The sequence below is a fragment of the Asterias rubens genome, chromosome 1 (assembly GCF_902459465.1).
Source record: "Asterias rubens chromosome 1, eAstRub1.3, whole genome shotgun sequence".
Lineage (NCBI taxonomy): Eukaryota > Metazoa > Echinodermata > Asteroidea > Forcipulatida > Asteriidae > Asterias > Asterias rubens.
In genome coordinates, this window is record NC_047062.1 from 13,166,703 (window position 1) to 13,281,771 (window position 115,069).

Below are 115,069 nucleotides of genomic sequence, written 5' to 3' on the forward strand. Positions count from 1 at the left end.
TGGATTCTAAGCCTGTCTACAAAAGAACTGGCAAAAGCTGGGATGCTCATGGCCATGACAGCTGATGGAAAAAAAAAATACAAGTATAGTTTGCTCTTTCTACCCGGCAAGTCCGCTCTCCATCTACGTATAGTCAACGCTGGGGAAATCTACTCCAAATTTAAACATCCAATCTCTCTGTGCGAGAACCAGGTTTTGTAACCAGAAACACCTGCTTCCAATTTGAAATGATTACAGATTCTTGACTTGGAATATATTGAATCAAATTTTGCTCAATAAGTCAAACCATGGCCAAACACACCGCACGACTTAAGGGAAGATATTGAGAACTTAAGGTTTAATATACACAGATTGTTTCAGCACTCAGGCAGAAGACACTACTGGTAATCACTAAAAAATAATGGTAAGCATACTAAACTTACTTCGTAACGAGCAATGGAGAGGCTGATGATATATATATAGCATAAAACATTGTGAGAAACGGCTCCCTCTGAAGTACCGTAGTTTTTGAGAAAGCAGTAATTTCTCAATATTTGAATTGAACTCGAGACCAAAGCTGAGGTATTGAATTCAAGAACCTGAAAGCACACAACTTGTGGGACAAGGGTGTTTCTTCTTCCATTATTCTCTCGCAACTTCGATGACCAATTGAGTTCAAATTTCCACAGGTCTGTTATTTTATGAATTATTGAGATACACCAAGTGAGAAGACTGGTCTTTGACAATTACCAAAGTTGAAGTCCAGTTCCTTTAAAGGCACTGGACACAAATGGTAATTGCTCAAAATAGTTGTTAGCATACAAACTTAATACTTGGTAACGAGCAATGTAGAGCTGTTGTCCAGTGACATTAATAAGATCTGGCATTGAATGCATTTGAGACCATACTTCGTTCGAGGTATTATAGGGTTTAAAACACTAATTGAACCCCTAACAGTCCTAATAATCTGTTGACAGCATAGCGCAGGATTACACCCGTGTATGCCTCATCGGACCCCAATAAAATCAAATCTATATGCAAATTTATGTAAAAGTATACGGCTCTTTGCATTTACAGTGAAATAGTTCTAACCCATCGCATGGGATCTGTAGTGTGTATAATTAATTTGTAATTTTTTTTTGTTAAAAGTATATATAGCCGGTATTTTTCAAGATTAGGCCCAGTTGCATGCATTTATCTTGTCTTGTATCCCAACATTATGCACAAAATAACAACAATGTAAAAAGTTTGACTCAAATGGTCATCAAAGTTGCAAGAGAATATGATGAAAGAAAAAAACCTTCTCTCACAATCGTGTGCTATCAGATTCCCAAATGGCTTCAAGCGTGAAGTATTTTGTTATTTGAGTGAGAAATAACCTCTTCCTCAAAACCTACGTTCAATTTCAATTCATTAAGGTTTATTAAAAATATCACAAATCACACGACATAAGTTAAAAAGCCCTAAATTGGCGTGTTTACATTCATTATTGTAAAATATTACAAAAAACAACAAAACCCTGACTAAAAAAAGCGAAGAAAAGCTGTAGGCATAAATGCACCAAAAATAATAACAATTATTGATTAAATTAAATTGATAAAAATTGCTCGTTACCAAGTAAGTTTTTATGTCAACAATTGTTTTGAGTATAACCAATATTGTGTCAAGTGCCTTAAATGCCCGAACGTAATTGACTCATTCAAAAGCAAAACCTTATCAACATAAGGAGCCCTAATTAGCATCTGTACATGAAGTACTCCGTGTGTTTCAGAAGGGCACTCCAGGATTTCGGGAAAAAAAAAAAAAAAAACAACAACAACAACAACAACAACAACAACAACAACAACACAACAAACCAATCTTTACTGGCATTTATACTTAATTCTAGCTTTCGGAAGAACAAGTTGATTATGTGACGTTCTGACAGAACACCGGTGACAAGATAAACGCAGCTGGAATTGACTGACATTAGGTACAGCTGATTTTATTAGACTTCAGGCTTAATCTAAAATAATTAGTTGCCTAAAGCAACATTAAGCTTTAAAAAAAAAAAAGGGTAAAATAAACGTCAATGATATTCATTTGAAAGCAGAATGAAGGAAAAGCCACCCTCCCCCCCAAAAAAAAATAAATAAATAAAAACAGAACAGAAAAACATTGTTAATTATACCGAGGACAGTTAATCGTTACAGACACTGGCCGCCTTGGGTTATTGTCATAAACCATGCAGTCTTCTCACTTGGTGTATCTCAGCATATGCACAAAATAACAACCCATGTGAAAATTTGAACTCAATTGTTCGTTGATAAGTTGCGAGATAATAATGGAAGAAAAAAACACCCTTGTAACACGAAGTTGTGTGCTTGTTCAGATGTTTTAATTCGAGATCTCAAAATCAAATTCTGATGTCTCGAAATCAAATGCAAATAGTATAAGTGGAAAATAATGGTTGTTTCTCGAAAACGACGTTACTTCAGAAGGAGCCGTTTACTATAATGTTCTATATTATCAATATCTCTCCATTGATCGCTAGCATGTACTTTTTTATGCTGATAATTATTTTGAGCAATAACAAATAGTATCAAGTGCCCTGGAAACGCAAATACGTCATTTTGTTTAAAAGCAACGATGTTTATGAGATTTACAGATTGATTTTCACTTGAGTGTCTATTCGTATTGAACACTTTCAGACTCATCTGCGTGGGTCGATTCCCCACTTTACTGTGTTTGTGTCGCAAGTTTTTGTCAATAGCGGCTTAAAAAAACCACCAAGATTACCTATTATAGCCAAAATGCTTCAATTAAATTCAAACTCACATTTATTTCAAAATTTCATGAAAATGCCAGACAATACAATATAGCTCAAACAATAATGTATTTTTACAGGGCAATGTTAATAAAGAATTTGCTGGAGTGGAGTCAGAGAGAACAACAATTGTGTCATCGGCAAATAAATTAAATGACAGGAGGATGAAGAAGATGAATGCAGATCATTGATAGCAACTAAAAAGAAGAGGGCCAAGAATAGAATTCTGGGGAACGCCAGAATTTCATGCCAAGAAGAACTATGAGTTTCAATTTATGGAGTCCGTAAGTTTACGGATAATTTGAACAGAATGTAGCCAACGAGGTACAGATTATTATAACATAAATTTTAGATAAACGAGCTGGCGTTACTTCATCAAAGTTGGGAGGACAATGTCCTGGCAATTCACATCATCATGAATAAAAAATGAATAAATCAAGAATGAATTAAATACAAATTTGAAGGTACAATGTACATGTATATTGGTATAAAGGGTACACAAAATTAGTATTAGATTTTTGTTTCAAAGCTTACTGATTCTGAAATTAATTACTAATTTTTTTTTTGGTCTGTGAAATAATATTTCACCTGAAATGAAGATAATAAAGTTTTAGGAAAAGGGTATCTGAAAACCGCGAAAATAGCGACACTTTGTGACTAAACAATTGACTGTAAGTCATCCAGAATGTGTGTTTGGTGTTTTCCCCATCTGTAACTAACCGAAATGCATCGTTGCATTGTAGTAGACCTGACTTTAGAGATGCTTTCCCATTTACCCGATCTGGTTCAACTTCTAAAGAAAATAATTGTTTGAATATAAATCTGTAAATTCTTACATTACTTATTGTTTACACTTGACCAGAGACTTTCTTTTTATTATGTAATAAGCTTGATTTAATTGGATATGAATTATTGAATAAGTTTGCCTTACGCGTGCTTCCATTAATATCGAACTTGGTGTAGATAACTATTGTGTGTATCTTCTTTACATAAAGGCACCGGACACCTTTGGTAATATTGTCAAATACTACTATTCTCAATTGGTGTATCCTAACATATGTATACATAAACAATCTGTGAAAATTTGGACACAATTGGTCATCGAAGTTGCAAGAGAATAATGAAAGGAAAAAGCCTTTATTGCAAACATTTGTGTGCTTTATGGTGCCTAAAAAGGCTTAAAGCCTGAAGTCTTTTAATATTTGAATAATAAATTAACTCTTTCTCAAATTGATAGTATAAAGCATTTGAGAACAATTTCACTTCGAAGTAATGTCAGTAATGTAAAAAATAAATCAGTTGTTGTGCTCTAAAATTTGAATCGAGTAACGCTTCTCAAATTATGTTTTCATATTACGGTTATTCTTTCTGCGTGGTCATTTTGCTCAAAATTTTCGCCGATTAAAAGCGCCACCACCTTTAGAAGTTAAAATTTCACAGGTTAATTTTATAATAACTACTTCTTTGTAAGGTTTGAAACAATCAAACGGTAAGAAATACATTGCCTTTAAGCAGTTTTATATAACAGATTATTAGGAACAGCGCCCTCCCTTGCCACCCAACTCAAGGGCTTGATAAACACTAATTAGAAGTCAATCGATAAGATAAGATAAGATAAGAAAAGAACTTTATTATCCCAAACGGGGAAAGTATAACTGGCCTTGATTGCTCAAGGACACAGGTGTCAAGACCGGGAGTCGAACCCACACATTGCTGAACAAACACCAGAGCTGGAACTATGTGTTCTAAATCAATGGTCTTAAGCAATCTGACACAAAAAGAGAATAGTCAACCCGTCCACAGTCATCTGGAAGTCTGTTGAAGACTTCTTTGATCAATGCCAGTAAGGAGTAGCTATAAGCCAAATGATGAGAAATTTGTTTACAATTCCAATGGATATTCAGGGAAGCCTTTCAAGTTGATGAATTTTTGTTTCATATTAAGAGCCAAGTAATTACATGATATTTTTGTCAGGCTATTAGGCTAAAAGGGCTCAACAGGAAACTTTTAATTAGTTAGATTTGTTGGCAGAGCACATACAAGTTGTTTACGAGCAGATTGTTCAAAACATTACGATGACATCATCGACGTAATAGTCACAATATTTGTTAAAGACTAGTATTTGTATATTGTGTTACTCAACATAAACATAACAAACCTGAAGAAATTGCTTCTAAGGAAGTTTTCCCACCATGAGCACCGTCATGTTAAATGAATGGTAAAATCAATGACCTTTCAATCGTTACCAAAGTTTACGTACCTTTTAAAGGGTCTATGTAACTTTTGTAGGACAAAAAACACAATGTCCACAGATTTACACTAAACTTACACAGTTTGAAGATAATGATAGTAGAAAGCTTCCCTGAAAATACTACGTGCTGGGTGCTGTAGTTTTGGGGAAATGAGTAAAACAATGTCATGACAATAATTTTCGTCTCATGAGACGAAAATTATTTTAATCATTTACAAACGTATTTTCATGACATTGTTTTACTCACTTCTCAAAAACCACAGCACCTCAGTAAGTAATATTTGAAGGGAAGCTTTCCACTATTATTATCTTCAAACCCTGTAAGTTTAATGTAAATCTATGGACATTTTGAAAAAGTACCCAAATCCTTTAAAGACATTGAGCCGTAGTCTAATACTTCAAAATTATGATTTTAAAATCGTAGGCCTATATCTAAAATAATTTTTTTTTACGCGAGTTTGTTGGTTATTAGGTAACGGTATTGTACATGATCGGTAGAGTTCACTAAATAGTCGCAGATAGTGTTTGTGTGTTGTGTTATGAAAGTTTGGGCTTAACCCGTTGTGTGAATTGATTCAGGAGAAAAATAACGAAAACCCAAGCATAATTTCCAGCACGTAAACAGACTGTCCTTGTTGCCTAAATTGGCTGTATAGGCTTTACCGAAGTCAGAAGCCTTATTATTAAAATGTACAAATTACAGTTTTCTTGAATATGACTTCATTTCAGTGGACAGAACAAAATACTTGTAGTAAAAAACTACCTTCATAATCAGTACAGCTTTCGGACCAAATTAAACAATGCTGTTCAGGGCCCAATTTCATAGAGCTGCTAAGCAAACAAATTTGCTTAGCATGAAATTTCTTCCTTGAAAAAAAAACAGGATTACCAACCAAATTTCCATTTGTTGCATATTGCGTGTTACTGGTATTCAGCTGTTGTTTGCTTATCCTGAAAATCACGTGGAAATTTGGTTAATAATCCTGTTTTTATCAAGGAAGAAATTTCATGCTAAGCAAATTTTTGTGCTTAGCAGCTCTATGAAATTGGGTCCAGTATCGTTACCAATTCTAATACTACCTTTTAGTTATTTTATCACATTAAATTGACACTTTGTCTATCCCAACCTTTCAGTAAAATATACTAAAACATAGCGCGCTACTTCGTTTTATAGAGCATCTCCACAAGGAAACGAAAATCTCGACCGGAACATGTCAAGAATCACCGAGGCAATGGTCAAGGGGTTTAGGCACGCCCAGAGGCAATTGGCTTATGGTGCCTCACTGGATTAACGTGTCCTTTGCTTTTAGATTGGACATCAAGTAATCTACACTAAAGGCCAGGACTCGATTGCTAGTTGTCAAATACCAGTTTTTCTCAATCAGTTTATCCCAACATATGCATAAAATAGCAAACCTGTGAAAATTTGGGCTCAATTGGTCATTTGAAAGAGAATAGTTGACACCCTTGATGCATTACTTTGTGTTCTTTCAGGTGCATACAAAAAGGCTTCGGCTGAAGTATTTTACTATTTGAGTAAGAAATTACCTCTTTCTCGACAAACTTCGTTACTTCAGATGGGCCGTTTCTCACAAGTGTTATATACTGTCAATGCTCCCCATTACTCGTTACCAAGTAAGGTTTTATGCTAATAATTATTTCGAGTAATTAATAGTGTCCACTGCCTTTAAACCCTCTGTCTGACCATTCAATCACGTATCATCCATGTTGTTTTGAACGACAGATGCAAACTTTGATTCTCCGATGACATCATAAATGGAATGGTTGTCCGTGTAAGCCAAAAGTCTTACTGGTATGTGCGTCATTGTGTCTGTAATGTTGAATAAATTGGTTCGCGGAAAAGCAGACTCATGGTCATCGCAATAGTTACAGGTACGTGTTGTGATTGTGCCTTTGATAATAAACCATTGCTCATTAATCATTAATACAAACCACAAGGGAAACTGACTGGGTAAATTTTGAAATGATTTTGGGGGTTGAACAAAGAATTGACTATAGAGTGGGATTCGAACCAACGACCTCCGGATTAACGTGCCGGCGCTCTACCATAATCTATTAATATCACCAAAGGCGAAAATGTCCGCCAAGTGGCGTACTTATGCCCCATCAGCGCCTTTGAGCAAACTTTTGACTAAAATGTTTAGTGATTGATTTTAATATAGGTCTTCTCGGTCGAATTCGGCAAATAAGCAGTCAATTTAATTTTCATGCGTTCGAATTCAAGCTGTTTTGCTTTTCCAGTTGTTACTGCGTTTCAAATTCAGAATTCGGCCATTCAATTTCGTTTTGGGTCGGGTCAAATTCCTTAAGCACTCTGTTCAATTTAGCGTAGCGTCATTCTTTTTCAGGACCCACACGCCTCAAGAAGCGTTTGCGAATTTGAATGCTGCTTTGATGAATTGTTAAATTGAATGATTATTTTGTTAATTCGAATGACGCAACATTACATTTGACTAATCCCAAAACGAAATCGAATAACCCTTGGCTGCTCTTTTTCCGAAATTGACCGAGAAAACCTATACTAAGATAAGTTTTCATACGCTCTTTTAGTCTTAGAAGAGTTGGAGAGTCTTAATTTGTAACCAGATATACAGGTGCTTGATCCCATGTATAATCTGCTTCTTTAATATTCTAAGGACCGAGCAACCAGGTTCCACTCCCTCAGGATTACCACCAGTGCCCGGTGAAAGATGAAAGGTTTGAGATGGAGTCCATGAATAGAACCAAGGTGACACAAACTAGACGGCAAACAAAAACCCACGGCGAGCGTTTTGTCACACAACTGTTCAATATTCAAACGAAGAGCTTCCAGCTGTTCTCTGATCACAGTAAACAGCAAAAGCGCAGATAATGCTAAATTCATAGATCTTAACAATATTGGCCTCGTCAATAAATAACCGGCCACGGCAAATGTTGCTTAGTCTGAATTAAGTATGAGCTCGTAAGTAGTTTGAAGAAATCGTTATGAATTCAGCTGGCATTATAGGAAAAGTGATAAGTGATAATTCAAAAAGTGTCTTCTGCCACGATATTATTTATGTACAACCATTAAAAGATTTATTGTTACTTTACGAAGCCTTATTATAGGATTTTCTAAGCACAACTTTTGAAAAAGTTTTCTTCTTTGCAGAGATAGGAGCAAGAAACGAGAATGTGGAAGTTGCTAATATGGACCTTTATCATGGTGCAGCCATCTTAATCTTCTCCCATCTATATCAAGGATTGAAGAACAAGATAGTCTGGTTCCTATTTGCAAAATGTCACAATTTTTGGTCAGGTGCCTTTATCTATAATAACAGTGATGAAGAATATTGATTGTAAAAGAAAAAAGAGGGAACCAGACTATTTCTCTTTCCAGTGGTTTCTCATCCAGTGGTGGCCTTATAGCTCTTTCCGTGTGTTACTGTTTATTTGTCTCTTGAATTGTCTGTTTTTTTTCCTTAACATAATTCGTTGGTCGGGGACGGTCGGACAAGGACGGGTAGGGGTGTGGATATCTAAAACCTGATACCGTGAACATCTGCGCAGTTGTATGCCTGTCTCTCTACAGGCATTGGACACCTTTGGTAATTTGGGTGTATCTGTGAGAATTTCGACCCAATTGAGCATCGAAGTTTCACGATAATAATTAAAGAATGAACACCCTTCTTGTTTAATATATGTGCTTAAAGGCATGAAGTATTTTCGAACTTGAGTGAGCAATTACCTCTTTCTCAAAAACTACGTTACTTCAGAGGGAGCTATTTCTCACAATGTGTTATACTATCAGCAGCTAACCAAGAAAGTTGTTGTGCTCACAATACACCAATAGTGTCCAGTGCCTTTACATCGTTTATAGAGCCCCAGGGCTGTAAAGGGGCAATTATTCGACCGATCCACGTACACACCTCAAGTAAAGCTAGTTCCTAAGTGTCTATCTTATTAAAACTGTACACATGTAGGGATTTTCCACTGTAGTCGAGAAGCTTGGGACTGTGAAGGGTGTTATTTGTTCATTATTGTGGGTTTATGTGTTCAATACGACAAGACAGTTGTAGTTGAGCAGGGCTTCCAACATACAATTGTTTAGCAGACTGAATGGAGAATTCGCCAGAGCATTGACGTCGGACCAAACAAAACGAGTTTGAATAAAATCGTCATTAATACCAATGTGAATAAGTTTAACCACTTTCAAACGGCGAGTTATTTGCACTAAGTGTGTGTAAGCTTTATACGCCAGAATTCTCAGCTGAGACAGTGAAAATTTCCAACAGAAAAACACTATTTTCACAATTCAGATGACTCCAGGATACACAGAAAAAGTCCTGTAGATTCCAGGTGTAGTAACAAATCCAGTTGTATAAGAATAAAAACACAAATTGAGCAATATACTAAGAAATTAGCAAACAAACACAGAGCTGATTTGAGTGGCCGCTGTCAGGCGCTCAGTCAAATATGCAATAGCTAAGACCATGTGTTTTTAAACAACACAATTTGTATTTGTTCATTAATTCCATGGTCACCTCGAGTACAACCTGTCTATTTATATCACCTGAGGGAAAGCGTCATCAATCAGTAGACAGTGTGCATAGCACACCCAGGAGGAAGAATCCGAACGAGAAATGGTCAGCCATTTACTCAATTACTGGGGCCGGTCAAATGTCAACCATTTTTGCTCAATTATTTGAACCGGTCAATGGTCAGCCAATTGCTTACTAACTTGAGTCGGTCAGTGGTCAGCCATGTTTGCTCATTTACTGGAGCCGGTCATTGGTCAGTCATTAGCTCAATTACTGGGGCCGATGAAATGTCAGCCATTTTTGCTCATTTATTTGAACCGGTCAATGGTCAGCCATTTGCTTTACTCGGGCCAGTCTTCGGTCAGCCATTTGCTCAGTTACTGGGGCAGGTCAATGGTCAGCCAAGTGTTAATTTCCTCGGGCCAGTCTTCGGTCAGCCATTTGCTTAGTTACTGGGGCAGGTCAATGGTCAGCCATTTGTTACAATTACCCATATTGACACTATAGTATACACGTCTTCGCATAACATGGATTTTATTGATCACAAAGTAGCTGTTTAAAGGGCGAACAGTGTATCAAACCTTTGTGTCAATTCTCCGTGATAATAATAATAATAATATTAAAAACCACAACAACTTGAACTATCATGAACATGGCTTTCGAAAGAAATGGGTTTTTAGCCCGGATTTAAAAACATCAATGCTTGAGGAAAATACTGGGGGTCACCAGAAGGGACAAACTTTGCAAAACAAGAATACGTGAATACATGCGGAACTAATGGTGCAATGGTTGAGACCCTCAGTCCAGGTACCTAGGTCATTAAAAACGGCAGTGATTTATGTTAATGACGGTCGTCATTAAGTATAGACGGAAACCATTTAACTATCTATTTCCGTCCTTGATGACCTATGCAGGTATAGGAACTCTATATAGTAGTGTCCTCTATTTCTTAAAACACACAGCGTAGGTTGACCTCGCGAGAGTACGAGTTTTTTGCGAGAGTCTTCCGGGAACCTCGATTAGCAGCTACAGCCTGTATTCCGGCAGTTGTTACAAAAATAATTATAATAATATGATTTTGTATATACATTTCATTCATTGGATATTCAGGTAGTTTGAAAAAGGGAAGCTTGATTTCGAAATTTGTTGAATTGTAAACAATTTCGCAAATCAGGGGAAACGTAAGTGGCCTTAATTTCAAATTCACTGCCAGAAACTGTTTTGTTAGAAAAAATAATTCTGTTATGTTCCTTTAAATGGAAACTTCTCATAAAATAATTATGAGAAGTTTGTTTCTACACACAATAAGACAATGGGAAGGTATACGTTTGGTATGAATCGTTCTTAACAATGGAAATAAAGGTTTTGGTTTAGTTTTATTATTACACTGGCATAAAAAAATATACAAAACGATACGTAAAGAAACAACAAAATGTATCAAGCAAGTAAGTGGCAAGAAGGAACAGGTGACCAATACAATTCAATTCAATTCAATCCAATCTATTATTCACATCACGTTATAAACATGTACATTGCCTCCAAGGGTGCATCAATTAAAATTGCTGTTTTAAATAAATATAAATATAAACTGCAGGTAAAAAAAAAGTGACAAAATACACAGAGGCAAAGATATTAACAACCATTCAAACAATTAAAGGGGAGGCTAAAAAAAACCATAAAAATCACTAAACGAGGAGCAATAACAAAAAGTAAAAATTAACAGTAATGTCAGCAAACCAGGAAAAGCAGAGAGAGGACTAAAGCAGGGGATTATCTTTTGAATTTGGAGTTGAACCGGGCCCAATTTCATAGAGCTGCTAAGCACGAAATTTTGCTTAGCATGAAATTTCTTCCTTGATAACAACAGGATTACCAAACACATTTCCATGTGATTTTCAGGATAAGCAAACAACAGCTGATTACTAGTAACAAGCAATATGCAACAAATAGAAATTTGGTTGGTAATCCTGTTTTTATCAAGAAAGAAACTGCATGCTAAGCAAATGTTTGTGCTTAGCAGCTCTATGAAATTGGGCCCTGGTGGCAAGCATTACTACATCCAGACACAAATGCAGAATGAGATAAAGGGCTGGATAACACTTTGATAAACAAATATATATTTGTAATTGCGAAAATAAAATGATTTAACCTTCCTAACAAAAAACATCCTCTGGTTTGCACTGTCAACAAGTTTCTGAGTATTGATTTTCTGAGTATTGACCATTGTCAATGGTAGTGCCAAGAAAGTCACCTGGAAGTGGTATTTTGTCAAACTAAAGCTTTTGTCACTAAAATATGTGTTTTGATGTGTGGAATATGAAGAAACAATTAACTAAGGTTTAAAGTCACCTGGAAGTGGTATTTTTTCAAAATAAAGCTTTTGTCACTAATATATGTGTTTTGATGAGTGGAATGTGAATAAACAGTTAACTAAGGTTTTAAAAAATCAGTTCTTATGTTATTTACAAATGTAAGAGTAGACCCCGACCCGAAGGGCGCTGTTCGTGACTTCAATCGAGGCAGACTTTGCCTGTAATGCGTAGAGTAAACACAATTGCAAAGTACATGTACGGACCAAGTCGTGAGTTTGTACGTTTCAAAAAGTGTATTGCTGCTGAATGCAGAAAAACACTTTTTGAAATGTACCAACTCACGACTTGGACGTACATGTACTTTGCACGTGTGTTTACTATACGCATTGCAGGCAAAGTCTGCCTCGATTGACGTCACAAAAGGGGTAGGCGGAGTCAGCCCCCAAACTACTATATACATTTTTTAAACATATAAATCGTGACAATTACTAAAAAATTGTTTTATTGTTCGTAAGCATATACTCTTATGTTTGAAAGAAAAAAAATTATATTTCCAGGTGACTTGAACAAAATTAGTTTCCATGTTATTTACAAATTTGAAAAAGAGAGGGCGCTGTTCGTGACGTCAATCGAGGCGCGATGAATCGCATGCAGTGCCAACACAACATAGTGACGCTTGGCGCAAGCTAAAAACATGTCCTCAAAGTTGAAACAATACCTGATTTTTTTCACGTTAGGCAAATGCTCCTTTAGGTTCGTTACGTCGTTCAGGTACCTTCTCCGACTTCCCCACTAGCTGGAAAAATTATTGGGATGGCGTCATGTTTTAGAAAATAACTTTTCTCTTCATGTCAAACTGTGTAGATTATTCCGGATTCTCGAAGCACGACGGCTCGAAGTGTTGCACAGCGCTGGAAAAGACGTCGGACCGGACAACTTGGCAAACTGACCAGCAGCAATACACCTGGTCGACATTGCCGGAAAAATGCAAGAAAAAAACTTTTTTAAAAACGTACAAATTTACGACTAGGACTTGAATGTACTTGCACGTACGTTTGTTCGATGTTCGATCGAGGCAAAGTCTTCCTCGATTGACGTCACAAAAGGGGTAGGCGTAGTAACCCCCACACAACTTTAATTAATTTTTAAACATATAAATCGTTAAAAACAATTACTCAAAAAATTATTTTATTGTTCATGAACATATACTCTAATGTTTGAAAAAATAAATTATATTTCCAGGTGCCTTTAAGTTATAGTGTCATTAATATAAATAGGTTTAATAACAGTCTTGGTTTTACGGAAGTCAAACATAGCACCTCTACAAAGCCGTCCGGCCACAAGGAATGTCCCCTAATACCCACCACACAGTTAAAAACCACCTTTTGTCAAAAAATGAAGAGAAGAAAAAAGGGGCGGTTGGAGGCGTGACTGCCAATAACGAACGACAACAAGAGAAATGGCAATGTGAAACCCAAGTGCAAACATCTTCCGTTAAAAAAGTCAGATACAAATTTATCCTTGTAAAATTGTAGCCGAAGGTTAAACCTTTACTTTGTGTAGTTATCAACCGTAGTGGTATGTATTTATTTATTTGTCTATTTAGTGCTGTTTTCCTGTTTTGTTCTGTAATCTTGTAACGGGCACATCCGCCACAAGCCTCGGCTTTTAAGATGATGCCTCCATGTGATGTGAATGTGGAAATAAATGTTTTATTGATTGATTGATTGATTGATTGATTGATTGATTGATTGATTGATTGATTGATTGATTGATTGATTGATTGATTGATTGATTGATGCTGACAAGGACACATTAGATCTGACTGACAGCAGAAGCTGGTTCCACATGGGAACAATCCGCTGAAAATAAAACGACTTGTGGGACTCTGTTTCGCAACGAGGATCTGACAACACTTATGTCAATTTGACCGTATTTAAAATAATAAAAAAAAAAAAAAAAACATTTTGTCTTTGTTTTGTTTTGTTCTTGTCTTTTATTGAACAACTAGCAGGGTGGATATGTGCACATTACAAGTCTAATTATTATTATTAGTAGTAGTAGTAGTATTATTACTATTACTATTATTATTATTATTATTTTTATCTTATCACAGCATGCAAAAGAAGATCATATTTTCATTTGTGACGGTAACTCCTCGAGTCGGGCTACGTCCCGTAGCCATAGATATCGAGGGTCTTTCTTAGGATCCTCGCTGTTTCCAAAAGCGCCGCCTTCTGCAACAGATCTATTCTCACATTTTGTCCTCATATATTTCACCCTTCTTGTTTGTGTCCTCATTATATAATTCATCCATTATTACGCAATCTTCCTCTCTGTAAATATTAGTTGTATGTGTCCTCGCAAGACCTAACGATCTACTTAATACACTCTTCGCGTCCAGATAATTATGATTTCCATTACAAACCCACAGCACCGTCCTCTAAGGAGAATTACTTCCTCAAAAGAAACACGCCTTGATAAATGTTTACACCAAAGACACAAATCATAAAAAATAAGGACATGCAGCACTGGGGAAAACATCTCCACTTTGTTGCACGACGTCGATATGAGTCTCCCAAAATGAGAAGTCAAAGAAATAAAGAATAGTAATAAAAAAATAGATGGATTATGGCTGTCTGTCTGTCTGTCTGGAACACTTTTATATCGAGCTGAAAGTAATTAGACAACATTTATTACGTTCGAGTAATGGTGATGGCGTTTACAGCAGGGAGAGGTTAAATTATGTGATGAACACAGGTTGCAGGGTGATGCATATGGATGGAGGAGACTGATCATATAATAATAGGGTCTGTTTATTGAGAACTTTCGACGTTATTAAGTAGTTTTAAATGAATTATCGCAGTTCGGCAGGCAATAAAGAGATTTGAACGTCGGGCTGATATTAGGGTGAAAATCGGGGTTTGTAGTTGCAGTGTTCTTATTAAAACGATGATGAGCAGTGATGGTGCTCAGATAAGATCTTCCACTATAGAGATGATGTCTTCAAAGCTTGCCTCCTAGTTGACAGCCAGTTCTTACTCCTCCTGCCACTTTTAAATAGAGCTGTTCTGAACTGCAACAAAAGCAAAATGTGAAAATGAAACATTACCAATGTGAGAAAATTAACACCTAATAGTTATTACGCTTGTATAAACAAATTAATTAAGTCCATATTAAAGGCAACGGTACTGGGCAAAACAAGCATAGTGCTACTTGAGCACAACAAGTTGCGAAGCACAACAAAATCTAGCTTACCAAAATGTGGTTACCAGCCAAAATGCCATACCACATCTACAATCTGTGACTGGTATCCTGATAATGCTTGCTTAGCGAAAACATGTTAAACAATATTTTCTGCTTTATGCAGCTATAAAATAGAACCATGTGTTCAATTCAGAAAAAGTACGTGTTAAGAAGGAAAAACTAGCTGCAAGACAAATTTGTTTGCTAAGAAAAGAAAAGCATGTAGGATCAGTCACAGCAATGTCAACTTAATGTAATTTTGGCTGGAAAGCTATTCGACTGAAGCAATACCTTTATTACTATAGCAATTGTGTGTCCTTGGCCTACATGTTTTATTTATGAGCCCAATTTCAAAAAGCAGCTTACAGAAAATATTGCTTAACAAATTCAGCGAAACAAAACTTAGCAGGATACCAGTCACTAATTGTAATTGGTAGTTTGGCTGTTAACCATTCTGGTAAGCATAATTTCATTGTGCTTAGATACTGTTTGTGCTTAAGCACAAACACTATTTGAAATTGAGCCCTGGTTAGAACCAATTAGAAACTTACAAATTAGAAATTAGAAATTAGCAATTAGTAGGCCTACATGGAATAAGGGAGAAAGCTGATAACCCTCTTACCTTTTTATGTAGTAAGTAATAAATGAATGGGTTGACAGCAGTTGATAGTTTTGCGAACATGGAGGGAAGTGTAGCTAAGAGAGGTGAGATTGGTGGGCCGATCCCAACGGCCGAATACATGGAGTAAACTGCATAGGGCCCCCATGTTATCATGAACGCCAACACCAGTATGATGGCCATGGTGGTTACTTGTTTATCGGCTCTTCTCAGTCGACATCGATGTAAAGTGCTGACTTTTTCCGTCTGTGGAATTATTAAACTACAGAGTGTTAAAGAACTGTATGATATGTCAAACGTATAACACAAAATCCCAGTCAAACTAGATCTCAACTAATTTGCGGCAAATGAGTCAGACTGACCTAGTACGGATCAGGGATTATGGGACCCGGAATCCGGTTCGATTCTGACCGGATTGTTTTGTTTAGAGTGAACGGCAATCCTGGAAATGCCATCAAATGGCAACATCAATGGAGGCTTTCCATTGAACTTTTGAGTGCGGTTCTTAAAGGCAGTGGACACTATTGGTAATTACTCAAAATAATTATTAGCATAAATCCTCACTTGCTAACGAGTAATGGGGAGCTGTTTATAGTATAAAACACTGTTGGAAATGGCTCCCTCTAAAGTATTATAGTTTACGGGAAAGAAGTAATTTTCAACAAATTTGATTTCGAGACCTCAGATTTAGAATTTAAGGTCTCGAAATCAAGCATCTGAAAGCACACAACTTCGTGTGACAATGGTGTTTTTTCTTTCATTATTATCTCGCAACTTCATGGACCAATTGAGCTCAAATTTTCACAGGTTTAATATTTTATGAATATGTTGAGATACACCAAGTGACAAAACTGGTCTTTGACAATGAGCTCAAATTTTCAAAGGTTTTTATTTTATGCATATATGTTGAGATACACCAAGTAGTGAGAAGACTGGTCTGTGCGGCACAATAATGTAGCCCGAGCCCTAAATGTAACCTGACCTAAATGTACATTTAGGTACATGTTTGGGGCTACATTTAGGGCTCGGGCTACACTATGGTGCCGCACACTGGTCTTTGACAATTGTCAATAGTGTCCAGTGTATTTAATGTAATTAAACTAGGCCATCGTGGTGTACCTTTTAGCTGTATACTACTGCCAAATGGAAACACCACACCAGAGTTAGCTTATACTTCCAAAATAATTGTGTTGGCCCGAATGGAACTTGATATCCCAGATAGGAGAAAAGGGTGCAGTCGATTTGAAGGCGTATCACAAACTAATTTGAAATGTGGATGGCAACCATGACAGTCCAACTTTCAGGACATCGATTGCTTCTAAAATTCATGAACTCACCTTTTTTACTGTTGAGAGTATACTTCCATATGAGTAAATAATAATCGACGAAGGTATGACCAAGACGAGAGTGAAGATAAAAATGATGTACGAAGGGTCCCCAGACTCCCAGTTCACTGAGCACGCTGTGGGAATAAGAGAAATGTCACCGAGTTAGTGAAGGGAACAGACTGTTAACAAACGATGCGTTGAAGTTGCAAATACATTTTGCTTAAAAAAAGCCAAAACGATTTAATGAGGTTTGTGTAGACATTCTTGTTGAAATATTATGCATGAATTGAGGTTATTCTTGGAAGAACTGGTGTTTAACAACTCTGTTGTATTAAGATGAACAGTTTCAAATCTTATTCTTATATAATGTTACATGTTGCTTATTTTGCATACACACGCTGCTTGCAGACGATCGTAATTGCAAGCTGACAAATTACATTTTGGACCAATGACAACAAAATTGGTCCAAAATGTTATTTGTCAGCTTGCGCTTTCGATTGTCTGGAAGCAGCGTGTGTATGCAAAATAAGCAACATGTAACATTATATTGGAATAAGATTTGCAGCTGTTCATCTTAATACACTGAAATACAGGGGACCGTGATGAACATGATCAGTTTGAACGTAGGGTTGAACCATTTAACTGAGGGCTTCACCCCACTTTAGTATAAGGAGAAGACAGCGTCGAGTTCGTAATGATTTTGTGTATGCCCTCAAAATATTGTATATTTGACATTGAGAGCCCCCAAAATGGTTTCAGTGTAAAAATAATTTCCCAATATTGTGACTTTGGGTTGTTGACTTCCAACTTGATGTATTCTGGGATGGCCCTAATTGTTCCCATTTGCTGAGGAGAGGTGAAGGGACATTTTTCAAGATTGCTGCTCGGACGTTTGGGAGAGTTACACTGGTGTAAGGGTGTTTTGGGTTGGAGGTGAATAGTTCGACGGGCCAAGGGACTCCCCATGATTAAATTGAGAGGAGAATTAACATTCAAGAGTCAATGAATAATTGTCCCTTTACTGTAAAAAGCTGTGCGACTTCTAAGCTTTTTACGTGTATTTTTTAATATTAAGTATTTTGCACTCTATGCTATGGTGATTTTATTTGGTTGGGTGCAATCCGAGGGTACACTTACATGTTCCTCCACCTTCAACTGTGAACTCACTCCATCCGATAGCGGGAGGTATTACAGCAGCTAATGAATAAAGCCATGTAAAACAAATACAGGCAATGACATAAACATTGGTTCGCGCCGACAGATTGTATTTCACAACGAAGAAATAACGCTGGAGAGCGATGGCTGCAATGCTTGCGATCTGTTCACATCCTGTGCATAATCATGAAAGAAAAGACAAGAGAAGTCATTAGAAAATCCAGCCAACTTCGGATATTTCCTAAAGTATATGATAGGCTCATGTGAAATGCATAGTGATTTTTAAACGTTTAGTATCATACCTTGGTAATGATCACGAAAAATTAATTGTGTAACTTTTGTCAGAAAGGAAACCTATTGTTATATAAAGCATGCACTGAATTAATATGAAACATGATGCGAAATAATTTCGTCTGAAAGTCACCGTTGATGAGGTAACAAACATCAGTTCCGAATTTTTTTCTAAAATTAACCTAAACCAATTACCTTTTTTTACCGAACCCTCTACATTATAGCGTGTAAACCATTTATTCCTTTTTGCACAAGTGAGAAGACTGGTTTATGACAATTACCGAAGGTGCCCAGTGTCTTTAAGCGTGAGTATCTATAGAGCCCATAAACAGAAATGTACCCACGACTATACTTCGTACATATCCTTTAAAACAAAAGTCCGCGACAAGGAGGTCCCAAAAAGTGTTTACAAGTAAATACATGAATAAATAAAATTACACATTAACTTATCCCCAAAAAATACTTCGGGTTTCCCGAACGTAAATAATGTTTTGAAAAAAAAATAATATAATTAATAAAGTGTTGGAAGACTACCTACCACATAGAGACGACAAAAACGCGTACCATCTACAAACCAACGGACCGAAGCTCCAGAAGCCCTGCACATTTGCCATAAGCGTGATCGGCGTGGCAAATAATGCGACACTCATATCAGCGATGCAAATGTTCACTAAGAGGAAATTGACAGCATTCTGGAGATCTTTGTTTCGGACTATGGTAAGAATAAACAGGCCGTTCCCAAGCAGGCTTAGAATCAGCACAAAACCCAAGTACACAGCAAAGGCCGTGTATGCAGTCCGGCTCAGTTGCGGGATAGAATGCTCAGATGACGGTTCCATTAATAGAGAGAAGTTGCCCTCCATCGTTGTCAACTGTCCGTGTGATACAATATGTACCTCTATTAGGAACTACTGCCCTTTATTGAGGACTAAGAAGCCCAAAACTCACGCACATCTACAAAGCAACAGCAAAATTAATATTGGGATGTGCATTCTAACAAATCACGATTGCATCACTGATACAGTCACTAAGGTCGTCGCTCCGCGTGGCACTGCCACGTGACTAGTCTGCCATCAGTCCGAAAAACACGCACATATATGTCAAATGTTTTGTCACGTTGCCACAAAACCTTAAAAATGGTAAGTTTTCCCTGAACAGCACTTTGAGTTATTTATAGGTTTTATCGGTCAAATTCGACAAATGAGCAGCCAATTTAATTTTCATGCGTTCGAATTAAAGCTAATTTGCCTCTCCGGCTTTTGCCGCGTTTCAAATTTAGAATTCGGCCATTCAATTTCGTTTTGAGTCGAGTCAAATTCCTTTAGCACTCTGTTCAATTTAGCATACAGTCATTCTTTTTAATGACACATGTGCCAAAAGAAGCGTCTGCGAATTTGAATGTTGCTTTAATGAATTGTTAAATTTAATGATTATTTTGTTAAATCGAATGACGCAACATTACATTTGACTAATCATAAAACGAAATCGAATGACGCTTTTCAGTAGCATTCAATTTCATGCGAAATAGAATAGGCTGGTGGTTAAATTGGCTGCTTATTTTCCGAAATTGACCGAGAAAACCTATATTAATCCATTATATACATTATATACTTCATTGTATAGAATCCTCTAATCTGATTGGTTAAAAAAGGAGTCATGGAAATTAGGTATGCCCCCTTTTTCTACCAAGATGACGTCATAGTGACTGTGCCCGGACTCTATTTTTTTTTCCCCAAACGACATTGCAATGATTTGTAAAAAGAGCAGACCTATTTCATTATGACGTTATTTTGACGGAAAGAGCCAACTTTGACGGAAAGGGGAACAAATATTGCAATGTCGTTTGGAAAAAAAAATTCGCGCCCGGGCATAGTCAATATTAACTATGCCAGCTCTGAAAATGACGCATCTTTGATAATGTATGTATAATGTACGACTAGCGTCCCGTGTCACGGCGCGACCTTTCATCGCAGACGACCTTTCACCGTATAGTCAGAGTGTTGTTGATTAGAATAATCTTTATCCGGTGTATATAAAAGAAATATTGACTGCTTAATATTCGTGGAACAGTTAAATTATAGGTCCTCGGTTATGTCAAAACCATGGCTATGCCCTCAGTTATAATTTTAACTGTGCCCCCTCACAGCAGTCAATATTTCCATAGTAACTCCAGGACTACCTGTGTGCCAGATTAATTGTGAAAATGAGGCCATAAATAGGTCAACGCAAATTATCGTAACTAAAATGAAGGAAAGTTCTTCCAAGCTTTAAAACTTTAAGAAATTGTAGGTAGGTCTCGTTAAATGGGTAAAAAAGAAAAGGCGAGTACATTGTAGTCACAAATGTACACTTTAGAGTCTATTCTCTGACTTAAACTAGAAGGTGTCAGGCGGTTCTAATATAGGTACCGTGGTTTTAATAGCTACCGTGGTTTCCTGTGTCAGGAATATTTTTAATATTATCGGATACATGTTGCAAATATAGCCCAGAAGTATTGTTGTCAGTTTGACAAGAGTAAAACATCATTGTTTTGCGTTAATGTTTGATTTCACAAGTGACAACATTTCTTACTTCATTGCTCAAAACCGACATACATGTATGAAGTGCAAAAGCACAAAACTAAGTGAAAATACCATGAAAGTTCCGAAGGAAAACTATTTAAAACGCCGTTTATCTCCGTTGTGTACGTTTTCCCAGTTCCTGTTTGCCAGTTCTTTTAAGAACTGACAAACAAGCTGAAGATGTTGTATGGCTTTATATGAGCCCTAAAATGATCACTAATACATAGCCACTATTGCTTCAGATTTGAGTTGGTCCAAGTCACCTTCAACTACCAAAACAGCATCCTGCTTTCACGCTAAAATTCCACCAAAACAACCGACAACATTCATGCAACATTCTTCACTCCCACTTAAATATTACTTTATTAAGACTCAGCAGTCACCAGAGGTTCCAACAACTAAATCATTAGTGTCCAGTATTGTGTTTTTCACTTTCTGTCTATTACTCGTCTTTATTCTTTATTTTCCCATATTTTTTATTTTAAAAGTGTGATTTATTGTTTTAAGATTGCAAGGGTTTTCAAAAATAAATTGATTCCCGATTCAACACAAATAGTTTTTGTCAACATACACATCTTTTATTTTGAACAAAAATACATTTATACACATTTCCCATTATTTTTAATATTTTGTAAAAACACTAATGCATGCAGTTTCTGACAATTTGTATAACTGTGAATGAATGGACACAGTGATAGCATTTCGATGGCAAACCTAACTTGTTGTGCAACATGATTACATGAACTCCACTTGAGACCCTGTGGCCTTTTCGAAATCACGGTTCGAGCTTGGAAACTGGCCTTTGGCCTGTCGAGAGCCCGTAAGGAAGCGCACTAGCAGAGACTATAATAAGCCCAAGCCCGAACTAAAGTCTTTGTTTTAAAAAACGGCCTATGTCAAATTTGTCAAAGTTTACTATTCTATTAGATATTGCTATTTAATCTTTTGAATTACCCTTTTTTTTACAAAAAGATAGTAATGTCACCCTTGTCAATAAAAGCCATGTACATAAACAATGAATGATTAAATCAGAAACTCAACATTTTGAAAGTTGATTTTTGCAGTTTTTTACTTCATCAAAAAATGGACGCTGTTTTTTAATTTGATTTCAACCCCTCAGAATAATGTTTTGTTCCCCGAAAGATAACCTCGTTCCCCTCCAAATAATACGATTTGTTCCATTCAAATATAACCTCATTCCACTGTAAATTATATTTTGTTCCCTGAAATACGAATTGCTTCGTTGAAATATTACTTTGTTCCCGCGAAATAATACTTTGCAGGAACTATATATATTTTGAAGGAATGGAATAAAAAGTAAACAAAAATGTGTCCCTTTTCGGGCTTGAAGCTTCATTACAACTATGTGACAAGAGCTGTCATAAAAATAACTGCGACATCAAACTTGACTTAAGTTGAATCTCAACCGATTTTCATGTACAAAAATTCCAATTGTTTGAAAAAAATATTTACATGTATATTTTTGTCAAAAAGGTATGTGGAGCCAAGTTCTATCCATGTAATGTTTACAAGGTGTCATCGTGCGATCTGCAGCTAACCAGATAACACCAGGGTGAAAACATTCATCCAATAATTAAGGACCTGGGGTGGATTTCACAAAGAGTTAAGACTTGTCTTATCTTGCGGTTAGGACGAGTAATACTCTCATCCCAACAAGAAAATAGCTTTAAGTTTTCAATATCTCCTAGGACTAGTCCTAAGTTAGGACTAGTCCTAAGTTAGGGCGTGTGTCCCAACTCTTAAATCGGCCCCTAGTGTCTGAGGCACTGGAAAGGACCAGTGGTGGACAAGATCAAGATTATGTACCGCTTTGGTCATTCATATTCCACTGAACAATGTACACGTGCCTTTGTACCACATCAAGTAACTAGTTATCAACCAATAAAAGTACACAATAATTTGTCTTGTATAACCGTCTGTTTTGTACACAGAAGGAAAACAAATATGGGTGGTCCTTTTCTTAAATGATTGAATAAAAGAAGAAGCAAAACCACTGCCTTTATACAGGACATAACCTTTGTAGAAAATACTGGTTTAACTCGGTGTGCCTTTAGCTGCAAACTGCCTTTCACTGTAAAGAAATAAAGAAATTAACTGATTAAATTCATTGCACCTCCATTACATACCATCAGTATTTATCTTAGTTTGCAAGATATCCTTTTAAATAAGTGTTTCCTATCACTGTTTCCTAGGCACTGGACACCAAAGACCAGTATTCTCACAAGGTGTGTATCCCTCCCAACATACGCATAAAACTACAAACCTGTGAAAATTTGGGCTCAACTGGTGGTCGGATTTGCAAGAAGGTGAGACTCCCCTGAAAACATTGCTCTGTGTTTTCACTTTTTTTTTTCTCTCAAAAACTTGATGACTAATGAAGCTGAAACTTCTACAGGTAATTTATATTACATTCATCTTCATTCACAGTGAGTGGGGATTCATATCATGGCCCAAAAAACTTGATCTACAAAAGGTATCAAAACCCTTTAAGAGACTGCACATTATTGATAACTAGCATAAAAACTTACTTGATAACAAGCAATGGAGAGCTGTTGATTAAAATACTTCAGTCCTGAGGCCCTTTAATATGCATCTGAAAGCACACAATATTGTGCATCAAGGGTGTTTTTACAAATGTTCACAGATCTGTTATTTTATACATACGTTGAGTTGAGATACACCGAGTGAGAATACTGGTCTTTGACAATTACTAAATGCGTCCAGTGTCTTCAAGAAATTCAAGCCACAGGGGAAGTCACCTTATATGCGATTGCTTCGTCCATTTAAGGGCGGCACCAGTTGCCACTTTGGGATGAGTGAAGAGACATCCAGACCGAGTACAAGCTCGACCGTACATACACATCTGCAGGAATCAAGAAAACACATTACATATAAATGAGAAGCTATCACAAAATCAAAAGAAAGTCAGACATAAAGGTTCTTAAAGAATGTTTACTCTTATTGTTATAAATAATTCAGGTTGTCTATACAAGTGCACCTGTATATTTGTTTACTATAGAGCTATTTGTTCAGCGCCCTAGAGCATGTCAACAAGATTAGGGCACAATTGTAAGTTTTAGAACTATTATTTATTTTTGCCCCAAAATTGCAATTCTAGTGATATGGCCATTATGCTAATTAGTGTTACTATGAAACTATTACATTAGGTCCTCAAACTTGCTGAACTGTTAACAGTAATTTAATCAATTATTATTATCTATTATTGTGTAAAAAGGAAGTTTGATTATTTCGAGTGCTGTCCAACACTTCCAGTTTCAAAGCTAATCATAGCGATGAATTTCTATGTTTGGATCAATTTAGTCCCAGGATGTTTAAATGAGAAAAAAAAAATATAAAAGGGCATGACAAGCAATTTTCTACAGGTAGCTTTTGCAGTCTTTAGTTCCTGTACATGGAATGACGTACGACAGATGCACAATAAGTGCACCTACTCAAATGTTATATGAAATGCTTTTACGAGGGACAAAACTCCAAGCGTAAATCGAGGTCAACTGTGTTTAATAATAGAAGGCATAGACCAGAGTCAATACAGGACGAGAGCTCGTAATAACGGGAGTCGACTGTACACAAACATTTCACGTCAAATGAAGACACCGCATTGCTAGCAATAGAGAAGTATTCAAAAGGAGATACATGAAGTAACAAATCTACAACAATCCTCAAATAAATGTGGACATTGTTGCACAAGTTCTTGATGACAAACTCAAAATGTTAAAACAACCAAATGGCAGCACAAAAGGTGAGTTAGAGTTTAAATTACACAGATAAAAATGGCAACAACGCAAAACAGGGGATACATAAATACATCTATAAAGGTGACAAACTTTTATAGACCCTCCACAAGTCGCAGTAAGAAACTTTTATTTTTCTGTTGTTGTATCCCTTCGGGGTGATCCCCTTGATTTGCTTGTATTTTGTTTTTAATTGTCATAACCACATCCATTTTATCTTTTCCCACTTCCTACCTGTTCTTCTCAGAACATTTTTTAACATTTTTTTCCTTCCTCTACAGATTATTAATAAATCATTATTTTTCACCCTATAGGTTTGTAAATACAAATAAATAATTTTGTTGGCAGGTTTTTAATCTATTTGTTTTACAGGATTGTGTTTAACCCGCTTTTTTCACAGGCTTGCGTTAACGTTTTCCTTTTCAGATTTTTTGTTAACCTTTTCCTTTTCAGATTTGTACATAACGTATATATTTCTGCAGGTTTTATAACCCTTTCTTTTACAGGACTATATTTACCGCTATTTTTTCACAGGTTTATATTAACGTTTTCCCTTTCAGGTTTGTACATAACTTTTCCTTTTCAGGTTTGTACATAACTTTTCCTTTTCAGATTTTGTACATAACTTGATTTTTCAACAAGTTTGTGTTAACCCATTTTTTCTTTTCAGGTTTGTACATAATTTATCTTTTGCAGGTTTAACCCGTTCTTTTACAGGGTCTTGTTAACCCCATTTATTCGCAGGTTTATTTTACTTTTTGCTTTCACGTCTGTTAATTAATAATCAATTCTGTACAGGATTTATAACCCGTTCTCTCCACAGGAATGGTTTAACATATTTCCCCTTGACTGTATTCCCCAACCTATTATGGCACTTGCTCCCGACACCAAGTGCATTTTACGCAAGCTTCGTAAGCTTAAGGAAAAGAACACCCGTTACATGTCACATCTTGATAACTACCGTTTTTATCGTTTGTCCAGTATCATTCCCAAAGGCCTACAGATCAAGTGTACCCCTTCCTTTGGATAATCATTGATAATCAGTTACTTGAGATAACAGACACAACTCCAGGAGTCATGCTCTATTGAAGAGTTTGAACAGATACAAGATACCATACTATGTAATGTCAAACACTTAAGGTCCACCCTAATGGACAAACAGAACAAGAAACGTATGAATGTCCAGGCTAATCATAAGAAACACACCCATAGACGTTTCCACAGTAAGAGAGCCACCATTGCTCCTCCTGTTAGGTTGCCAGAGACCAATACTGTAGTTAACCTGTCTGACATGGTCCTTACTGACCCATAGGTTACACTCCTCTCAAGGGGTCTTAAGTTTTGCCCCACACCCAGAGAACTTAACCAACTTCTTTTCCAACAGGACATGGCCCAATTCAATCGTAGGTTACACCTACGTGAATACTTTCATGTAGAGCCCTCCATGGATGACGAGTCATCTGTGGAGACCCAACCTGTTCCCCGCAACCGCTTCAGGGAAAAGAGTACTTGGGTACCCCCTAAGAACCGAGATGTGTCTCTAGAGACATACATCAATTCGGTTAACTCCGAGGTTCTTAAGGCCCCCAGTACCCCTACTCCCAATAACCTCCCCCAAGATGAGCGGCACGCCCTTACACAACTCCGCCAATCACCAGACATAGTGATTAAACGGGCTGACAAGGGGTCCGCAGTTGTAGTCATGAACACACATGACTACATTGCTGAGGGCCTTAGACAGCTCAGTAACACTGATCATTACATTGAATGTGCTTCTGATCCCACTGAATCTTTCTCCCAAGATATCAGTGACACCCTGGTTAGGATTTATAATGCCAATGGTATTGAGAAAGATACATTTAACTATCTCCTCCCACATGACCCCCGTACAGCAAGGTTCTACCTTCTACCTAAGATACACAAGCCCAATAACCCGGGGAGACCTATTGTATCTGGGAATGGTAGCCCCACAGAGCGCATTTCTGAGTTTGTCGATAGCTTCCTCAAACCCTTAGTCTGCCGTATTCCTTCCTTCATCAAGGATACCAAAGACTTTCTCCACAAACTAGATGAGGTCAAGCACCAAATACCTGACTCTGCTATTTTGGTTACTTTTGATGTTTCATCACTGTATACTAACATACCCCATCATGAAGGCATGAGTGCATGTGTCTCTGCCCTCAATGCTAGTAATCAGTCCCGCCCCTATGAAGGGGCCGTTTATGACTAAATGAGCAAACCCATATATATAGGAGCAAACCCATATATATATAGGAGCAAAACCATATATATAAGAGCAAACCCATATATTAGAGCAAACCCATATATATAAGAGCAAACCCATATATATAGGAGCAAAAATCCTACCCTTTCATGTCTCCCTGCATTGTTGTCGAACAATACATTTACCACTTTTATGGTCCAGTAACCCTTCCTTTCATTCTAAACATCCTTTGTCCTCGCCACTTCACTCCTATTGGTTCATAGCCACCAATATTGTTTCTGAAATAGAAACTTTGATTGGCTGTTATTTTCCCGCTTCTTTCTGGATCCTTTCCTTAATCCCTTTCCCCCTCTCTTTTTCTATAAATGGATATGTATTTGTTTGTACTTGTTTTATGCCTCTGAAGAAGGTCCGGATTGGATCGAAAGCTAAGGCCATCTACCCTATTCATTATAAAGGTGACAATAAATATAAATATGATAAAACATTTAAAAACAAAACATTACAAAAATGCACAGGGTATCATGACGACCCTCCTTTACATTGAAAGCCCACTATGAAATACACCATCTTAAAACCAGGGATCCCTCGCAGTTAAAAAAACTGTACCCCACTATTCCACATAGTAGACATAAGCAAATATAAGCTCCAATCTACTATTGATTCATTTAGCTCTATATTTAGGCATCATATATTTAGTTGCATGTGGGAGTTCCATACTGTGAGTTCTGTTGCTATATAAGGGAACCAACCAGCATATCTTTCAGAAGTACTGCACTCCAAAGAAATGTTTGTACACATATAATAAATTACATTTATGTCTGGAAGAAGTAAAAGATTAAGTTCATTATAAAATGATGATGTCTATCATACAAGGTCCATACAACAGTGAGTTGTACACGTTATACTATGGCCTTACCTTTGGGTGAAGGAAAGAACAGTTGACATTTGTGCAGTTTGGGTGAAATCTGCACACTTTGGCAACTTTCTGAGGCACTGAAAAAAACATACACACAAAATCATGAGCTGTTGCAAACTATAAAAGCTAACGCTCTATTGTTTCACAGTTAGTATAGTTGTTACACTCCAGTAATTTATTTACATATAGACAAAAACTATAACATAATTTGCGCGCATACCGCCAGGCAAAACCTCTGTGTTTTGGCAGCCAGAAAGTGTATGCAATTTTACTGTGCCTACGCGTCTTTTTGCCCGGCAAAATAAGCCGTATACAGTGTTTTGTCAACAGAGGGTGGTTGGAATGTAAACATAAGTCACATCGTCTATATATTATCCTATTATTAATTATTTATTTTATTTTTTTACCTTCATTGCACAAATACATTTAAAAAATGACATCGGTGCAAAAGGGAAACGCCAAACAGGCACACAGGCCTACTAAATGGGGACCCTTGTTCACACACCAAAACGGAAAGACAAGAAATACTAGTAAAAGCAAAACAATTCACAAAGATGATGGATAAAAAATATACAGGTGAACCGTTCTATCCAAACTAATCATCACTGGCTGGTGGCTAGTGGCCATGGAGGCCAGATTTAAAAAGAGAAAGAACTTGTGATTCATGTGGTTGGGTGGAGTTACATTGTGTTTACGATCCTATGTTAAAACCCACCCTTCCATGTCTTGCACCAGTCATGCATTAGAATTAAAATTTAATTCAGAACCAGAGACAAATGAGATTCAGTATGTTTTATTTCTCTCAAATATTTCGGTCTTAACATTGACATTTTCAACCTTGGCAATAAAGTAAAAGATTAATCTAGACTTTCAAAATTTCCTGCGTAGATTCTAAAACCAAGCTCACCTCATTCCCAAATGGCTTCTATAATGATAATAAAATCTAGCGAACGTGTCTACCAACAAGGTACTCAAGTCTCTTATATAGAAGGAGAGGTATAAATTGTGATAAATCAAACTGTGTACAAGTGGACATGGTTGCCGGAGGAATAAGGTCACATTTTACCCTCAGAATAATACAGCAAACAAATATATCCTGCACAAATCACATGGAGCTTTCTATTTATACCTAAAAGCTGCATAAACACTTTAAAGAATACCTGCAAAAGTGCAATCGCTGCAGCTAGTCCATAATGGGTCCTGTGAGAGCTAGCCCCATGAAAGGATAGAACAGCTTTCCCCTACCTTTTTTATGGACACTAGTTTTGTAAAATTGTTTACTCTCAACTCTAAAAATTGTTATTATTACTTACAAATACAGTCTATTTAAAATTTCAAGATTACTTATAATTTGTAATATTCTTAAAGCATGGACACTTCATGAGTTGCATTTAAATACTTTATTTGATTTATATCTCTACTGGGCAATTTAAACCAATAGTGTTAAATCCTTTCATCCAATACCTAAAGGATGTTGAAGTATTGGATTTTATATGGACTGAAAAAAAAGGGAAAAAACACACACTGAAGTCAACTATCTTCAGGTTTTGATAAAACAGAAATAAGACAGAGAAACACCATAGAGATGGACAATAACATCTCAGCGGGTTTGGGCAAATAAAAGGAGAGAAAAAAAACCACTCCTGAAGATTACTCGACTGTCACAATCCCGTCTGAAATAACCCATCATTCTGAATGAAACCTGATAACAGATTTGATTGACTTTGAGATAACTAGGTTCTACACAGCCAAGCTCCAGGGACCTCTTGCCAATCTCAGCGCCCTCTTTAGAAAACACTAACATTGTCAAGCTTACTTTAATGCTCCGCGATCTTCCACAAACCTGGGAAATTTTCTAATATAAACAGGCATGGGGGGGGGGATGCGATGGTATTTGTTAGCCTATTCCAAGCAATTGCTGGCAGAACTCAATTCCAATTTAGCCTGAAAAAGCATCAAACTTAACAAGGAACGAAGAGCTAGTCATGATTGGCAATGATAGTTTTTTTGTATAAGGTGCATACATCGCACAAAAAAACCACAAATAGGACTGTTCTTCATTGTCTACATAATGTAGTGAGAATTTGATTGAGATAAATCGTTGAACATGTACAGAACATGTACTTGCTGACGAATTCTCCACAGATGTATATTCTGGTGAAGTCACCATCTAGTATCCAAATCCGTATTCCACGCAATGCATGTAATAAATAATGTGGACATACACCCATTCCCTTTTCATATCCGACAATTAATGCCGTTTCTCAATACAATGTTTGCCTAGTTTATCGGGTGACTAAAGGTCAATTTCACTTGTATATCCAAAGTTTGACCTCACACCATTAGGACCTACCCCCCCCCATTATTAATTCAAATTTACACTGAACTCAGAGGAAATAAATTATGTTTTTAAGTGAAAAATCTGGAAATCCGGACAAATTTGGGAAGATTCTTGTGGCTGTTGCACACCAGCAGTGCACATGCTCTTCACTTTATGAATATTCAAATCAAAAACAGAAAGGGGGGGGTGCAAGGGTCCGAGTGCCAAAAGCATCAAGATGCTTGTTGTGATCCAGATTTTTGTTGTGATAGGATACCTGATCTCCAGTAATTTGTGTTACAAAATCGACGACTACATTTACAAACTCAACGTCTCAGTAGGATTTGAAAATTTGCATGGTGGAACTATAACTAAGAGAGGTTTGCGGTAACACCCTGGCCAAATGTCTCTTCTTAAAGTAGTAACCAATCAACACATAAGATATTTTTGAAAGTTTATTTATTTATGTTTACAGTTACGTAATGATATGTTTTGCTTTACTCTGTAAATAAATGTAACTGTCGTTATTCTTTTATGAGAGTACGGAAATAAATGTATTCTTGAATTGAATTGAAGATAGAGAAGGAATTGTTACCTGGTGTAGGTGCGACAATAAGGGTGGGGCTGACTGGACCCTGAGAAGCTTGTTTCCTTGTTGCATGGGTGAACGGACAGTTGGTTCTGCTGCAGCGGGCACCGTACTTGCAGTTGGGATGGATGAATAAGCATTTGTCTCCAAATTTACACTTTGGGAAGGTCCTGTAGGCAATCGAGAGACAATATTAAAGTTCTTGGTTAATTACTCTGGTACAGGATCCTTAAAAGGTAATTACATGAGTTGGTCAGCTCCATATAAAAACATTAAGAGTTAAAACATTAAATATTTCAAACCGAAAATGTTCGGTGAATAGAAAAGGGATAACCAACCTGCAAGGTGTTGTTGGATGAACGTATATGCAGTCACTACCTTTCCTGCAGGCAGGCCAAAACAAGCAGCGTTCATTGGTTGATAACTCTTTCTTGAGGGGGCTAACCGCTTCCTTCTCAAACTGCTCTGTAAGTTTCAAAAATGAAAAAAAAAAAAAATTCTGTTTGCAATCGGTGATAATTAAAATAAGAACAAAACAAATCATGCATACTTCATTTCATTTCATTTATCAACTTTGGTTGGGAAGCCAAGGTAAAAGCAGAACCTTGGAAACTTCATAAATACACATTGACACCATTTACCTCATCCAATTAAATTCACAGTACATACAAGGAAAAAATCTTAGTCAAGACACAAAACAAAATTTAATTTTGATAATGTTGACAAACGATTGGCAAAAGCTGACTGAAGATTCACGTACTCATGAAACAGAAAATGATGCCAAAATTAAAACCTGTCAAGCAAAAGAAAGATTGCTTCAGAAAATATGACAAACTGATCCCCAAAAATAATATTATGCACTTAAGCATAACACAAGCTAAAAAACCTGTAAAAAACAACAACAACACAGCCCAATCTACCTTGTGTTTCTTCTTGCGCTTTTTCAGGATGATGTGTCTGTCTGGAATAGACGTGGATGTCTTCTTCCATGGAGTACTCCTGCAGAGCATGCTGTTCAAGAAGCTGGTTCTTTTGCTGCAGTAGAGCGGCTTCCTGCTGCGCTAGCTGCAACCGCTGCTGCAGTGCATGCTCCTCTTCTGCCTGATGTGTCTGCTGCTGCTGCTGCTGCATGTTGACAAAGTCAGCGTACATGGAGCTGTTGTCAATTGTCCTGGTGAAGGAGGAGAGACGAGGTGCCACCCTGGCTGACTTCCTCTGCTTGGTGTTGGCTTTAACAGCGCCCTCTAACGTGACAATGAATTTGGGGCTCACTGGTCTGGTGGGGGAGGTCTCGCTGAAGGAAGGTGGAACGGATATATGTTTACAGATGATACAATCAAAAAGGAAAGTGTCTACAAGGCTATGCTTATGTGCATATGTCGGATATTAAAGTACGATTAATGGTACAAGTGGTGTCAATCAACTATTGTTTGACCAGACTGTCTTGCTCCTTTAATAATAATAATAATAATAATAACTTTTGATTTATATATAGCGCCTAATAATTAACACTTAATTCTCTAAGCGCTTTACAAAGAAGTACACTATACAATCTACAATAACATAAATATAAGGGGACAAATAACACCACTACAAGCAAAACGACACAACAATACAAGAATGGTTAACTATTGTAAGAAAAGGTGTGTCTTTAAGGCACTCTTGAAATCATCAAGGGAAGATGTATTCCTGATCGTCAGGGGCAGAGAATTCCACAGAGTTGGATCCGAAGGGACTGCTCGCCAGGGCAACTGTGAAAAATGCAGTCACTGGTGATGAGGGCAGCTGTTTGGATGGCAGCTCCACACTCACAGGCTGGACTTACAATCAAGTCCATCGAGAGTATGTCTGCTCGCAATCGACCATGACCAGTACATCAACGTTTAACCTGCACCAAGGGCAGGGGACATCGAAGTGGCTTGGGGCTTGGTTTGTCGATATAATAATAATAATAATAACCCGTTTTTATATAGCGCTTTTCACACCCGGAGGGCGTCCCAAAGCGCTTCACATTATTACCCCTGGTCACTGGGCCTTAATTCACTCCTTAAACCATCTCAGCTCCCTGGTGGGGAGTATGCAGCCTGTGCAACATTAATATGCGCTACTCGGCTAAATCAATCACAAGAACCATCTCTGCCCTCACAGGTACCCATTTACCCCTGGGTGGAGAGAAGCAATTATAGTTAAGTGTCTTGCTCAGGGACACAAGTGTCACGACCGGGATTCGAACCCTAACTCTGCTGAACAGAAGCATCAGAGCTTGAATTCGGTGCTCTTATCCGCTCAGCCACGACATGATGTAAACTTTGACCAATCTACACTTCCCATTGATATGTCAGTATGTGACGTTTATTAATTTGAAACTACTCATGGTTGTAATGCCATGGGGGGTCTATACAGTAAAACTCACCTATGGCTGCTCTCAACTACCCCTGGAGTTGGTGTATAGGTAGGCTGCTCCGCCTTCTTCACTACATTCTCATCTCGTATAACATAGATCACTGGTTGGGATGGCATTTCTGTTTCCATGCAGATTTGTCTAGTATCAAGCACCTCATTGTCATCTGACATTAAACAGCACACAGTGCAAGAGTTATTATTAGTTCAATTCTTTACTAGTGTTCCTTTTTGACGTTTACTATTAGAAACAGAACCCAGAGAAAACTGCTTAGCTCAGTTGAGAGACCATCTAGTAGATATTGTTTGTTAGTGAAAATACTGATCTTTGTCAATGCTCTGTATTTTTGACCGGGTGAGGGCGTTCTCAATAGTATTTTTATCACTTCCGGGGGGTATAACCGATTCGCTCTGCACAATTTTAATCGGCGTTCTTTCACTTTTGTTGCGCAATAGTTTTAAGTTGCTTCAGAGGTGGATTGTAACGTCTCCTTTTTAGTCTTATTGTCCATGATGTCTGTGGTGGTAATGTGTTCCAGTCTTTAATAACTGTTTTGGATTTCAATGAATATACCCCCAGAAGTGATACAAATATGTTTGAGAGCGCCCTCATGTGGTCAAAAATACGGCGCATTACCAAAGGTGTCCAGTGCCTTTAATATGTAAAAATATTCCCACCTTGCTCCTCATCGTCAGCATAATATTCCTCCACCTGCTGTGAGGTTGAGCTGTCTGAAACTGTTATAAACTCCTGGGTGTCATAATCTCGCTCGGATAGTTCCATCATCTTTGAGCGGGATACCAGACCTGGTGCTGGCATTTCAAGAGTGAGCCTTGATTTGATGCTTTGCTTCGCAGCATCGTTGACGGCTTTCAAGAGGTTTCTTCTTGGAACTGATGACTGTAGTTTCCTTTATTAGAGTTTAGAAAAACAAGAACTGAATTAGGCTAAGCAGCTACATGCCTTGTACACAATTTCTAATTTTATGCCACTTAAGCACCTTCCACACTACACTTTGATCCTGAGAATGTTTAATACAGAGATAATTCGGATTAAGTGGAGTGTGGGCATTGACACTACACTTCTCAGGACTTAAAATTCTCCTGATTAACAAACCCAGCACTGGCCTCATCCGTAAAAAATTTAACCCTGCCCAGGACCAGGGTCAATCCGCCAATCTCGGTGTTAGTATGGAACTTGGTTAATGTTTCTCTTTGTTAGATATTGCAGTGTGAAAGGAATCTCTGGGTCAGTTTTAATCTAGAAGACTTTTTACACATGCCGCCAAGTTGCAAGGATCCAAGGTGGTACATGTTCGTGTAGTTAGTGTAAAAAGGGCTAGATGTAATGTTTTTGTAAAAAACAATACAATGTCATCGCACTTCATTGATAAACATACTGCACGTATCATGTAATAATTCAGCTACTATTGCCACATAATGGTTGACAACTTTGAGGCTTTTTAATTCAACACATCATACAAAGACCCAACAGGGCCCAATTTCATAGAGCTGCTTAAGCAAAAAATTTGCTTAAGCACGAAAATAGCTTGCTTATTTTACACATGTTACTGGCAAAAATTTCATGCCATGTACATTGCTTGTGACTAATATTTAGCTGTTGTTTACTTAGCTAAACAATTGAGTGGAGTCTTAGCGGTAATCTGGTTTTACAAAGCAAAGATTTTGTGCTTAAGCAAAATTCTTTACTTAAGCAGCTCTATGAAATTGGGCCCAGGTATAAAACCAAGACTATCAGCCCCTGACGGTAACTCTTATTATTATTATTATCATTATTAATGTTTTTTTATTAAAACACTGCAATACAGCAGCTAAAAAGCCGAAATGCACAGTTTACAAAAAAGTCATTAAAAAACATTACTATTATATAATAATAAAAAAAAGAAAATGTTGATGTATAAACACACAGGCAACAAATTTGTGACAGAAACACATTAAAGAGACATGTTGCCCAAGATCGGTCGAGTTGATCACCAAAAAGCGCCCGAGATCGTCCCCCACTTTAAACTGCATGCGGCCGGATAGACAATTCGAGAGTAGAGCAGAATAATCCACATAAATACCCCCCGAAACTGCGCAAAATGGCAGACCACGCCAGCTCACGACGCAAAAAGAAAAACCATACAACCCCGAGGCATGCCTGCACGGACCACCATAATCCACTCCCAAACCATCCATCACACCGCAAACCGCAAAGCAGTCCATAACAAACGGGTCTCAAACGCCCTCCCAAGACCAACCCGCTCGATCCAAGGCAACGCATCCCACAAAAGAAAACAAATATTAAAAAGAGCACAAAAACAATTAGATAAGATTAGAAAACCAACCATCGCTCACTTAGAAAAACCAAAATAATTGTCATTAAAGTTACAGTGCTCACTGATTACTAATGAGACTAAGAGTCGCTACATGGCAAAAAATAAAGAAATGGCAAATCACAGTTGGCAAGAACACATTCGGTAATAACAATAAAAAAAAGGCTCTTTACAGTACAGTACATCAGGCCGGAGTACATTGAAACCGATTGTAATAAATCATGATTCAGAAGTGCAACAAGAAAAACAGAAATGACAAAAACCAGGAGTAAAATAAGTTCTTTGTGAATTCGGTCACAAATAGTTTTGCTTCAAGAAATTAATAAGCACAGTTTTGTTTGACTCGTGACTCAAACTCAAGTCCAACTTGAACCACATTATCGATAACTCGATCAATGCCTAAGACTCGGACTCAGCTATCTGGGCCAAATTTCATAGAGGTGCTAAGCACAAAAATTTGCTAAGCATGAAATTTCTTCCCTGATAAAAACAGGATTACCAACCAAATTTCCAAGTGATTTTCAGGATAAGCAAAAACAGCTGAACACCAGTAACAAGCAATATGCAACAAACGGAAATTTGGTTGGTAATCCTGTTAATATAAAGGAACAAATTTCATGCTAAGCAAATTCTTGTGCTACGCAGCTCAATGAAATTGGACCCAGAAAACAGAGTTGGGACTCAGACTTGAGGTTTATTCAAACATTAATTTGTTTGTAAAGAATCAAAGAGTGAAATCTGAAGAGTTAGATACAACTTCTCCAGCAGTTGCGAGCTTCAGGGTTTCATTGACATTTCAACCAGCCTCCATTAGGGGCCTCGAGAAGACACAGAAAGGTTAAACTACTCATTAGTGTTTCTTTTTGCTTAAAGACACTGGACACTATTGGTAATTGTCAAAGACCAGTCTTCTCATTTGGTTTATCTGCAACAAATACACAAAATAAAAAACCTGTGAAAATTTAAACTCAATTGGTCGTCTAAGTTGCAATAATAATGGAAGACAAAACACCCTTGTCACAAGATGTTGTGCGCTTTCAGATGCTTGATTTCGAGACCTTAAAATCAAAATCTGAGATTTCAAAATCAAATTAAAACTAGAAATTTAGAGTTTGTTTTACAAACTCTAGGTGTTCGGTTTCCGGGAGTAAAAACCTGGTGTAAACAAATATTCCGCCTTGCTTTGTTTTCAAGATTTGTACTCAAGTTTCACCTCAATCGAACATTGGTTTGGCATACACACAGCTTTGAAAAGTGCACCTTTAAAGCAATACCACCTGACACATGACGACCTCATCAAGCTAAGCTAGCTGCACGGATGCGATGCTATTATGAAGGAGCTTATGTATACCAATTTTGAAACAATTGTCACAAACTCTGACACAAACATCTAGTAAAAGTGTATTTGTAGATGTATATAAGCTGCCGCCAGAGGGCGCACTTATTTTTGGTGACGTCATCAGAAGTGTTTTTTTTAAACCAGACCTTTGCCAGACTTGTATGCTGTGATGGTAAAGCAACAAAGGATGTATATTTCAACCTAAAAGCCCTTAAATAATGCCTTTCAAATCATTTTTACAGTCATTTCCGGTATGAAAAATTCACCAACATGTCCATTTTTTTTAAGTATGTAAAGCCCTTTCATATGATGTATAGATTGTCAAAATGGCTGATGTGGTTGAGGAAACATGAAGTTACGAAAAATTTACGACTGTAGAAAGAGACTAACTAACCGAAAGGCAAATGTACCTGACATTATGTTGAAAACGCCTCGAACGCATACTAAACGATCAACACGTGGCGCAGAGCGTGACTATGCTCCTCAATGCACCGCATACTTATACGTGGTGACCGCAATGCAACGCATACTTACACGTGGTGACAAAGTACATGTACATGTAATTGTAAAATCTTTACGCGCAATCAATGGGGGAATTTTGTAGTTCTTTATACATGAATTTTAGATTTTTCAACCTCGATTTTGAACCGGAAGACAATATCAAAATGGGGTCATGTCTGCGAGGCGTTTACAGAGTTTTTAACGACCTTTCCGATGATGTGTCGATTGTAGGAATCCATCATGGAGATCAAAAGTTATGATTTTTTTGAAATAATAATAATAATAATAATAATAATAATAATAATAATAATAATAAAACCATTCTTATATAGCGCATATCACCGTGAGGTCCCTATAATAAACTTTGAATTTTCATAACTCAAGAATTGATGACGTCATCATGACGTAACTACACATTTTTCTTCTCCTAATAAATATCTAACTATGTGCGGAGTTTTAAGTTTAACCGAGTTTGGGAAAGTTGTTTCTGTTAGCGGACAAGGGACGCTGAGAAGAAGAAGAAGTATGAAGAAAAAGAAGAAAAAAAACCAAACAAAAATAAGAGGTGTTCCGGGCCGTTGCCCCGAACTCCTAATAATTAGTGGGAAATTACTTATCAAAAACTACATTACTTCAAAGGGAGCAGTTTCTCACACTGTTTTGTACTAACAGCTCTCCATTGCTTGTTACCAAATAAGTTTTTTTTAAGCTAACAGTGATTACCGAGTGTCCAGTGCCTTTGGAATACATTAGTTTGTTTTGGAAAATGGACCCCTCATCTACAATCAAAGAGAACAGCATGTAAGTCCCAACACATTTGTTTTCTTCTTCTTTCATCCCTATACCTAATTTTGTACAAATATCTGTCAGGATTTTCTGATGCATTACTATTTTTCCAGAATATTTTTAAATATTTTTTTTATTTTTAATATTTAAAATTTTGAGAAAATAGAATTAGCTGTTGCAAACAACTTACCAACCAAATGGACCGAGAGTATAAATGCAAAAAATAGTAAATGGCCTGACGTTTCGACCCTAGCAGAGTCTTTCTCGAAGGCTAAATGACAACACAACAAACATGAACAGGTAACTAAGTGAAACATAAGCAGTGAAGTGGAAATACATGAATGGGGTTAGAAAGCATACATAAAAAAGCAGGGGGTAAACAATGAATAGGGGGACAAACAAGGGGGGGGGTGAAGGGAAGGGGCTGGCTTGACCACAAGCAAGAATATGGAAACACAAAGGACAACATCAAGGGTGGTGAGGTTGGGTAAAAAGTAATTTATTCTAGTGAATGAGGCTCAGGCTAAAAGGCTATGGGGAAAAAAAGGAGACGGCAAAACAAAAGGTTTATTAGTCGTTTCCTTCTTGGATGTTCAGACCATGGGGTTGAATGGTCTGGAGGCGTCTAATCCAGAGTTTCTCCCTACTCAAACGCACAGTCTCTCTGTGGTTGCCTAGTGCCTCTATGCCCTGTAAGATCATGTCAGAAATGGAGTGATTAGGAAGATTGAAGTGATGACCTACAGGTGTATCTAGCTTTTGGGTCTTGACTGTAGATCTGTGGCCGTAGAAACGCCTCTTGAGTGTAGTTCTTGTTTCACCTATATATTGAACACCACAGACTCTGCAAGATATGAGATAAATGAGATTAGTGGTGGTGCAGGTGACATGACCCCTTGTCTTATGGGTGGTACCGCCGGTGTTACTGGTGAAGGAGTCCGATTCCCTGATGTGTTGTCTACAGACGATGCATTTGGAGATGTTGGAACACCTAAAAGTTCCCTGTGGTAGAGGGGGATTAACATCATCATTAATGGGAGGGACTTCTGCTCGGACAATGAGACTGTGCGTTTGAGTAGGGAGAAACTCTGGATTAGACGCCTCCAGACCATTCAACCCCATGGTCTGAACATCCAAGAAGGAAACGACTAATAAACCTTTTGTTTTGCCGTCTCCTTTTTTTCCCCATAGCCTTTTAGCCTGAGCCTCATTCACTAGAATAAATTACTTTTTACCCAACCTCACCACCCTTGATGTTGTCCTTTGTGTTTCCATATTCTTGCTTGTGGTCAAGCCAGCCCCTTCCCTTCACCCCCCCCTTGTTTGTCCCCCTATTCATTGTTTACCCCCTGCTTTTTTATGTATGCTTTCTAACCCCATTCATGTATTTCCACTTCACTGCTTATGTTTCACTTAGTTACCTGTTCATGTTTGTTGTGTTGTCATTTAGCCTTCGAGAAAGACTCTGCTAGGGTCGAAACGTCAGGCCATTAACTATTTTTTGCATTTGAAATTTTGATTAGACTCAACAATGAGGACACAAAGCCACAACCGAACCCTTTTAATGGTTCACCTAAGAATTCAATGGAAACCTTGCATTCTATTTAACTGACATGTAAAATATCTCTAAATAGAATTTCACGAAGCACGTGAATTGTGTGAAACACGTGTTCTGTACATGTGACCGATAATCTTCTTGAAGGGAAGACTGGCTTTGTTGTGCTATTTTGGCTACAAATTAGACCCAAACACCAAAATTTTGAATGTCTTCCAGGAGTAGAGCAGAATATTCCTTAAAGAAACCCTTAAATTTTGCTGTTTTCCAATCATCTCAAAAAAGCCTGTGGTCGTATGATTTCTGAAAGATATTTTTTGTTCAGATAAATCACCTAATCTTTGGAGTCAGTTTTACTTCGGTTTTAAAGGCAGTGGACACTATTGGTAATTACTCAAAATAATTATTAGCATAAAACCTTACTTGGTGATGAGTAATGGGGAGAGGTTGATAGTATAAAACATTGTGAGAAACGGCTCTCTCTGAAGTGGAGTAGTTTTCGAGAAAGAAGTAATTTTCCACGAATTTGATTTCGAGTTTAGAATTTGAGGTCTCGAAATCAACCATCTGAAAGCACACAACTTCGTATGGCAAGAGTGTTTTTTTTTCATTCATAGTTATCTCGCAACTCCGTCCGACGGATCGAGCTCAAATTTTCACAGGTATGTTATTTTATGCATATGTTGAGATACAGCAAGTGAGAAGACTGGTCTTTGACATTTACCAATAGTGTCCACTGGCTTTAATGATAACCATTTGTTCAGATTATGGATAATTAGGGCCTTAGAGTTATTAAACAGTTACGACTAAACCCAAACTAAGGATTTTAATTGAGAGAGCTCAAAGGAAGTGTGTTCCACAGTGCAAAGCCTTGTTGTTATCAAGACACGAGGCAATTAGCCTTTTTTAAGGGTACTGTGGACCACTATAATTAGTGCTCTGTTTGATACAGACAAATTTACCCAAACCAGTGTCAGTGTGAAAGCGGCTTTCATTGATGTGTTACATCATACAACATACCTGCCAACAATTGACATTTTGAAAAAGGGACACAAACCATGTGAGAGCTGATCGTCCAATGGCGGGGGACTCTAGGGTCTAGCTGCCCAGGGTAGAGCTGCCCATGCAAGGGCACGGCTGGGTTTGGTCTCTTTTAGGCCTGCAACTGCTTACCCAGACCTCTGACCTGAAGAAGAGTTCCCTCAGGTAACAGCATCGTCTTTTTCACTGCTGTTTATTAGTTGGGGGCTTTTGCTCAGTGTAAAATCAATGTATGCTCCACACCTACACATTGGAACTTCTTGGTATTTAGGTGGTTTTGTCTTCTCCTTAAACATTAAGACAGTCCAGGGCAAAACGTGACAGTTGGCTAAGCAGCCATTTAGAAGGGAGGGAGGGGCTTCAAAACCTCCTGGATTAAAGGCAGAAGACACTATTGGTAATTACTCAAAATAATTATTAGCAAAAAAAACTTACTTGGTAATGAGTAATGGTGAGCTGTTGATAGTATAAAACACTGTGAGAAACGGCTCCCTCTGAAGTAATGTAGCTTTCGAGAAAGAAGTAATTTTCCACAACTTTGATTTCGAGACCTCAGAATTAGATTTTGAGGTCTTGAAATCAAGCATCTGAAAGCCCACAACTTCTCATGACAAGGGTGTTTTTTCTTTCAATATTATCTCGCAACTTTGACAAACAATAGAGCTCAAACTTTCACAGGTTTGTTATTTTATGCATCTGTTGAGATACTCAAAGTGAGATGACTGGTCTTTAACAGTTACCGAAGGTACCCAATGTCTTTAACAGCTGCCAAGATGCATCAGGGGGAAGTCCTTAGAAGACATGGCTTTATCTACAAATGTTTAGTAAAAGTTTTTGGGTAACCTAGGTAGCATAAGATTAAAACCTGGGTAGCATAAGATGTAAACGTGGCATCTTCTCGTTGCTCTACCATCTACAGCTACTGGTGCAGGAAACACAGAGGTCAGTGGTTCAAACTCCGCAACAATCAATTCGAGAAAAAAGAATCAAACTGCATTCACACATAAAAGTTGGTTTCCTTTAAGTTCTACAAAAGTGAGAAAATTGCTTTACCTAACAATCTTGATGCGTCTTGGTCCTGCCTGTGTGGTTTTGGGCGGTTCTTTCCTAGTCAGTGTAGAGAGGACTTGACTAGTAGAAGCTTCTGCAGCACATACAGCCTTCTTCAGTAAGGAGGTGTTGGCCTGCTTGGCCATAGGGAGTGTTGGTCTGCAACACAAAGGAGATGAGAAGTGTGGTCAGTTTTTTTTTTTTTTTATCTAGGCAGAACACAAACGCCACACATAGAAAAATAAAAATAAAAAACAGGACTACAGAGAAGTTTAGAAGGTCCCTGTGAATGTCAATAGTATATTTCATGGGATGGATCTATTGTTCTGGGCCCAATTTCATGGGTCTGCTTACCGCCGATTTCTGCGCTTCCCCGCTTGACATGCTAGCGCTGAATTTCTGCGCTAGCCTTGTCCCAATGTAAGCGTAGAATTCCTAGTAGCGTGGAGTACGCACACGTACAAGCCGAAATTTGCCACTAACCCGTGAAATACGCTTCCCATAAGCACAGAATTCCCTGCTTCCGTAAACGCCGATTCTGTGCTTACGGTAAGCAGAGTCATGAAATTGGGCCCAGGTCAAGTGTGGCAAAATGTAAGAATTCATAGAATGAGGAAAATTAGCAAACCTTCTTTGTGGAAGGACAGTGCTGGCCACTTTCTTTCCAAAGCTAGAAGGTTCATCACTGTCTTCATCCTCCTGGACATTCAAAACTTGACCAATCACAGAGCCAGGTGCCTTGCGCTTTCGTGAAGTCTGCAGCAAAATCCACATCAAATTAAAGTTTTAAAATGCTACATTGAAAAAAGTATGGTCAGTAATGAACATAGACAAGGATGAAATTTGATGAGTGTGAACATACCTGGGTTTTTCCTTATTTAATAATAACGGCCATATCTCGTTGGGCCCAACCATTGTTCTTAAAGTGCAAGCTTCAGGCATTATGCCAGGTTTCCCAAACCGAAACAGAGGGCTTGATTACAGTGGCGCAAGACCAGTCTCTAAGGACAAATGTAATGAAGGCAAGGATAGAGAAAGCAAACGTCTCTCCTATGTGTAGAATGTGCAATAAAGCAGAGGAGACTGTATTTCATATTGTTAGCGAATGCAGTAAGATGGCCCAGACGGAGTACAAAGGAAGACATGACAAGCTGGCCAAGGTGATTCACTGGGATCTGTGTAAGAAGTATGGTGTCAAAGTGCTTGCGAAATGGTACGACCATGTTCCGGAGAAAGTTGTAGAGAACGACCAGGTCAAGATCCTATGGGACTTTAACATTCAGACCGATCATGTTATACAACATAGGCGTCCGGATGTTGTGCTATTAGATAAGACGAAGAAGATGTGTCATCTCATTGACATAGCTGTGCCAGGTGATATAAGGGTAGCTTCGAAGGAGATGGAAAAGATCGAGAAGTACCAGGACCTGGCCAGGGAACTTCGTAAGATTTGGCAGGTAAAGGTAAAAGTAGTCCCCGTGGTGGTTGGAGCACTTGGCACCATTCCCAAAGCACTGGGGAAACATCTAGATGAAATAGGGACAAATGTGTGGGTAGATCTGTTACAGAAGGCAGCGCTTTTGGGAACAGCGAGGATCCTGAGAAAGACCCTTGAGATCTAAGGCTACGGGACGTAGCCCGGCTCGAGGAGTTACCGGCACAAAGGAAAATGAGATCTTTCTTTTGCATGCTGTGATAAAAAGAAATAATAATAATAATAATAATAATAATAATAATAATAATAATAATAATAATAATAATAATAATAATAATAATAATAATAATAATAATAATAATAATAATAATAATAATAATAATAATAATAATAATAATAATAATAATAATAATAATAATAATAATAATAATAATAATTTACAAGGTGCTACGGCGCATTAAGCAGCCACAACCAGGGACACCGGGGCGAACCCCTTCTCTTTTCGATAAGTGCACTGGGTTCTTTTACATGCGTTACACAACACATGGGACCAACGGCTTTACGTCCCATCCGAAGGACGAAGCAATGGTTAAGTGTCGTGCTCAAGGACACAGTGTCATGGCTAGGGATTGTGCTGGGCGTTACATTGTATTTTGCTCCGAGTGCTGGACAAAAAATTGTGAGTCCTTGGTGCGCCCTGCCCAGCACCTCCCACGGTGGCTCCAACACGGATTACCTGAGTTGGTGATACTTTGTTTGTTGCCGAGTGATGATGGGATGACACTTTCTTGATGACTTCTTTTGGTTGCGACGATGTACGAGACAATGCCTTGGGCTGGAGCGGTGCAATTACAGCAGACTGTCTCTTTGCCGTCTCTGAGTCCACCTCTTCCTGAGCAAGTTCTTCATCTAAGAAATCATTGGTTTCTGGCTTCAAGGAGATGACCACTTGGGTGGGTTCCGGCTTAGTTCCTTTCGCAGCAGCAAATGAAGGCATCGATGCGGTTGGGGGCATTATCATGGTCGTCTCTACGGAATGACCTGGTTTACCTGGCTGTGGATCAATACCCTTGGTTTGCTTTTGATGTGCTCCTGATGCTCCCGCTACTTTCTTCTCTTTAATCTTTTTGGTTTTGGTGGTGCTTTCCTTGACTTTCTTTGGCTTTGGTTCCGAAGCTGGCTGTGAGAGCTTAGTGAGGACAGTGTGCAACCTGACACAAAGATATGATTTGATTTAGTCAATAGTTTCCAAATGCAAAAAATGAAGGATTCAGAAGGACAGAGGGCTGTCATGGCTGTAGGGACAAGTAACAGTTGTTTATCACTGGGTTGAGCATTCAAATATTATCTAAGTCCAAACATGTTGGTGTGAAGTGACATAGCAGAGGAGGATATCGGAGGATTGAGGTCACCTGTAGGCCTAGGGAATAAGGATTAATGTTTTTCATTTGGTCATCTGTAGAGCACTGGCAGTCAACACATCAAGATCTGGGCCCAATTTCATGGCTATATTTACCCTATTAAGCAAAGAATCGGCACTTGCGGAAGCAGGGAATTCTGCGCTTACTTGAAGCGTCTTTCATAGGTTAGAGGTCAATTTTGGCATGTGTGTGTGTGTGTGTGTGTGTACTCCACACTACTAGGCATTCTACGCCCAAGCGGAAAATGGTGATTGTTATTGCAGAGTTCGATGGAAAGCAGAGCCATGAAATTGGGCCCTGTACTCTTTGTTGGAACTTACCAGGACGTGAAAATCAATGTATTGTTTCCAAGAAACAGGGACAAGTCATCCGTCATCTGGGCCTCTGTTTTCTTGTTCGCAACCATCACCATGATATAATCTGGTAGTTCATCATCTGGAGAAAAATCAATCATATTACAGGTTTTAGTTTAATGCCTCAAGTCCGTTCACTCAGTTTTTTTACTTTTTTTGACAAACCTCACAGAATAACTTACAGTTAAGTTACATCGGTGTAAGCGTACTGTATGTAATACCAAATAAAATATTCTTTATCCTAGGCCTGGAATTTCATCTTCGAAAGGGCTAGACCATTTTCATTTTGTACAGGGCACTCCATCGGAAAATCCTAAAAGTCAATGGGAAACTTTTGAAGGGGCTCCAAAGACCAGGGGTAACGGAGGCCATTGCCTGCGTGGTTTTCCAGGCTTGTTATCCCAATGCAAATTTAACAAAAGAGTTTTGCAGTACCCATTCCTAAAATGTAGGATTCGAACCGCCTTTAGGTATCGGGCAATGGTCTTGTTGGTAAAACATTTGCCCTAGAACGGCAAAAGTTGTGGGTTCGAATCTCACTCCAATAATATGCCTGTGCATTTATGTTCACAGAACTCGGGAAAGTACTGCGTCTACACTGCTTCACAGACATCAGTGTAAGGGTAAAACCAAGTAGTTAGAGTCTGATTTGTTGCACATATTATCGGCAAACTTTGTATTTAAACTTACCCACATAAGATCCTAGATCAACAAGCTTGGCCTTTATTGCAGACTGAAATAAATGAAAAAATACACTAGTTTTATTTTGACATTCAAAGCACTTCCAGAGCAACTCCCTTAAACTGAACAGATTTTCGTCTACATGTATTTTAATCCTCATTTTCAGTTTCTCTAGTCAGTAGATATTTAGTATTTAAGCAATGTGAACAAGTACACCAACACAAAACTTTCAACCTTTTAAAAAGGTAGAGTGTCATGGCTGAGTGGTTTTAAAAGAGCACCAAATTCAGGTTATGGTGGTTAAGTCACTAAAGTGTGGGTTCGAATCCCGGTCGTGGCACTTGTGTCCTCAAGCAAGATACTTGACTATAATTGATTCTCTTCACCCAGGGCTATAAATGGGTACCTGTGAGGATAGAGGTTGATTTGTGTATGAAAAGGCCTTAGGAACGCCACCGCAGCTCGGGGCTGTATACCCACAGGCCACTGAGAAAGATTAAAGGGATGTTATAGGCCCAATAATGTAAAGCGCATTGATATCATATGGTTATTTTGAAATGCGCTTTATAAGAATTTGTTATTATTGTCATGAAAACCCGTCAAAGATTGTGCCATAAAGACAATGTAAGATGACAAAACAAACAGTAGTTATTACAGTATAGACCGACGCTTCAACCAGCTAGTAATTCATTTGCCCAGACAGACGTGAAATGCGCACCACATAATTTCACAACGTAACCTTTGTTCTAACTGGCGTGCTGAGTAAATCTGTACTGCGGATCTGCCCAGCGTGAAAAAGGGTAATCAAGGTGCGCATCTCATGCCCATCTACTCAAGAGATAAATGAGCGCACTGAGTCAATCACTCTGGTCTTTGAGTATGACATTAGTAGATTGAAGCAGTTGATTGTAGTCGTATGATTGTCATGATTGTTGAATGTTGTTGTAAGGTTTTTGAGTGGACCTGATTTTTGACAAGTAAAGTTTTCAAGCAAGTTGATGTATCAATGTGAACTAATGCACACTCGCGGCTCAAAAATAATTAAATTTTCTCCAAAAATATGTTTTTCAACATGTATTCCGTATGACGCCACCACTTTTTAACTGATATTAACAAAAAGGGACACCTCATTCTCATTGAGGTAAATTAGATACTATTCATGCCGAATAAAAAAGTGGTGGCGCAATATATACGGAAACCGTTCCTTTTTATTTACCATGACACAGGAACATCTCAATCAATTGGATTTGCCATCCGTCATGGGTCTACTCCTAGAACTGGAACAGTTTCCGTATGACGCCACCACTTTTTCATTCAAAATAAAATAATATAGTATCTAATTTACCTGATTGATATATCCCTTTTTGTAAAAATGAGTGAAAAAGTGGTGGCGCCATGCGGAAAGTTATCCCAGCATTTAAATACAAACAGCATGGACTCGGCTCGGAGATAGAAAAATAGCTCTATGCAAACAGTAAACACACACACAGAACACGACGACCGTCGAGCCAGACGAGTTGGCATAAATAGTATTAATTAACCATCTTTCTCTTTGCCATTCCGGTATTATTTTCTCACCCTTATCTTTTGACTCATCTCACTGCTACCGATATCCATCGTCGATATATCAGTGCATAAAATCTCCTTTAATGTGCAAAACAAACCGGCTTGATTCTTGCTCTGCAGACCGAAGTGCTTGTCAGCTTGTAGTTTGTACACACACAACATGCACATGTACGTTGCAGTCGAGTGTACAGGAAATTCGTGTACATGATGTGCATGTACAGTACACGTTACACGTATGCCTACGAATTGGAAAGAAGACTGGGTACAAACATTATTCACCCGACTAAGTGACGTCACACCCCTCGTTTTTGCGGAAACTTTTTCGAGATTCGAGGCCGTCCACCTCAAAATATGGGCCAATTTTAGAAGCAGTAAAATTTTGCCAATTGCCTTTCTATGGTAAACAGCTGCAACCTTTTTTAGTGGCAAATAGTGGCGCATGCAATTATGTCCTAAATTGCATGTGTAATAATGTCCGCCGGACGGTTTTGCATATTTTTATGCAAATGTGTCCGCCCGGACGCTGCTGCATAATGCAATTGTGTCCGCCCAGACACATTTGCATATGCAGTTGTGTCCGCCCCCGTGCAAAACCGTCCTTGCAGTAAATGGAACACGTTCACCATTTTTTACAAGCTAAGTATAAGTATAAAGTGCATGTCATGAATGACATGGGAACCGTTCGGCCGTTGGGTATTCGCTGCAAGCAGAAAATACGTAAATAATCATGCTGCATTTATTTAGGTTCAGTGCATGCACGCTCGCTTACGCGCGCACATACATGTACAGTCATGTACATGTCCGCCAGACGTTTTTTGCATAACCCCGGACGCGTTTCTTCCATTACCCCGGACACGATTGCATATGCAAAAGTGTCCGGAGCGGACAATATTGCATGGCGGACACAATTACATCTGACAACAGGCCCAAAGAAAGATGAACACGTGGCTAACTTGACAAAAGTCCTTCGAAATAATATCACAGGCATATTACTGTGGTTTGGATTCGAACCCACGACTCTAGCAATTCTGGAGCAGTGTCTTACCAACTAGACCACCGAGATTGCCCAGTAGCTTGAGGCAGTTCCAATCCTATGTTTTGGCAGCGAGTGTTGAGAAGCATAAAAATAGGGGAAACAATTTACTTGAAATTGTCCCTCAATATTTGCTCTCGTGATCATCGCAGCTGCTTCTACAATGCCGTCCAAGGACGAAGGCCGAATGATTATGATGACTGACTGAACTGTCTAGATCGCATAAAGATAATTTGCAGAGTTGCAGGACACCAAGTTACAAAAGCCCATTGCCTCAATTAAATTAAACACAAAGGGGCACCCCATTTAATACTGACACAAGGGTAAAGATCACAGTCATGATTTTTATTGTTAAAAAGACACTTTATTTACAGAAAACCATAACTGAAAAACTTGAATAATAGTTAATACCAACTGATATTTACATGAGCAGCACTTCAAGAAAAATGTACAAATCAGACATGATCTCATATTTTTTAAGTAAAACCCTCAGTGCATCCTTAGATAAAGCATGATTAAAATTTCAGTAGTGTGTTGAAAATGCGTTCATAGAAGTCCCACTTAAGGAAGTCTCACTTATGGAAGTCTCACGTATGGATTGCCCACTTTGTATGGAAGTCCCACTTATGGAAGTCCCACTTATGGAAGTCCCACTTATGGAAGTCACACTTGTGGAAGTCACACTTATGGAAGTCCCACGTTAAGTGACTTATGGAAGTCCCACTATGGAAGTCCCACTTATGGAAGTCCCACTTATGGAAGTCCCACTTATGGAAGTCCCACTTCAGGACCCAAATCCCATTGAAGGTAAGGTATATATTCCAACCAATACATGATTTAAATAGAAGGAAAAAACATTCGCCAGGTAGAAATGGGAGCAACTTTACCAAGTATAAATCTCTTTTGTTAACAAAGTTCAAATCTTGCAAGCATTCCTGAGAACAATTGATTTACTGTAACCTGAGTCTGCTTCAACCTAAGTGCCAAAAGGTTTCTAGTAATTACTCAAAACAATTATTAGCATAAAACCTTACTTGGTAACGAGTAATGGGGAGAGGTTGATGGTATAAAACATTGTGAGAAACGGCTCCCTCTGAAGTGACGTAGTTTTTGAGAAAGAAGTAATTTTCCACGAATTTGATTTCAAGACCTCAAGTTTAGAATTTGAGGTCTCGAAATCAAGCATATGAATGCACACAACTTCGTGTGACAAGGGTGTTTTTTCTTTCATTATTATCTCGCAACTTCGACGACCGAATGAGCTCAAATTTTCACAGGTTGGTTAATCTATGTAAATGTTGAGATACACCAAGTAAGTAGACTGGTCTGTAAAAATTACCAATAGTGTCCACTGTCTTTTAGAACCACCTTCAGTTCAAAGCATATAAAATAAGGCGTGAGCCTGGTGTAAACACTCTCAGTTGCACCAGAATTGCCTTTGAATCAGATCCAACTCCCTCGCAAAATCCAATCAACTCTTCTTCATGTAAGGAATAAAACTAAAAGCTCGAATTTCTCAGAGATTTTTCAAGAGGGGCTTTAATGTCAAAATTAATTTTTTTGAGGCACTCAATTTTAAATAGCTAGAGTCCTCATGAAAGTGGGGAAAAATTACAAGTTTCCAACCTTGTGTTCATAGCAAAAAGTTTAAACGTACAATCCAAAGAAGAATTTGTAGGTGCTATTCAACTTTCGTAATGACCCTACCTATTGAAAAATGAGTGAATCACAAAACTTCATTTGATCATGGAGTCCCTCTTTAAAGTTACTTTACAAAAAACAACAGGAACGTCTATTGCTAGAGAACAAAATCGAGATCCACACTTTGCCCCTGGTTGACATGGACCACATGCGTCTGTTGCTGAGATGTACCCCAAGCGCCGGCGGTCACAGCATAGGTCCCTGGGGCGACCATGACGTGGACATCCTCAGATCTCAGTAACTGGAAATCAAGATAGAATCATTGTTAAAATGGCTGTCAGGCTTTGAAATCCTTCAAGACAGCAGGACCCATATCATAAAGCTGTTAAGCAGAAAATAATGCTTAAAAATCGGTAGAGGCACCAGTCACAACAATGTAAACTCAATGTAGTTTCGGCCGGTAACATGTTTGTTTGTGTTTTAAGTAAGACTTTTCCGACCATCAATCCTGAACGAATTGCCCTACACCACTCGGCAAATAGAACCATTTTTTTAAAGAGTCTATAGGTCATCCAAAACATTTCCAATTTGGAAATCAGTAGGTTAAACAACCCCACAGGTAAGTATTGCACCAACCACCAATACCAAGACGTCTTAACTCTGTTCCGTGAGCAACTATTTGTTACTCCAAATTTGACCAAGACTGGTCCATCGAATAATGTGTTTGTTAAATTGTGGCAGGTCCACACGGCCCAACTTTGTTATGCGTTTTTACCCCTTTCTTCGCTGCTTTTATTGCCTTTTTGCAAAAAAATCATTTGGTGTCTGTCTTTGCTTTTGTTCGTCCTGTAGAGTCACAGACAGAGATTTTCTGTCTAACATTTCAGTGGTTTTTTTTTTCTCTGCGCAAATCTGGAAGAAATACATAAAGTAATCCAATTTCTGTTTCAACATGACAATTTATTTGGTCAGTGTACTCTGTTGAAAACTAGTAGAATATATTTTGACCCGGAAAGACAATTTGGAAAAGAGCGAATACTCACTGGGTGTTTTTTGTGAACCTCAGTATATTGTGGAGTGTGGAATCTCTTGGTGTGTTGTTTGTCTAATGGATTATGCTGAGCAGGTGGAGCACTCCTGTAATATCTCTGAGGAAATGTAAAATACAGTTCTTGTTAAAATAAAAAAATTTATATATTGGTTTTAAAAAAACTGACATTGTCGAACTTTAAAAAGTTTGTTGTGTTATCATTTAGCCCTTTGAGAAAGACACTGCTAGGGTCGAAATGTCAGGCCATTAAAAGCAGTGGACACTATTTGTTATTGTCAAAGACTAGCCTTTACAGTTGGTGTACCTCAACATATGCATAAAATAACAAACTTGTGAAAATTTGAGCTCAATCGGTCATCGAACTTGCAAGATAATAATGAAAGAAAAAACACCCTGCTCACACGAAGTTGTGTGCGTTTAGATGGTTGATTTCGAGACCTCAAGTTCTAAATCTGAGCCTAGTGAGGTCTTGAAATCAAATTCGTGGGAAATTACTTCTTTCTCGAAAACTGTGGCATTTCAGAGGGAGCCGTTTTTCACAATGTTTTATACCATCAACCTCTCCCCATTACTCGTCACCAAGAAAGGTTTTATGCTAATAATTATTTTGAGTAATTACCAATAGTGTCCAATGCCTATAACTACTAGTTGCATAATAGGTCCTTTTGGTTGGTAAGTCAACAAATTTGCTTGCAGTACGGTTGTTATGGGTGTGATGTTACCAACTTACCCGACACTGTCTAGTCGTGGTCGACATATACTGGAGGATACTTGAAAAAGCATCATCAATTGTGGTAAACTTCATTGGATCCTATGATAAACAGATAACAAAAATTATGCAAAGACATGATCGACAATACAGTTTGAACCTCTACTCTCCCCCCCCCCCCCTCCTTCTGTTCTATGCATTTGGCAACTGCTCTGTCCTTCTTATTTTCTGTTTCATTTATCTGTGCCACTATTGACATTTAATACAACTGCTTAAACCCCTGAACAAACAAACTTATTTGGAACTGACTGCAATTGCATGCAGAGAGTGACTGATAGTAAGGGCATGACAGGAATCTCAATTAGGGAAATGTAAATTTGTACTGGAACATTTCAAGGGACACCATGGCAATGACTATTGGGGCACAAGAGCAATTGCCCTCATTACCTCTGTGAAGTACCAGGCCTAAAGTGCTTGTCATGCCTAACTTTGTATGAAGAGGAAATGTGGCTCATTAGAAATAAAGTCAAGGTTATGTATTTGCAAATTAAAAACTTGTTTTATGTAGTGATTTAAAGGCTATTTTTCACATTTTTGGGGGGTATCTCAATAAAGAGGTTGCTTCGGGATTGAAAAAAACATTTCCCTGAAAAAATCCCCCTAAACAATATTGATTGGTTCCTAGCCATCGGCTGTAACAATTGGAAAGAAAAAAACCACCATGATTTGTACCTGTATTGGTGACTTTTCATGATGAGGCTGTTGAGGCCATTCTACCTTACGCTGTTGTGCCCTCTGTAATACATCAAGTCCTTGTCTTCCCGTTCTACACAATGTGCACGACATCCAGTCCTCCTAAATGGAAATAACAGGGGGAGGAAAAATCATTAATTAGATTGTTTTTCACTAATGGCAATGCACATTATCAATTGTAGTCACTGCAGAAGGTACACCTAGAACTAGAGGTACACCTAGAGGTTTAGCACCTCATAGTTCTAAGTCTAGGTAGGACTCAGGAGGAAATTGCCGGGGACGAAATATGAAAACTGGCCCCGTGTGCTACATGTAGTCCCGTTGAGTGTCCATGTCCTGATGCTATCTGGCTGGGCAGGGCAATTTTTTTGCACATCCCTGGCTATACCACAGGCACCTTGTAGGAAAAGTTTGATGCCCAATTAAAAAAAAACAGGTGCAATTTACGGTCAACAGCTGTTCGTAAGACTGTTTTTGGTAAACTGTGAAGATATTCACAATCACATTGTGCAAAAAGTTTTCTGTGTCCCCTGTCTGTAAGTGCGAGGTCATCATGGTTATTATTACATTGTCTTGTCAATTTGTAAATGTACTCTTCTTACTAGTTGCGATAACGTAACCCTCCTCCCGACGGCGTTATCGGAGGGTTACAAAGTATTCGCAAATGTAAAGGGCGAAATGGTCTTATTATATTACATATTATTACATATTTACATATTATTATCTTACACATTTTCTCAATTGTGTTTTTGAGTGATATTCATTAGACATTGAGGATTAAGTTTGTGTTCCTAGAATTTGTGTAATGATTTTTGAAAGTGGTAAAAATTGAGCAAATCTGCTGACTAGACCATTTCGCCCTTTACAATTCGAGCATGCTTCGTAACCCACGGCTACGCCGTCAGGAGGAGGGTTGCGCTATCGCAATAACTATCTTTTTACTAAGTAATTAGAGTTAGAGTTAGACTCATAAAAAAGTCATATATAGGATTTGAGGCATTGCAGGGTGAGGTATCAATGTATATTTGGTTTGCAGTAACACCATGTGTGTATCTACTTGCCAGGTAGAGTTTGTTCTTTAGAGAACTGTCTTGCTTTATTCTACTAGCACGAAGCAGATGTTTAATTTTTAAGTTCAATCAATTATGCTAGAACCCTCAGCCTAAAAAACACTTCAGTTCATTCTTTCCCTCGTGTTTGGAGCGGTCTGCCAACAAATATCTGCAACTCCCTCACCCTCGATTCATACAATTGTTTTAAAAGATACCTGTGTCAGCACTTCCAGAACCTGTAGAGTTTTTCCAAATTGTTTTTAATTTATCTGTTGATAAAGATTAGCCCATTTTTATTTTCTCATTTGTTCATTGTTTTTAGGTCAGCTTTTTTAAACTCAAATGTGCACTTCCAAATAATCTTGCTACATATAAATAGGTTTTTCTTAACATATACATATTTATTTTGTTCTTAATATTTATTATATTTTCCAAAGTTTATCTTTACTGTTTTTAAATGTTTGTTAAAGATTCTATTCCTATTTTAAGATTGGATTGATAGGCTTTCGAGTCACAGTGGTTAGGTTCACTTTTATTAATCCTGGCCATCTTAGAATGGGCTTGTCCTGTCTGTTTTTATAATTGTCTTGCTTGATTGCCAGTGCTCTGTCTCATTCAATCAATGGTTTACAATTGTTCTAGATGTCATAAGTTTACATTCGTTGTTTCTTATACTGTTATATTTCTTTAGTACGGTAATATTGTATCTTGTACTGTTTGTTGAAATCTTGGTCGAATAAATAATAATAATAACAATAATAATTATGTTGTGGAGTTTTTGTTGGACACTTTCCTTTTGACTTTTCGTCATGCATTTCGTCCTCTTCATGCACACTTCTTATTTGAAAACAAGCGCATCTGATCCACAAAAACTGGCTACACCACAATAATAAATTAACACTTTAAGATTAGTTAAAATAAAATATTCTTACCATTATTTTACTGCTGTCTGTATAAAGTTTGCCCACGTCTTCCTCGGATATCAATTTTGTGTTTATTATTATTACTAGTGTTGTGAAGATAGAATGTCATGGCGCCCTCAAGCACCCTGTTTGTGTTAAGTTTCCCTTATTTATAACACGTCTAGGGTTATGACCAAACCGGATCTTCTCCAATTATGAACTGCGTTGCATTAGTCTGTCACCTACAGAAAAGGCGTACTTTTTACCAGTGTGAAGTTGGTTTCACGTTCGACATTGGACATTGGACATTCGACATGTCAAATACACGACTCAGTTACTCGTTCGACATTCAAATTGTATTTACGCACAACACCAATGCAGATGTACCGGAGTGTGTGTTTTCTTATACTAAGCATCTTTGCTTAGCAGAAACTGTAGGATAACCAGATAAGTCAATTGTGACAGGTGCCCCACCCATTGTTTGCCTAGCCTAGCGAAGAAAATTAATTAGGTAATCGTTATTTGAATTTGTGCACAAATGAATTGTGAATGTCAAACAAGTAACTGGGCCTTGTTTGACATTCGAATGTCAAACAAGAAACCAACTTCACACCGGTGTACATTTACTACGGCGGTTCAGTTTGTTTACCTCATCGATCATCGATAGTTTACACAAGATGAACTTCTACTCTAGCTCCTGACACCGGCCGGCCCATTATTCATTCGTAAATTTGTGGATTAAAGCATAACATAAACACGTGACGCACATAGGCCTACCAGAAAAAGGGGATCCAGCATTTCCATTGTTGATGTTCAGATGTTGTATTGTGATATGATCAGATGATTAGAAGTTGGAAGACATTCTGGAAACATCCCATAACTCATGATGATCGAGGTAAGTTTTTTTTTTTTTTTACAATCGTAGAACTTTATAATAGGAACAATTGTTGATGCCTACTATACTAAACTAAGCATAGCCAACGAACATCAGCATGGGACCATTCAGCTACTTCAACTAGAAACTACGTATATTACGGCTCACGGGGAGCCAGGCTTAGGGGGCTTAGTTTCTAGAAGTAGGGACCAGCTTTCTCAATGTAACATGTATTAATTGTAGGCTATACTTCTATCTAGTTCTATTCCAAATGCTCTGAAAACTTTCTGTGTATCCTACCACCTTTTTCTTTCACCAATTATTGGGTGGGCCAGGATTATGTTTTTTTTTCTTTGGGGGTGGGGGTGGGGAGGGCTCAAATCAATTTATTGGGTGGGGTCCAGGGGCCGACCTTTGGGAAAACCATTGAATGTCGGAGCGACCAAGAACAACGTGAGATATATTTTATCCTGGACAACGGGTCTCAAATGGTTAATATGTTATTGTTGCAAGTTTACACAATTACAAGGGAGTTGTCATAAGATCATTGCATAAGATGTGTTGAAAATCTTTCACCTCGCACCTCGCGTTATCGAATATCCAAGACAAAAGAGTTGTTTTGGCAGGGGAAAAAAATGCGAAAGGCAAAGGAAGAAAAGAAAATACTTCCACGGGAAATAAAAAACAAAAACTACACAGGCATTGCGACTTTTCTCCCTCGGCTCTTCTTTCCTTTCCCCTTCCTCCCCTCCCCCATTATTATTTTTTCCTTTCTTCTTCTTTCCTTCCCTCGTTCTCCCCCGTTTTTTTCTTTTGTGGGACCCTCTTGGGGGGGCTCAAGCCCCCCGAGCCCCCTATAAGGGCAGTCTATAAGGGCAATTTGTATTGCGCATATCCACCATTAATGAGGTGCTCAAAGCGCATGAAAAGCCCCACTTGAGTGACCAAGGCTAGCTGAAACCTTGGAAAACAAAACTGAAAGAAAGAAACAAACTATATTTTTAAAGCTCCCATTTTGTATTAATTAAATATCACCATTATTTTGTTGTTGTATTGTTTTAAAGATGACACATTGACCCAATATCCAAACTTCACTATTTTTGCATTCTCACATGGTGCAATTAACACAAATTTTTAAATAGGGAAGGACGTTCTATACATGTATAAATCAACATTGACCCTACGCCCGAGGAAGGGCCATTGCCCCCCCCCCCCATCAAAATATATGGTGAAATATAATTATTGGAGCATCCCCTCCTTTTTGTAAGTTGTGTAATTTGCCTATACGTTATACAAGGCCCTATGTAGGCCTATCAAGAAAAACTCATACTGTAACTCAATACTCAATGAAATGTTCATACTTTTACCAGCGAAGTTTGCCCTTTAACCAGAGTCAGGAGATTGTTTCTGTTTTTTTTTTTTTTTTTCATGGTCAATTGTAAAAACAATTCTGACACATAACAATTTTCAGCTGCACGCCTTGATGGTCTTGCGTATTTTCTAAAAAAATTCAAGCCCTGCGTTTGCCGGAGAACAATTTCCCTCTGCAGTGCAATTGACTGAGATTTTACAGCAAACATGCAGAGCAAGTTCGGATGGCGACTAGATTTGACCATGGGGCACATGGAGATTGGGAATGCTATGTCACAGTTACTGGTCAAGTGTTGTCGCTCACCCGAACTTGCTCATAACTATCAGTTAGTTGAGCCACGGAAGAAGCTCAGTTAATTTACCCACAAACGAAGCGAGCTACGTGCAGTTCACTTCGTGTACTGTGTTTTGCACGATGTAAAGTGATCCCTGTGCTGCTGGCATTGTGAGAATGATAGATTAAAACTTGAAACTTGACTCTTCCCATGGTCTTCTAGTGGTGTTTTTTTACATTGGTATTCATGGTTACATGGTGCTTTTATTTTTCATACACTTTCCAGAATGTGACAATGCACCCATTTGACCCACATAAAAAAATGGCCTACTACAAAAATGTTTCATCCCTTGGAGGCAAGAAGTGTTTTATTTTTCCTGCTTTTACTTCATCAACCAATAATTACGTTATATACATTGTGCACCAAACTGTTCAATGAAATTGTGTTATCAGATTCATGGAGGCAGCACATTTAAAGCATTTTAAAAGCCACAGCCTTAAACTTTAAGGTTTTCATATAATTTTAATAGATACATTATTCTCAAGTCTCAACCTGAATTCAGAATGTGATCAGCTCTGTGTGATTGTTAATTGAGTCACAGTCACTAATAAAGTTAGTTATGATGACCTTTTGAAATATAAATTATGTCATTATCTGAAAATGACTAGTAATAATGGCCAAACAGCCTGTAATAAGTACATCAAATATTAAAGGATTAAAGGAACTTAAAGTACACAAATTAAACAAAAGGGTCAGAAAAACTTTTTTAGTCATCTTTATCAATACAAAAATAATACCAAGACAATGAGATTCTCATTGTATTTACCTTTAACCACATGTATATTCAGCTGTCTGGGACTGGATCTGATGTGGTAATAAATACTCGTTGGTGAATAATTTAGAGGAATATGAGGAGTGCAGCACTTGAAGTAGAGATTTTTCAATCCCACCATCTTTGTCATGATCCAGGCTTCCTGTCCAGCCTCTTAAATTTGTTACTGCACATTTGTTTGAATGAGAGAAAGACGAAATGGCTGTACCATACTTAAATCAAGGTCGTCAGCGACTACAACTTGCAGGTTTACAATGACTTGCTGAAAAGTATAGAAATTCTTCGACTCTCATGCTGCTTGAGTCTAAGTCCAAGTTCATTTTTAAGAAAAGACAAGTTTTTGTCCGTGTACACACCATACAGTACGGATGATTGGAGGGTTTTATTCACTACAATGTAAATTTGTGACAAAATGTTGTTTTAAAATATATCACTAAAACAAACCAGGATCACACTGACATTTTGTAAGCAACTTTTTGAAAAGTTAACGCTTCAAGTTTTGTTTTTAAAATCAAGATTATAAGAATTTCTTCATTTTTCAAAAGAAAAAAACAAGTTTTTCGCAGTGTATGGAAGACTTAGGGTTTTAATACATTACATAGGCCCTAAATGTCAATTTGTGACAATGTTAAATAGGCACTAGCAATTGACAAAAAAACTACCCAGTTAGTTTCCCTTGTGGTGTATTACGTCATCTTTTTTAAAAGCTAGGTTCAATCAGTTACTACATATGACGGTATTGCTCAGTAAAAGTTTGCTGTTTATGGTATTAAGTAGACTACTGGCCAGTCTAACCCGGACTGTCACTCCTACCACCCACATTGTGTTGATTCACCAGATAAGCCCAATGATATCAGCCAATAGGACTATCGTCTCAGAAGTATTAACTTAATATTTACACTGGGTACGTCATTGTGGACTCAATAAGTCAAGCTTTGGTACCGGTGACAAGAGTTTCAGGGAATCAGTGTCACTATTAGTCTAGGAATTCTTCAAACAGCCTGGTCATATCATCAGCAACGGAAATCTGTTTCATTTTTGGATGAGGTAAGATTGGTGTGTTTTGGTTTTTGTGCATATAGGGAGAATGGCTGGTTTTGGTTTCAATTCCTGTGGGTTACTTCCAGACGTATCAAGCGAAATTTGGTTGAGACTTTGAGAGATCTTAAAGGGATGGTATACATTGTATGTTGGGTTATCGCTCTTAAATTTTGTTTGTAAGCTTATTTGGATAGCAGCTTTGGGTAGTGTAGCATTTTTTTTATTTTTTTTTTATTTCATTTAGGAAAAATATTTAGTGTTTATCCCCTAAAATTTGAATTTGAGATTGACTGTGTATTCCAATTAATAAAAAAAAATTCCTGAGTGAATATAACCATTTTGAAAATATCATCCTAAATTTTAAAAACAAGTTGTTTGAATTAGCTATGACGGAAAGACGTTTTTGACAAATTTATGTATAGTAGGCCTCGGAACAATTTGTATTATTTTTGTCACCAACATAAATGACAGAATCTTAATTGATCGAAAGATCCACAATTGAAATCTAAACATCGTGCACATTTAAAAAGAGAGCATTTATTTTAGCAATATTGAAGTCTCTTTCCATGGGATCTGTCATAACACAAATAAATGATTAAATGGCAAATCACATTCTCTGGTAATAATGACATGCATGGACCTAATGTAATAAATAATTATTTATACTCACTTAGCATTAAACTCCATGGTTTCAAGTTAAGTCGGACTAATTTGAAGTAGAGAGGGGGACTTTGTACATGCCTGACAATGACGTCAAATCTCAGTCAATAAAACATCAACCGTCAAGTGCAGTTTTTTTTTATCTGTGTTTAATATTTATCTCTGGTTTGTGCGTCATTCTGTTTAAACATGTGTGCATTATAAGAGATTTATTTTTGAATTTTTCTTTTTCAAAGGAAAATTTAAATGTCATAATTTTTTTTTTTTTTAATTTAACACCAAACCTTTTGGATTGAGTTTTGCTCTGACACCATTCCCCTACATCTATGTATGGTTTACTCAAGCCTGATACTTCACTCGAGGGCAAAGGACCAAAGAGGACTTGCCTCGATGCCCCCTGTCATTGACTTGGTGCCCCTTGCAGTACAGACCTTTACTTTATAGAGTACCTTTTACTTTATAGAGGTGCCCTTTTTAAAGAAAGAAAACTGCCTTGCCCCTCATTTTTCCCAGATCTTGAAATCTGTTCTAGTTTGGGCATAACTTAAATTTGTTAAATTATGGGGGGAGGGCATGTAGACATGATGTATCAGAAACCACTAGACCACTGATCTTGGTTGTGAATGTACACTGTATTTACCCATTACTCAAGTTACTAAAAAAAATAAAACTAGCCAATGATCCAGTGGATATTTGAGACCAGACAAAGCTGGCATGATTCAAATGCTCATACTCAAGTTTCTGAGTACTGCCATTAGTGATACATACACTGTACCTCATCCACAGAATAGACTCAAACCGTAATTTATACGTTCTCAGGAGATAAAGTATGTAGGATTGAAGTGTTGCCATCAGTAGCGACTACTTGTACAAGCTACTTGACATGACCCATTTTCATAGAGCTGCTTAAAGGCAGTGAGGACTATTGGTACATGTAATTGTCAAAGACCAGTCTTCTCACTTGGTGTATCTCAGCATATATGTATAAAACAACAAACCTGTGAAAATTTTAACTAAATGGATCGTCGAAGTTGCGATCTATGAATGAAATAAAAAACACCTTGTCACACGAAGTTGTGTGCTTTCAGATGCTTGATTTTGAGACCTGAAATTCAAATTTTGAGATTTTGAAATCAAGTTCATGGAAAATAAATTCTTTCTCGAAAACTCTGTTACTTCAGAGGGAGCAGTTTCTCACAATGTTTTATACTGTCAACAGCTCCCCATTACTTGTTACCAAGTAAGGTTTTATGCTAATAAGTATTTTAAGTAATTAACATAGTGTCCACTGTCTAAAAAAATAGCTTAGCTTACCAAAAGTATGCTCACTGGAAAAAGGTTACCAGCTAAACTACCATGTCACACATGTACAATTTGTGATTTAGTATCCTGCTCATTTCCGCTTAGCAGGCATTTAGTTGAACATTTTCTGAATTATCATGAATAACTGACCTAATTATATCTTTTCAATTAATATCATTTTGAAAATCCGGTTGTAGTTTAGTGTTTTTTTTAGAACTGTGTCATTGAGCGCAATTAGGAAGTGACTGTGTCATTGAGCACGATTAGGAAGTGACTGAACTTTGTACTGTACTGCTCAGTTTGAAATTGTTAGTTATCACTTGGGCACGTGGGGGAATTCTACATTTAGGCACTAAGCAATTGACAACATTGGGTAAATCTGCACATCTTTTTTGTTTATAGTTTTTTTAAATTATGACAAAAGCGATACCCAGATCAGAGATAATCAGATCAGAGATCAAAGGTCTGAAATGCGTTTGTCAACATGTAAGCCTATAAAAAACCAGGCCTTTCCCGATTAAGCTTTTTGTAGTGTAGCCCACCGGGCTAGTAAACTGTGCATTTTATTTGCCCCAAGGTAATTTTAGTAGCCCAGACTTTTTAAAATGTCATCAATGTAACTTTCTGATGTTTTAGTGGTAGCTATCACAACCAATTTGATGGTTAAATGAAGTAACAGTAATTCACACACCACAGAAAGAATAAAGCAAACCCCAAGAAAGTAACTAGATCTCTATTCACACACTGAAAAGAAAAAAATACTTTGAGCATAACAAACAAGTAGGTTGCACAGTCTTTTTTAGTAGCCCACAGGGCAATTTGAGAAGTGGTTTTTACTAACCCGTTGCAGTTTTTACTAATGATGTATACGCCAGGCCAGCGGCCTGATATCAGGCCAAGCCCTGTATACCAGCACCCATGCATCTGTACCTGCAAGATTCTACAGTTGGTCAAATAGAATGAGCTTTGCAATAACATAAAAATATACTAATTCTAGTGCTATGAAGGGCAAAGCTTTGTTTATCAAACCCCAAAAATAGTTACAAGCCTGACAGTTCACAACCCTAGCATGAGTCTTTCTCGACAGCTAAATGTCAAACCAACATACAGGTATACAAGTGTAACAGAAGCAGTCAAGTGGGAATAGATGGACACATAGAGAGAGAGGGGAGGGGGAGGGGCAGCAAGCATACAGAAAAGGAATACACAAAGAGGTTTTATTTACTGTAGAGGGAAATATTTCAATCAGTTGAATGCCTTGAAGTTTTCAAGCTCTCCTTAATAATGGTCAATGATGCATCTTCTTAAAGAGGTTCTTGACATGTATAAAGTGGAAGCTACATGTAGATAGAGAACCATTGTAAAACCATAGAGAAACGTTTGTGGTCCTTTCTGTATGGAAGGTGTATAAACTACCCTGGATCCGGATTATATCCTGGAGAACTCGGGTCTATTTGCTTAGTGATGTGTGAATGATAAAAGCACAGTAATCCATTCATCTGTGATTTACAATTTATAAGCGGTGTTTGTATCGTGAGTGTGTTTATCGCCTTTCCTGGTTCGGACTTCATGAATATGGAAATTATCACTGTGCACGTACCACTCATGCGTAATAACAGGGCCCTACTTCCTTTTGTTGGTTTTAATGTCTAGATGTCCTCGCTCCGTGTAATGAGTTTACCAAAAGAGCTGGAGAGTGTTCAGATGCGTGTTGTCAGTGGTCGGAGTGGCATGATGCAGCATCAACATTCGCAGCAGCAGCAGGGAGCAGGCCCTCTCAGCCCCATCGTCAGTGTCCAACGCCTCGGGAGCACTATCTCAACAAGGTCTATCAAAGGTAGGACCGAGTGGTTCCTCAGATTTTACAAAACTGATGTCATATAAATGATGAATAACATTTTAGTTTTCTGATCATTCTTTGTACAGTTTGGCTTAAGTCGGGCAGAGTGTTAACCAGGGGGGTGTGTGGGTGTCATTTGAACACCCTGTTATTAATTTGGACACCCTGTTTTATCTGTCATTTACCATGTTTAGTGTACATGTGAATGTATTGTTAGTAAGCGATTTGGACACCAAGTTTTTAAATTTCCAGAAGTTTGAACACTCTTTTACTAAATCCTGGCTAAAACATTGCAGTCGGGCTTACATGCAGTTGATTTTGTGTCCAGATGTCCAGCAGTTCTGTTAGAGTGTGTTGCTGGTTTGAAATTCAGTGTAAAGCACATGTGTCATTTGGAATGTGTTGAATTGGTGGGGGGGAAAAAAACACAGATGTAATACAATTTGAAATCAAATTTTGATTCACCTTGTGTTCATATACAATCCAACAAATCCCAGTTACAATTTGGGGCTCTGACAACTAGTCTCCTTGGGATTGTAATAATTCCTTTCAAGGAAACCAGGTTAAGTACGACTGAATGATTTGTCTGTAAGTCGGCTTCAAAATGAATAAGGTCATAACAGCACCTGTTCACATGCACTGTTTTCTGAAACAAACATGTATACCCAACTTGATAGAAACATTTTCACTAGGTGGTTTCTACCTTGTTTCTAAGAAAAGATGAATGACATAAAGGCGTTGCTCCAAAACTATTGTTGATGAAAGTGATTATTTATAGTTTCAGTTCATTTCTGTTGGAAGAGATATCAGACAAAAACATTTGTAAACCTGCTTGATTTTTTTAAGGAAAAATGGACTAAAACCTTGACAAAAAATTGTATTCTTAGAATAAGAAAAACAATTTGTAAAGAAAACTTTTCTTGTGTCATCTTAAAGACAGTGGACACTATTGGTAATTTGTCAAAGACTAGTCTTCACAGTTGGTGTATCTCAACATGCATAAAATAACAAACCTGTGAAAATTTGAGCTCCATCGGTCGTTGGAGTTGCGAGATGTTAATGAAAGAAAAAACAACCCTGTCACACGAAGTTGTGCTTGATTTTGAGACCTCAAGTTCTAAATCTGAGGTCTCGAAATCAAATTCGTGGAAAATTACTTCTTTCTCGAAAACTACGTCACTTCAGAGGGAGCTGTTTCTCACAACGTTTTTTACTATCAACCTCTCCCCATTACTCGTAATCAAGTAAGGTTGTATGGTTGTAATAATTTTGAGTAATTATTAATAGTGTCCACTGCCTTTAATTGACAAGTTTTCTATGGAGTGATTCAATAAAATGTTTATTAAAGTAAGAATTACCATCTTTGTCAAGAACACCATTTAAGCAATGCACGGACTGCAAGTCTAGAGTTTATGCACTGATTATTATCCTACCACTGTTGGCCCATCCATAGTAGTTGTACATTGTACCATGGACATTGTACCATTATTGTACCATGGATTCAGATACTGATCTAATTCCTTCCTCCATGGTTCACAGTGGTTTAAATTTTTTGTTTTTTATATCATCAGGGTTTTTAGAGACCTACAGGAAACACAACATCCTGTGTCTGTTGATACTAATATCTATTCTATTTCTACCTCCATGGTATTATTAACCCACTGGTAGTATTCTTGAGTTCGGTGCAGAAAAAAAAAAAGTTAACAGATTTACAAATAACTTACAGGGTTTACAGAAGGTAATGGTGAAAGACTTCTCTTGAAATATTATTCCATGAAATGCTTTACTTTTTGAGAAAACATTAAAACAATATCAATTCTCAATAGCGAGAACTACAAATTTATTTTGAACACATATGACACGAGGAAACGTGCGGATACAAGGGTGGGTTTTCCCATTATTTTCTCCCGACTCCGATGACGGATTGAGCCTAAATTTTCACAGGTTTGTTATTATTTTATATAGAAGTTGTGATACACGAAGTGTGGGCCTTGGACAATACTGTTTACCGAAAGTGTCCAATGGCTTTAAACCAGAATACCACTTAATGGTAACAAAAATAATCCCTTGTAGACTAACTAATCATATCTTCATAATTATAACTTTCCAGTGCTTTATCCCCCTTGTCGCAAAAGCAAAAGGAAATGTATGATACTGCTGTGTACGTACTGTACACATTTATGATTATTTTAAGACATAGGAATTTCAACTTTAGCTGTTATTCATCACTTCACTAAGTATTATAATAAAAGTCACTTGTGGAAATTTCAATAGACTTGTCTATTTTCTGACAAAACAGCAAAAAACCTGCCACGGTTTTGACATTTTCACAACTTGAGCATCAAATCCACGATCCATGTTTAGCGAGGTGACGCAGTACCAACCACATCTGGCCGCATTGCATACACAAACAGAAACCAACCCTCATAAAATCTGAGAAAAGCTTCATAAAACGATTCATGCATAAAGTGTTTCTCAGATTCAAATGATGTTATGGTTATTAGAAAATAACCTAATTGTGCACATCCCAAAAGGGAATTTCCAAATAGAATCCAAAATAGAATTTCATATAGTGTACCATACTGAACTGAAAGCGATGGAACTATTTGTATTCAAATGCACCAGAAATTAACTGACAATTCTCACATGTTTACTCAGCACACTGTATGTAACACAGCTGTGACATTTTAACAATAGGTCGGGGAACCAATGGGGGAGAAAAAAAACTGAAATTGTTTGTCCTTACACTTTGCTCAATTTCTTGTTGATCCCTTGTAGCGTGTTCTATTGTCACATTCTATCAATGGGGTCTGGGTTAGGGGGAATCCGATTTGTAACAGGATTTGGCCTCATAAAGGGTTGAACCTTGAAGGTAGAACTGACAGAATTGAAGGCTTCGAATTGACGTTCATTTCATGACACCATGATCAATGAAGGGTGTTTTCTACAAGATTGTTTACATTTGCAAGCAAATAATTTGTGTTTTTATGCTGACATCATATTCCCTATTTTAACACTGTGCCCACTTCACACCCAAAAGTATTATTTTACCATTACTGGATGGTCATTTGTTGTGGCTCAAACACTATTTGTTTTACCTTCACTATTTAGTAATTTGTTTAGTTTTAGTGTTTTGCTTGTGTATTTTGACCATTTCAATGTTTTTATATTATTGTAACATTCTAGCAATTTGGCCCATACCAAAGAATATATTGTAACACAGTTTTTGTTTGTTTGCCAACAAAAAAATCCTTTTCGGTCACTTTTAGTATTTTGTTATTTTGAAGTTACAGCATTGCTTCAAATGAGAGAAAGTGACAACCCATGATTTTGTTTTCTATTACCATGATTACATTTTGTTTATCAAAAGACTTAGATGTGTGACTACAGGCCTAACTGTTTTAACATTAAACATGTTTAACACTGCTTTTGTTTCACTAAACAATGTCAACAATAAAATTCCTCATTCTGATTCTAATTTTTTGAATTTGTTTCCCTCTTTTTTTGAAAATAAGATAAAGTTATAGAGTACAATCGCTTTGTACGTGTGCTTATACATCATGCAGCAATAAACAATTTACATGTAGTACGTGCAATGTTCTACCATACTGGTTTTCAATGCATTGAAATGATTAAAGGGACACGTTGCCTTGGATCAACGATTTGGTCTATAAAAAGTGTTTGTAACCGTTTGTTATAAAATGCATGGTTTGAAAGATGTTTTTAAAGTAGAATATAATGATCCACAAAATTTGCCCCAAAGTTTTGTGGTTTTCCTTCTTTTCGAACCAACACGGTCGGCCATTTATGGGAGTACAAAAATTGACTACCATAAATGGCCAACCGTGTTAGTCGACGAGGTAGAGGAAAACAGTGCAATTTCGAGGCATGTTTGTGTGGATCATTGTATTCTACTTTAAAAACATCTTCTTACCAATATGCATTTTATAACAAACGGTTACAAACGCTTTTCAAAGATCAACTCAACCGATCCAAGGCAACGTTTCCCTTTAAGCTACAAAGCATTCAGACCGAACTTATTGCCTGACTTGCTTCCCAAGTGACGCAAGTGACCCATCAAGAGTTCTGAATAAATATCCATAATATGGAAGTTTCATTTTCTATACAGTACGCAAAAATGTCCACAGGGGTTTTTCCCATTGTGGTTTCATTTTCAAAATCTTTCTGGAAATATCAACTAGAAACTATTATTTTATTTGTCTAGATATTATATTTGTATTTTCTCTTTCAAGTATGAAACTTTTTTTAATTCAAGGCATGTGCCATTCGCTTTATTGTCCTTTTTGTATTGGTGTGTTTATTGCTGTTTTTTTTTTAATTCTGTTTGTATGCTGAATATAAATAATCATAATAATGATTAAATGTTAAAGCCATTATACACTTTCGGTAAACAGTATTGTCCAAGTCCCACACTTCGTGTATCACAACTTATATATAAAATAACAAACCTGTGAAAATTTAGGCTCAATCGGTCATCGGAGTCGGGAGAAATTAACGGGAAAACCCATTCTTGTTTCCGCTCGTTTCGCCGTGTCATGACATGTGTTTAAAATAAATCCGTCATTCGCGCTAACGAGAATTTATATTTTTTTAATCTCAAAAAGTAAAGCATTTCATGGAACAATATTTCAAGAGAAGTCTTTCACCATTACCTTCTGTAAACCCTGTCAATTATTTGTAAATCTGTAAAGGTACGGTCACAGATTATTTTGTCAGTGTGATTTATAGGCAAAATTATTAAGAAAGATACAATAAAAGACACGTAAAAGTTTCAGCTGTTTCAGTGTCAACATCTTGCTGGAGAAAACAACAAAGAATTCCTTTGCAGTATTTTCACAAGAGCATTAAAATTCATCCTGTTCCGCGGTGTGACATGTATGACAGGGACATTCATGAACAGACACCATGCCCCCAGAAATCTTTAAAGGGAATCTTTTTTCATGATAGTGTTTACTATCAACAACTTTTGTTATGGTCATTAATATTTTGAATGTTTACCAATCTATGACATTACCTTTAACTCATAAGGCCAATGATGCAGGTGCAAAAGCCAATTATTATCTCCACATTTTTGGCTTCACATGATTGCCACTCTTTTTGATTGCTTGATATCACTATCAGACACACACGAATTAAAGGATACCCGAGTGTCCATTTTGCCATCCAAAAGACCCTTTGAGAGAATATATACATGTAATGCAGATACTAGGATAAAAACTCAACCAAGTTTAAAGGGAAGGTATATACGTTTGGTAATCAATCTTAAAATTGATGGTTATAAAAACTATTGGTTAGAAGCCTACTTTAGCTTTAATAAATACATTTTGAAAGAAAATTCAAGGGTACTGTGCAGTGGGCTGGTCAAATTGCTTAAGTCAGAAAGCATACCCTCACAGGCTAGTCAGAGTTAGGCTACACTACCTGTCATGTATTTAGGCATTGTACATTGTATTTTACATGAAACGTTGCACAAATTCTCTTGTCTAATAGTACATTTTATGTGAGCAAATGACAAATTTAAATTTAGAGCTGACTAACCCTGATGGCTAGTCTGGGCAAATATAGTGCAAGGCCAGGTTAAACATGTTGACACCTTTTGCCGGCTTATATATAATTTTGAGTCACAAGTACATGTAGGTCAACGACATTTTCAAAAAGTCAACGTTGGATGAACTTAAAGAGGGGCTTCAAGATTAAATTTAGTTTTGTGATGCCCTCAAATTAAAATGAACTATTTATAGAAGTGGGGGGGGGGAGGAGGGGAATAAAGATTCAAAGTCTATCACCCTTACGTAAAACAATATAATGCCGTTTTATGTGCTACTCTTACAGGGCGAAATTTGAAACTTTACGTGATTGGCCAGCAAACAAAAATGGGTCTGGACACTTGCACGTAAAAGTGGAAGTTTTCCACCAATCAAAAGTCAAATTCAATGGTGTCGAATTGAATATCATCAAAATTCAGGAATTGCTAAAAAAATTCTCAGTTATGTACAGACCCTATATCTTTGAAATGTGATGCAATCGAATGTCTTTGGATTTTGTAAAAAAAATGCACTTGAGTTGTAGTAGGGTATCAGATAGCATTTTTCACTGTTTTAACCTGAGTTTAGATACTTGAACTTGGTTCCCCCCTCCCCTTTAACAAGAACTATATCATTGGAAAATGAGTTGTGACTATTTGGACCCCCACTTTATGATTGATTTGATTGCATAGAAGTTACATTCACTCATCCTTCTGTACTTTCTTTTCTAATTTCAGCCATTGATGTTTGTGTGTTTGTCAAAAATGGCACCGGCCACGAATTCTATCTTGAAAATGCTCTGGTTGAGACAGCGGAGGATCTCACCAATCGGATGCTGGAGTATCTCACGTTACCAGAAATGGCCAAGGATATCTTCTTCGTATGGATCATGTCTCCTCTCCTTCGTAAGTTCTCAGAATTACCTTAGACTCATGGGCCCAATTTCATACAGCTGTTAAGCATAAAATACTGCTTTGTTAAGCAAAAAAAATCTAGTCAGGCACCACCCACAACAATGCAAACAATGTTATTTTGGCTCGTAGCCTATTTGTGTTTTAACAATACTTTTTTGTGTTAGAAAGAAAGTTTTTGTGCTTACACACTTTATGAAATTTAGCCATGGTCTGGTGTAGTGGCACTCCCGGCTATATAGTACAAGAGAATGAGTTTATGGACACTAGAGAATAGACTTGGCCAATCACCACATATCCTTAGTTGTCATGTTCGTAAATGTGACATAATTCATAATTCCACTGTAAGCCACGCCTACTTCACACAAACTGGCTCCACTTATTACCGGGGCCAAATTTCATGGCTCTGCTTGCCCTTAAAGGCAGTGGACGCTATTGATAATTACTCAACAAAATTATTAGCATAACACCTTACTTGGTAGCGAGTAATGGGGAGCTTTTTATGGTATAAAGCATTGTAAGAAACTACTCCCTCTGAAGTAACGTAGTTTTTGAGAAAGAAGTTTTTGTTGAAGCTCATGTGTCTCTTGCATACCTAAATACAAGTATTTGCTGAATTTATTTTGCCAAATTTTATTAAGAGTCATCATTCTTTGATCAAGAGATGAATTTATAATTTCTTGGGCAAAGTCAAGCCTTTATTTATCAAGAGTAGACAAGAGCATTTGAACAAATATTAACTTACTACTTTGTAGTGGGTCTTTCAACTTGCGGTTTATAAGCAAATATGAGACCAAAAACACCAGACTCGCCCTCAAGAACTTTTGGTGCCTCAGAAGAAGTTTCATGGTAGTAAAGGGCCAGTCACACTGCAGTGTTAATGAAAAAACGGTAATGATCACTTTAACAAGGCATGCCCTTGATTGATTGTATAAGCGTGCGCGTATTATGTACGTAGTAATTCAACCAACAGAATGCATTCTCTTTGCATCATGATCTATATCGTTTTCGTTATCGCTGCAGTGTGACTGGTCCTTTACGCTTCAAAACTGAGCTAAAAAAAATTACCATCTTTGATTTTTGTGATCTATATGTACATTTGAGTACAGTGAACAAAAATCAAAGTTATTTTTAAGATTCAGACTAGCAATATTTTTTGTGCATGAATGCCTATTAAGTTATGCGACGGGTTTTAACAAACCCTTGTTGGTCTACCTTGAACATCGTTGAATAAGGAATGAGCTTTATACACCATGCATATTGAATCATCTTCACAGCTTGACATTGTTAGAGGCAGTTAACGATCAGTTTAAGGTCGTATTACTGGCCCTTAAAGGTCTGCTTGTAGCCCCCTTGGTCATTGCTAACGTGACTTTATTGTCTTGGCGCCAGTTGGGAAAGTTGTGTCTTGCGGTCTAAATCAAATCAATTATTTTAAAGATGAGTGCTTTGTACTGTGCTCCTTGCGGGCTTATATGATGAACTCTGTGTTGGGTCATGGTTGAGGTGTAGTCATCATAATGGAGACTCTTTTAAAGACTTATGGTGTTCTTTCCTCCAGTGCCTTCCTGCTTTGTGGTTTCTTTCTAATTATGCCAACACAGTCTCCTGACGATGACTACAGCTACATTAGCTAGACGAAACATTGAGACCAATTAAGAACTTACTCCACGGTAGTGAATTTAATAACGTGAGGTCACCTTGGTCCACTAAAGTGAAAGTAGTGGCTTCCTAAATGTACCTTCTTCTCAGGTAGTAGTTAAAAGCAGGTCGGTTCTTTTCAGAACGGAGAAGTCAACTTAATTCCCAAGTAGATTATAAAGCAAGACAAGTTCTCAAAAAAACATAATCTACCCATAGAGTAGAGATTATACACATGGTCGTGTGATACCGCAAACCTGTTTATTGATACCTTATCACGCAATGCCTCAAATCCAATATAAGTTGACTCCCAAACATACTGTATGAGTATCATCATCTTTGGAACTCTCTGCCTGGTGAGGTTTCAATTTGGGATTTGGGGTAGAATTCTCCAAGACGCAGAGCTTGTAGCAAAACAATTTTACTGGACCCTAACTCATTTTACAAGACCTGAATCTAAACTTTCTACAAAGTTTAACATATAAACTGTTTTTCACTATATTTATCTAATTTGTCTGATGCTCCAACATAATTGAAAGACATTTATTAGACTCAAAGACAACCTTTGAACATTAATTTTTATTTATGAAGGATATTATTCAATGAGGTATTATTCAACTGTAAAAAGACTGCCCGACTTCCTCGCCTGCCGTCCAGTATAAAATTTGAGCTCTGTCAATTCAGAAGTTTTTTGTTCATCTTCTATTTTATTCTTTGTAGCCCCCTAGTACAATAAGAAAAAAATTATCCGTCTCTCCTAACATGTAGCTCTTTCCCAAAAATAAATCTGCTTGGAGCACAAAACTTATCTTTAATACTGGATTGGAAAGTTGGATTCCAAAGTAGACCCAGTCAGGGTTTTTTTCAAGACTGTGGTTTCACTCCCAGTTGGATTCATATTAATGCCTATGACTCACTAGGTTATTATTCCTTGTTGGCATCTTGTGAGGATAAAAATATCTTGTCACTGCCCCCCCCCCCCCCCCCCCCCACCGGTAACCGCTGATTCCTCTGTGTGTAATAAGACTGATATTAGACTACATGTAGGTGCAATACTGTCGGGAACTATTTCAGACCACACTGTTTGATCCAGAGCTATGTATTGAGAGAGAGAGAGAGAGAACTGTCACTAGAAGCCATTTTCGGTCCTAAAAATTGCACGTGCACACACAGGGTGTCTAAGACTGGACTACAGTTGTGCTACCAAAAGAAATTGGTTTCAGCAGATCTATTTCGCAACTCTTTTTATTGCTCTGATTGTGAAGTACAGTCTTTTCATTATTGAGCAAGTTGAGCATGTCAAGTTGAATTTTTTTTGCATCATTTTGGCAATTTTTGCACTTTTCTTGACTGAGACACTGCCCGCTGTGCCCTTTTCATTTTGTCATTCTGTAAGTTTTTGTTTTTGAAAACAGCCACTAGACAGTCCCACACAAGTGTTCAAAGATACCTAGACACAAATGTTCCCCAGACCTGGTCAAATCAAGGACTTCTGGCTTTTTTTTTAAGTGATCTTTAAAGCTTGTCTCCATTGGTTTGCTGGATAAAATGGAGCAAGGACATCTTCAGTCTGTGAAAACACAGGATCCTTTTTGATAATATCCTTTGTTCCAAGGGTAGACAGGCCCACCCCTGTGGCTTAAACCATTAGTCCACATGCATAAATTTGTAGTTAGCTCTGTATATTATAACTGATCACCAGTGTTGTTGTAGACATTGTGGGCGGTGCTGGGCAGGCCTACCCAAGACTCACAGTTTTGCCCTACACTCTAAGCAAAAAATACACTGTGCCGACCAGCACAGTTTCTCCTATAATAAGTCAAAATACTGTCCACTGTGCATTATTCTGAGCATAGAGTAAGGACAGCTGAGACACAGCCAATGATAAGGAGTATCAGATGTTCTGGAGAAAGAACACAAAAAGGCTATTCAACTTATTTCATGGACCCATAGTACAAACAGTTTGGAAACCTGGCACCGTGCCTGAAGCCTGCACTTTAGCAAGAATGGTCCCATAATTAAACATGAATATTTTTGTTGATCTGCTCGCCCTTGGTGGATTTCGAAAAAAAAAATGATTTATTGCCCACCACTAAAATTGGTCTAGCTGCAACCCAGCCAATACCAACACACACTCTCACTCTCCATGCCTGTGTAATATTGTACAAGTGGATAAATCCAACAATATCCAAACACAGCCTTGGGAACGCCAGTGTATACATACTGGTAATACCAGGCAGCTGTCAAAGCAAATTCACATCTTGCATCCTACTGGATGTGCATTGACCTCATCTCCACAAGGATTTCCTTTCTAATTCTGTTACCGCGTGACGGAAGTCTGACTGCTGGGTGCCCTGTTTTTAGACCTTCATCCCTTCCATCTTTAGCAGTTTCCCTATATACCCATAGAATACGATATCTTCTAATTCTTAAGAAAGGAAACCAGACTGTTTTTTGCCTTTGAACCTCACTTTGGTAACATGATAAATGGAAGAATTTCAGTGCAAGTGCAATATTCCATGGTGTGAATTGTGACCGAGCATTTGGAGTGCATCGGACTCAAGTTAATTTGGCTCAACTACACTTATAGTCATCAAGGTGTGGGTTCGAATCCGGGTTAGGACACTTGTGTACTTCAGCAAGAGACTTACAGTTGCTTCTATTCATCTCAAGCCCCCTGGTTTGCGTATAATACGCTGAACATTGTGTGTGTGGGCGTTTGTACTTCAGACCTTACCCACAAGCAAGATGCATCAACTGCATGTAAATTAGTATCCATGTCCATCCGCATCAGTGACAACATGTACACAATGTAGTTAATATCTGTCATTAAATATTCCCAAGCCATGCTTATGTCATCATTTATTCATAAGCATTGGTCAATATTTGATTCGTTCTTGGAGAAAATTCTCAGAACCCTGTCATAAGTCTAATGATTGAATTTTAATTAGAAATTTTAATTAATGCTCAACTAGTACGCAACACTGCACACAGCAGCCTGCACATTCTGTGCACACAATACAGTAAGATCTTATAATTAAAAGAAATGTTTATGCTGTTGTTACCATGGGTATTTTGTACAATCAAACTAATAATTAAAAAAAAAAAAAAAACTGAACCATAGCAATTTTAGATAGTTAATCAGTTGGCACATAATGTATTGTGATGTTGTTCACAGTTTTGTCTCTCAGTCGCAACCTGTGTTTTTCAATGAAACAAAATCAATGACAGAGACTATGGGACTTATTGTATACCTTTTATTTTGTACGCACAGTGTGTTTAACATACACTGTCAGACATGTATGTACATCAGTCATCAATTTTTTATCTCATGTCAGACATGTATGTACATCAGTCATCAATTTTGTATCTCATGTCAGACATGTATGTACATCAGTCATCAATTTTTTATCTCGGGCTTAGTCATCATTTATTTATGAGAATACATTTGCCTACTTCAGTTCAAGTTTATAGTTTGCCCTTTGCTAATACTAAAATGAATGTGCCCAGGGCCCAATTTCATGGAGCTGCTTAAGCAGAAAATGTTTTGTTTTACTTAACAGAAATGAGCAGGATACCAGTCCCAAACAATACATGTGACATACATGTCGTATTTTGGTTGGTAACCATATTAACAACCATATTCTAGTAAGCATACTTTTGTTGTGCTTTAGCTACCTGTTGTGCTTAAAACAGATCTATGAAATTAAGCCCTGCAGCCGATTTCACGAAACGCTAGGATTAATCCTATCTCGAGTTAGGATGTGTAACTCGTCCTAACTTACGATTAATCTTAAGGTCTGCATGCTACAGTGCAGGGTTGGGACTCGTCCTAAGTCCTAAGATTGATCTTAAGTTAGGAAGAGTTTTGTGAAATCGACGGCACGTATCCTAGGTGTACCAAGGTGTGATTCTAACCCATGACCAAAATTGGAAAAAGTGAACAAAAATAATAACTTCAATTTTGTTTTGTTTTTGTAACAGAGTTACAGCTCAAGAGCCATCATATTCCGTTCAAATTATGCAGAAAATGGCACGACTTGGTGGACAAGTTTACAACAGCTACAGAAGAACAAAAAGCAAATGGTAAAAAGTCTTAATCTTCCTGAAGACATTGAAGGAGTTTAACAATGGATTATTATCTTTGCACCAGCCTTTTAACAGAAATCAAAATATTCAGTGTGGTACGTATAGCAACTCATCACCCCAAACTGTTGGACTCTGATTATGGTGGTATGCGTGATCCCATGTAAAGCATAATCAGTTTACTAGTCCTCAATCTTACAGAATCTTGGTAGGTTTAGAGAAGATGTTGAATAACAGTTGTTCTGATTTTCATTTGACATTGTTTTACAGATGAACCAATGCTGTGCTTCCAGAGAAATGCATTTTTCCCCAAATGCAAAGAAAGTCAGGTAAGCGCAACTACTACGTCATTGAACTGAACCCATACCTGATTATCTCTCTTTGTGTAGGCCTATTGGTTACAGTGCTAACCACTATTGAGAGTTCTTGGAGACGTGACCAGAAAGGTATAATGATAAAAAGTAAACATCAGACTATACCTGCGCCCGAAGCTGCATCTAAAAACAGAGTTGGTTTGCAATTTCAAGAGCACCATTGGGGGGAAAAATATCAAATTGAGGCCCAAGTACACATGGCAGGTTTCAAATGTCTTTTAAAGAACACTTTCCCACAGGGCAAGTAAACTTTCACCACAAATATTCAGTTTCCCACAGGTCGTGTACCCAGAAGTTTCACTGTACCTCAGAGATGTCAAATAGACCAGTAGCCAGTATTTGTTTTCTTCAAAGAAAGTTGTGTATAGTGTGTCCAACATGGTTAAGTCAAAACAAGTTTGTAAACATTTGTTTTTCTTTTGAATGGGAAAACATCTTAATTCTAACAATATCTAACACTTGATGCAAAATCACACTAAACTACTGGCAAGAAAATAAAATTAGCTGTTGCAAACAACTTTACCAACCAAATGGACCGAGAGTATAAATGCAAAAAATAGTTAATGGCCTGACGTTTCGACCCTAGCAGAGTCTTTCTCGAAGGCTAAACATAAACTACTGGCTAAGCTTAGGCGGTTCCTTCGGTTACCCGGTTCTACCCGGTTCCAAATTGAAAACCGGACCGGCGGTTCCACTCTTCTGTGGAACCGGGTACCCGCTTTTGTCGGTTCCGATTTTAAAAGACCGAGTCCCAACTATAAAAGGCTCTGTGGAGCCGATCCTGCGACGAACCGGCTCTAGAAATTGAGGCTTGATGTTGAAAGCGGTGACCGCAGATACAGTGTGCAAAGGCTTCAAGCCGACATGAGTATCAACTATCACGTGTGGCTGCATACACAGTGCACAGCCCCCTCCAATGCATAGGCATCTATACATGTATATCTCATGCATATACATGTACATGTACAGAGTCCAAAGTCCAAATAGACAGCACGTTGTGATTAGCAGCCGATATATCCATATTCATAAAAGCTTGCCCCATGCGCAAAACACACAGTACTGTATGCATGTACAGGCATGTACAGGCATGTACACTTCTATGTACAGAGACGACACACTGCATGCACTATGGACGTACTGCACTACGGACGTACTGCACTACGGACGTACTGCTACACAACGGACGTACTGCCGGCTAAATCAAAGACTTGTTTAAATGCAGGGAGAATAGGTGCTCGGTGGCACGATGTCTGATTGACTTGGGGTAGGTATTCTGGTATTTTCGTAAAAAAATAGATCGGCTTCAATTGTGTGTGTGTGAGCTCGGGACCGATGTCTGATTAACTTGGTTATTTTCAGTTAAAATAGATCGGCTCAATTGTGTGTGTGTGAGCTCGGGACGGGCGGCTTATGTTTTATATTGAATTGGAACCGGGTAGTCTCAGAACCGAGTTTTTTTTTTCGGAACCGGAACCGAGCCCCAAATTTCTGGAACCGCCCAAGCTTACTACTGGCAACATACATTTAAGGCTAGATACAATGTAGCTCAGTTGATAGAGCGCTGGCACATTAATCCAGAGGTCATTGGTTCAAATCACGCTCTAGTAAATTTTACTTTGTTAAACCCAAAATCATTTACAATTTTCCCAGTCATTTTCCCTTGTGCTTTATGATTTGATAGCTTAAAAAAGGTCTCAAATTACAATCATTTTATATGTTAAACTTTGACTCAATAAGTATCAGAACCACCATTCATAGTGGTCATAAATCCAACGTCTTATTCCCAAGTAATTTATTCCTTTTCCTCCCTAGATAACCGATCCTAAGATCCTACGTCTTCTATTCGACGAGGCCAAGACTAACATCCTTGAGGGACACTACCCATGTGAGGCCGACGACTTTGAGTATCTCGCTGGAATCTTGGCGTTTCTGGAGCACGGAAAATACAATCCAGAGGACCATCCCAATGGACTCATGAAGTGAGTGAAAATAAATCTCGGAGCCAAACTTGGGTTCGAAGTACAGGATTGCTGATTTTCAACAACCAAACATGCATTAGTTTGAAAACTCTGAATAGGGTCTAAAAGGTCACTTATAATAAAGTTCATAACACTACCCAAACCTATTTAGAAATTTGTCTGTGTCAAATACTGTCAAAGCCAACCTATAAGCATTTGACGCCACCCCACTCCTTCCCCTCAAAAAAAAATAATAATAATAATAATTAAAAACCAAAACACTGTACAACGTTAACACTTACAACTGTTCACACTTACAAAGTTGCTCCTCCAAATATACCTATAAAAAGGATGAGAAACTAAGTCAAAGAATGGTCTACATTTTATACTTGGTTTTGTGTGAGTAAGTTTACCAGGTAACTACTGTACCTAATAAAATGAGGTTTAAACTGCCTCTAGGTACAGGGTAAGCTCGGTGGTCTACGTGGTTAGACATCTGCTCCTGAATGGCAAAGGTCGTCCTACTCAAGTTATTTTGCCTGTGGATTTTTTTTTTTCTCACAGGACTGGGTGGGGGGGGGGTGGGGGGGTGGGGGGAGTTCTGAGTATACAGTTCTTGACACACATCGGTAAATAGGTAAAGCACAAAATAATAATGTTATTTATCCCAAAGTGAATTTAACATCTAGACTATGGGAAAGGTATGATTTGTTTTCATGTGAATAATTTGTTTTTCTTCTAGAAATACCAAACCATCAGCAGATAATGCCTCTACTAGCTCACAGAACAACTCCAACCAAATGTTAAATAAGTAAGTATTATGTTCATCTTGATCTGGGGCCAATTTTATACATGTAGCTATGCTTAACGGTAAAAGAAAATGTTTGTGCTAACTATAGCAACTATAGCAGACAAATTTGCTTAAGTGTAAACTGTGTCATAGTGTAGCAAGAAGATTAGGTAGCCTGCTTGCCGTTCACCATGGATTTAAGTTGTTATCTATTTGTCATACAGTACATGTAAGCACTGAGAGGAATAGCATGCCTTTTTATATGCTTACGGTTAGCAGCTCTTTGAAAATCGAATCTTGCGCAGTGAGCGCAAAATCTGTTGTAAAGTAGCTCTATGCAAATAGGCCCTTAGAGCTGCTTCAGGACATTAAGCTTAACAACTTTTCTGCTAAGCAAAAAGGGCCAGGATATTATCATAAATTTTACATGTGACATGATATTTTGGCTGTTAACCTTACTCTGATAAGCATAGTTCTTTTGTGATAACTACTTTTTGTGCTTTAGCAGCTTCATGAAGTTGGGCCCTGGTCAATTCAAACCATAGTTAATAACAGCAGTAGTTAAAGCATGGTAAAGGTCCAACTACAGTCAGCTGAGACTTGTTCTCCAGATAGGCTTCAGGTAAACATGTTTCCCAAGGCAGCTTGCATCATCATTCAAGTGCTTCAAGTGTCTAGCTCCTGGCATCGAAATATAAACAAACAGCACTGTCATTGGCTTTGAAAGGCTCTGTTATTTTGCACTATGTAACTTCTAATGACAACCTTCTAACAACATTAATCAAAAGTGTCGGTATTTGATATAATGTCATAGTTGAAATCATATTGTTGTAACAGGGGTCATGACAATAGTGTGTGGGATCAAATGCTGGCCACATCACAGTAGAGAAGTAAAACAAAAAAATATGGCGTAAAAACCAAAATAATACTCTTATTGTGTTGTTATTACATCCATACTCAATAAAACTTATATTTTTTCTTTCCCCTGTTTTAGAGATCCTTTGCAAAGATACATTCCAGCATGTATGTGTAAGGGAGGCTCCAGGTGGATCAAAAACAAAGGTACGTGTAAGGTTTCTTGGAATCCTTAGCTTCAAAACCAAAATAAATAAACAAATAAATTAAATACGATTAATAAATAAAACAATTGATCTCATACATTGGATAAAGTGGCTGAAAACTAGCATAATGGTGTTTCGTGGCCAAGCAGATAAGGAAACCAGAACATTCAAGCTGTGGGCCCAATTTCAATGAGCTGCTCAGCACAAAAATTTGCTTAGCATGAAATTTTTGCCTTCATAAAAACAGGATTTCCAACCAAATTCAATGTGGTTTTCGGGATAAGGGATCAACAGCTGAATACCAGTAATAGGCAATATGCATCAAATGGAAATTTTGTTTGGTAATCCTGTTTTTATCACGGAAGAAATTTCATGCTAAGCAAATTTTTGTGCTTAGCAGCTCTATGAAATTGGGCCCTGGTGTTTCTGATCAGCAGAGTTTGGGTTCAAGTCCCAGTCATGACACTTGTGTCCTTAAGCAAGACACTTCTAAAAATCATTATTGTTGCGTCCTTTGGCATGGATGTTAAGCTGTTGGTGCTGTGACTGTGTAATACTTGTGAAAGAACTCAGGGTTTCGCCCGGTGTTCCTGGTTTGATTGGCTGTATATTGCGCCATAGCACCTTGTAAACCTCTACATGGTGCTATGAAAAAGGAGTAGGTCTCATACTTGAAGCTCCACAATGCCTTACTGGAAAATAATGAATGTTGAAGCGCGTTGAGTGTCACTGAGTGATGGATATGGACACCATATAAGAAGCCGCTACTATTTTTACTCTGTACATGCAATCAGGTCAAGCCCAGGATACACATCAGGAAATCGTTTTTATTCTGTATTATATATTTATTCACAGAACATGTAAACAACTTTTAAGTGTTCCGGTTACTTCCTTTTTGTTCACTTAGTTTTGTTTATGAATTATTCAAATAGCCCCTCCATGAAGTGAACATTGAATAATCAGATCAATGACGCTGCGGGCCACAACATTGAAATCATAATGAATATTTTAACTAACTGATCTTGCAAGTTGGTATTGGTCGGACTCTGAGCTACATGTATCCAAGGGGCATGTATGCAATGAATGATTTATGAATGAATGTTGATCAGATCAATTGTTACTGCAGGTGAAATATGAACACCCAGCAGGGTGGATATGTGCGCATAACAAGTCTTATTATTATTATTATTATTATTATTATTATTATTATTATTATTATTATTATTATTATTATTATTATTATTATTATTATTATTATTATTATTATTATTATTATTATTATTATTATTATTATTATTATTATTATTATTATTATTATTATTATATTGAAATCATAATTAATATCAACTCATTTTGCAAGTTGGTATTGGCTAGAATCTAAGCTATCCAAGGGGCATGTATGCAATGAATGATTTATGAATGAATGCATTTTGTGAGGCTCTTGGGGGTTTTCGTGTTATACACTTTGTCCTTATGAAACTTTTGAGTTAAAAAGGCCTACATGCAGGGTGAGTTTCACCCAGCAGCAGATTATTTCAGGCTTGATGTTCTTTCTTTAGGCTTGTTTTTGATTGTTTTGCCCTTTGAACAAATCTGGAAAATTGTGATTAAATGGCCTGTTAAAGCCTACACCAAGTGTAAATGTACATTAGGTTAGCCCTTGTACTCAATAAGATAGTTCTACTATTTTACTCGGGACCAAAGGTTGTATTTATTGTAAGCGTGCTTTATGGTCTTGTAAGAGTTATTTGTTTTGTGGAGAGCTCAAGGTACACAACAACTTATAATGTTGTGGTTTTGAAAATTTAAAAAATTGGGTGAATCATTGATTATCTTATTGTTTTATCTTATCTCATTTTACTGCTACAGTTTTAAAGGTGATTATCATGTTCATACTACATTTTAAGCAAGACAAATGCTGCCTAAATTTAATTGCAAAACATATGTTGATAACCTCACATTTCGACCATAGTAGAGTCTTTCTCAAAGGTCCTTTCTCAAGCCTTTGAGAAAGACTTGGCTCGTGTCGAAAACGTGAAGCTACCAAGTTTTTTTGCATTTGAACCATAGGTCCTTTTGGTGGGTAAGCAGTTTGCTGGTTCTACTTTCTTAAATTAAATTAAGAGTGATAAAAAAAGTGAGAACAAAACTTCTCCCAACAGAGTTAACAATAATTATGGCAATAAATTCTTGGTAATGTGCAGGATTTGCCACAATGGAACAGAGAATTGTGGGTCATTGGGATCACGTTACAGAGAAGGTGAAGACAAAAGCAGCAGGCTACAAATTATTCCTGGAGTTCTGTTGGAAGCTTCCATTCTATGGGTAAGTTTCACCATTGTCTGGAAAGGTTCTCCCTTAACAGTTTTTCCGTCAAAATTATCTCAAAAAGACCAGCTGTAGAAAAGCTTCCATATTCAATATGAATTATGGACCAGTGAAAACATTGACAGACCCATGAAATGACTTGCTAACTGGTACTGCTGGCTAGTCACTGGGAAGGTTATGGCCAAACCCTAATTGCTGCTCATTTTTTGTAAATGAGGTTTCTCACCAAATGTGGAAGTTCCGAAAGTTATTACAGTATAAAACTCAAATTGGCGTGTAGTGTTAGAGCGGACTAACATATCAGACTGTAGCTCTGATGGCCTAGTTATCAGAGTTTGGGTTGAAATCCCGGTCATGACACTTGTGTGTTCCTCTCGAGGTAGATTCCATTAATTAGATGCTGATTTCAATTGGAAGCTGACAACTCTATAGAAACATTTACAGCTGTCATGTTGCGTTGTAGCTTTCTTTGGAGGTTAAAGAACTCGCAAATTTGTCTTGCCCCAAAAAATAATAATAAAAAATGAGCTGTTTTGAAAGAGCAATATGGATCATTGAAAGGTCATCTCAATAAGAATTGATAGACCCCAGTGATCTCTAATCAATCTTAAATGGACCCTTGCTGTCTTAATTTGACATGCTGCTATGAGAAATCAGCAACTGCAAACTGGGCAAACTTAAAATAAAAAAATGTGAGTTTATGAACTGGAATGTTTTGTCAGTGTTTTGGGAATTTGCTGTAAGTCGGTGCCTGGAATGAGGGCATTGGGGTGATCATAGGTGTTATTCATCTCTGTTCCGATCGGACTGTGAACTTTGCATGGTGGAGACACTACGAGACGATGGATTTGTGATGGCGCCATAAAATGATTGCTTTTTGAGTTGATTAAAAACAAATGATCATTGCTCAGTGAATGAAACATTGTGAATTGTTTCAACACTGGCTCTTTTAAGGGCCGACAGGCGGCCCATTTCAAAGTTTTGGAAAGGCAGTGCTACATGTAGTTGTCACCTAGTGGGTGTATTTCATAAGAAATGTCTTTCGCACGGCATCTCTCTTCAATAAGAATTTATGGTTCTTACAAAGAGTCTTATCACTCAACGAAATAGTCCTGGGAGATAGTCATTTTGATATTATTATCAATAAAAATCAATGTACATATGTGGACATTAAAATAAAATAAATTTAGAAAGAACCCCCACCCCTTCTGGTTTAGCACTCATAAGTACTTTTTAAGGAAGGGACTCTCCTCATTTCAATGTTTGAAAACCAGGAGCCTCAAACTGGCTGGCATAAAACCCAGGATTTATCTGCACATCAAGAAGCACCCCTGTTTGATTGCACCAGACAATCCAAAACGTGACAATATATATATGTTTAGGATATTAAAGCCTTGAACTGGGCCACACTGCACCGGGATTATTGCACTAGCATTCTTTGCTAGAGGCAGCTGTCATGTGCTGTGTCTGGGGTTGTCTTACTAACTGGTCCTGTGACAAATCAGTCATGATGGTGGTTGTAAATAACCTAGGTACTTATCATGATCATGAGTAAGCGATGATTACATTAAGGTAGCTATGCTGTGTCTGTAACGGCTTACTGAGGATTTTGTACATGTGTATATGAATAGATGGGTAGATTAATGGCTTATTATGGAATATGTCAACAGACAGTACAGCAATCAGTGGTAATCTGTAAAGATTGTAGCTTAGATTAACCTACTTGTTATTAAGCAATACAAGGTAGCTGCATTGATTGTCAGTGTTCAATTTGTCATACAAGGACATAGTTGACCAGGGACAAATTTTATGGCTCTGCTTACCACAAAATTCTGCGCTTAAGATCACCAATCTCTGCTTACTGTACAAGCGCGAAATTTCTGCGCTAGCTGTTTAAGCGAAGAATGCCTACATGTATCAACGTGGAATACGCATTCACACAAGCAAATGTGCCCTGCCCTATTAACCCATGAAATACACTTGATGTTTGTGCAAGAAGCAACCAACTTTACTGTTTGCAGAAGGAACACTATTTGAAGCAAGTCGTACGGTTCCCGCTCTTTCCAATATGCAGCAGTTCAGTTATGGAACAGTCTTCCAGAGGTTGTTTTAAAACAGGCTTAGACATCAGAACAATTCAAAACCCGGTTAAAAACATATCTGTTTACTTTGTACAATAATTGTGATTTCCTTTCGGTGATATGCGCTATATAAGATTGGTTTTAAAAAGACAATATTTGTTCTTAAAGTTTCTTGCTATCCACAAGAAAGTAGTTTGAAAATTGAAAGTGTATATGTTTTCTCTTCTTTGGACTGGTTGTAACTATTGCCTGTAACTTTATTTTGTTGACTGTGTTATAGGGGGGTGTGTGACTTCAATTTGTTTTCTATATCCTTCCCCATTCTCTTTTCGTGTCACTTTTAGGTGTGTGTTTTTCAGCGGTCAAATAGAGAGACAATCCTCGACAGTCAGCCTCAGAGACACCAAGGATAGACCTGTCCACATCGGTATTAACAGAGAAGCAGTGTTTATAATCGACCTCGCAAAACAGGTAAATGTAGAAAACGTATAGACTCATGGTCCCCTGTCTTTATCCACAAGGTTAAAGAGAGGTATTGGTTTTACAAAACCAGCGATTTCATTTGATACAACAATTTTATTGGATAAATGGGCCAGTAATGTAAGCTTTCCAGATGTTCAGGCTAGGAAAAACTATTGCTGTTTGATAACAAAGAGGGCGCTATACTGTTAAGTGGTTTAACAGTGTTTACTAAAGGTTAGCTAGTACCGGCAAGATCAATTAACTTGAATAAATGTTTGACATGATCTTTACTGAGCATTTTTATTGCCTGTCATTGGAAGGGGGCTGGGGAGTTTGTAATAATATTGAGTATTAGGTTTTCTCATTGTGGGATTCATGCCAATGTTCAGTGTTAGCAAGATGTAAGGTATTTAGGGTTATAATTAACCTTTAGTAAATTCATACCAATGTTCTCGTTTACAGGAATTAATATTAGGGCTGACGTTTGATGAGTTGTCTTGGGAGTACACGGAGCCCACGGAAGATCGACCGGACTGTTTGCCGTGTCTATGGCTTGAGTTTGACTCTCAGGAAAGCGGGAAAAAATGCAGCAAGGTTCTTCAAATTTTCTCAAAACAGGTAAGGAAGTGTAGTTGTATCGTAAGAAACTCTGAGAAACTTGTTTAACTTTCGAATGATTTTGTTTTTGATTTGATTGACAGACAATCGTTCATAAAACTTATTTAATGTTTTGGTATAAAGTTTGGTATGTAGTGCTTCCAGCTCTTCCAGCCAGGCTTCTGATGGATGATACCCAAGCCTACATCCATATGGATTTTAAAGTGGGTAACCCTGTTTCAGCCTAGGAGTAGGTGGCAACGGCCTCTGGAAAAATATATTGTAGCCCACACTTTGAATTGGCCTTCAGGCCTTTTGTGTCTGGCGACTTGCATAAAAAAAATATATAAACAAATTCATGGTGGTGCATGTTTTGAGGAAATAATGGAAATACAGCCCTTTCATAAGTAAAGTTAACACTTAGCCATGATGAACCGAGAGTTTTTTTAAATAATGATACATTTTTTTTATTGTTGTTGTTGATGTACAGGCCGTTATGATGAATGCTATGATTGAAGCAAGCGTAGAGGAACTCAACAAACAAGACATTGAAGGGAAACATAGAAAGAAGACAGTCATGGATGGCTTACTAAGGTAACCACGTCAACCGTGTTTGTTTACACATTTCATATCGGCCATCTTGGATTTCTAGTACTGCAAGAAGTCAATTAATGCTTACAATGAGGGAGCTATTTGTTTACAGCTAGCATTTTCAATATGTGCTCATCATATCGGAGGAAAACAGGTCGCCCTAAGATTGCCTATAGTGTAAAAAAAAAAAAAAGAATCAAAATGTTGTTCATGGGATGAGTTTGCAACTTCCCCTGCCTCCAAATCTGTCGTTTCAACAGTAAATTGAACAAGCTTCTTCTAAAAAGCACTGGAAAAATCACCACACTCAACTTGATTAGCTTGATGAGTGTGTATATAAAGGTGTTTTGTGGAACAGAAGTGGTTAATAACTTCAGTTTCAATGAGTGTGGATTCATGTGAAACTATAGAAAGTGTCCGTATAAATATTAAGTATACTCCATTTTAGGAATGAATGAAAGCATTTTGTTCAAACAAAATATCAAATTTAGTTTAAGGCTAATTAACAACTTCAAGAATGTTCCCTTTTGCAACCTGTTTCACTTATAAATTCCCTTTCTTTGAATTTACTTGTCTGTATAACCCATGCATCAGAGGAGAAAAAGAACAAAATCGCATCTGAAAAAAAGTAAAAATCGTTCTAACATACTGTGCTAGCTTGATAACCCTGCTCTAAACTGCAATTTGCTCTATCCCCTTCTGTGGCTTGGCTCTTATATCCTATCCTTAGCGAATCCAACGATCAGGAAAATGGAATGGACTCCGTTGATGGTCATATTTCCTTCATGAGGTATATGTGGTTTGCTTTCTGTTGTTGTGATCTGATGTTTGTTTGCTTGTGTTTTGCACTCCCATGGTTTTCTGCTTGCACTGATATCACTTGCGTGCTTTGAACTCTTGCTTGTTGTCCTTGCAACTTTTCATTTTTTCCACCAGTTTGAAATTCATTATCAATAAAAATTGTTCATACACTGAGTAATAAGCTCCAAGGGAAACCGACTGGAACTGAACAAAGATATTGATACCAGTCAGTTTCCCTTGTGGTTTATTAGTGATATTTGAAATAAAAAGTCACATCCCCTTAAGGTGATCTCTCTGCTGACACTTCCCAGGTTGTGTTGTATACTTATAAATTACAGATCGAATGGCTTCTGACTGGCACCCCGAACAAAATAGGGAGAACAAAATGGTTCAGTTGGTAGATCTAGAGATCACAGGTCCAACAGATAGAATGTGGGGAAAAAAATTGAAAGTCTTGACCTCACACCACAATGGTGCATAGAGTGACACTTTATGCAAAAATCTTTCATAGGGAAATTCTAAACATGACATCATTGTACATCAAAAACAAATCGGTGTATACATTCCAAAGAGGAGATTTTTGTGCCAGAAACGATCAAATTCAATCATGTTTTGATGGAGTTATCAAAATTCAGGGATGGACTCACTAATTTCTCTGTACAAAATGTTCAGACCATTTATTTGAATTGAACGATATCAAACGTTTTGGATTTTAACAAAAATTGCATTTGAAGGATATGCATTTTACATGGTTTTAAGACATGTAAAATGTTGTTTTTACCTCATTTGGACTTTTCATTGCATATATTTACAAAGATCATCATTAGCTGTATGGTATTTTGTCAGCCTTCGTTTACATGCATTATGTACGTCTTCAAACCACATTTGTACGTTCTGATACATAATGGAGCATCTTGTTAAATAAATGTATGCACAACTGCCTGGGCTCAATTTCATGGCCCTGCTTAACACAAAAGTCTCAGTTTACGACACAGATCTTTGTGGTAAGCACAGATTTTTGTGGTAAGCAAGGCCATAAAAGTAGGCTTTGGTGACAATGCCCGAGTGTAATGTCGTTGTTGCATGGTCTATCTCTTGTTTCTTTTTGCATAATCCTGTGTGCAAACATTGAGTGTAAAAGACACTGGATATATTGCTGGCACTGACTTTTTAAAAGTAAATGTTATAAGGCAGGAACTACACTGAGATGGCTCTGGGGAAATCAGAAATGTTACAGTGACATTGTTAGTCTGGTTCTGTGCCATCATTGCCATTGTGACTTTGTGATCGTGAGATGGGAATCAGATATGAGTTTCAGACTTAACTTCCCGTTAACAAAAAAAGTAGCCACAAATCAGAAAAAGAAAAGGGGGGAATTACCTTATACTGATTAAAGAGGAATATCCTTGGGTTTTTGTAGATGAAGAAATTAAATTTTCTAGTGTTTACTAAAAGTTAGCCAGTGCTGGCAAGATATCTACTAACTTGAATATAAGTTTGATGTGAGCTGTACATGGCATTCTTGTTCCCTGTCATTGATGGTGTGTTTGTAATTAAGACTGAGCACCAGAGTTTGGTTTCCTTTGTTCTTGTTTTGTGATTCCTGTTTTTGCAGCACACAGGTGCCAATCTTGCCATTTGGTAATCTACATGTAATCCAAAAGTATATTTTCTAAAAATTAAACCTCTTGCACACCTGGGCCCAATTTCGTGGCGCTACAAAATAACTATGTTCTTACAGTGCCCTGTGAAGCATCTCTGTGGGCATTTACACATCAACCCACTTTAAGCAGCACCATGAAATGGGCCCCAAATAAACACTCAAATAAACACTTTTTGGTTATCAGACACAAACTTTATGGTTCGATCCCTCTCATTTGGTAGATAAACTGCACATGTTGATGTTCATTGATGTACTTTAAATACATGTATGCGGCCTATAATGAATGTATAATGCTGCCAACATGTTAAGCCTGGCTCTTACTTCCTGCGAATGCGTACAAATTTTGACGTCACAGGGCTGTTTTCGGGGCGAATGTTTCGCAGGAGTTCAGCACAAGTCAGCTGATGCCAATTCGTGTTGTATTCGCATTTGCAGGAAGTAGTAACCGGGGCTTTGGCTTTGGCTACAAAATCTATCACAAACATTGACTTTTATTGTATCCAACCAAAAGGGTGTAGGCTATATTTTTGCAAGGGAAGAGAGAAGGACATTTTCCTCACCAGTCTGTTGCCTGTCTTTGCAGTAGTAAAAAACTACATAAATGACTATAAGATAAGCACTCGGTGCTGTTCTGACTTGCTGTCCTGACTTGCTTGTTGATCTAGTGGTCGATGCAAAGGGTCGTGGGTTCGAATCCCACCTGAGTAGCGAGATTCTTTTGTCCACAGGGCTCAGAGATTACTGAGATTACACACAGAGTAATGGAAATCTTATTGTTGTCATCACTCGTCAGTAAATAACTGTTATGTTTCGTCATGTAAAGGGTGGAGACTGGATTGATGTGCAACTTTGAATTAATTTGTTTTCTTCAATAAAACTAACACACTAATAGTTGTCCAACAAGTGGGAACAGTTTGAGACTTTCTGTCTGCTATGTATTCCAAAAAGCGTCTGTTGACATTACGCCTCAATTTATAAGGTAATCTTATTTTGTGGTTTATTTCAGAGTTGCTATGGAGGCATCTGCACCAGGTATGTTGACTTGTTTCAATTGATAGTTGGAGCTAGTTATTCGTTTTTTGTTCTTCTAGTTGGAGTGTCGCGACCATCTTGAACTGGAATTGTGTTGTTTTTTTGTTGTTCGTTTTGAGTATATGATCCAAACATACAATACATTGCGTCGTGTTATTTTCTGCTTTAGGATTTGTGGAGGATGCTTATCCGTTATTTCTCATTTGTTGATTGATATTTTGTTCTCATTTCTGTATAACTTGACGTGCTTGTATATATTGTTTGTGCACTAGGTTCACAGCTAACCTAGGACACAAGTCATCAAACGAGGGGGTTTGCACTTGACAAAGATTGCTTTTACTACCGTTACATTGCTCTGCTTTTACATTTTATGCAAATTAAGTGTCTTCCTCATCGATTTACACAATGTCCCTCATAAGGCATCATGTATCTTGTAAATTGCCAGGTTTTATTCTCTTCTCTGTATTTGACTGTGTTTATGTTCTTGTTTTGCTTCCCCTTATCTGTATTTGAAAATTTGTATGTGTAATTGTATGCTGCATCTTTACATTGTTTGGTACTATTTATGAATTTGTAGGCTTAATTGTATTTTTGAATTTTGATGTTTTTGATGTAAATGTTTTTGTAATTTGTACTTTTCAACATCCGTGGATAGACAGGGTGCTAGGAATGTTATAATAAATTATTATTATAAATATTATTGTTTATATTATTGACTATTTTAATTATTATTATAACTCAAGAAACACAGATCCCTATTGTATGTTACCTCCCTGGCATTGCAAACTTTCAAGCTTCATTTCTTTTGTTGTTGACAGCTTTTGGAATTCTTCCAGTGAAAGAGCCAAAGACGGCAATCTGTAACAAGATGGATAGGTTATGTCTGGCTACGTTCTCAGAAAAAGGTAAAAGGGAAAGATTTAAAGTTGTGAGAAATAATTGAAAATGGAGTTACACTTGAGTTGAATATGGTTTACTGTCTACCTGTGGTTTAGAAGTAGGTTTTCATAGTTTGTATTATAACCTTTTGACTGGTTTAGACTGTAGACTGCATCATGATATGTCCTATGTTCACTAGTAAATAACAAACCTTGCAACCAAGGTGCTATACCCATTAGCAACCAGTGGACTATACCCATACCAACAGCAGCTTCTTGGTACCTAGACGCTTAGGCACAAAACTTGTTTGGGCTGTTATAAAGAATAACTGTTTTTGCACTTGTTATGGTTAAAGCTACCTCTCCCTTGGTGATCCTCAACACAATGTATTTTCCCTTGGTTTTGTCACTTCGGGAGAATAGAAGTTCTATTATGCTTGGGGTTGACTTTGTTAGGTGCTGAGTGTGTGGGTGCTAGCTGCTGAGTAATGGGTGCTGAGTTTGTAGGCTTATTGTGAGTAGTTAGTAAAACTCTTGCTTCAACTTTCTTTTCTTTTTTCTTCTTTTTTTTCACAGGTGACCTTATCAGTCGGAAGGCGAGGAGTACAAGACGACCGTTTTCACTGACCAACTTCTTCCGTTCTTCCAGTCAGAAATGAATCTTGCCCTCTCCTCTGGAATGCCTTACTGTTTGTTTTACTCCTGCACAGCTTCCAAGAAAATTGCCAGAACTGCATAAACATTTCTTGGGGTATTAACTGAGTGAATTGATACAAAATGTGGGACCAGCAAACAACTCATTCTCAAACGTCTGTCATAGGTTGATCATATTGAACAATTTATAATATTTTTTAGTGTTGTGGTTATTGGTCGTTGCCTCACTACTGGAAGACCAACTGGCATTTGAAGTCCTGTCAGTTGTTGCGTTGAATGTAATCTAAACTCTATAAACAGCAATAGCACTAAAATAAGAAGCAGCAACAAAAGCAAAAACAGCGTCAATGTCGACAGCAACAACAACAACAACAACAACAACAACAACAAAACAATGACAATAGCAACAACAATGTCGAGAGCAACAACAACAATATTGACAGCAACGATGTTGACAGCAGCAACAACAACAACAACGTCTACAGAAACTAAAACAACAATATTTTCAGAAATCAAGAGAAAAATAATAGAAAGGAAAAGGCGTCTTCCAAAATGTCTTTGTTTCATCACAGTGCTTGTTACCGAGTCTTGTGATCACTTCGTGAATTTCAACGATCTGGAAAGATTAATAACTGCAATATTGCAGTTTTGTAATATGCAAATAGTATAAATAAACTGTAAATTGATATGCCTCTTAAAACCATATGCAAAAGGCTTTTAGCAAATTATGAATTTGACTTGTATAAATATTTCTAAAGAAGCAATAATTATTTCTTTGATACTAATAACAAAGCCATGTAAGATATGTCAGGTGATATAATTGTAGATATTTCTCATCATTTCGTCCGTTAAGTACAAAATTGTGTGCAAATATGATTGAAACTATGAAATGTGTATCACTAACCACCTATATCATTTTTATTATTTAAAGATTAAACAACTTATCAATGTGTAACATTAACATGTGATAGTAACTGGTTTTACATCATCATACTCAGCGTTTTAGAATGTGATCAGACTAAGTCTGCCCAAAATTTGCTTAATTTTTTTAGACTTAAAGAATGGATTTTGTTGCGAACTTTGTACTTATTTTAGAATTTAAAGTAAACTCTTCTCATCAAATTAGAAACAGCTTCTAGTATTGCCAACTCAATGTGACCAAATCTAAATATCTTTGGCAATAATTTAAAGACAGTGGACACTATTGGTAATTGTCAAAGACCAGTCTTCTCACTTGGTGTATCTCAACATATGCATAAAATAACAAACCTGTGAAAATTTGAGCTCAATCGGTCATCAAACTTGCGAGATAATAATGAAAGAAGAAAACACCCTTGTCACACGAAGTTGTGTACGTTTAGATGGTTGATTTCGAGACCTCGAGTTCTAAATCAGAGGTCTCGAAATCAAATTCATGGAAAATAACTTCTTTCTCGAAAACTATGGCACTTCAGAGGGAGCCGTTTCTCACATTGTTTTATACCATCAACCTCTCCCAATTACTCGTCACCAAGAAATGTTTTATGCTAATAATTATTTTGAGTCATTACCGATAGTGTCCACTGCCTTTAACCATGTTGAACCAATAAGTTTGGCAATATGTCTTACGGTTGAAATCTCACACACTGCAGTGCACTGTGCTAGTTGTGCATGTTGTGGTGTAACTTTCCCCTCTAGGGTAACATTGTAGGGGTCCAAACCCTGTAAAAAGGTTTGGATAGCAACCATGAAACTAAAGGCATGGTAAACTTTTGGTAATTGACAAAGAAAAGTATTCTCACTTGGTGTATCCTAACATGCATACAATAACCTGTGAAAAGTTTGGCTCAAATAATCATCGAAGTTGCAAGAAAATAATGAAAGGAAATACACCCTTGACGATGACCAGAGCAAGCTATATCGAAAGGTTGAGACCAACCCAAGAACTGACTCCGCGGTTGTACAGTTAATTCTGATCCTATAGACCCACCCTATTTCTATACCATCCGCCTAGGTAATAGTTAATAAGCAGGACAGTTCTTTTCAGAACTGAGAAGTCTCCCGAACACCCGAACAATCTACTCGGCAAACTCTACCTGGCAAGTAGATACACACATGGTGTTACCGCAAACCAAATGTATATTGATACCTCACCATGCAATGCCTCAAATCCTATAAAAAACACCCTTGTGTTTTTAGATGCCCTGGATGAAGCCTTTCTCAGACTCAAATTTGTTGGTGAAAATTGCCTCATTCTTTAAAACTACTCTTCAATTTCAACAACTCTCTAGTGCTCTTTACTAAGTAAGTTTTTATTGCCATCAATTTACCAAAGGTATACTCCCTTTAAATATATTTGAATCATGTTTTTTAGTTAGTATCAACTCTGCTATTTTGACACTGCCATGTCCCTGTGCTTTGACCTTTAAAGGTCAGAAATTCATGTGTCTGCCCTTGTGCATTATGCGAAGCGCAATGCGTTTAAACGAAAGTACATGCCAAGCTCGCACATAATTACATGTATCTGATTGCAAACTGGGTTTTCCGTAAAAATTGTGTGCATTGCTTGGCGTGCATTTTCATGTTTAAGGCTTTCACACTAAGCACCACAACTCGTGACGGACACATGGAGTTCAAACCCAAGTTTGTTTTATCGTGCAATTCACCTTACTGTAAGATTAGACAAAGCTTTTAGATGAGTCATGTTTTATTTCTCTACCATTTCCATCTCATATTGAGCATACTCAACATTACAACCAGTGATTTAGAAGAAATCTTTTATCCGTAGAAACTTTATAGATTGTCAGGATAGAATCTTAATCACTACTACATCTCATGTGTAGGTTTTGTAAGGCCGGAGTGGTATCAGTTTTTTTTAAAAGAGTAGAATTTATAATAAACTTAATTTATCAAGAAACATCTTGAATATAATTATTCTGTATTGAGAACCATTATCACATTCTCAAAACACATCCTTGTTAAGAATTAGCCCTTGCTGGAAATCATAGGGCTAGGGTCATAGATTAGTAAGTACTTAAAAGATGGCATAGTGCATCTATCATTCAAAACCATATTGGACGACATTGAAATGTCAAATAGTAGGAGGGTTGACTGTGTACTGTAAAGTTGCATTCTTCACATAATACCATGTTGCATTGTGCCTATAGAAGTATTGCATCTATCCTTTGACACCATGATTTTTAAACAGTCATGATAGTTGACACTTTTTGCAAAGAATGTTGGTTTTTTCTTCTATAAAAAGTCAGGCATCTCTGTTGAATTGAAAAACAGGCACAAAATAATGTATTTGAGCTTGAATAGAGCAGTAACAACCACAATTTTGTTGCCAGTACTACTACTATGAACTTGCTGTATGCGTATGTTTTGTGTTGTCTCAACTATGAAGTTAAACTTATCAAAGACATTTAATGTCTGAGGGTAGCTTAACAAAAACTGAATTTTACAACCACTGTTGGCAGTTTAGGAAGTGGTTGAATCTTGGCCAATTTTATAAAATTAATATGTTCACTTCAATGAGGACTAACAAATTACTTTGGTATTGAATTTTCTTTATTCATGTTGTACACTTGAAAAATAATCATATCTCACTGATATGTTACAATTTTCTTAAACTTTTTGTGAATTAAGTTAGGAACTATTAAGAAAGCTGGCACTGGGCTGTCTTTTGGTATAACCAATAAGTACTGATATTTGGTTTGTGAATAGTTGTATCAAATATAGTTTATATCAGCAGGTATCTGGTGAATATCCTGCTCATTTTGTATAAAATATCTAATACAAAAAGTGTGAAATAAATTATATATAATTTCTAACATTCTGAATTATTGTTGTCATTCTCTCACATTGTTTTTATTAGTGGAAGATTAAGTTAAGGTCTTGAAAGTTCAACCTGGAGGCTTCAGCTGCCTTTGCTGTGACCACAATACTGCATTAGATGTCTGTATTATTATTATTTTTTTTTTTAAATATGTCAAACTTTGAAATGTTTTGTTAACTCCCAAACAAAATTGTCAGGTAGCTCATTGACAGGCACAGTAAATAACAGCTCTCCGAAACTTGATTGAGTGCAAGTGTGCAACTTTCACCATCATAAACAAAAATTAGTTTCCTGCTGAGGAACTCTGGCACAATGTGTTGTATGTACATGCACAGTTACTTTCTCTGAAATAATCATTTGTTTCTGATAATGAAAATAGTATTTTGTATATCAAAATGATCTGTTTCTGTCTTTTTATTTCAAAATGTAATACATAAATTTAGACTAGGGACAAAATACATGAAAGGTCAAGACTATAAAAACTGTTACCCTTTCTTATTTTAAACCATTTGTTTCTTCAACCAGCTTGTCAGAAGATAAGTCAAATTGTAGGCCTTGTCTTTAAAATTAATTACATGTTTTGGAAATATGTTTTCCTCCCCAACCGAAAATCTTGACAAACACAAAGGTTTCGAATTGTGAAACGGCTTAGCATTTTCTGTAACACATACTGCAGTTCAGTTTGTGGAACTTAAAATTACTTGTGTGTCCTCCTCCATGCTGGTAGATTGTTATTCACGTCAGCTGCACATACAGCATGTTTCCAGGACTGTAGACCGGCATGTGTCCTGTAGCCTTCTTCAAATAAATAACCGTCCGACCTGAGGGGGAACAAAAGTATATCTTCATTGATTGGTTTATTGAATTATTGGTTGGTGTATTTACTTATTTGTTACACATCCAACAGCGCAAGCGCCAATAACAAGACGATTAGGAAATGATTCGGGACTGAAAAGGTTTGCATTGTTGTGACTGATGCCCCGCTCAATTTATCGCTTAGCAAAAAAAAATTGTCAAGCAGTATTTTCTGCTTATCAGCTTTATGAAAATGGACCCAGGCCTGAGGCATTTGAATTGGGGTGAAATGCTGGGAAAGAAATCATCGAGCAAACCTGAGCCAAATTTGATGTTGCAGTTGACACAAAGAAAAACGTGTGCTCTTCCATATTTTGTTTAAAGTGGTGTGTTTTCTTGTATCAATGTTTCACAGGAATAAACCCTGTGCATTGGCCGCCATTGCCGAGGTCAAACAATGGAAACGTTTACGTGCCGCCCACAACCAACTCTCAGCCAATGGTAGCACTTCGTTGTCCGCAGTGTGAGGGCGCTGTTTTTGGTTTTCGGGAGGTAACTTTTGTAATGCAAGATGTTTTCCCCATGAACATTTGAAAAATGAAACATGGTAGTGATGCTTTAATTTTCAAGAACTTGAATACGGGCCAGGAGTGATACTTAAATTGACATACTGCGTTTTTCATTAGGTTAACATGCTCGCGGTTTGTTGCCGAATATGGGCTCGCGTCTTGGTTACATTGTGTGTGATATCGATATCGCTGTGTGGATGATGGCGCCCTCTGCTGGCTATATGTTACAAATACGGAACGCGGGAGCGTCACGGACCAAGACAGCTCTCCCCTAATTTCTGACCAATGATAGTCCAGAATATCAGAGGTTGAGTCATATACAGAGTCTTATAACACAGTTCGAAATGAAAGAACTCAATTCCTGTCCCCATCTGGTCAAGGGTATCTTCTCTAGTCATTCGAAGTTGATTCAATTAAAAAGAGCGACTGATCAAAATCTGACCTGTCCATGTTTTCTCTGACGTCATCACGAAGGACCTGCATTGATCGTCTTGGTCGCATAGATACTTGGCCTCATTTTCATCGAAGGCCAATAGTACACAGCTTGGGCTGCCCATGTGTAATGATGACACACACCAATAGTCGCCATGTTTTGGTAGATCGCCATCTTGTATCAGTTGATATGCATTCCTTGAACCTGTGGACACAATTCAGAGTTGAATATAAAACATGATGTTTCTCTCATCCCATGTTTGGATTCAACATGAAGTCCAACACCGAATTAAAGGCAGTGGACACTATTGGCAATTACTCAAAATATTTATTAGCATAAAACCTTTCCTGGTAACGAGTAATGGGGAGAGGTTGATAGTATAACATATTGTGAAAGACGGCTCCCTCTGAAGTAATGTAGTTTTCGAGAAAGAAGTAATTTTCCACGAATTTGATTTCGAGACCTCAGATTAAGAATTTGAGGTCTCGAACTGAAAGCACACAACTACGTGTGACAAGCGGGGTTTTTTTTCTTTCATTAACTTCGACGTCTTTAAAAAATATTACTTTCATCATTTTGAAAAATACGATGCATTGGTTATGCAAGAGCTCACTGTTGGTCCAATCTGCTAATGTTCGATAAAGTAACAAACAATATGACGGACATTTTTGTTCACAAAATCCTCGAGGGTTTCGTTTTAGAGCTGCAGTGGTGGTGAACCATGGGTGTAACTGTCAATAGTACTGTGTTTTCCCCCGAGTAAAAAATGACTTCATTCACTCATTTAGATCAGTGTATTGAAGGTATTGAAGCAAAAACATGATAATAATTATTGTGTGTGTACAAACCTGCAATAGTTGTGTCGTTACCGCTGTACAAGTAATCACCACTCTGGTAGAGTTGTAAAATCTTCTCCAAGTACTGATGAGTTTCAAAGGAGCCGAGTAAAGCTTCACCTAATTAACACAATTTACAGAAACATAGAAGCATTACAAAACATATTTCTTACAAAACGAGGGAATTATTTCGACATAATAATATATAGTAATTGGAGGTTTCAGTGTGCCACTGTCCATGATAGGGTTGATTTAACCATAGCTCAAAATAATTGGCGTAAGCCCCCATTCCGACTGTAAACGGTCCAAAATTGTAAGAGCCTTTTTTCATTTTTGATGGACTTGACAATTTTATGTCAGTTTTGGTGTATGATGAAGAAAGTTTCGTAATAAAACCAACTGAAGTCACTTTTTGTTTTACATTTTGTTCTCCTTTACTTAATGGATACCATAGAAATAGAAAACTTTGCCTTAAAAAAGAACAGCGGTCTTGAAGCTTTGATGACACCGGTGAGGTAGAGGGCGCTACATCGAGTACATCGTGTTGCGGACAGTACTCACGTTGCGATATAGGTAACTACGTTAACAAAATTAACGTCGTCAAGCAAGACTACAGTGGGGCCGAGTGAAGTAAATCAATACGCACTGTTATCCTTCAAAGCAGTAAAGCTCTGAGATTGGCAGCTCCGAGATTGGCAGCACCGATCAATATTAATTAGCCCATATGTCATTAATTAACTACCTGTTTTATTGACAAAATCTGTCATCAAGGGCTTCAGTTGATGAGGGGTCTCGTAAGGGAGAAGGGTGAAGAATATTTTGTAGGCACTGAAGACGTTCATCCTATCTGTATAATTGAAACATTTGCCGTCTTTGCATGGAAGATAGACGGTGGAAGAGCTTCCGTTTATGGCGCAATCGGACTGTGTCTTACATAACCTCGGTTGGTCGTCGACGTCATCGAGATCAACTAGTTTGACCTGCAAACGAAAATAAAACCATTGGTGTTACCACATTTTGAAACTGTGTCGTTCTTCAAAATGTGCGAAAGTTACAGCAGAATACAGTACTGTGTCTATAATATTATTTGCTAACAAAGAAGCAAACGTAAAATGTATCCATTGCAAATAGCTTGCCGCACATATGCAGTAATTCAAAATGGCGAAGCGTGAAAACATTGCTAAAGAGTAATGTGTCAGTAGCTGTGCCACTCAAATGACGTAGTATCGAAATCATAAAGATATTGCTCCCCGGCCTAAATTAGTGTTGCCCTTAAATTTATTACCATCGTTGCTGACTGGCGTTCATCGTCTGTTTTGAGTGTCAAACAAAATGGATTTGTTTTATTCTGATATCTACAGACTATGTGTGTTCTAATAGTCAGAAACTGTTTCCCATCCCATCCCGGAATACTCCCATCTACCAATTTGAGTTCGACGTGGCAAAAGTGTGGTGACGTTTAATTAGCGCAGCGCTTGAGGCGGATTCTTTCTGCTGTTATTTTTGCGCTTTATAAATTTCTCTTTATTATATAATATACATATTATTATTATACAGTCCAGACTGAAATGTTTTATCTTCGAACGAAATCAAACTGACGCAAAACCAAACATGTGCCGGACCATTACCTCTCCATCTACTCGAACAAACTGCGACGGTTTGAAATCATGGATAGCGAGTGAGCCAAGAACTGAACTTCTAAGATAAACCAATAATCTGCTCACACCCAGCGAGATCTGAAAAACAAAACAAACAAATAAAATGACACGGGAAAGGGACACATTGGTTCCAACGTCTCAAAATTTTGCCGTCTTAGAAATTGCTCCTTATTCTTTGGAGTTGTTCATGAACAAAAACACCTTTAGAGTAGTGACTATCAACTTTGCCTCTATATCAGCAGCAGAATATTCAGTCGGTCATTTTGAGGAGTAAACATTTTGGTTCTTGCTCTCTGTCGTGAAATTTATATTGGGCATTTTATAAGTCTTATATCTTTATTTTGTATGTGGGAATATTATCATACAGCAAATCATTGGGCCCATGGCAGACCAGAGTAAATAACTAGGATTTCACCCTTTGCAGTCCCCGGTGAAATGTCACGAATTCCCCGCAAGAACTCCTTTTTTTCTAGCTTAATAACAATAGGTTTTCTCCAATGAATTATAGATTTTTAATGGCGCTGTCAAGATTCATAAATCAAATCTGTTCAAATACAGCGCTTTATAGGCTGACAGATCTGAGGGCTGAAAAATATGTCTTCACTTCAATAGGCAATAATGAGATTAAAAGGCACTCCTGTCATTATCATGTATACCCCCGGGGTAGTCTACATTTCCACCATACTGAAACGATTACCGGTTCTGCAGCACATGAGTACACCAAAGAATTCGCGCATGAAAAAGAAAGGCGGACGTAATTCCTGATTCAGCAATATCTGGAGTATAACTAAAGGCACATATACAGGACTTTAATAATAACGGTTGCCAGGGAATACTCTCTTGATTTATGTGGTTTGGAAAAGTCAAAGTTCACTCACCCTGAGTCTGTCCTCCCAAGACATTTTTAATAAATCGAGGAATGTGATTGGCTCTCCGTACTCGGTTGCCATGGTAGCGATGTGAGAGGACTCCTGTGTATCGATCTTTCCCGGCAGGCAATATCCCAACACCTGTTCAGGAGAAATAGAAATCATGCATTATAGCTTCAGAAATGTATTTGTATCGTATTTCTGATAAACGGTTAACAAGTATTTTTTCTTTTTTAAAGTAGCCCGCGCATTATTCTTGAAATATGCATCAAAGTTTGGGTCACGTCATCCTGAAGGCTATGTCACATGGGGCAATTATTTCCAGTCACTAGGAGGCAGCCAACTGTGGTCCAGTGGTTAGACTGATCACATGGTTGTGGGTTCGCATCCTACCAAGCTAACCGCTGATTTCACAATGACTAGAATACATTTTGTCGTCTAGTTACTGAATTGCAATCTCTTGATTTGTGCAATTCCAAATCCTAGACGTTAAAACCAATGTTTGTATGAGAAAGATTGGCTATTGCCAGCTAGGTGTTTATATCCCCTTGTGGGAGAACGCCGAGTTCCCTTAACTATGGAAGATCATCAAAACAAACAAACAAACAAACAAACAAACAAACAAACAAACAAACAAACAAACAAACAAACAAACCATGTACAAGGAACTCTGTGGTATCACAAAAGACAATATTATTCTTGCTGCAACTCATGCCCAAGAAAATATTGAGAAAACTGAAATGTGATTTGAATTTCTTATTGGAGATTGCCTTGAACTGATGGTTGTCTGCAAATTGCCCCGTGTGATGGCCTTAAACAAAAACTACAATCACATTTTAAACTCTATACAATTTGAAGAAATAACATAAAGCAGGAAAGCATGGACGTGTTTTTATAGGATTTTCTTTACCAATCGTGTCTATAGTCTGCTGTGAAAGGACCTTGCATCATCTCTCACAGACGAAGATGTTTCTAAAGTTGTATCATTTTTGCCTGTCGACACATACGCATATGAGTATCCAAATTGGCGCGTATACATGTACGGCTACGGCTGTTGCTAATGGTGTTGCGCAGGACGTCCTATACCTCAATGCTGAAATATATAGGTGTAAAGCCCTATGTAGACGCCAATTCGGACATGGCCTAAAAAACGACATTGACAAAACATGTTCCTGACACCCCCGCTAACTGTCGTATTCAAAATGCACAGCACCCGCTCACATCCAGGACTTTTAAATGAATTTAAACAAGACGCAGGCTTGTGGCGATGTTTGTACGGAACGTGCTCTTTGGGCTTAAAAATCAATCACTTTTGCAATTTTCTTGTTTAGTTTACGACGGGTTTTCCTTGGGTAAACAGTCGAAAAGCTCTTGCCGTACGCGACCAGTGAATCACCGGTAGCTAACGGGCACCAAGCAGAGGGAATATAGAACATCGTGAGAAGCCTGTTACTATAAATGCCGAGATTTTGTACTGTTTGGTAATCACCATAGTCTGATCTCGTGTTAACCTCCAGAGATTAAAACTGAAAACAAACCCGAGTCTTGCTGCTGAATCAGCGGGCCAGCTGGTGAGATGCAGAGCTTGGGTGCTGGTCGTTGTTATCGGAACATTATTGGCGAATTAATATTGTGTAAATTTCTTATTTTTGTATTGAAGGCTAAAGTCTGAAGAGTTAGGGAGACATACGCCTTTTGGCGACAGTTATTTGTTTTAACTTGTATGCTCTCCTGGGCACCCCACGGTTGTTTTACTTTGTTTTCTTAAATATTTTTAATCTATGTACATGTGCTTGTTAATGTGATTGCCCGAATAAATATTAAGTGACTAATTTGGTTACCAAGTGAAGACATGGTCAGATCAATGTCAGATTTTGCCTCGGTGAACGTTCACAAAAGACCGTGCTGAAACTGTCCTCAAAGAATTTTTTTTTTTTTTTTTTTTGAATCAGTGAGTCTGGAGTGGGGATGGGGTGTCGGGTGTGCTCATACTCGCCACCCTTGGATACCGATGACAAGGAAAGCAAATACATGAGATCTCCATACTGATATTCCAAAGACCGGTGTGCTATACAAGAACAGTTTTAAAATAAAGAGCAACGAGTCTCTACATCGAGCCATTTTTGAGAAAAACTGTGTAGTTTGTTTTTAGTAGCTGAATCAAATTGCTTCATGTTTCGTAACTACCGGTATATAATGACTAAACACCTTGGCGTTGTGTGTGCAGCATGCAGGAGGTGTGGGTTTTTGTTGAACGATTTGGTAATTTGGAAATCAAGTGGGTAGCTGGACTCAAAGGACAAACTCAAAGGACAATTAAGAGTGTTTCTAGAAAAGCTTCTTTAATCCACCCTCTTGAATAAACCACTTCTCCTCATTCTCGCATGAAGGAAAAGAGATAACCGCTGCTTCTAGCAGGCTACATTGCATGAACATCATCTCCATGTATGCCTACGTGACGCAATCGGTCTAAAAGGTTTACTCTTATATGGCTTCGTGCATTAGCGTTCCCAGAAAGGCCCCTCTCAATTGTTAAGACTTCTACCTCCTCCGACCGCTACCAGAATGGAGGAGAGCAAACACTGTGGGCTGTTAAGCTACCCTCACAAAGACTTTAAAATCCTCAGAAGTACTCTTCAAAACGGTTCCACTGTTCGCCAATACAAAATATTGTTGTTCACGAGAATGCATCAGACTTTGGGTAAACTCTCCGGAGTGGCCTCCGGGACCAGCGGAGTTACCTCCCCCGGTGTTTGTTAACTCTTGCCGGCGACCGCCTACTGAATTACGCAGGCTTAATGGCGAACAAAACAGCCACCCGGAAGGGGCAGTCGGCCTAATTTCGGCAAGAAGTGTACAATTTGCTTTTGCTCGGTTGACTAACAAAGGAGCAGGGTCCGTGCTTGAAGTCGTATTTCACAAGTGGTGAAGACGGGGGGCTCTTTTGAGAGGAACGAAGAGAGGGTATGGATTAGTCAAAGTGGGATCGTAAGAATCACGTTTCCTCCTCTGTGCTCTCTGGATGTGAATCATGACAACCCATCGACAGGGAAACAGGTGCAACACAACATCAAAGAAGACGCATAGGTAGATATTACAAATCAACCTGTCGCAGCCTCCATTTAGATCCTCCTACTGAGATGGGTTGTAAGTGACAGTCACAATGGTCATTAGTATACATGCTTATTGACTGTTTTTCAATCCTTTCTCGTATCGACCATTTAGGTTTACTCTCTGTGGGAGATACTTGTACCCATTCAAACATTCTCAATGAGACACGGTTTGTATGTGCTCTGATCTTCCATTAGTCATAATCCCCAAATGGGGTGGGGGTGGGGTGCTCATATTCGCTACCTTCTGGAGACCAAGGACAAAACAAAAGAGAGAAAATATTGGACTCCATAGCGAAATTCTAAAGACCGGGGTGCTCCACCAGACACTTTCGTGTCAAACACAGTATATGGGAAAAACATTAAGTACAAGAACTAAAGATGTCTGCAAAGGGATGCATATTGTTTTTAAGAATGCGAGCACCATCGGAGTGACAAACCTCTTTTGTGACAGTGTTTTATTTTACTTCTGGCTTCCTCTCATCTTTTGTTTGCATGTTGCTCCCCATGGTTTAAATTTCAATTTCCTTGTGATTTCCTGGTTTTATGATTGCATCACGAGTTCACTCAAGATTACTACAGTTTAGTGGTCCTTTTAAGATCGAGAGACTTTAAAAAGTCTCTCGGTTTGTCAAACACAATCAGAGACAGAATGAAACAGTTTCACCTTCTGTATGCATAATACTAGCCACGGTTTCACTTTCCGGGCCCCCGTGCATGTTCCAGTAAAGTCACGCGCCAAAACGTTCAATGTTTTAACAAAGTGTTTGTCTTCTCACTGAAGAAAGATAGGGTCGATTCTTTTCCTCTCTTCAGGCACCTTGTGCGTTCTGAGAGAAGCAGTGAATCGATTTTTGTTTCTTGCGGATAAGTCTGCATGAAAAGTACGTTAAGGGGTGGCACAGGAGTTTCAGGAATGGGCATTTCTGTTTTTCAGATTCAACCTGCTGATTTATCAAATAGTGATACATAAACAATTATGTATTGCCTATATAGACGACCTTGTAAGGTGTCAATATAGTTTCGGGAAGAAGAAAAAGAAACGCCCGGTCAGGTGTTTAAAGACCACAATAGTAAATAGTTACAACACAAAAAGACACCGGCTCGATGTCAGCAACTCCAGAAAGTCTGTTATTTGTTGTTACAATCTCTCTTTCTTTCATGTGTCTCTGCTTCAAGGGTTTTTTTTACTCAAAAGCTTACAAACCAAATCATGGAAATCATGGAACTTTTACAGCATTGAGTCAAGTGTAAGATTACTTCAATCCATTCTTTAATTCGGAGACTTTATTTCAAAGAGCAGCAAAGGCAGTGTTATTGCATTTATAAGCACTAAGCTTATAGCATTCTAAGTTACCTCGCGAGATCATAACTACAGTTGGTTTACTTATTTCTCATACAGAATTTCAGGCAACAAATTTCAAGGGAAGTTTTCCCGTCAACGTCATATTTTGTCCAAAATGGTGAATATAATATACATTCACAAAATTTGGTAATTAATATAATTTCCTTGATATCGTTTGCCCTGTCCCCTCGCTTTGTTGACGGAAAGACTATTGCATGATTAATGTTTGCTAATTGTACGCCTTATAAATCCATATATATTATAAAGCGAACATTGGCGTGAACTAGTCGTGGGCACTTCTGGTAAACTTTGGTACCAAAGCAAGATGCAAAAATGCTTAGCATGTTTTTTCTCTTCGTTTTCTTAGATATTCGCTTAACTCATAGGCCTCTGACTAGATACACCAACAAAAGTGTTATGAGGCACGACGCGTGGGTCTATTCTGTGTTTTTCTGCTAACATGATGTGCTCATCACCGTATCTGTTAATTTCATCACTAAAAGGCTTTAAAGACTGGTTTATCTTCCCTTTAAAACATCACACATCTCTGAAAGATCCCTGAGGGTACATAGCATATGCTTTAATCGCGAGTTGAAAGCTGAGCTCATGCCAAAAGACAGACAGGGGCAGATAACATTTTGACGGGTAACGAGTACGGTGTTTTGCCAACAGGCTGACGAGACGTGCGATAAGAGGGCCCCCCGATCTCATGGTCTCATTACCGGCTGGTAGAATAGCATCGAAATTGACAGCTGTCCCGCAGTGCTAGACAATACCACACAATACGACACAATGAAACACTGTATCCCACTCTAAACGAATGTCATTTTGGTGTATTCATTCTTAATTTAATTTAACCAGATTTAATTTGAGCGGAGTGTAGAGTGGGGGGTGGCACAAATTGACACTTTTTTAATCCATGCACAAAATAGCGTGAACCATCTCATCACCTCAGGTGCAATTATCACAGGAGGAATGGGTAATTGTCGTAGCGTGCTATAATTAATAGAGTCGGGCGCAGAGTGGTGCTAGTTTGCAATCAATTTCTGACATTTAAATTTACCTCTAGCGTAAACCAAACTGCAGCCGGCCTGGAGCGCAACATATTTGCAAAACTGTTACCCTATGCAGGGAAATGTGACAGATTTGGCTGTGACGAGAAAACACGTAAAACACGAGTAAGTGGCTTAATAGAGCATGTATAAGGAAGGTAGGTTATCACAATATTTCGGGTTTACTTTGAAAGCAAAGTGACAGAGAAAATGGTCAATCCATCTCAAAATACTTCCACTCGATGGGAAGGCGAGTTCATCTAACGGAGAGTGAGGGGGATTGGGGGCCTCACTTATTTAGCAATCGCGTGAACACCCAGCCACAAGGTTCTTGTGCTTCATCATGTTTGAGAAGTAAATGCATTACAAGAATTGGAACGCGAGAAGTTGAGGAATTGACTCTCGATTAATGAAGTTCAATTTTGAACGAGCATCTGCGTAATGTGTGGGCGATCTTTAAAGGCATTTTTTTGTTATGTGTCAAAGTCTTGTATTTTTACTTGGTGAGTCCCAACATTATTTAAAATAACAAAGCTGTGAAAATTTGTGCTGAATTGGTCATCGAAGTTGCAAAAGAATAATGAAAGAAAAACGCTATTGTTGCATAAGTGCTTTCAGGTGCATAATAAAATACTCCAGTTGAAGCCGTTAATTATTTATGTGAGAAATTACCTCTATCTCAAAAACTACCATATCAGAGGGAGCCGTCTCTCACAATGTTGTATATGCACAGCTCTCCAATTCTCATTACATACTGTAACTTACAAAGTAAGTTTTGGGGCTAACATTTATTTTGACTGAGAGTTAATCAATGGTGTTCAGTGCCTTTATATCAAATACTTTTAGACGTGATTCTTTAATCATTTTGTAACGACCATTCCAAACACATAATAGTAAAAAATAATAATCTTTGTGTCAATTAAAATAGTGACGTGCTACAAAGCAAGGTAAATGACACCCATCCTATGTGAAAACACTCAGCATATGTCTTAAAGCATTGACCGTTTTATGTAAGCAAACAATGTGATGTCATCACCTTTACTAAATAGTACATCATAATTTAACTTTCGAAGTCAAGGCCGCGTCTTTTCCTGAAGGTTTGTATAAACAAAAGTTAGCGTTTAGGGAGCGAGTCAGTGCTCTACAGTAACGTGGATCCCGGGTTCCAGAGAGCGCAGCTGCCTCCAAGATAACTCCCTCGATGAAATGTGCAACTCAGGTGAAATCTTGTCAGGCAAGCCGTGCCGATTAAAGAAAGTTATACTACATGTTTTCTACTTGTTCTCGGGTATAAAGGGATTTGTGTTGTGGTCCATAGCTTGCCCCCGATGTCATAAATAACTGACTTGTAAGCAAGTGCAGGTGAAAGAAGCACGCTAGAGAAAGGTTGTCAGATGCCGTGTAGCGATTTGAGGTGAGTGTCACTGGATGACCCCCTATATATGGCACCTGCTCCTCTGGGCCAATCTGCGTCATCCAAGAGACGTGATAAACGCCTACCTTCCCGCGCACTGACAAGTCATGACGCAGAGCAGTTACAAAGGATGGCATAGTGAGAGATAGAGAGATGCTTGATTGTCTCGACAACCATTGTTGTACTGTTTGAACGTGACAGGAAAGAGAGTAAGTTCAACCATTTTACGAGAAACTGCTGGAGCAGTTGTTTCCGATGTTATATTATCTGTCAGAAATCTTTACACCTTCAATATATAACAAAAGTGAGCGGCTCTCTGCCTCAACATAAACAATGAACTAATAATGGTAGATGGTTAAAATGTAACATATAAAATCACATACTGATGTTGTCACGACTCATGTGTCGAAAAAAAGTTCAAAGGGCTAATTCGAGCAATTTACCAATAATTTTCAACACACCTTGACAATGACTTCGTGCACAAACCGCAATTTAATGGACTGCTCTACTTTAAAAAAAAAACCTCCAAGTTGGACAAAAAAGCCAAAACATTACTTTCAAAATGACAAATGGGGCCGCTGGTATTTACTGAACGGCATGTATAACATATCCGATTTATTGGATCGTAAAAATAAAACGCAAAGAAAAAAAACCTCAGCCGATGGAAATTCTGGCCAAGACCGCGAGTTTGAAATATACTACGTCTATTATCTAGCAAGTTAAATGCATCATCAATCATTGCTTGTATCAAATACTAAAACAAGTATTCCCGAGCTTGCTAAGGAGTTCGTTTCTTTTTGAAGCAGCTGCCTCTACAAGCAGTATTCGCTGATTGATGGAAAATAGTTTATTTTTATATGACTGGGGGCGGGGGCTCAAGGTGGGGGGGAGGGGGCTCATGGTTGAGGCAGCTTTTCACCTTATTTGGAGCGGTTTAATATAACTTTTTATTTTTTGGGGGGGCGAATCAAGTTTGCAGTTCGTTGCCCAAGTTGAAATATGGCTGTAGTGTAAACATAACTGAATGTCTGTCATCAAATTGAATTGAGTATTAATGGTGTAAGGGGAAGTCTGGTTGATGGTCTCTTTATAACACGCAAAAATGCTACTGGTCGAAACGGGTTACTAGCCAAATACAAGAAGTGCTTATACCTCTCATAAACAGGCCTGTTATTCTTTGTGGGTTTTTTGTGGTTTTTTTTTTAATGCAAGTTCGCCCCAAACAAGGTTTCAAATAATATAGCCACTCTAGGTATGGGACTACAAGAAATAAAAAATATTGAAAGACACTTGACGCTATTGGTAATTGTCAAGACCAGTCTTCTCACTCGGTGTATTTCAACATGTGCATTAAATAACAAATCTGTGAACATTTGGTCGTCGAAGTAGCGAGATAATAATGAAATAAATAAAACCTTATCACACTAAGTTGTCAGATGCTTGATTTCGGAACCTCAAAATCTAATTCTGAGGTCTCGAAATCAAATTCATGGAAAAAAGAAAAAAACATTATTGAAAACTACGTTTCTTCAGCCGTTTCTCTCACAATGTTTTATACCATCATACTCTCCCCCATTACTCGTTACCAAATACGGTTTTATGCTAATAGTTATTTTGAGTAATTACCAATAGTGTCCACTGCCTAAAATTATCTAAGGGGAGCTGAATCGGTATTCCCCTTATATAGTTTCTAAAGAGATAGAGAAGTTGGAATTTGTGGCTCTTTGTTCTACATCTCAGCATTATTTCCAAAGTAAATGCGCTTTCCCAGAACACATTCAAACCATGAGAACAACGACCATCAAAGCCATGCCTATAACTTTTATACTTGAACATATTTAACCTTTTCTCTTCAATTCAAGTTAATGTTTTCAAGTACATTCCCTAAAGTAAATTTTGCTCTTAGAGTGTCTGTCAGTAACTTATCCCATCAGCCAGAGATTAGTTAACTTCAAGCGATCAATACTTAGAGTCAACAACTATTACATCCAGCAGCTGCTGCTATTCTTGCTTGGGGGAAACCATGGGTTTATGTTCTAATAATTATCAATGCGATTCTAAAACACTTTTTGTCATCAATTTTATTTGTGTCTTTTTGAATCTCGGGTAGGGCAGCTGTGGCAGTCCGCGTCAGAACGCATTGGTTTGGCGGTTCTAGTCCCCCATAATGGATTGTGAGAAAGATGATGATGATGATGATAAAACAGATAGAAAACCGTACTTTGGCAACTTCACATCATTTACACATCTCATAATAACTCTCTTTCCCTGCACTGCAAGAGATCAGTACTGCAAAAGACGACTCCACACTGACACCACATGTAGACAATGTGGCGTCATTGTCTCACCAACAAACGCTTACAATTTCTGCCAAGACAATTCTATATCAGTACCGAATTCTATTGTATCTTTAATTCCAAATAGTGAAAGTTACATAATGTGGGTGGTTAGTTTGATACGTGTCAAAATGAAAAAATGTAAGTAAAATAATTAATTTAGTAACAAATGAGGCAACTGAACTTCGTACTGTGATTGGCAGCCTTTAATATTATAGTGTGACATTCGCTGAATAATTGTTTGATAGGGCAATAACTTGGGTTTTTAAAGTAGAGATTCCAACCAACCTTAATAATATTTGGATGTTGAAGTTGTTGTAGCAAAGCAATCTCCTTCAGTACCTTGAAGTTTGCGAGTCTAAAACATTCGTCATCTCCCATCCCGAACTTTGCGCACTCAGACACATCGGGTCCATCTCGTAACGGGGTCTTGAGGGCCACATATCTACCACCTAATGATGCTTTCTGCACCCTTTTTGTAAATCCTGAACCCACAAATTCCTTTTGAGAGTCCGGTATGCTGTTGATGTCTCGACAACGGATGAGCTGGGCTCTTGAGCCCACACGTGCGGGGCGATCTAATCGCTTTCCCCCGCGGGCCTCTATGTCTTTGTCCGCTCCACTCTTCGCAGTCGTGGCTGGAGTTGTTTTGAAAGCACGCGAAACTGGGTCGAGCGTGTTATGTACATCCATCAAATGTCGCTTGAGGTTGAACTTGGCCGACTGGGATGGGGGCACCACCACCGAGGGAGAGTCGGGAAACGGGCCGTCTAACCTCGCCTTGAGGCGGGCTAGCTCCTCGTCGCTCTCCCTCACTCTCCTCCTTCGGTAGCCAATCTCCTGGCGAAGTTCAGACACAAGGTTGGCGAGATGGGTTAAGCGCTTCTCCGCGGGGCTCAGGATCCGCACGCTGGGGTTATTGCTACTGGAGGTGTCGTCCGCCGTACCGACACCTGGGCCTGATCTACCTGGTGTGAACACCATGAAGGTGGCCCCGAGAACCCACAGGGTAAATGACACAGTCACAGCACCAAGGATGCCTCGCTGAAGACGTCTTGTCATTTTAGCTTTCATAATAATATGCTCTATTAAACTTCAAAATTAATTGTAAGTCCTTAACAGTTTGTTGAGTTTGCCTGGTGTGATAATCCTCCAGTCATCCAACTTCAAAGATACCCAAGTCTGTATTCTCGCACAGTTTGAACACACTGCGCAGTCGCGAGCCCTTTGTGAGGAGTGTCATCTTTAGATGGATTCATCATCGCCCGTCTTCAGTTCCCATACCATCAACATTCCGTTCCCACAAATCAAATATTTCTTCGGCATCGTCTACAACATGATCTTTTCATCGGCCAATTTATCAGCAGTCCCACAGCGATCGCAACTCTTGATGAAACAAATACCTGAGCAGCAGCGACATCTAAAGCAGTCCGTGTAGAACCATGTTCCATTTGTGGTGGAACGATGAGAAAGGGGTACACTACAGTGTGTGTGCTACTGTATTGTATCCTTACTTTGTATCATGTTTGATATACAAACGAATCGATGAGCATTTCGATCCTCCCTGTCGTGCGCACCCACGTGACTCGTCCTAACCTAATTTGATTGGCCACCCCTTGTGCCAACTCTAATTGACGCCTATTGTCGGCAGACGACCTGAGCAAACAGTTACTTGCCGCCCAATGTCCATTAGCGGTTTAGACATCCAGAATGATTGACATGGCTTAATTGACAAGGCAGGTACTTCTCCAAAGCCTAGATGCATACGGAAGTAGCAGTGGGACTGCGGCTTTAGGCCCTACACACCGCTGTTCTCTCGAATAAAGCTACTCCGGAAAAAATGTAGGCCTATAACCAATAGAAAAAAAGTGACAGAGTCCTTGATGTATATAATACATAAGAGCATCTCGTGTACTTTCGTATTGCTTTGAGCAGCTGCCCGTAAAGACTGTTTTGAACACACTGCCGTCAGCTACGAAATGAAATCAGACACTCGTTGAATCAATCCTAAATAGGTTACTGCGCTCTCGGATTTGGTCCAAACCCTGCACACTGAGCGTTCGAGTTCAAATATCAAATGTGGGCTCTTGAGGCATTATCCAAAACACTAAAGTGCTGGCAGATGACAAAAGGCCAGCGTATCAAAGGGTCATCCGTGTTTCATTTTGTTGCGCGGCAGAATGCGGACAGGTTTATTTGCCAAGTCCAGAAGGAGGTCAACCCGGGCTGTAGTGACCGCCTGCCCCCGTTATAAGGGTTGGAGATTGTCAACAGGCGCAAGCTTGGAAGATGGATCACCAATCTATTCGGTTTAGACCCCTATATGTAATGGCCGCTCTACTCATTACGCCGTTTGAAAAAGAGGAAAACCGCACTTAATTTGAATGACATTTTTGGTGTGTGGGCTGGAAAAGACCTCCAGGCTATGTCCTAATTTACGAATCCGGCAAGAACTAAATCCATGCCCTTTTTTCTGGGCGACCCGTTTTGTTAAGGCCAAATCATGAAGGAAGATGAAGAGCGAATCAAACGCAACGTTAATAATCACTTTAGGTGAAGCTACTACTGAGAATCTAATTTGTTCATTATCAAATTTACCACCGCTCAGAAACAAGACTAGGCCTTTATCAAAGGCTGGACAGGCGGCTCATGATGACTAACTTATAGTCAATGTAAATGCAATTTGAGTGGAACTCGGATCAATTTCATTTTCGGTGCAAGAAACAAACACTTGTAATGAATAAACATGAGTTGTGGGGGATAACGCATTATTGCACTGACGAGCAAAAGGGTTACGGGTACTTGTTTGAAGTGAGGACACGTCATTCGGAGACATCCACAAAATGTAAAGTGTGCACCTAAAATACACTTGTATTCAGTGGAATAATGATTCACCATTAGGCGTAAATCACAGTGTGCTGTACTGTATATGTACCGCCTTTACTTTTGTCCCCATCCCTCTTTCTTATCCTACTATTTCTCAACTTGTGTCCCCCCTCCACGACTAACCCTTTAACAATTCCTCCTGTGGACATTTTTGTAAAGAGCCTAACCGAAATATAAGAACAGTTGGCCTAGTTGGATGTCAGGGTAGATTTCGGAACTCGGGAGACTACTATAGTTCTGAATTTTATTTTTAGTTCATCAAACAAAACAAAACGTGACACTGATGGTAGTCTTTGTTTGACAACGAATTCAAATAGGCATAGGCCTACATGTTCCGACAGAGTTGCTCAAGTACAAAGCTAAGCAAAAATAGAATATAGAATATAGAATTTGAAGCATTGCATGGTGAGGTATCAATATATATATTTGGTTTGCGGTAACACCATGTGTGTATCTGCTTGAGGATCGTAATTAACTGTACTACCGCGGAGTGCCGGAGTGAGTTCTTGGATTGCTCTCAACGTTCGACTAGCTTGCTCTAGTCATCGTCCGACTTGTTGATCAGTTTACAACGTCTGGTAGTTCTGCTTACCAGTAAGGTTACCAGCCAAAATGCAATGTCACATCACAGAATAAGGAGGAGACTTGTGTCACTTGATACCCAATATTTTTGCTCAGCAGCTTACAACTTCACATAGCCCTCTAGAAAGAAGTTGAAATGTTTTTCAGCTGGACACTCACCATGGAGATGAAAATAACATTTGCAATTCGAAACAAAACAAATTAATTTCAATTTAACTAATTTGTACGAAGCCATTTCTTAGGGTATGATGTGATTGGTTAATATGACATCTGACCTTTTTCTGATTGAGAAAGCGGCGAGCGAACGCATCATATTGCGGGCATTCCGTTTCTGCATAGACTTGTGGACAAGTCGTTCTGTCACAGTGATAGCGTTCCGACTCTTTCTGCGATTCCCGTGACAATGGCGATATTCTCGCAAGAATGCTGTTCCCGCGAGACCACTGCTCTCACGCTGTGTTATACATGTAGTCTCATTTAATGGGGGAGAAGTCGGCAGCCAGCATCTTCGCGCAAGAACTGTGATCTCGAGAGCAGTATTTGATCGCAGAGACCTGTAACATACGCCATGACTCGACTACCACCGCGACAAACCATTAACGACTTGTCCACAAGTCTATTTATTTTTTTGCACAGCGAGTGAGTGAACTCTTTCCAGAAATGAGGTCAGAACTCGTCTTGGAGATTTAAATTATTACAGACAACTTGATCCTTCCCATCTTATTGTGATTTTTCCCTTCGGGGTGTTCGTCGCACGTATGTTCACCCTGTGTGAAGTTGTCTATACAACAACTCGTAAGTAAAAGGAAATTGGATAACTCGACCTTTAATCTCGATTTGTTTTATTGATGCGTTTTCAAACCGGAACTTCTGGCCGGGCGATACAGGACCTGTTTCCGAGTTATGACTGCTGTTGGGGTGGGTTGAGAGAGGTTATAGGGATGGACGTCATTTGAAAAAAACTATTAAAAAAAACCGCTCAAACCCTAACAAAATCACGGTGATCACGAAAGTTAGGCCTAAGCTAATATCACCGTTGTTATTATGATAAGTTATTTTTATTTATTTGTTTATTTGTTTTGACAAAACCTTCAAAAATGGAGAAGATACAAATACATTAACAATTGAAGGTATATATATACACACAAACACGTGTTTATGGAAACAGGATAACACTGACACTCACCCCATGGACGACCCCCTGACCATCTAGCCTAGTCCAAAGCTCTTTAGGCAAGCACCGACCCGCTCTGATATTCAAGAACTGCATAGATACTATACTGCACGGTACATAACAGTACTTGATACCGTGGGGTCGAAACATGGTTTTTCGAGGTTTTTCAACCTCGTACTTGAACGAGGCCGAATCTGTTGCGGCTTCGTTTGTACGAGGTTCAAAAACATTGAAAAACCATGCTTCGACCCCACGGTATCAAGTAAGCAGTACCATGACAGATGTATCTATGCAGTTCGTCGTCCAAGAGCGGGCTACAGACCATCTTTATACTGTAGTTAAAGGGAAGGTACACTGTTGGTAATTGTCAAAGACCAGTGTTCTCACTTAGTGTATCTCAACATATGCATACAAAAACTGTGAACATTTGAGCTCAATCGGTCATCGAACTTGCGAGATAACAATGAAAGATAAAATACCCTTGTTGGACGAATTTGTGTGCTTTCAAATAGGAATAAAAGACTTCGAGCTAGAAGTCTTTGATTATAATATTACTGAAAAATTACCTCTATTTTAAAATAGAGGGAGCCGTTTCTCACAATGTTTTATACTATCAACAGCTCTGCAATGCTCGTTACCAAGTCAGTTTTCAAGTTAATAGTTTTTAGTGTAATTACCAAACGTGTACCTTCCCTTTAACAAAGGATTGTCTTAACGATCTGAGCAGCTGACCGAGAGTACCAAGATCATCACATTCAAGAAACTGGTTCAGAAAAAGCCTGTTTTGACACTATCACAAATACCATGATTGCCACAAAGTTGACATTTAAAAAAATATTTTCAATCCGTCTCAGTATAAGGCTTTGAGAAACCGTCATCGAGAAAAGAAGGAAACAAATCACGTAGAGTGGTCCCCTTTACACGTTCTGTTACGTTGATACAGGACTGTCTATTATTTACCCATGCCTACCTCTCTCCCTCTGCCCCCCTACTCCCTCTACAATTGGGAAGCAAAACAACCATAAAACAACCATCAAGATCAAACAGCATTTACTTGAAGATGTTAATATCAGTTCAGACGGGACCGTTTCTGGACAGGTTTTCACGGGGACGTTGGATGGTAAGACTTAGTATGCCTGCAAAGAAGATGACAGCAAATGAACGATTGCATGATACCAGTAGTAATATACGTGTGTCAAACTGATGATCAATTCTTGATTAACAAGAAACTAAATTAAAATGGTTTAGGAATTTTCCGACAAAAATGTTGATTAGTTTTAAAGCTCACTGATATACTAATTATCACTATCATTCTGTCAAACTTAAGAAAATAACATTGGATTACTTAAAATCACTGCATGCTTATTGCGAACACCGAAATAAGCCCAATAAATCGTACACAAAAATCCATGAAATATTTCGTACCATTTTCGTTGTTTTCAAAACGGACCCTATAATTATTTATTTGACGGTTGGTCTGTTTTGCGTATTCATTGGAAAATAAAGGGTGTGTTTTCAAAACAATGATATTCTGCCCTAAACAATGATATTCTGCCCCAAAGAATGATAATCTTCCCCTTTAATTGAATCTGTGAAAAAAAGGGAATAAACACTTTCCACAATTTTGAATGATAGCACTCCATCTGTCAGCTAAACTCTTTCCTTCAGCGGCTTTCGTTTTATTTTACAGCCGACATGAACGCACATGTTTCCCCCAAGGTGAACATCCCAAAGCCCACTGCCCTTTCTACTGTGTATATAATGTCAACACAAGTTCAATGCTACACGGTATGAGCTTGTCAATCTCAACTGACAATCATCCAAGCACAATGCCAAGTATTTTTTCTTTCAGTTTACATATTTTGATAAAGGTGAATAGAACACAAGGACAGACAACGTCAAAACAGAAACTTCCGGCTCGTCCGATCGACAAAGAGGTATCTTGTGGTTTGTCACAGTGCAACGCAATGGTGTCCTTTACTTTTGTTATCAACACTGAATACTGCGGGCTATTTTTCTTTTAGATAGCACAATTGATGTGTGTGA

The 115,069-nt window shown here is 38.0% G+C and overlaps 5 protein-coding genes and 1 long non-coding RNA gene across 7 annotated transcripts; 1 reads left to right on the forward strand and 5 right to left on the reverse strand.

The window, feature by feature from the left end:
* Positions 1–14,064: 14,064 nt before the first annotated feature.
* On the reverse strand, positions 14,065–19,370 carry LOC117297685 (pinopsin-like). Its single transcript, XM_033780836.1, has 5 exons — positions 19,046–19,370; positions 18,199–18,390; positions 17,071–17,195; positions 15,737–15,979; positions 14,065–14,944 (listed from the first exon to the last, which is right to left on the reverse strand). The coding sequence occupies exons 1-5, from the start codon at positions 19,368–19,370 to the stop codon at positions 14,858–14,860; spliced, it is 972 nt and encodes a 323-aa protein (XP_033636727.1). The 3' UTR covers positions 14,065–14,857.
* A 2,200-nt stretch (positions 19,371–21,570) lies between these two features.
* LOC117296715 (zinc finger CCCH domain-containing protein 14-like) lies at positions 21,571–47,499 on the reverse strand. The gene is made up of 14 exons (XM_033779762.1): positions 47,370–47,499; positions 45,801–45,843; positions 45,078–45,192; positions 44,073–44,547; positions 42,530–42,657; positions 41,905–42,060; positions 33,972–34,204; positions 33,307–33,460; positions 31,814–32,187; positions 31,232–31,358; positions 30,900–31,063; positions 27,985–28,061; positions 23,849–23,952; positions 21,571–23,160 (listed from the first exon to the last, which is right to left on the reverse strand). Exons 1-14 carry the CDS (start codon positions 47,406–47,408, stop codon positions 23,124–23,126), a joined length of 2,226 nt encoding a protein of 741 aa, XP_033635653.1. The 5' UTR covers positions 47,409–47,499; the 3' UTR covers positions 21,571–23,123.
* A 1,215-nt stretch (positions 47,500–48,714) lies between these two features.
* On the reverse strand, positions 48,715–49,457 carry LOC117298099. Its single transcript, XR_004519951.1, has 2 exons — positions 49,129–49,457; positions 48,715–49,028 (listed from the first exon to the last, which is right to left on the reverse strand). It is a non-coding gene; the product is annotated as an uncharacterized LOC117298099 (long non-coding RNA).
* A 219-nt stretch (positions 49,458–49,676) lies between these two features.
* On the reverse strand, positions 49,677–54,593 carry LOC117296594 (A-kinase-interacting protein 1-like). Its single transcript, XM_033779616.1, has 5 exons — positions 54,529–54,593; positions 52,524–52,646; positions 51,813–51,893; positions 51,075–51,179; positions 49,677–50,332 (listed from the first exon to the last, which is right to left on the reverse strand). Exons 1-5 carry the CDS (start codon positions 54,529–54,531, stop codon positions 50,189–50,191), a joined length of 456 nt encoding a protein of 151 aa, XP_033635507.1. The 5' UTR covers positions 54,532–54,593; the 3' UTR covers positions 49,677–50,188.
* A 560-nt stretch (positions 54,594–55,153) lies between these two features.
* Positions 55,154–90,539, forward strand: LOC117295910 (putative FERM domain-containing protein FRMD8P1). 2 transcript variants are annotated; one of them, XM_033778704.1, is made up of 16 exons: positions 55,154–55,393; positions 62,507–62,690; positions 68,977–69,144; positions 74,776–74,877; positions 75,148–75,206; positions 77,064–77,230; positions 77,952–78,020; positions 78,994–79,061; positions 81,265–81,385; positions 83,814–83,940; positions 84,394–84,549; positions 85,019–85,122; positions 85,850–85,909; positions 88,590–88,615; positions 89,434–89,520; positions 90,070–90,539. In XM_033778704.1, exons 1-16 carry the CDS (start codon positions 55,382–55,384, stop codon positions 90,150–90,152), a joined length of 1,593 nt encoding a protein of 530 aa, XP_033634595.1. In that variant the 5' UTR covers positions 55,154–55,381; the 3' UTR covers positions 90,153–90,539. The 2 variants fall into 2 exon arrangements, with proteins under 2 accessions (XP_033634595.1, XP_033634603.1); XM_033778712.1 differs by lacking the exon at positions 85,850–85,909.
* A 3,139-nt stretch (positions 90,540–93,678) lies between these two features.
* Positions 93,679–110,303, reverse strand: LOC117295411 (extracellular tyrosine-protein kinase PKDCC-like). The gene is made up of 7 exons (XM_033778061.1): positions 108,670–110,303; positions 99,134–99,265; positions 98,226–98,333; positions 97,340–97,577; positions 96,610–96,717; positions 95,771–95,965; positions 93,679–94,785 (listed from the first exon to the last, which is right to left on the reverse strand). Exons 1-7 carry the CDS (start codon positions 109,453–109,455, stop codon positions 94,700–94,702), a joined length of 1,653 nt encoding a protein of 550 aa, XP_033633952.1. The 5' UTR covers positions 109,456–110,303; the 3' UTR covers positions 93,679–94,699.
* Between the last annotated feature and the right edge of the window lie 4,766 nt (positions 110,304–115,069).

Coding starts and splice junctions, on each gene's coding strand:
- LOC117296594 (XM_033779616.1), bottom strand. Junction 51,894..52,523: donor ATGAAAAGTCACCAATACAG/GTACAAATCATG, acceptor TGTTTATCATAG/GATCCAATGAAGTTTACCAC. Junction 50,333..51,074: donor AGGTTCACAAAAAACACCCA/GTGAGTATTCGC, acceptor CTTGATTTCCAG/TTACTGAGATCTGAGGATGT.
- LOC117295910 (XM_033778704.1), top strand. Junction 62,691..68,976: donor CTCAACAAGGTCTATCAAAG/GTAGGACCGAGT, acceptor TTCTAATTTCAG/CCATTGATGTTTGTGTGTTT. Junction 77,231..77,951: donor CATCCCAATGGACTCATGAA/GTGAGTGAAAAT, acceptor TTTTTCTTCTAG/AAATACCAAACCATCAGCAG.
- LOC117297685 (XM_033780836.1), bottom strand. CDS start 19,370: ATGGAGGGCAACTTCTCTCTATTAATGGAACCGTCATCTGAGCATTCT. Junction 17,196..18,198: donor AGTTGAAGGTGGAGGAACAT/GTAAGTGTACCC, acceptor TTATTCCCACAG/CGTGCTCAGTGAACTGGGAG. Junction 15,980..17,070: donor TACTCTCAACAGTAAAAAAG/GTGAGTTCATGA, acceptor ATAATTCCACAG/ACGGAAAAAGTCAGCACTTT.
- LOC117296715 (XM_033779762.1), bottom strand. CDS start 47,408: ATGGATATCGGTAGCAGTGAGATGAGTCAAAAGATAAGG. Junction 34,205..41,904: donor AGACGCATCAAGATTGTTAG/GTAAAGCAATTT, acceptor ACTCTAATAAAG/GAAACTACAGTCATCAGTTC. Junction 23,161..23,848: donor ACGAAGCAATCGCATATAAG/GTGACTTCCCCT, acceptor ATTTCTTTACAG/TGAAAGGCAGTTTGCAGCTA.
- LOC117295411 (XM_033778061.1), bottom strand. CDS start 109,455: ATGAAAGCTAAAATGACAAGACGTCTTCAGCGAGGCATCCTTGGTGCT. Junction 96,718..97,339: donor AGATTTTGTCAATAAAACAG/GTAGTTAATTAA, acceptor TGTGTTAATTAG/GTGAAGCTTTACTCGGCTCC. Junction 94,786..95,770: donor GTCAGAGAAAACATGGACAG/GTCAGATTTTGA, acceptor GTTCCCCCTCAG/GTCGGACGGTTATTTATTTG.